The sequence below is a fragment of the Salvelinus fontinalis genome, chromosome 1 (genome assembly GCF_029448725.1).
Source record: "Salvelinus fontinalis isolate EN_2023a chromosome 1, ASM2944872v1, whole genome shotgun sequence".
NCBI lineage: Eukaryota > Metazoa > Chordata > Actinopteri > Salmoniformes > Salmonidae > Salvelinus > Salvelinus fontinalis.
Window position 1 is genome coordinate 13,208,201 of NC_074665.1, and position 144,179 is coordinate 13,352,379.

Below are 144,179 nucleotides of genomic sequence, written 5' to 3' on the forward strand. Positions count from 1 at the left end.
ATTGCTTTACATATGTGTCCTTTCCACAATCAATCAGATGGCAAAAATAATCTCTGCTTTTTTTGCAGAGAGAGAAGCTAGTGTAGAAGGAGAATCTTTCACTTTGGAAGACGAAGATTTTCCAGAATATGACGATCATGTCGCTGTCAATTCGGAGTCTGACAGTTAGTTGGAAGAAGAGGATGAGATTGACTCTCAGCCAACCTCAGGACCAGCCCGTCAGCAGCCAGACCCAGTACCAGCCCTTCAGCAGCCAGCCCCAGGACCAGCCCTTCAGCAGCCAGCCCCAGGACCAGCCCTTCAGCAGCCAGCCCCAGGACTAGCCCTTCAGCAGCCAGCCCCAGGACCAGCCCTTCAGCAGCCAGCCGTACCAGCCCTTCAGCAGCCAGCCCCAGGACCAGCCCTTCAGCAGCCAGCCCCAGTACCAGCCCTTCAGCAGCCAGCCCCAGGACCAGCCCGTCAGCAACCAGCTCATCAGCAGCCTGCAGGAGGAGAAATACGGATGTAAATCTTTTTGGGAAGTTGATTGGTCTTCTTGCCCAAGGAGTGAGCCACCCTGCATGGCTGCCAATGTGGTAAGGATGCAACCAGGGCCAACGCGGATGGCGGTTACTCATGTGCAGGACATAAAGTCTTCTTTTGAACTATTCATCCCAGACACCATATCTTCTAGGGTTGTGTTGGTCTCTGAGCGCCGTACTCAGATTATTGCATGGTTTGCTTTTTCCGTAATTTTTTTTAAAAAATCTGACAGCGGTTGCATTAAGGAGAAGTATATCTTTAAATCTGTTAATAACACTTGTATCTTTTATTAATGTTTATTATGAGTATATCTGTGATTTGATGTCGCTCTGTGCAAATTGACGGGATGTTTTGGAGGCAAAGCCAAATGTAAACTGAGGTTTTTGGATATAAATATGAACTTGATCGAACAAAACATACATGTATTGTGTAACATGTTGTCCCGGGAGTGTCATCTGATGAAGAGTATCAAAGGTTAGTGATTCATTTTATCAATATTTCAGCTTTTTGTGACTCCTCTCTTTGCTTGGAAAATCACTGTATGCTTTCTGTGACTAGTTGCTGACCTAACATAATGATATGTTAGGTCAGCAACTAGTCAACTAGCTTTTTTGAAATCGGACACTGTGGTTGGATTAATGAGAATTTTATCTATAAAATGGTGCCTATAACTTGTACACTGCTCAAAAAAATAAAGGGAACACTTAAACAACACAATGTAACTCCAAGTCAATCACACTTTTGTGAAATCAAACTGTCCACTTAGGAAGCAACACTGATTGACAATAAATTTCACATGCTGTTGTGCAAATGGAATAGACAAAAGGTGGAAATTATAGGCAATTAGCAAGACACCCCCCAAAACAGGAGTGATTCTGCAGGTGGTGACCACAGACCACTTCTCAGTTCCTATGCTTCCTGGCTGATGTTTTGGTCACTTTTGAATGCTGGCGGTGCTCTCACTCTAGTGGTAGCATGAGACGGAGTCTACAACCCACACAAGTGGCTCAGGTAATGCAGTTCATCCAGGATGGCACATCAATGCGAACTGTGGCAAAAAGGTTTGCTGTGTCTATCAGCGTAGTGTCCAGAGCATGCAGGCGCTACCAGGAGACAGGCCAGTACATCAGGAGACGTGGAGGAGGCCGTAGGAGGACAACAACCCAGCAGCAGGACCGGTACCTCCGCCTTAGTGCAAGGAGGTGCACTGCCAGAGCCCTGCAAAATGACCTCCAGCAGGCCACAAATGTGCATGTGTCAGCATATGGTCTCACAAGGGGTCTGAGGATCTCATCTCGGTACCTAATGGCAGTCAGGCTACCTCTGGCGAGCACATGGAGGGCTGTGCGGCCCCACAAAGAAATGCCACCCCACACCATGACTGACCCATCGCCAAACCGGTCATGCTGGAGGATGTTGCAGGCAGCAGAACGTTCTCCACGGCGTCTCCAGACTCTGTCACGTCTGTCACGTGCTCATGTGCTCAGTGTGAACCTGCTTTCATCTGTGAAGAGCACAGGGCGCCAGTGGCGAATTTGCCAATCTTGGTGTTCTCTGGCAAATGCCAAACGTCCTGCACGGTGTTGGGCTGTAAGCCCAACCCCCACATGTGGACGTCGGGCCCTCATACCACCCTCACGGAGTCTGTTTCTGACCGTTTGAGCAGACACATGCACATTTGTGGCCTGCTGGAGGTCATTTTGCAGGGCTCTGGCAGTGCACCTCCTTGAACTAAGGCGGAGGTACCGGTCCTGCTGCTGGGTTGTTGTCCTCCTACGGCCTCCTCCACGTCTCCTGATGTACTGGCCTGTCTCCTGGTAGCGCCTGCATGCTCTGGACACTACGCTGACAGACACAGCAAACCTTTTTGCCACAGTTCGCATTGATGTGCCATCCTGGATGAACTGCATTACCTGAGCCACTTGTGTGGGTTGTAGACTCCGTCTCATGCTACCACTAGAGTGAGAGCACCGCCAGCATTCAAAAGTGACCAAAACATCAGCCAAGAAGCATAGGAACTGAGAAGTGGTCTGTGGTCACCACCTGCAGAATCACTCCTGTTTTGGGGGGTGTCTTGCTAATTGCCTATAATTTCCACCTTTTGTCTATTCCATTTGCACAACAGCATGTGAAATTTATTGTCAATCAGTGTTGCTTCCTAAGTGGACAGTTTGATTTCACAGAAGTGTGATTGACTTGGAGTTACATTGTGTTGTTTAAGTGTTCCCTTTATTTTTTTGAGCAGTGTATGTTTGAGAACTGAATTATGAGATTTCTGTTGATTGAATTTGGTGCCCTGCAAATTCATTGGTTGTCCGCTAGCGGAACCCCAGTCCTAGGCAGGATAAACATTATTATTCCACCCATGTCTTGATTATAATTAATTTTGGTTTACAAAAAAATAGTATTTTATTGATAGCGTTAATTGCGTTTTTATTGATAAATGTGATCTAGCAGAGGTAAATGGCAAATATTAATCATTTAAGTCAACATCTAAGTATTAAGTATTTTTTACATGAATTGTTATGGCTGTATTGTTTTAAAAACCCAATAAAGTTGTGGGTCCATCAGACCTGCAAACGTTTATGTGAATTACAAGAACATAGGGTTCATTTAACTCACTTTGTCCCGGAACACAGAGGTTCAAAGAGAGGTTGTGATGAGAGGAAATTAATTGCCTATTCAGACAAATTACTCAGACCTTCACACACACACACACATTTCTCTTAAAGCAGCAAACACTTCTGTCACAGTAACACTCATACTCAAAACACACACATACGGGGACTAAAAGTGCTGTTTCCAAAAAGCTAAGAACTGCATATTAGCTAGAACCTGGAGCTGGGTAACCAATAGTTGGAAAAACAGTTCGATGCATGGCTGGAACCAATGATTTCCACATACACATAAAAATATACACTGTTCTGCGCACAGCACCCAGAAACAAACACACACACTTCTCACATCCACAATGACCACAAGATAAAGGGAACGTGTTCTTCCGATTCAAATAATATTTATGAGTGCTATAGGCTTTTTACACATGCTCACTTACACACACACACACACATAACCACACATGTACACACACACTACAGTATATACACATTTACACATAATTAACATGATTAAGAGTACAGACACTCACAGGACAGAAATCAGCATGACTGTGGCCCACGAGAACTGGAGCTGTACACTTATGTACAATCTAATGCATAGTCTTTCCATTATCACCTTGACTGGTGACATACAACTATTTTGTTTATACAACAATTATGTCATTTTTTAATGCTATTTTGGTCAAGCTCTTTTGCAATTATCCAAAGCAATCAAAAGCAAGACTGCCACGCTCACACACACACACACACACACACACACACACACACACACACACACACACACACACACACACACACACACACACACACACACACACACACACACACACACACACACACACACACACACAAAGAAACACACACAAACATGAACTGTATATACACACTGACGCATACTTCACGTACCACACTTACATCACCAGCACCCTAAAAGACATGATGGGACGCATAATAAGTCCTTTTCAGCATGCAGTTTTTCATGTAATTTTGGTCCACCCATAACTGTCTTCTTAGCTAAATTGCTTGGGAACACAGCCTTCAATCAGTCAGGCAGCTTTTTAGTATTTATATTCTTCTTCTTCTTTTTCGTATTCTTTATATTCTTCTTCGTATTCCTCCTTGTCCATCATCCCTTTTTCCTTTTCACATCATCTCTCTCTCTCTCAATTCATTTCAAAAGGCCTTATTGGCATGGGAAACATATGTTCACATTGCCATAGCAAGTGAAAAAACACAACAACAACCAACAAAACCGAAATAAACAAAACAAACACAACAACAACCAACAAAACCGAAATAAACAAAACAAACACAACCAACAAAACCGAAATAAACAAAGAAACACAATAACAACCGACAAAACCTGTAACGGCTGTCCTCGCTGACAGAAGGAGAGGACCAAAATGCAGAGTGGTTAGTGTTCATATTTAATGAAAGTAAAACAGAACACTTCAAGATACAAAACAACAAACGTAACCAAACCGAAAACAGTCCCGTGTGGCACGAACACTGACACGAGATACAAACACCCACAAAACACACATGTGAAACCCAGGCTGCCTAAGTATGATTCTCAATCAGGGACAACGATTGACAGCTGTCTCTGATTGAGAATCATACCCTGCCGAACACAAACATCCCAACATAGAAAATCAAACATAGACAAACCCACCCAACTCAGGCCCTGACCAACTAAATAAATACAAGAAAAAGGAAAACAGGTCAGGAACGTGACAAAACCGAAATAAACAAAACAAACACAACAGCAACCAACAAAACCGAAATAAACAAAACAAACACAACAACAACCAACAAAACCGAAATAAACAAAACAAACAGAACAACAACGGACAAAACCGAAATAAACAAAGAAACACAACAACAACCGACAAAACCGAAATAAACAAAACAAACACAACAACAACCAACAAAACCGAAATAAACAAAGAAACACAACAACAACAATCCATTCAAGAGAATAACAGTGTTTAAAATGTAATATAACATTTCAAATGTTACCCAAATCAAATCAAAGTTTATTCGTCACGTGCTCCGAATACAACAGGTGTAGACGTTACAGTGAAATGCTTACTTTCAGGCTCTAGCCAATAGTGTAAAAAAAAGTGTGTGTGTGTGTGTGTGTGTGTTTGTGTGTGTGTGTGTAGGTTGGTAAGTAAAGAAATAAAACAACAGTAAAAAGACATTTGAAAATAAGAGTAGCAAGGCTATATACAGACACCGGTTAGTCAGGCTTATTGAGGTATTATGTACATGTAGGTATAGGTATATGTAGGTATATCCATTTGGTTACCTGTTCAGGAGTCTTATGGCTTGGGGGTAAAAACTGTTGAGAAGCCTTTTTGTCCTAGACTTGGCACTCCGGTACCGCTTGCCATGCGGTAGTAGAGACAACAGATTATGACTAGGGTGGCTGGGGTCCTTGAAATTTTTAGGGCCTTCCTCTGACACCGCCTGGTGTAGAGGTCCTGGATGGCAGGCAGCTTTGCCCCAGTGATGTACTGGGCCGTACGCACTACCCTTTGAAGTGCCTTGTGGTCGGAGGCCGAGCAGTTGCCATACCAAGCAGTGATGCAACCGGTCAGGATGCTCTCGATGTTGCAGCTGTAGAACCTTTTGAGGATCTCAGGACCCATGCCAAATCTTTTTAGTTTCCTGAGGGGGAATAGGCTTTATCGTGCCCTCTTCACGACTGTCTTGGTGTGTTTGGACCATTCTAGTTTGTTGTTGATGTGGACACCAAGGAACTTGAAGCTCTCAACCTGCTCCACTACAGCCCCATCGATGAGAATGGGGGCGTGCTCGGTGCTCCTTTTCCTGTAGTCCACAATCATCTCCTTAGTCTTGGTTACGTTGAGGGATAGGTTGTTATTCTGGCCCCACCCGGGCAGGTCTCTGACCCTCTCTCTATAGGCTGTCTCATCGTTGTCTGTGATCAGGCCTACCACTGTTGTGTCGTCTGCAAACTTAATGATGGTGTTGGAGTCGTGCCTGGACATGCAGTCGTGGGTGAACAGGGAGTACAGGAGGGGACTGAGCACGCACCCCTGGGGAGCTGCAGTGTTGAGGATCACCGTGGCAGATGTGTTGCTACCTACCCTCACCACCTGGGGGCGGCCCGTCAGGAAGTCCAGGATCCAGTTGCAGAGGGAGGGGTTTAGTCCCAGGTTCCTTAGCTTAGTGATGAGCTTTCAGGGCACTATGGTGTTGAACGCTGAGCTGTAGTCAATGAACAGCATTCTCACATAGGTGTTCCTTCTGTCCAGGTGGGAAAGGGCAGTGTGGAGTGCAATAGAGATTGCATCATCTGTGGATCTGTTGGGGCGGTATGCAAATTGGAGTGGGTCTAGGGTTTCTGGGATAATGGTGTTGATGTGAGCCATTACCAGCCTTTCAAAGCACTTCATGGCTACGGACATAAGTGCTACGGGTCTGTAGTCATTTAGGTAGGTTGCCTTTGTGTTCTTGGGCACAGGGACTATGGTGGTCTGCTTGAAACAAATTTGTATTACAGACTCAATCAGGGACATGTTGAAAATGTCGGTGAAGACACCTGCCAGTTGGTCAGCACATGCCCGGAGCACATGTCCTGGTAATCCGTCTGGCCCCTAAGCCTTGTGTATGTTGACCTATTCAAATGTCTTACTCACGTCGGCTACGGAGAGCGTGATCACACAGTCGTCCGGAACAGCTGATGCTCTCATGTATGCCTCAATGTTGCTTTCCTCGAAGCTAGCATTGACGTGATTTTGCTTGTCTGGTATGCTCGTGTCACTGGGCAGCTCGCGGCTGTGCTTCCCTTTGTAGTCTGTAATAGTTTGCGAGCCCTGCCACATCCGACGAGCGTCGGAGCTGGTGTACTATGATTCAATCTTAGCCCTGTATTGACGCTTTGCCTGTTTGATGGTTCGTCGCAGGGCATAGTGGGATTTCTTGTAAGCTTCCGGGTTAGAGGCCCGCACCTTGAAAGCGGCAGCTCTACCCATTAGCTCAGTGAGAATGTTGCCTGTAATCCATGGCTTCTGGTTGGGGTATGTACGTACAGTCACTGTGGGGACGACGTCCTCAATGCACTTATTGATAAAGCCAGTGACTGATGTGGTGTACTCCTCAATGTCATCGGAAGAATCCCGGAACATGTTCCAGTCTGTGATAGTAAAACAGTCCTGTAGTTTAGCATCTGCTTCATCTGACCACTTTTTATATAGACCGAGTGACTGGTGCTCCCTGCTTTAATTTTAGCTTGTAAGCAGGAATCAGGAGGATAGAATTATGGTCAGATTTACCAAATGGAGGGCGAGGGGAAGCTTTGTACGCGTCTCTGTGTGTGGAGTACAGGTGATCTACATTTTTTTCCCTCTGGTTGCACATTTAACATGTTGATAGAGATTTGATAGAACTGATTTAAGTTTCCCTGCATTAAAGTCTCCGGCCACTAGGAGCGCCGCCTCTGGGTGAGTGGTTTCCTGTTTGCTTATTTCCTTATAAAGCTGACTGAGTGCGGTCTTAGTGCCAGCATCTGTTTGTGGTGGTAAATAAACAGCCACGAAAAGTATAGCTGAGACCTCTCTAGGCAAGTAGTGTGGCCTGCAATTTATCACAATATACTCTACTTCAGGCGAGCAAAATCTAGAGACTTCCTTAGATTTCATGCACCAACTGTTGTTTACAAATATGCACAGACTGCCCCCCTCGTCTATCCTGCCGGTGCAGCGTATATATCCCACTAGCTGAATATCCATGTCGTCATTCAGCCACGATTCCGTGAAACATAGGATATTACAGTTTTTGATGTCCCGTTGGTAGGATATTCGTGATCGTACCTCATCTAGTTTATTGTCCAATGATTGCATGTTGGCGAGTAATATTGACGGTAATGGCAGCTCTCCTATTCGCCTTCTGCGGGTCCGGACGAAGCATCCGGCTCTTCGTCCTCTGCGTCGCTTCCTTTTGCGAATAATTGGGATGTCTGCCCTGTGGGGTGTTTGGAGAATATCGTGTGAGTCATGCTTGTTGTTGAAAAAATCTTTGTCTAATCCGAGGTGAGTGATCGCTGTCCTGATATCCAGAAGCTCTTTTCTGCCGTAAGATACGGTTGCAGAAAAATTATGTACAAAATAATTCAGTAATTTAATAATTCTAGTTTGCAAAAATTTTTGGGTTGATTCTTTCCAATGTGTCAAGTAGTTTTTTTTATTCTTTATAATTTGGTTGGGTTTAATTGTGTTGCTGTCGTGAGGCTCCGTGGGCACTGTTTGTGTTTGTGAACAGAGCCCCAGGACCAGCTGGCTGAGAGGACTCTTTCTAGGTTCATCTCTCTGTAGGTTAGGGCATTGTGATGGAAGGTTTGGATATTGCTTTCCTCTAGGTGGATGTGGAATTTAACAGCTCTTGTCTGGATTTTGATCATTATTCGGTATAGTCCTAATTCTGCTCTGCATGCATCATTTGGAGGTTGTGCGTTGTACTCTGAGGATATTTTTTGCAGAGTCTACATTGGATGTTTGTCCCATTTTGTGAATTCTTGGTTGTTGAGCTCACAGCTATAGAGGGCAATATGTTCTATAACTGATTCAAGTAGTTCTAGCCAGATCCTAATTGGTATATTGAATTTAATATTCATTTTGATGTCATTGCCTTGTCTCTCTTGTCAATACGGGGGCGCTGTTTTCACTTTGGAAAAATCGTGCTCAAATGAAACGGCCTCGTACTCTTTTCTAGATCATACAATATGCATACTATTATTACTATTGGATAGAAAACACTCAGAAGTTTCTAAAACTGTTTGAATTATGTCTGTGAGTAAAACAGAACTCATTTTGCAGCAAACTTCCATGCAGGAAGTGAAGAATCTGAAAACGAGGCTCTGTTTCAGGGCCTGCCTATTCAATTGCCTTATATTTATCGATATGCATGCACTTCATATGCCTTCCACTAGATGTCAACAGGCAGTGGAAGGTGGAATGGGGTGTCTAGCTTGATCTGAGGTCGAATGAGAGCTTTTGGAGTGGCAGGTCAGGAATTTTCTTTGTCTACCAAGTCGCGCGAAGTACCTCGACATTGTCTTCTGATAAGCATTCGGTTTACACTGCGAATATCTCCGGCTCTGATTTTATTTGATACATGTGATAATAACATCGTAAAGTAGGTTTTTTCAACCGAGTTTTATCAGTTTATTCAACGTTTATTGGGACTTTTGCAGTTTTCCGTTCTTTGCATCGAGAGAAGATGGGAACGTTATCAACCTTGGCTAGCATTGTGGCGCGAATTCGACAGAAGAAAAGGACATTCTAAAACCAAACAACGATTTATTCTGGTCCAAGGACTCCTTGTACAACATTCTGATGGATGCTCAGCAAAAGTAAGAACAATTTATGATGTTATTTCGTATTTGTGGAAAATGTTGATTCCTATTCTCTGCCGTTTTGGTGAGCGCTGTCTCGTAATAACGCAAGCTGTATGTTATGGTAAAGTTATTTTTTTTTAAATCTAACACGGCGGTTGCATTACGAACCAGTGTATCTTTCATTTGCCATACAACAAGTATTTTAATGTAAAGTTTATGAGTTCTTTGGTCAGATTAGGTGAGTGTCCAAAATAGCTCGGGACATTCTGGGGAAATGTTGCTATATATTCACAATGTATAACAACGGTTTGCAGCTCTAAATATGCACATTTTCGAACAAAACATAAGTGTATTGTATAACCTGATGTTATAAGACTGTCATCTGATGAAGTTGTTCAAGGTTAGTGATTAATTTTATATCTTTTGCTGGTTTTTGCGAAAGCTATCTTTGTGGTGAATAAATGCGTTTTATGTGTTTGGCTATTTTGGTAAGCTAATATAATTCTATATTGTGTTTTCCCTGTAAAACACTTAAAATCAGAAATATTAGCTGCATTCACAAGATGTTTATCTTTCATTTGCTGTACACCATGTATTTTTCATAAATGTTTTATTATGAGTATTTTTGTTTTTCACGTTGCTCTCTGTAATTATTCTGGCTGCGTCGGTGCTATTTGTGATGGTAGCTGCAATGTAAAACTATGATTTATACCTCAAATATGCACATTTTTTGAACAAAACATAAATGTATTGTATAACATGTTATAAGACTGTCATCTGATGAAGTTGTTTCTTGGTTAGTGACTAATTATATCTCTATTTGGTCGGTTTTGTGATAGCTACCTATGCGGTAGAAACATGGTGAAAATATGCAGTTGAGTCTTTGGCTATTGTGGTTATGTTACAAATCCCTTTGGCCCGACAGTCTAGGGGGGGATGGTAATGGGACCCGTAACATAACTCATACAAATTATAGTAGTGACAAAGAGTGAAAACGAAATAACCACGACAACTAAGATCTACCGACAAACACTCAAGGTTTATTTATAAACACACGGTAATGGGGGGAGCAGGAAAAGGGGCTGAGCTGGACCCAAGGAATGGAACAATAATAATCCAAAAACACCCCTAAGCTAGACTAGCCTATTCCAACAACAACTAACTAACTAACCAATAAATACAGGGGGTGGTCCGCCCGGTTCTAACTAGTGTTTTTAACAACATTTACCTACGGGTAGTGTATGCCCATGGGCGACTTATCTGGTTACCCCCTTTTCCCACCATCAAACAAACACTCAAACACCATCACCAAAACAATACTCACAGGTGGGGACAAAGTGACATGTAGATGCAAAACAAACAAGAGATCTACAAACAGAAGGCATTGACAGACAGATTGAGCTACTGAGAAAACAACTGACAGGGTTTTTAAACCAAGGGAAAGGAACTGTGATTGGGTAAGTGAAAAGGAGCAGGTGTCTTCTGATTAGCGACTGATTGATGACTGATTGGGGAATGATGATTGTCACCTGTGAGTAGGGGAGAAGGCGAGAACAGAAACACACAGGATACACACAGAATATTTGTATCCGTAACAGGTTAGCTAATATAAATACATAGTGTTTTCGCTGTAAAACATTTTAAAAATCGGAAATGATGGCTGGATTCACAAGATGTTTATCTTTCATTTGCTGTATTGGACTTGTGATTTCATGAAAATTATATTATATGTTAATTAAAGGGGAATTACACTCACAAATGACAATTCCAATATGAAATAAATTGTGTTCTGCTGTGATTTAAATCCCGAAATGAAAATGGATTCAACTGAGATGTTTGGGTAACTGGTCCACACACAATAGCCCATAATGTTAAAGTGGAATTATGTTTTTCAAAAGTTTTACAAATGAATCAAAAATGAAAATCTGAAATGTCTTGTGTCAAAAAGTATTCAACCCCTTTGTCATGGCAAGTCTAAATAAGTTCTGGAGTAAACATTTGCTTAACAAATCACATAATAAATTGCATGGACTCACTCTGTGTTCAATAATACTGTTTAACATAATTTTTTAATGACTACCTCATCTCTACCCCACACATACAATTATCTATAAGGTCCCTCGGACGAACAGGGAATTTCAAACACAGATTCAAACACAAAGACCAGGGAGGTTTTCCAAATGCCTTGCAAAGGGCACCTATTGGTAGTTAGGTCAAACAAAAAGCAGACATTGAATATCCCTTTGAGAATGGTGGAGTTACTAACTTCACTTTGGATGGTGTATCAATACATCCAGTCACTACAAAGATAAGATACAGGCGGCCTTCCTAACTCAGTTGTCAGACAGGAAGGAAAACGCTCATGGATTTCACAATGAGGCTAATGGTGACTTTAAAACAGGTCCAGAGTTTAATGGCTGTGATAGGAGAACATTGAGGATGGATCAAACACATTGTAGTTACTACGCAATACTAACCGAATTGACTAGTTTGATGGGGCGGCAGGTAGCCTAGTGGTTAGAGTGTTGTGCCATTAACCAATAGGTTCCTAACTCAGTGACAAGGTAAAAATCTGTCATTCTGCACCTGAACAAGGCTGTTAACCCACTGTTCCCCGGTAGGTTGTCATTGTAAATAAGAATTTGTTCTTAACTGACCTGTCTAGTTATATAAAGGTAAATAAATAATAATAATTGACAGAGTGAAAAGGAAGCCTGTACAGAATAAAAAATATTCCAAAACATGCATCATGTTTGAAACAAGGAACTATAGTAGTACTGCAATAAACATGGCAAAGCAGTTAAGTTTTTGTCCTGAATACAAAGTGTTATTTTTTTAGGCAAAGCAAATATATCAGACACTGGGAGATGAATTCACCTTTCAGCTGGACAATAACACAAAGCCAAATCTACACTGGAGTTGCATACCAAGAAGACAGTGAATCTATATCAAGACCTGAAAATGGTTCTCTAGCAATGATCAACAGCCAATTTGGCAGAGCTTGAAGAATTTTGAAAAGAATAATGGGCAAATGTTGAACAATCCAGGTGTGGAAAGGTCTTAGAGACTTACCCAGACAGACTCACAGCTGTAATCACTGCCAAAGGTGCTTCTACAAAGTATTGACATAGGGGTGTGATTACTTATGTAAATGAGATATTTCTGTATTTCATTTGCAATAAATTAGTAAACATTTCTAAAAACATGTTTTCACTCTGTCATTATGGGGTATTGTGTGTAGATGGGTGAGAAAATACTTCGATTTAATCCATTTTGAATTCATTAAGTGAAGGGGTATGAATACTTTCTGAAGGCACTGTGCAGACCAAAACCAACTGCCTTTTTAAACAAGCTTAGTGAAGGTTATGACAATGCAGTTTATGCAGACCGATCTGTTATCTTCCAGCTTTGGTGTTGATTATACAGATGAATATTGTCCTTTAAGGCTTTTAAAAATTTGTGTAACATTATTTATATTGATTAATTCACATTCTCAGTTATTGTATGGTAGTGAACAGGCTATATGTAACAATGCATTAGTCAATATAAATGTGCAATGTACTGTAGTGGTATTTACACTAGTCAAGTCAGTGAATAACTGTTATTAGTGATTTGAAACAGAAACTAATTCCACTATTTAAATATTTTTGAAAACAACTGCTAACAAGCCTCACAAACACATTATTTTATCCTTGTGGGGAACTAACATTTACTTACATTCAAAATCATATTTTCCCTAACCCAAACCATAACCCTAACTCTTACCCCTAACACTAACCCAAACCTAACTCCTAACCCTAATTGTAACCCTAAAACTAAGCTTAAAATAGCCTTTGTATTCATGGGGAATTAGGATATGTCCCCACAAGGATAGAATAATGAACACACACACACACACACACACACACACACACACACACACACACACACACACACACACACACACACACACACACACACACACACACACACACACACACACACACACACACACACACACACACACACACACACACACACACACACACACACACACACACACACACACGTCTCCTCCATGAACTGAATGTTATGCAGGCTCCAGGTTTAGGGCCTCTCCGGTAGCTTCAGGGCTCTTGTCAGCATTTTTCTCAAGGAAGTCGACCCATCAATCTTCTGCCATAATCAGAAGTGATGAGAAACAGTAGAACACCCAGAACAGTGATGATAATGACGATATGGGACCTGACGATACATATTGTGACGGCTTTGGTCTCACTGAGAAAATAAAGAGAAGTTAGTTTTGCACAAACGTTAAAGTATCAAGCCCCATATGGAATTTATACACTGAGTGTACAACACATTAGGAACCCCTTCCGAATATTGAGTTGCATCCCCTTTTGCCCTCATAACAGCCTCAATTCATCGGGGCATGGATCCTACAAGGTGTCGAAAGCGTTCCACAGGGATGCTGACCCATCTTGGCTCCAATGCTTCCCACAGTTGTGTCAAGGTGGCTGGATGTCCTTTGGGTGGTGGACCATTCTTGATTCTCACGGGAAACATTTGAGCGTGAAACACCCTGCAGCGTTGCAGTTCTTGACACACTCAAACCAGTGCTCCTGGCACCTACTACCTCGTTCAAATGCACTTAAATCTTTTGTCTTGCTCATTTACCCTCTGAATGGTACACATACACTATCCATGTCTCATTAATCTCAAGGCTGAATAAATAAAAATCCTTCTTAACCTGTCTCCTAACCCTTCATCTACACTGATTGAAGTGGATTCAACAAGTGACATCAACAAGGGATCATAGCTTTCACCTGGATTCACCTGGTCAGTCTGTCATGGAAAGAGCAGGTGTTCCTAATGTTTTGTACACTCAGTGTACAGTTGAAGTCAGAAGTTTACATACATTTAGGATGGAGTCATTAAAAGTTGTTTTTTAACCACTCCATAAATGTCTTGTTAACAAACTGCCATAAAAAAGCCAGACTACGGTTTGCAACTGCACATGGGGACAATGATCGTACTTTGGGAGGCTAAGGTGTATGTAAACTTCTGACTTCAACTGTATATGAATACTGTATTATCACATTTATTTTGAATTACTGGACCTTTTCCTGGTCATATCACATGAACCCATTTAACCCACGTAACACTGGTCACTGTATATTAACGTTGTACTCACATGAAACATTCAATGAGCCTTTTCCGTTTCCACAGTCTGTGTTAATGGTAAAAGTGTAGTTTCCCTCATCAGCTTCGGTAACATTTTTCATCTCAAAAAAGTAGCTTTTGTTTGTTATTGTAATTTTACAATCTTTTGTACAATCCTTTGTATAATCACAAATTTGTATTGGAGTTTTTGATTTATGCTTCCAGAAATACTGTAGAGTTTTACATCCCTTCTTCTTCTGATCTGCATCACAGTAATCCACTCTACATGTCAGGTTGTGGTTCTGTCCTGCTACAACCGATTGATTTTCACACGTTACATTAACCCCTGGGAAACAAACAGGGACATGAATGAATGAACAAGCAACATAATATCTGATATCAATGAATGAAAGGATATCAATGGTTAATATTGGGTATCAAACTATATCAAGGAATGAACATGCAACATAATATCATAGCATTGTTCCAGTACAATTTTACATTATGATAAACGTGTTCATATACTGTATATACAATGACAAACGTGTGCATTCACATTCATATGTACATTATCATTCAGTGGTGTCCTGAAATGATTAACACCCTTCATAAAGATGAGCAATAATGACTGTACACTCCTAGAAGTAAAGCTGCCTGGAAAAACCTTTTGGTTTGCCACACCAGCGGAACCTTTGCAGGTCCTGGAGTAACCCTTCTGAAAAGGGTCTCAGAAGAACCTCTGTGTAAAAGTTCAAACTGGAAACTTTTTGTAAGGTGAGGGGTTAAATGTTGAACCTTTTAATTAATATATTGTAGAGGTGACAGACTGTCAGATTAGAGGCGTGGCTTATTGGAGACGTGGCTTTTAGCTAGTTCTTTATGGCCACCCGTTAGCGTAAATGTCATTCCGGTTCATAATTTTCATAATATTGAGTGGTGATGGACATTACGTCTCTTTTCAGTGAGCAGGCTCTTTTGGCTCCCAAACGGCTCTTAACAAAAAATATGTTTTGTATTTTTTCAAGTCAAACAGTTTGCGATCGTTTGACTATGATCTGTTTTAAACTAATTCTAATTAAGTTATTAAATGAAACCATACTCTACCTTAACCACAATGTATTTAAAAATGCATTGGTTTGTTATGAAAAAGAATGCTATTAAACACGTGCATTTAAAATATAACTTTTTAAATGTATATTAAATAAGTGCATATAAATCTAATCATTCAAAATGAATACAATCTGAGCAGCATAATAGAATATTGCACCATATCAAAGAAAAATAATGAACAATGTGGAAAACTGCAGCATCCCACTTAAAACATTAAACTGGTCCCTCTTTTCTCTCTCTTATTTATTGCCATGTTATAACCAGCAGCACACAGTGACGCTGACCATATTTAGCTTTTATGAGAGATTTGCATTCAGAAATGAAAGCTGCCTCACTTTCGAGGGGCTGATGCAGTTTCTTCTCTCAGTAATTACTTGTCCCTATTTTCGAGAAGACCCTCTCAGTGGGAACGTATGTGGCTACTATGCAGAATCTCTCTGTCATGACTTTAGTAAGCCGTGGGTAGACAGAGGGCTTGTTATTCCACCAACTCAGAGGATCTGCAGATCTTTGGAGAGGCTCCTCCAAATAGGATCGGACCTCCATTAAGGCATCTGCTGAGGGATTCCTTTGTGCTGCATCCCCAGTTGCTCTCTCGTCAAACAGCATCCAAAAGCAGACGTTTGTGGCACTACTGCTGGTGCTTCTGCTCCATCTGATCCCTCTTCTTCCTGTTGCCCTGGTGCCTGAGCCAGCTCTGCTGGGACTGTCCCTCCCTGCTGCTGAGGTTATTCTTTGAAGAGCCTCATCAATCGCTGTGACATCACTGAAGGCTAACGTCTTAAACCTGGGGTCAAGTGCAGCAATTTCTGATAGCACGTGATTATTTTCCATTCTGTGGAACTTTCTGTCCGTTGATGAACATAGGGTCTCCATCAACTCTGTCACATGTCCTGTGGTTACATTTGCTTTTCTCTGGCGGCTGGGTGTGATTCGCTGCAGACCCTTACACAGGAGTATCATTTTTGAGGCTGTCACATAGCTGAAAAGAGAGAACAGTAACTTATTAGTTTAGGTTCATGTTTTGTCTACTGATACTACATTCTCATCTACTGCTCATATACACATGTAATACTGGATTAATAATGATGTGGTAATAACCGCTTACTGTACCTCTCTCCTGATCTCCACAGTGATCTGCTCAAAAGGTTCCAGGACTCTGCACACCTCTTTCCTCCACACCCCATTCCTCTTGGGTCAGAGCATCAACAGGTGCATTGACAATGGCCAGGGTAGAGATGATGGCATCCTTTGACTCAAGAAACCACTTCCACATATAAAATGTTGATATCCACCTTGTAGTACAGTCTTGTTTATGCCTCAGCTCGGGCTTCCCCATCTGGCGTTGTGTAAACTTTAGTTTTTCAGCACCTACTGTGCTCCTGTGGAAGTATTCCACAGCTGCTTTCACTTTGTCCACAGTGGGCTTCATCCCCTTCAGAGCATCTCTTACAATCAGGTTGATTTTGTGGGCAAGACATGGATAATGGGTCCATTTAAAAATGTTCATAGCTTTGGTTATGTTAGCTGCATTGTCGCTAACACAACAGACCACTTTTCCATCTACTTGCCATTCTCTGGCCACTCTCAACAGTTCCTCTGCCAAGTTCTCTGAGGTGTGAATGTCGCTGAACTCAAAGCAGTCTAGAAGACAGCTAGACATCGAAAAATCTTCAATGAAGTGACATGTAACCGACATGTAAGAAGTGGTTACCCTTGATGTCCAGCAGTCAGTGGTAAGGCAAACTGCAGTAGCTTTTTGGACTCTTTCCCTCACTGAAGCCTGTGTGCTCTCGTACAGTTGTGGAATAAGGGATTTTGAAAGGGTTTTCCTGCTTGGAATTGTGTACATTGAATTTAGACTATTGCTATAATTTCTAAAACCTCTGTCCTCCACGATCGAAAACGTCTGGAAATCGATAGCAATCATTTTAGCCAATGCACTGTCAATTTGGCCTTGTTTTGGTACAGACATAGATTTTGGCATAAACTGGTCCATAGGAGACTGCGTTGCTGTGGGTCGTTGAGTAGGCCTACTTGGCTGAGTGGATTTAACTCCACGTGTGGAGGTGCTGGCTCCAACACTATCACCAGCAGGCCCACTAGTTTCTCGTAGCTCCACTACAGCTAGCCTCACAGTTGGGTGCACAGTTCGCATATGCCTGTGTAGGTTGTGCGTAGAACAGGCTTTAGATGAGATTTTGTTTTGGCAAATTCTACACTGTGCTCTAACATTGTCTACATTATTAAAATGCTACTGTGCTTCCGACTCATTTTCCAGCTGTTGTTTTCACAGCTGTCCTTCCTCTCTCTCCTCGGCTGCTAAGTGTGTGACTGTGAGTGAGTTGGCTCGGCCCTCCCTCGCGCATCTTTGGTTCATTGGCTGACACTGCATTGACAGGAACAACAGGTGAGGCTGTTAGTCTGAGCAGACAGTCAGAACGAATGTGTGGGCGCTTGAGCATTTAGGCCTATATTATTATTTTTAAATTATTTTTATTAGTTAAATCTATTCATTTAAATATTTTCATTATTCATATCTTAATTAAAAAAATATTTTTATAAATAGATTCAACTCTTCTGATATGCGAGCCGGCTCCCACCGTTCACCTACAAGAGCCGGCTCTTAGAGCCACACATGGATTGTGCAACATTTCCCCATTATTCTTTTCAAAATCTTCAAGCTCGGCCAAATTGATCATTGCTAGACAACCATTTTTAGGGCTTGCCATAGATGTTCAGGTAGATTTAAGTCAAAACTGTAACTCGGCCACTCAGGAACATTTACTGTCAAGTGTAGATTTGGCCTTGTGCTATTGCCGTGTAGTGGCTCAGCATTCTTACTGGAACTACATAAGGCAGTGCTCTGAGAGTCGAATCGACGGGACTACTGCGCCGGCCTTCTCCGTGGTGAATGCGCAAATTAAGTTGAGCATCAGCAGACTCTCATAACCTGGGTTTGGGGTAACGCATAGGGGTATTTGGCCTCTGTGAGGACACTCAAATCATTACGTTCAGTGGTGTAACAGGGACACAATCAAGAGTTATGCAATTACTATCCATGCCGTTTACAGTAGGGTCAGCAGCAATACTGGACTCATTCTTTATGGTGTCTGGGATAGAACCGATTTTGGGTTTGGATAGTCTGTGTGAAATGCCAGGGGAATGGATTCTAAAAGGTAACAAGTTAAAGCTGGCAAGAGCAAACAAGCAAACTCGCAAGCTCAGAAAAATAAACTGGGTGTTTTCAATTTTGTGAGACACTTTATTCCATCTCATTGTGTAGAGCTTTACAGAATTGACAAAGGGGAGGAGGGTTATCACGAGAGGATAAAGTGGAGTCAAGAGGGTGAGGAAGTGTTTGTAGAGTTAAAGAAAGGTTGTGTTAAAAACAATTCTATTTACAGTGCATTCAGAAACTATTCAGATCCCCTGACTTTCACCACGTTTTGTTACGTTACAGCCTTATTTAAAAATGGATTAAATAGTTTTTCCCCTCATCAATCTACACACAATATTGCTTTATGCTTTATGCCTCTCTCTAATGTCAATATGCCTTGCATACTTTGTTTGAGCTAGCTCTCATTGTTTTATTTTACTGCAGAGCCCCTAGTCCCGCTCAATATGCCTCAAATAGCTCCTTTGTCCCACACCCCACACATGCGGAGACCGCACATAACTTAACTGGCACCTTGTCTGTACATTATGCCCTGAATCTATCCTACCTCGCCCAGAAATCTGCTCCTTTTATTCTCTGTTTTCAATGCACCAGACGACCAGTTCTAATAGCCTTTAGCCCTACCCTCATCCTACTCCTCCTCTGTTCCTCTGGTGATGTAGAGGTTAACCCAGGCCCCGTGTGTCCCCAGGTGCTCTCATTTGTTGACTTCTGCAACCGTAAAAGCCTTGGGTTCATGCATGTTAACATCAGAAGCCTCCTCCCTAAGTTTGCATTATTCACTGCTTTAGCACACTCCGCCAACCCTGATGTCCTAGCCGTGTCTTAATCCTGGCTTAGGAAGGCCACCAACAATTCTGAAATTTCCATCCCCAATTACAACATTTTCCGTCAAGACAGAACTGCTAAAGGGGGCGGAGTTGCAATCTACTGTAGAGATATCCTGGAGAGTTCTGTCATACTATCCAGGTCTGTGCCCAAACAGTTCGAGCTTCTACTTTAAAAAATCCATCTCGCCAGAAATAAGACCCTCACTGTTACCGCTTGTTATAGACCCCCCTCAGCCCCCAGCTGTGCTCTGGACACCATATGTGAATTAATCGCCCCCCATTTATCTTCAGAGTTCGTACTGTTAGGTGACCAAAACTGGGATATGCTTAACACCCCGGCCGTCCTACAATCTAAGCTAGATGCAGTCAATCTCACCCAAATTATCAAGGAACCTACCAGGTACAACCCCAAATCCGTAAACATGGGCACCCTCATACATATCATCCTGACCAACTTGCCCTCCAAATACACCTCTGCTGTTTTCAACCAAGATCTCAGCGATCACTGCCTCATTGCCTGCGTCCGTTATGGGTCCGCGGTCAAACGACCACACCTCGTCAGTGTCAAACACTTCTTCGAGCAGGCCTTTCTAATCGACCTGGCCCAGGTATCCTTGAAGGATATTGACCTCCTCCCATCAGTAGAGGATGCTTGGTTGTTCTTTAAAAGTGCTTTCCTCACCATTTTAAATAAGCATGCCCCATTCAATTTTTTTTAAACAAAGAACAGATATAGCCCTTGGTTCACTCCAGAATTGACTGCCCTTGACCAGCACAAAAACATCCTGTGGCGTATTGCACTAGCATCGAATAGGCCCCGCGATATGCAACTTTTAAGGGAAGTCAGGAACCAATATGCACAGTCAGTTAGGAAAGCAAAGGCTAGCTTTTTCAAACAGAAATTTGCATCCTGCAGCACTAATTCCAAAATGTTTTGGGACACTGTAAAGTCCATGGAGAATAAGAGCACCTCCTCCCAGCTGCCCACTGCACTGAGGCTAGGAAACACTGTCACCACCGATAAATCCACGAAAATCAAGAATTTCAATAAGCATTTCTCTGCGGCAGGCCATGCTTTCCACCTGGCTACCCCAACCACGACCAACAGCTCCACATCCCCCACAGCAACTGGCCCAAGCACCCCCCCACTTCTCCTTCACCCAAATCCAGACAGCTGATGTTCTGATAGAGCTGCAAATCTGGATCCCTACAAATCAGCTGAGCTAGACAATCTGGACCCTCTCTTTCTAAAATTATCCGTCGCCATTGTTGCAACCCATAATACTAGTCTGTTCAACCTCTCTTTCATATCGTTTGAGATTCCTATAGATTGGAAAGCGGCCGCGGTCATCCCCCTCTTCAAAGGGGGAGACACTCTAGATCCAAACTGTTACAGACCTATATCCATCCTGCCCTTCCTTTCTAAAGTCGTCAAAAGCCAAGTGAACAAACAGATCACTGACCATTTCGAATCCCACCGTACCTTCTCCGCTATGCAATCCGGTTTCCGAGCTGGTCACGGGTGCACTTCAGCCACGCTCAAGGTCCAAAACGATATCATAACCACCATTGATAAAAGACAGTACTGTGCAGCCATCTTCATCAACCTGGCCAAGGCTTTCGACTCTGTCAATCACCTTATTCTTTTCGGAAGACTCAACAGTCTTGGTTTCTCTAATGACTACCTCGCCTGGTTCACTAACTACTTCTCAGATAGAGTTCAGTGTATCAAATCGGAGGGCCTGTTGTCCGGACCTCTGGCAGTCTCTATGGGGGTGTCACAGGGTTCAATTCTAGGGCCGACTCTTTTCTCTGTATATATCAATGATGTCGCTCTTGCTGCGGGTGATTCTTTGATCCACCTCTACGCAGACGACACCATTCTGTATACTTCTGGCCCTTCTTTGGACACTGTGCTAACTAACCTCCAAACGAGCTTCAATGCCATACAACACTTCTTCCGTGGCCTCCAACTGCTCTTAAATGCTAGTAAAACGAAATGCATGCTCTTTAACCAATAGCTGCCCGCACCCGCCCGCCCGACTAGCATCACTACTCTGGATGGTTCTGACTTGTGGATGTGGACAACTATAAATACCTAGGTGTCTGACTAGACTGTAAACTCTCCTTCCTGACTCATATTAAACATCTCCAATCCAAAATGTAATCTATAATCGGCTTCCTATTTCGCAACAAAGCCTCCTTCACTCTTGCTGCCAAACATACCCTCATAAAACTGACTATCCTACCGATCCTTGACTTCGGCGATGTCATTTACAAAATATCCTCCAACACTCTACTCAGCAAATCGGATGCAGTCTACCACAGTGCCATCCGTTTTGTCACCAAAGCCCCATATACTACCTACATCTGCAACCTGTATGCTCTCATTGGCTGGTCCTCGCTACATATTCATTGCCAAACCCACTGGCTCCAGGTCATCTATAAGTCTTTGCTAGGCAAAGCTCTGCCTTATCTCAGCTCACTGGTCACCATAGCAACACCCACTCGTAGCACACTTTCACTGGTCACCCCCAAAGCCAACACCTCCTTTGGCCGCCGTTCCTTATAGTTCTCTGCTGCCAATGACTGGAACGAATTGCAAAAATCACTGAAGTTGGAGACTTATTTCTCCCTCACTAACTTTAAGCATCAGCTGTCAGAGCAGCTTACCGATCGCTGCAGCTGTACACAGCCCATCTGTAAATAGCCCATCCAACCAACTACCTACCTCATCCCATATTTGTTTTTGTTTTTTTCTGCTCTTTTGCACACCAGTATTTTCTACTTGCACATCCTTATCTGCACATCTATCACTACAATGTTAATTGCTAAATTGTAATTTCTTTGCCACTTTGGCCTATTTATTGCCTTACCTCCTTACTTCATTTGCACACACTGGAAACAGATTATTCTATTGTGTTATTGACTGTACGTTTGTGTAACTCTGTTGTTGTTTCTGTCGCACTGCTTTGCTTTATCTTGGCCAGGCCGCAGTTGTAAATGAGAACTTGTTCTCAACTGGCCTACCTGGTTAAATAAAGGTGAAATAAAAAATCTATAAAAAAAGTTTCCAAATCATGTCCAATGAATAGAATTTATCACAGGTGGACTACAATCAAGTTGTAGAAACATCTCAAGGATGATCAATGGAAACAGGATGCACCTGAGCTTAATTTCAAGTCTCATAGCAAAGGGTCTGGGTACTTATGTAAATAAGGTATTTCTGATATTATATTTAAAACAGTTTTTGCTTTGTCATTATGGGGTATTGTATATAGATTTATTATTTGTATTTATTTAAGTCATTTTAGAATAAGGTTGTAACGTAACATAATGTGGAAAAGGGGAAGGGGTCTGAATACTTTCCGAATGCACTGTAGCTTAGTAACCCCCCCTTATTCAATGCACAAAAATGTAAGAGGGAAATTCTACCCCAATGCATATGCTGAGTGATGGAGTGTGCCCCTGGCTAGCCATAATAAAATATAATAATAGAAAATCATGACATCTGGTTTGCTTAAATAGGGAATGTGAAATGATTTAAACTTTTACTTTTTATACTTAAGTATAATTTAAACCAAATACTTTTAATCAAGTAGTATTTTACTGGGTGACATTCACTTTTACTTCAGTCATTTTCTATTCAAAGGCATCTTTACTTGTATGACAATTGGCTACTCAAAGATCCTACCCTCAAGACATGCTAACCCCTCACCAGTACCAATAACAGGGGAGGTTAGCATGTCTTGGGGGTATGTTCTTTGACCCTCTATAACTTTCTCACTCATAACAACCATAATAATGTATGAAGTGTGCAGTTTACCTTGTCTTCCTGACTGGACGTTAGAAGTGACCAAACCGAGACTCAGAAACAGCAGAAGCATTTTGCCATGTGTCCTAAAGCACAAAGAACAAATACCACAAAACATGAATAGCTTATACATGAACGTACATTAACCTACATCAGATTGGACATAGGCCTAGTGCTTGAATCATACAGTCTATGTCTTGAAGGGACTGGAATTAACCACAGCCCTGATCTGTAGTCATGGCAACAGTGGAGTTGTAGTGATATTTAAGAACAGGTCAGGATAAATTCTGGGTGAATCTGAATAGTTTTAAAGTCCCACTCAAGGAGTTTGTTTTTATTTTCCAGTTGAAAGACAATATCCCAAGTATAAATACAGTAATGTACACACACTTAAGCTGTAAAATCGACATTGAGCAAAATAGAGCTTTTTAGACTTAACTGCGAAAGTCAATGAGTTAAAAAAATACTTTGGCGTTGTAAAATGGGGTCTGATTTGCAACCTGGGGCTCACCTGCCCCGAAACTCTTCCCCCTGCATGCAATCTGCAAGCCTGAACTTTTCCACACTACACCAAAATAATTTTCACATTAATGCATTTTCCTCTCTCCACAGCCTTAGTAGGCCTGCCAAAGAAACACCCAGAGTTCAGCTGAATTCACCATCTAACACAGACTGTCATTAGCGCTGAGGAAAACAAAAATAACATTCTGAGATTGAGACCCTGAGAGTAATCATGAGATGTCCGTCGAGGTGACGTGACTAACAAATCCTGACACGCGTGTCTTAAGGGCAGACACACACACACACAATAATCTAAGTAGATAAATTACTGTATTTACAAGCTTACAGCCTCCGAATGTTCTGCCATCAAATAAAGTTGTATAGTGCAGTGTCCCAGAAAATAACTGTGGGAAAAGATTCAGTGAACACAGTGGATACTCCCTTTCACGACCTCTAACCTACTTGTGGAGAAGGCATGCAACACATTCTCTCTCTCTCTCTGTTCTGGACAGATTCCCCACAGTCCTAATATGGGCACTGAGGGAGGACAAAACTACAGTAATTTCACTTTCACCAAGGGTTTTCCCCCTGGACTTTTTCTTAGGCTGCGCTAGATTTTACAAACAGGAAAGAACCCCAGACTAAAGTGGAGTTTCCAGAGGTGAAAGAGCCCCAGACTACACTGCTAAAATGCAATGTTTACATCACTTTACTTTTGTCAGAGCAGAGGTGTTTGATTTGATGTGGATGATTTTCCATACATTTTCTCAATTCTAGGATCTAGATTCTATAGCATTACGCTTCGAACACACCGACTGCGTCATTGCATCACTGCTGCATAACATTTTGCGCAGCTAGGCAACTATACTGATGCATGTACCTTTTGCAAATGGTCGCATGCGGTTGGACACATGGAGGAGAGAATCATTTTCGCAGTATCCTCAAAACCGTGTCTTTTTGACACAACTGCTGACAGCTACAGGGACATAAACGCAAAAAATGCTGCTTGGAGACAAGTGTCCACGATAGTAGGATTGCCAGGTCAGTTTAGTAGTGAGCTTGTGCTAGATGTGGCTAGTTAGCGTTAGCTAGCTAGCTAACCTAGCCAATGAGGTGTGTGTGAAAGAAATAGTCATACCACCTTCCACGTTGGTCTCATTGTTGAAAGAGCCTACTCTGCCTATCTTGACTATTTATTATTGCATTTCGCTCCAAAACTGCATATTGGGGGGAAATTATATTATAGGCTTTCACAATTAATTTGAGGATGTCATCGAATAAATAATATACTTGGCAAATAAATAAATAAAAAATGTAAAGAAATTATGCAATCAAACTGTTTTTATGTAATCCCAAATTTTTACTGAATGTGTGCAAAAAAAAAGAACTACATTCATATTTTGCTACTTTCTGTCAAGTCCACTCATACAATTTGATGCACACGTTCGATCAGAACGCACTGCAACTGCCTCTGCAACGCAATGCTGCAAGGCAAATGCAGCGTTCCATTGGAAATGAATGTACTTCTGGTGTATCGAAACGCAATGACACAGTCTGTGTGTTCGAAGCGTTAGAGAGAGAGCGAGATATTCCCCGTCTGATTTCAGAATTAATTCAAATTGTATTAATGCTCAACATGTGACAATGACACCATAAGTAAACTTTAAAAAAAAATGGCATTCTGCAATTGGTACCTCTGTTATTGGCCTTGTAAATTATTGAAATCTACCCAATATTTCTTGAAGAATATAACTTATAGATGCCGCATGAGCGTAGTTCAACTGTCACACCCCATCAGAACTCCAAATATAAGGTTGTTTTATTTGTTAACAAAGCACACGTAAGAATCTCTATATCAAAACATGGTTAAAACTATAATTGTTATATTATGAGTGGTTCAATTTCTCCATCCCCATTCCTCATCTGTTTACCAAATCAGTGGCGGCTTTGTTATTGTCCGAACTGCAAATTACCCCTTTTATATAACAAGTTGGTCTTCCTTGTTTGAACATGAACGAAACACAACACAACTTAAACGTGTTTTGTATCGCTTTGAAGAGCTAGCTACACTAAATAGCCTGAATCAGGAGTTGTGGCCTGTACAGGTATAACTCATGGCCCTGATTATACACTCACCAGATAGTTTATTAGGTACACCCATCTAGTACCGGATGGGACACCCCTTTGTCTACAGAACAGCTTGAAATCTTTGGGGCATGGATTCTTCAAGTCAAAAACGTTCCTCATGGATGTTGGTTCATGAAGAAGTTTGGAACCACCAAGACTCCCTAGAGCTGTCCGGAGTGGCTTTGGCACAAGTCTCTGAATGTCCTTGAGTGGCCCAGCCAGAGGCTGGACTTGAACCCGATCTAACATTTATTTAAAAATGTTTTTATTTCACCATTATTTAACCAGGAAAGCTAGTTGAGAACAATTTCTCATTTACAACTGCAACCTGGCCAAGATAAAGCAAAGCAGTGCGACACAAACAACAACACAGAGTTACACATGGAATAAACAAGCGTACAGTCAATAACACAATAGAAAAAAAAGAATGTCTATATACAGTGTGTGCAAATGAAGTGAGGAGGTAAGGAACATCTCTGGAAAAACCTGAAAATTGCTGTGCAGCAACGTTCCACATCCGACCTGACAGAGCTTGAGAGGATCTGCAGACAAGAATGGGAGAAACTCCCCAAATACAGGTGTGCCAGGCTTGTAGCGTCATACCCAAGAAGACTCAAGGCTGTAATCGCTGTCAAAGGCGCATCAACAAATTACTGAGTAAAGGGTCTAAAAACATGTAAATGTGATATTTCTGTATGATTAAAAAAGAAAATAGCAAACATTTCTAAAAACTTGTTTTTGCTTTGACATAATGGGGTGCAATGTAACAAAATGTGTAACAAGTCAAAGGATCTGAATACTTTCCGAATGCACGTTAAATGTTGAGTTGATTAGATAGTAGCTGGGAGCTTGTGGTGTCGAATACTTGTGAGATTTGTTTAAAACAGCTTGCGATGGAAAATTTCATATACTTTTGGAATTGTTTGGCGAGCTACTGGTAGGTGGGCTGCGAGCTACTGGTAGGTGGGCTGCGAGCTACTGGTAGGTGGGCTGCGAGCTACTGGTAGGTGGGCTGCGAGCTACTGGTAGGTGGGCTGCGAGCTACTGGTAGGTGGGCTGCGAGCTACTGGTAGGTGGGCTGCGAGCTACTGGTAGGTGGGCTGCGAGCTACTGGTAGATGGGCTGCGAGCTACTGGTAGGTGGGCTGCGAGCTACTGGTAGGTGGGCTGCGAGCTACTGGTAGTCCGCGATCGACCTGTTGCAGAGCTTTGCCCTAGACACTGGTGCAGGAAAATCGCAGGAGGGTGGCCATTTCTGAGATACTGAATCCGGTGTGCCTGGCTCAAAGTCGTTTAGGTCACTCGTTTTGCCCATTCTAACGTTCAATCAAACAGTAACTGAAATCCTCGATGCCTGTCTGCCTGCTTTATATAGCAAGCCAAGGCCACGTGACTCACTGTCTGTAGAAGTGATCCAATTTTGTGAACGGGGTGGTGTACCTAATAAACTGTCCAGTGAGTGGATCTCATATGGACATCATATAGCTAAGATAATTCCAGTGCTTATGACATGGGTGAACACGTGCATTGCAAATGGCAGCCACACTACCAGCATTATTCGTGAGAAGAGCTAGCATTTTTCAATTTTCATTTTTTTGATTGAGCGTTTAGCATGTTGGAATCACAGGAGACAAAACAACGTGTACATTTCACAGTTGAAACAAGTACAACTGGTTTTATTTAAGCCGTTTGGATCACTTCTAAGAATGCTGTTCGTCCTACTTACAGGTTTCACATTCACTACATGTTAACAGGACACAGTTTGTTTGATAGTTTGTCCTGCTTCATCCCCTTGGATCAAATACTATTCATTTTAGGGTTATTGCCGGCAGATACAATTGTTTTCCTGTGTCACAAATGTGTCTGTCACATAATGAAGTCCCTCTGGAACGTAGCACAAATATGTTCTGTTTCCCCTCCATGGTGAAAGCAGTGGATCAGCCTCCAAAGCACTCTAGAGCAGTATATCGTATGGAATAACAGCACCACCTTCTGGTTGATTTAAGGAAGTTCAGAATCAAGTCTCTTGGATATATGGGTATTTTCCAGAGATGATTCTTTAGGCAGGGTGCAAAGGAACACAAACACAGCATCCAGGCCCTCTGGCCATCCCCGCCTATACAGTGGTTCCTATGGAAACCACTGCAGTGGGTCCGTAGAAGACAGAGAGTCAGTGATTGATTGGGCTTTTGGATGTTAAGGTGTGTTTGAGTTTCTGTGTATCTGTCTCACCACTGTATGTGTGTCTGTGTCTGGCTGGGGGTCTGCTGTGTGTACTGTGTGTGTAGGAGTGTGTTGGCGTGCGTGGAGTCCTGTCCCTCCAGCCAATCCTGGTAGAGTATGAGTAGGTCAGGGTTGGTGTCAGGCAGCCTGACTGTTAGACTGCTGTAGGCCTCCTCCATCTGCTGAACCAAGACCTTGTCCACCCGACCCCCTGTCTCTCCCTCCGCCTGCCCACGACCACTCACACAGCCTGGGGAGAGAGAGGGGGAGAACGGCGGTCAAAGTATAAAATACAAAAATAAAGATTACACTAAATCCCTTTTCTAGTTTCTATATCCAGTTCAGTTCAAAACAAACAGGTTGGCAGCTGCCTCGTCACATGAACCCCAAACCAAACCAGGAAGTAGATGTGACCTACCTCCTGGGCATGACAGCACCTCCACCAGTTGGTAGGGGATGCTTCCTGTCCTCATGCGGTGGACCAGAGTCTGGATGTTCCTGAAGCCGTAGACGGATGCAAACTGCAGCAGCACCTTCCCATCCCGCTCCAGACACACCTCCTGGAAGTCACGGTTCCTAGAGGAGGGAGGCAAGGGGGAGAGAGGGAGGGAGAGAGGGAGGCGGGGGGAGAGAGGGAGGGGGGGTTGAAAGGGTTGAGATGCAGGGAGGTCGGAGAGAGGGAAGGAGGCGGGGGGAGAGAGGGAGGTGAAAGGGTTGAGATGGAGGGAGGCAGGGAGGTCGGAGAGAGGGAGATAGGATATTTAAAAATATTCACTCCCTCTTTTATAGCCTGCTTCCTGTACCCTCTTTCCTACCCCTCTCTGCTCTCATCCTTCTCTCTCCTGAGTTCAAACACTATTTAGGGTATTTCAATTACTTTCAAAGACATTTGGAAGTAAGTATTCAGATATTTTTTATTCGACCACACAAGTAGTTGAATATTGGCATGTATTTGAAAATACTCAAATAAACAGTATTTATATACTCCCATGCATTTGGGCCAGGGCCTGTATCCACAAAGCATATCAGAAAAATCCTGTTAAAACCTGTTTTAAGACAACAACAAAAACTCCCAAACTACCAGCCAGGAGTCAAATGGACTTATAAAAGTATATCTCAGCTGGTAATCACGACAGTTTGAGGTGCCGCAAAGGAAAGATAGTGATGACGTGCATTGACATTGTTGCAAATGATGGGGAATAACCAATCACGATGAGGCATCGCCAGCTGTGAACTCAATAGAAGGTTCCAGACAACTACAGTGAATGTGACTGTACATCAAACGTAACGGTAAAAAGTTAGATATCATTTCTGCCTGACACGATCACTTTGCCTACTCTTAATTATTGCCTAACATGTTGGCATGCATAACCTTTTTTGATAATACAAATTTTGAACGTTGTTAAAAGCAGAATTCGTATAATATTACCGTTGTCAACCACACTCGTCGTCACTCCCGTTTAACTACTCTAAATGGCTTTGGCACAGTAGGCATCAAGTCACTTGCCCATAACGCTGCAACGTTTTGAAAGAGCTGTCATTTTCATCTAACACGATCAAAGTTAACACTATAGATGCCTTCAATTTCCAATTTATAGGTACTCTCAATTTAGAGATATTTTATAAACAACGTGATGTTGCGTTCCAAATGGATAACTTGAAATAACATGAAGTAGGTCATTAAATAATCAAAAGAAAAACATGTTTATTTATTAGCCTGGTGGTTATAAGTATTTAGGCATATCATGTGAAATTGGCCTTGTGAAATTGTCAAAAGTACAAGAGATATGTTACATGTCTAGATTATTTATGGATTGATGAAATGTCATTTTAACAACTCAAAAGCAATTGCATGTGATGCAGGAATCACTGATTTTCTATGACCAAGACACCTGCTGGTAACTCTTAACTGGTTAGGGCAGCTCTCTCCTAAATATCTGTTGACTTGGAGTGACTTTTATGACTAAAGAGGCTTCATGCATAGCTGGTTTTTTATTTGACCCAGAAGAGTAAAATGTCTCTACTCTCAGCGCTTGGGGCCAATGCTCTATTCTGAGACGCTCTGTGGATGCGTGCGCAGATCTGTTCTCCTGTTTTAAATCATGTATTTGAAAATGCTTTCAATAGATGTCATTGATTCGGGCCACATTATCGAAATATAAAATAAAATAAAACCCACAGAAAATAAGTATTTAAATAAACAATAATCAAATAAACATGCGTTTGAATCCAGGTCAGCGCTCTTCCCTCTCCAACGGTCTCAGTTCAAGGTCTTCCATCTCTCTCCCCTACTCACCTGAGAGTCTTGTACGTGATCTCGTCTACATCCAGACCAAACAGTTTCGTAGCAGCGTATTTGAAGATGTGTTCCAGGAAGCCCTCCGATCCTTTGCCCTCATGTCTCACCAAGGCTTGGCCCCCTGCCTCACTCAGCCTAACATGAAGATAAAGAGAAGAACATTACACACTCAGGAGTAGCTGAACCTAACAGACAGAAATACACTCACAGACACACATCACCACCTCACTGAGCAATGAGCCTGACATTGAGCACTGACAAACACTTCCTGGTTAAGAGCCCAGTGAACATTGAAACACTCACAGGTGGTCTAGAGGAACAGAGTCCAGGTCTGCTACGGACACCTTCATCTGTTCCATCATGAGGAACACCTCCCCTGGAATACACACCCATTCAGTCTCACATTAAATCAACAGACAACTTATATGGAATGCAGTGTTTGATTTTTATCAGACATAAATGGAACCCATCACATCCAAAAAGTTGACTTGAGTTTGCCGAAAAGCCCCTGGAAGCACCTGGATGATCATCAAGACTCTTGGAAGAATGTTCTATGAACAAATGGGTCAAACGTATAACGTTTTGGACGACATGGGTCCCGTTATGCCTGGCGAAGACCCTACACTGCATTCCACAGTAAGAACCTCATACCAACGGTGAAGCATGGAGGTGGTGGTGGTAGTGTGATGGTTTGGGGATGCTTTGCTGCCTCAGGACCTGGACAACTTGCCTTAATAGAAGGAACCATGAATTCTGCTCTGTATCAGATAATTCTACAGGAGGATGTCAGGGCATCCGTCAGGGAGCTGAAGCTGAAGTGCAGCTGGGTCATGCAGCAAGACAATGATCCAAAACGCACAATTAAGTCTACATGAAAATGGCTAAAAAGCAACAAATGTGAGGGTTTGGAATGGCCTAGTCAAAATCCAGACCTAATCCCAATTGAGATGACAGGACTTGAAACGAGCAGCTCAGGCTTGAAAATCCACAAAATATCGCTGAGTTACAGCAGTTCTGCATGGAAGAGTGGGCCAAAATTCCCCCACAGCGAGCTGAAAAACTGATCAACAACTACAGGAAGCGTTTGGTTGGAGTCATTGCAGCTAAAGGTGGTACAACCAGTTATTAAGTGTAAGGGGGAAATTACTTTTTCACACAGCAACTGGGTGTTGCATAACTGCATGACATTCTCCAGACTCTGTCACGTCTGTCACGTCTGTCACATGTGCGTGTGAACCTGCTTTCATCTGTGAAGAGCACAGGGCGCCAGTGGCAAATTTGCCAATCTTGGTGTTCTCTGGCAAATGCCAAATGTCCTGCACGGTGTTGGGCTGTAAGCACAACCCCCACCTGTGGACGTCGGGCCCTCATACCACCCTCATGGAGTCTGTTTCTGACCGTTTGAGCAGACACATGCACATTTGTGGCCTGCTGGAGGTCATTTTGCAGGGCTCTGGCAGTGCTCCTCCTTGCACAAAGGCGGAGGTAGCGGTCCTGCTGCTGGGTTGTTGCCCTCCTACGGCCTCCTCCACGTCTCCTGATGTACTGGCCTGTCTCCTGGTAGCGCCTCCATGCTCTGGACACTACGCTGACAGACACAGCAAACCTTCTTGCCACAGCTCGCATTGATGTGCCATCCTGGATGAGCTGCACTACCTGAGTCACTTGTGTGGGTTGTAGACTCAGTCTCATGCTACCACTAGAGTAAAGCACCGCCAGCATTCAAAAGTGACCAAAACATCAGCCAGGAAGCATAGGAACTGAGAAGTGGTCTGTGGTCACCACCTGCAGAACCACTCCTTTATTGGGGGTGTCTTGCTAATTGCCTATAATTTCCACCTTTTGTCTATTCCATTTGCACAACAGCATGTACAATTTATTGTCAATCAGTGTTGCTTCCTAAGTGGACAGTTTGATTTCACAGAAGTGTGATTGACTTGGAGTTACATTGTGTTGTTTAAGTGTTCCCTTTATTTTTTTGAGCAGTGTATATATATTGAGAGGGAGGATATATATAGATATACAGAGGTAGAGAGGATAGATAGATAGGTAGAGAGGATGGATATAGAGGATGAACAGAGGTAGAGAGGATGGACAGAGTTAGGGAGAATGGGTAGAGAGCTAGAGAGGCTGGACAGAGGTAGGGAGGATGACAGAGAGGTAGAGAGGGTGGATAGAGAGCTAGAATGGATGGACAGAGAGGTAGAGATGATGGATAGAGAGGTAGAGAGGATATATAGAGTTAGGTAGGATGACAGAGAGCTAGAATTTATGGATAGAGAGGTAGAGCGGATGAGCAGAGGTAGAGAGGATAGATCTAGATAGATAGAGGTAGAGAGGATAGATCTAGATAGATAGAGGTAGAGGGGATAGATCTAGATATATAGATGTAGAGAGGATAGATCTAGATATATAGAGGGAGAGAGGATAGATCTAGATATATAGAGGGAGAGAGGATATATATATATATACAGTGGGGAGAACAAGTATTTGATTCACTGGCGATTTAGCAGGTTTTCCTACTTACAAAGCATGTAGAGGTCTGTAATTTTTTTATTATAGGTACACTTCAACTGTGAGAGACGGAATCTAAAACAAAAATCCAGAAAATCACATTGTATGATTTTTAAGTAATTCATTTGCATTTTATTGCATGACATAAGTATTTGATACATCAGAAAAGCAGAACTTAAGATTTGGTACAGAAACCTTTGTTTACAATTACAGAGATCGTACGTTTCCTGTAGTTCTTGACCAGGTTTACACACACTGCAGCAGGGATTTTGGCCCACTCCTCCATACAGACCTTCTCCAGATCCTTCAGGTTTTGGGGCTGTCGCTGAGCAATACGGACTTTCAGCTCCCTCCAAAGATTTTCTATTGGGTTCAGGTCTGGAGACTGGCTAGGCCACTCCAGGACCTTGAGATGCTTCTTACGGAGCCACTCCTTAGTTTCCCTGGCTGTGTGTTTTGGGTTGTTGTCATACTGGAAGACCCAGCCACGACCCATCTTCAATGCTCTTACTGAGGGAAGGAGGTTGTTGGCCAAGATCTCGCGATACATGGCCCCATCCATCCTCCCCTCAATACGGTGCAGTCGTCCTGTCCCCTTTGCAGAAAAGCATTCCCAAAGAATGATGTTTCCACCTCCATGCTTCACGGTTGGGATGGTGTTCTTGGGGTTGTACTCATCCTTCTTCTTCCTCCAAACACGGCGAGTGGACTTTAGACCAAAAAGCTCTATTTTTGTCACATCAGACCACATAACCTTCTCCCATTCCTCCTCTGGATCATCCAGATGGTCATTGGCAAACTTCAGACGGGCCTGGACATGCGCTGGCTTGAGCAGGGGGACCTTGCGTGCGCTGCAGGATTTTAATCCATGACGGCGTAGTGTGTTACTAATGGTTTTCTTTGAGACTGTGGTCCCAGCTCTCTTCAGGTCATTGACCAGGTCCTGCTGTGTAGTTCTGGGCTGATGCCTCACCTTCCTCATGATCATTGATGCCCCACGAGGTGAGATCTTGCATGGAGCCCCAGACCGAGGGTGATTGACCGTCATCTTGTACTTCTTCCATTTTCTAATAATTGCACCAACAGTTGTTGCCTTCTCACCAAGCTGTTTGCCTAAATACTTATTTTCCACCATAATTTGCAAATAAATTAATTAAAAATCCTACAATGTGATTTTCTGGATATCTTTTTCTCATTTTGTCTGTCATAGTTGAAGTGTACCTATGATGAAAATTACAGGCCTCTCTCATCTTTTTAAGAGATAGAGAGGATATATATTAGTAGAGAGGATAGATAGAGAGGTAGAGAGGATAGATAGAGGTAGAGAGGATAGATATTGTTAGAGATGATAGATAGAGAGGTAGAGAGGATGATAGATAGAGAGGATAGATATAGAGGTAGAGAGGATGATAGATAGAGAGGATAGGTAGAGAGGATAGATATTAGTAGAGAGGACAGATAGAGAGGTACAGAGTATAGATATTAGTAGAGAGGATAGATATTAGTAGAGAGGACAGGTAGAGAGGATAGATATTAGTAGAGAGGATAGATATTAGTAGAGAGGACAGGTAGAGAGTTAGAGAAGATGATAGATAGAGAGGATAGATATTAGTAGAGGACAGAGAGGTAGAGAGGATAGATATTAGTAGAGGACAGAGAGGTAGAGAGGATAGATATTAGTAGAGAGGATAGAGAGGTAGAGAGGATAGATATTAGCAGAAAGGACAGATAGAGAGGATAGATATTAGTAGAGAGGACAGAGAGGTAGAGAGGATAGATATTAGTAGAGGACAGAGAGGTAGAGAGGATAGATATTAGTAGAGAGGATAGAGAGGTAGAGAGGATGGATATTAGTAGAGGATAGAGAGGTAGAGAGGATGGATATTAGCAGAAAGGACAGATAGAGAGGATATATATTAGTAGAGGACAGAGAGGTAGAGAGGATAGATATTAGTAGAGAGGATAGAGAGGTAGAGAGGATGGATATTAGTAGAGAGGATAGAGAGGTAGAGAGGATGGATATTAGCAGAAAGGACAGATAGAGAGGATAGATATTAGTAGAGGACAGAGAGGTAGAGAGGATAGATATTAGTAGAGAGGATAGAGAGGTAGAGAGGATGGATATTAGCAGAAAGGACAGATAGAGAGGATAGATATTAGTAGAAAGGATAGATATTAGTAGAGACGATAGATAGAGAGGTAGAGAGGAGAGATATTAGTATAGAGGACAGATAAAGAGGTAGAGAGGATAGATAGAGAGGTAGAGATGATGGAGTAGCAGTACCTGACGTAAGGACACAGTCCACGTCTCTGCTGTCCAGTAGACTGTTGTAGAACTCCTCTCGGACTGCCTCCAGTTTCTTATCGAAGCACGGGGCCACCACCATGTGGTACAGCTTGTCTGGGCTCAGCTTCTACATGCACACAGAGAAAACACGGTTCACCTGTTGTGTGAGGTGATATAACACTGTTATAACACATGAGTAGTGTGGGGTCAATCAGTATTCACCTGTTGTGTGAGGTGATATAACACTGGTATAACATGAGTAGTGTGGGGTCAATCAGTATTCACCTGTTGTGTGAGGTGATATAACACTGTTATAACACATGAGTAGTGTGGGGTCAATCAGTATTCACCTGTTGTGTGAGGTGATATAACACTGTTATAACATGAGTAGTGTGGGGTCAATCAGTATTCACCTGTTGTGTGAGGTGATATAACACTGGTATAACACATGAGTAGTGTGGGGTCAATCAGTATTCACCTGTTGTGTGAGGTGATATAATACTGGTATAACATGAGTAGTGTGGGGTCAATCAGTATTCACCTGTTGTGTGAGGTGATATAACACTGGTATAACACATGAGTAGTGTGGGGTCAATCAGTATTCACCTGTTGTGTGAGGTGATATAACACTGTTATAACACATGAGTAGTGTGGGGTCAATCAGTATTCACCTGTTGTGTGAGGTGATATAACACTGGTATAACATGAGTAGTGTGGGGTCAATCAGTATTCACCTGTTGTGTGAGGTGATATAACACTGGTATAACACATGAGTAGTGTGGGGTCAATCAGTATTCACCTGTTGTGTGAGGTGATATAATACTGGTATAACATGAGTAGTGTGGGGTCAATCAGTATTCACCTGTTGTGTGAGGTGATATAACACTGGTATAACACATGAGTAGTGTGGGGTCAATCAGTATTCACCTGTTGTGTGAGGTGATATAATACTGGTATAACATGAGTAGTGTGGGGTCAATCAGTATTCACCTGTTGTGTGAGGTGATATAACACTGGTATAACACATGAGTAGTGTGGGGTCAATCAGTATTCACCTGTTGTGTGAGGTGATATAACACTGTTATAACACATGAGTAGTGTGGGGTCAATCAGTATTCACCTGTTGTAATGAGTTTCATTGAATCATATTGGATGGGTTGTTATAACAGATTAAAGTGTTAACCTGTTGTTTGGTGAAATAGTCTTTGACCAGACAGCCCATGATCTGTTGAGGAGACCTGGCCGTACAGATGTGAGGAGTGACCAGACCGCCCAGGACACGCTCAGCGTACCGGATCCACCCTGGAAGAAATAGAATACATGATAAAGCCTTCTGAAATTCATCTGAGTCCTAAAGCTCATGTTTTTCTAAATGGTTAATTAATGTCAGAGAAAAATGTAGAGCAAGAGTAAAACAGACAAAATGTGAAACTGTGGATGAGTGCAAGAGTGAGCGAATGAGAGAGCAGGAAAGGGAGAGCGACTCCCTTCCTGCAGGTCCTGTCTCCAGGGAAGGGAGCGGCGTCAGGCTGACTATGTGTCTCTCCCTCCACTCTGTCATTCTCTCTCTCCCTCCATCCATCGCAGCTCTCTCTCCCGCCAAGCTCTCTCTCTCCCAGTTCTCTCTCTCTCCCTCCATCCCTCCAAGCTCTCTCTCTCTCTCCCTCCAAGCTCTCTCTCTCTCCAATCCTCCCTCCCAGTTCTCTCTCTCTCCCTCCATCCCTCCAAGCTCTATCTCTCCCAGTTCTCTCTCTCTCCCTCCATCCCTCCAAGCTCTCTCTCTCTCTCTCCCTCCAAGCTCTCTCTCTCTCTCTCCCACCCCCCTCCCAGTTCTCTCTCTCTCCCTCCATCCCTCCAAGCTCTCTCTCTCGCTCCCTCCCAGCCCAATCTCTCTCTCTTGCTTCTTCCCAGCCCAATCTCTCTCCCTCCCTCCCAGCCCAATCTCTCTCGCTCCCTCCCTCCCAGCCCAATCTCCCTCTCTCGCTTCCCCCCAGTCCAATCTCTCTCTCTCTTGCTCCCTCCCTCCCAGCCCAATCTCTCTCTTGCTCCCTCCCTCCCAGCCCAATCTCTCTCTCTCTCTCTCTCTCATTCCCTCCCAGCCCAATCTCTCTCTCTCACTTCCTCCAAGCCCAATCTCTCGCTTGCTCGCTCGCTCGCTCCCTCCCAGCCCAGTCTCTCTCCCTCCCTCCTTCGGAGCCCAGCCCAGTCTCTCTCACTCCCTCCCTCCCTCCCAGCCCAGTCTCTCTCTCTCAATCCCTCCCTCCCTCCCAGCCCAGTCTCTCTCGCTCCCTCCCAGCCCAGTCTCTCTCTCGCTCCCTCCCTCCCAGCCCAGTCTCTCTCACTCCCTTCCTACCAGCCCAATCCATCTCGCTTCCTCCCAGCCCAATCTCTCGCTCCCTCCCTCCCTCCCTCCCTCCCAGCCCAATCTCTCGCTCCCTCCCTCCTAGCCCAATCTCCCGCTCCCTCCCTCCCAGCCCAATCTCCCGCTCCCTCCCTCCCAGCTCAGTCTCTCCTTCTGTAGCTCTCTCTCTCTCCCTCCCATCTCAGTCTCGCTCCCTCCCAGCCCAGCTGTCTCTACTTTCAAATGGGAGCTGGGTCCAACCCTTATGTAAAAACTATCAGCCTATATTAAATCTCCCATTCCTCAAAAAAAAAAAAAAACATCATAGCACTGAGACTGCACTGGTAAATTACCTTTTAATGGCGTCAGACCAAGGCTCTGTCCTCATGCTCCTAGACCTTAGTGCCGCTTTTGACATCATCAATCACCACATTATTTTGGAGAGATTGGAAACCCTAATTGGTCTACACGGACAAGTTCTTGCCTGGTTTAGATCTTATCTGTAGGAAAAATATCAGTTCGTGTCACAACCCCCGCCGAAGTCGGTCCCTCTCCTTGTTCGGGCGGCATTCGGCGGTCGATGTCACCGGTCTTCTAGCCATCACCGCTCCACCTTTCATTTTCCATTTGTTTTGTCTTGTTTTCCCGCACACCTGGTTTACATCCCCTCATTACTCTACGTGTATATTATCCTCTGTTCCCCCCATGTCTGTGTGTGGTATTGTTCGTTCGTTACGTGTGTGACGCTACAGGCTGGTTTTGCGCCGGGTATTGTTGTAACCTGTGGTTTTGATATTTTGTACCTATGTGTGATTTGTGCGCTATCGCTTTTTCCTTGGACCGTTGTGTTGTGACGCAGTTGCGCCCGGCTGTTTTTTTCTGCCTGATTAAAGTGTGCCTGTTCACTCATCTCTGCCCTCCTGCACCTGACTTCCTTCGATCAGTTGCGCACACTCTGACAGTTCGTCTCCTGTGGATGGCTTACTAGCGCTCTTCCATGCCGTCCCTACGAGTGGGTTGAGTCACTGACGTGATCTTCCTGTCCGTTTTTTGCGCCCCCTCGGGTTTGTGCGGTGGAGGAGATCTTCGTGGGCTATACTCAGCCTTGTCTCAGGGTAGTAAGTTGGTGGACTGTTGATATCCCTCTAGTGGTGTGAAGGCTGTGCTTTGACAAAGTGGGTGGGGTTAAATCCTGCCTGGTTGGCCTTGCTCGGGCGTATCTTCGGACGGGGCCACAGTGTCGTCCCCCCCCCCCCACACCTGTCTCAGTCTCCAGTATCTATGCTGCAATAATCTATGTGTCAAGGGGCTAGGGTCAGTCTGTAATATCTAGTGTAATTCTCCCGTCTTATCTGGTGTCCTGTGTGAATTTAAGAATGCTTCCTCTAATTCTCTCCTCCAGCAGGACCTGAGCCCTAGGACCATGCCTCAGGACTACCTGGTCTGATGACTCCTGGCTGTCCCCAACCCACCTGGTTATGCTACTGCTCCAGTTTCAACTTTCTGCCTGCGGCTATGGAACCCTGACCTGTTCACCGGACGTGCTACTTTGTCCCGGACGTGCTGTTTTCGACTCTCTCTCTACCCCACCTGCTGTCTTGACCTCTGAATGCTCGGCTATGAAAAGCCAACTGACATTTACTCCTGAGGTGCAGACCTGTTTCACCCTCTACAACCACTGTGATTATTATTTGACCCTGCTGGTCATCTATGAATGTTTGAACATCTTGAAGAATAATCTGGCCGTAATGGCCATGTACTCTTACAATCTCCACCTGGCACAGCCAGAAGAGGACTGGTCACCCCTCAAAACCTGGTTCCTCTCTAGGTTTCTTCCTAGGTTCCTGCCTTTCTAATGAGTTTTTCCTAGCCACCGTGCTTCTACATCTGCATGCTTGCTGTTTGTGGTTTTAGGCTGGGTTTCTGTGCAGCACTTTGACATATGCTACTGTAAAAAGGGTTTTATAAATACATTTGATTTGATTAATACCTGTAGCTTAAAGCTGCAATATGTCACTTTTTGGGTGACCTGATAATTTTCACATTGAAATGTGAGTTATAGATCTGTCATTCTCATGGAAAGCAAGTCTAAGAAGGGATAGATCTGTTCTATGCGCACTATTTCTATGCTTCCTGTTGTAACAGTGGTCCTCCTCCTCTTCAACCGAAAAGGAGGAGTAGTGATGGAACCAATGCGCAGCGGATTGTGAAGACATGATATTTATTAAAGAAAAGACGGAAAACACGAAAACGAAATACACTTGACTAATTAACAAAATAACAAAACGGAGTAGACAAACCTGGACATACTAACTTACAATAAAACACGAGAACGCACGAACAGGGAAAATAGCCTACACATAAATGACGATGAACAAACAAACCGAACAGTCCCGTATGGTGCGACAAACACTGACACAGGAGACAACCACCCACAACGAACACTGTGAAACAACCTACCTAAATATGACTCTTAATTAGAGGAACGCCAAACACCTGCCTCTAATTAAGAGCCATACCAGGCAACCCATAAACCAACATAGAAACAGAAAACATAGAATGCCCACCCAAACTCACGTCCTGACCAACTAACACATACAACAAACTAACAGAAATAGGTCAGGAACGTGACACCTGTTATTAAGTTTCATTTTTGTGTCTTTTACTTTCGGTTTTGTACACCACCTTAAAACAGCTGGAAACACTATATTTTTTGTTATGGAAATTATATTATTTCACAGCGGTTTAGATGGTTCAATGACTCCCTACACTGTAAATATGTAAAGGTGTAAATATTACCTGGACAGGAGGAGGTGAACATGGGTAGGGCCTGGTTATCACGGTACCTCTGGACAAATTCTCTCTGGCTCTCCAGAATACTGAAGCCTGCAGCTAGAGTGGTATCAAACACATACTGCACTCCTACAGAGGGAAGCAGAGAGGGAGGGGAAGACAATGATTCATCTGGTAGATGCCTATGAATTTACCACACACATATAATTCACACACACACACACGCTGTGTTGTACTAAGTCAGACGCTGCGTTGTACTAAGTCACACGCTGCGTTGTACTAAGTCACACGCTGCGTTGTACTAAGTCACACGCTGCGTTGTACTAAGTCACACGCTGCGTTGTACTAAGTCAGACGCTGGGTTGTACTAAGTCACACGCTGCGTTGTACTAAGTCAGACGCTGCGTTGTACTAAGTCAGACGCTGCGTTGTACTAAGTCACACGCTGCGTTGTACTAAGTCACACGCTGCGTTGTACTAAGTCACACGCTGCGTTGTACTAAGTCACACGCTGCGTTGTACTAAGTCACACGCTGCGTTGTACTAAGTCACACGCTGCGTTGTACTAAGTCAGACGCTGGGTTGTACTAAGTCACACGCTGCGTTGTACTAAGTCAGACGCTGGGTTGTACTAAGTCAGACGCTGGGTTGTACTAAGTCACACGCTGGGTTGTACTAAGTCACACGGTGCGTTGTACTAAGTAAGACGCACACAGAATCTCTCACTTACCACACACACGTTTGTTTTACTATACTTGTGAGGATTTTTGGTGACCAACAATTGATACCCATTCAAGATGCTATTTTCCCTAAACCCTAATGTCTAGTCCTAAAATGTGGGCCTTGGTAATAATGCCTAACTTGTGCTAGTGGGAATTTATCGCCCTCCCTCTGCCTCAATATGTGTTCTTAGTCAATTATCTGACTTCCTATCAAATTACGCCAAATCTGAATTCTAAATCTGAATTCTAAATCTGAATTCTGAATCTAAATATGAATTCTGAATTCTTCGTGATCTAAATCTGAATTGGTTGATGCCAGCTTCTGATAGATATCTGCATTGAGCATAAAAATGTTCAGCCTAACTCAACCAACCCGTCCCAACTTTAAAAACACCCTGAAAAATACCGTAGCTTAAAGCTGTTTTAAATGTTATTTTGACAAACGACCCTCCTGAGTATACGGCCAATGGAATTTTTGCTAATGAGTTCAGTGACCACTGTTCCGTTTCCTGCATAAGAGATGCAAAAGCTACCTAAATCTCACCCTCGCATTATTACAAAGAGAAATTACAGGAATTTCAACAATTCCTGTCTGAGAATGAGGGGGTGTCAGATATCTGACTCGGATCAGGCCCTAAATTGTTTAACTTCCTTGCTCAACTCTATTGCAGATAAGCACCGTTCAAGAAACTGAAAGATAGAGATACTTCCTGGTTCACACATGAAACTGCCAGAGGAACTTCAGAAGAAGCATTTAGCTTGCGCTCAGCCTGACTGATTCTACGTTTGACTGGCAGTCCTTCAGATGCTTCAGACATATTGAGGTCTATCCCTGGTTAGTAAAGCAACATTGACATACTTCTTCAACTGTGTATCTGAGAATGGTGGGAATCCAGCTGCCTTCTAGAAGGTAGTCAAATCGCTGAAACAAAACTCCACGCCCTCATTACCCCAGCTGGTTATGACAGACTCTGGTCGCGTAACAGATAAGATTAATATTTGTGGTGCATTTAATAACCACTCTGCCTCTTCGGGCCACCTATTTGATGAAATCTATTTTGAAAACTCTGATTCCAGTAGAGGGAGTCCTTTACTCACCTCGAGCCAGGTTGCAGAGAACGATACACTCCCAGATACACATTGCTCATTTGATGTCTATGATGTACTAAGTGCCTTATTGAAGATCGATGTAAAACAATCCACTGTGGCTGACTTACATGATGCCTTCTTGCTGTAGCTTTCTTCCCCAGTTATTGCAGAATCATTAACACATCACACACACACCAGTCGAAAGTTGGCACACCTACTCATTCCAGGGTTTTTCTTTATATTTACTATTTTCTACATTGTAGAATGATAGTGAAGACATCAAAACTATGAAATAACACATATGGAATCATGTAGTAACCAAAACAAATCAAAATATATTCAATATTTGAGATTCTTCAAAGTAGCCACCCTTTGAACACTCTTGGCATTCTCTCAACCAGCTTCATTAGGTAATGTTTTTATTTATTTTTTATTTAACCTTTATTTAACTAGGCAAGTCAGTTAAGAACAAATTCTTATTTACAAGGACGGGCCTACACCGGCCAAACTCGGACGACGCTGGGTCAATTGCGCGCCGCCCTATGGGACTCCCAATCACGGCCGGTTGTGATACAGCCTGGATTCGAACCAGGGTGTCTGTAGTGACGCCTCTAGCACTGAGATGCAGTGCCTTAGGACGCTGCGCCACTCGGGAGCCACCTGGAATGCATTACATTTAACAGGTGTGCCTTGTTAAAAGTTAATTTGTGGAATTTCTTTCCTTCATAACGCCTTTGAGCCAATCAGTTGTATTGTGACAAGGTAGGGGTGGTATACAGAATATAGCCCTATTTGGTTAAAGACCAAGTCCATATTATGGCAAGAACAGCTCAAATAAGCAAAGTGAAAGGATAGTCCATCATTACTTTAAGACATGAAGGTCATTCAATCAGGAACATTTCAAAGTTTCTTCAAGTGCAGTAGCAAAAACCATCAAGCGCTATGATGAAACTGGCTCTCATGAGGACAGCCACAGGAAAGGAAGACCCAGAGTTCCCTCTGCTGCAGAGGATAAGTTGCAGCCCAAATAAATGCTTCACAGATTTCAAGTAACAGACACATCTCAACATCAACTGTTCAGAGGAGACTGTGTGAATCAGGCCTTCATGGTCAAATTGCTGCAAAGAAACCACTACTAAAGGACACCAATAAGAAGAAGAGACTTGCTTGGGACAAGAAACACGAGCAATGGACATTAGACCGGTGGAAATCTGTCCTTTGGTCTGATGAGTCCAAATTTGACATTTTTGGTTCCAACCACTGTGTCTTTGTGAGTCGTAGAGTAGGTGAACGGATGGTCTCTGCATATGTGGTTACCACCGTGAAACATAGAGGAGGAGGTGGTGTGATGGTGCGTTGCTGGTGACACTGTGTGATTTATCTAGAATTAAAAAGGCACACCTAACCAGCATGGAAACCACAGAATTCTGCAGTGATACGCCATCCAAGAAGGAGAGTAATGGAGTGCTGCATCAGATGACCTGGCCTCCACAATCATCTGACCTCAACCCAATTGAGATGGTTTGGGATGAGTTGAAGGAAAAGCAGCCAACAAGTGCTCAGCATATGTGGGAAGTCCTTTAAGACTGTTGGAAAAGCATTCCAGGTGAATCTGGTTGAGAGAATGCCAAGAGTGTGCAAAGCTGTCATGAAGACAAAGGGTGGCTACTTGAAGAATCTAAAATATATTTTGATTTGTTTTTTGGTTACTACATGATTCCATGTGTGTTATTTCAGAGTTTTGATGTCTTCTCTAGTATTCTACAATGTAAAAAATTGTACAAATAAAGAAAAACCCTTGAATGAGTAGGTCTGTCTAAACTTTTGACTGGTACTGTATACTTCCGTAACTGTTTTCAACTGGTACCGCGGGACATTCAGACGAGTCTTGTGACTCGTCTGAAGGTTCGGACGGTGCAGACGATTTGATGAGAAGACTGATTTTCAGGATGCCTCATGCTCTGACAAACACCGCTCGAGCGCAGTCATCTTTCACCGCGGAAGTGTGAAATAGGCGGATGCGGTGGATTGAGACGCATCCAATGCAAAAAAGACATATCTCTAGCTTAAACTGACAGATTTTTATGGAGACTTTTGTATTATGCCAAATGGATTTCCGCGGGGGCGCGGACATCAACCTTACATGCTGACCAGTCCGGACACGTCGCAAAATACATTTCGAAATCCATGTTATTCAATTATTGCGCGCGTGCAAACAAGCGTCTGCGACACCAAGGGCTAAAATAGAACTCATTCCTATTTCTGACGCAGATCGAGCTGCAAGTCCTGCCTATCCCATCTCCTCATTGGTTTATAGAAGCAGGTACCCACGTGCCATCTCCTCATTGGTTTATAGAAGCAGGTACCCACGTGCCATCTCCTCATTGGTTTATAGAAGCAGGTACCCACGTGCCATCTCCTCATTGGTTATACCCACGTGGGTGATTGAAAGACGAACTGTTTTGCCGGTAGTCGTGGTAATACAATGAAAGTTTAGATGCGATCACCATATAATTTAAACGATGAAAAAGCCTGGAAGTAGGAGAGATGACTAGAAACGATTCGGTTGGCCGTTTTATGTGTGGATTAATTGTCGGAGTAGAGGTCCTTGTGCATTTCAGGTAAAATAACAACTCTAATGTTTATATCCCAGGACAAATTAGCTAGCAACAGCAAGCTAGCTAAATAGGACAAATTAACATTAGCTAGCAAGTGGAAGCTAACTAGCTAAATTGCCATACATGTTTAATGCTTTTCGACCTGTCCCCAAATTAGTGTCATTGGTTCAGAGTTTGTTTTGATATTTTAACCTGCGTGTCGTGATCGCGTCTTGGTGTGGGGGGCACAAAATAAATGTATGCACGATGGCGCACGCTCGCAGCCGGTTTGGGTTCCGTGTTAAGGTTAAGGACACCTTGAAATGAGACTTGCTGTTTTCCATTGGCCAGTTCAGATCAGGTATAAGGGAGGGGAGGTATGAGAGTTTTGAGTTTGTTTTGATGCATCTTGTTGCATTCATTGTATTGGTATCATCTTACATGATGTGTATTAAATTGTGAATGTTCATGTTCACAAGGCTCCCTTGTGAATGACACACTGGTGATCCACCCTGTATAAATAACAGTTAAACACAATAAATAACAACCCCTAACCCTAAATCTTACCCCTAACCCTAAATCTTACCCCTAACCCCTAAACCTAAAATTGTCGTTTTCCTTGTGAGGACTGGAAACATGTCCTCAACTGTCAGCCTTCTCCTTGGTTTACTATTCTGATGAGGACTTCTGGTCAGAATTATAGTAAAACGGACGGACGGACGCACACACACACACTCCAATGCAACTACAGGGTTTGTCTCTGGAAATGCCAATGGAAATCTACCACAGAGACATAGATACACAGTCCCTTACCGAGGCTCTTGAGGAAGCCACAGAGTTTGCGTGTGGCCTCAGGAATGTCCAGACCGAACTTGACAGCGAAGAAAGGCAGAGACTGGGAACACACTGACACCACCAGGACCTGGTGTTTGGACACGTCACACTTCTGTAATAGTGCATAGAGGGAGAGAGACACGTCACACTTCTGTAATAGTACATAGAGGGAGAGACACGTCACACTTCTGTAATAGTACATAGAGGGAGAGAGAGACACATCACACTTCTGTAATAGTACATAGGGGGAGAGAGACACGTCACACTTCTGTAATAGTACATAGAGGGAGAGAGAGACACATCACACTTCTGTAATAGTACATAGAGGGAGAGACACGTCACACTTCTGTAATAGTACATAGAGGGAGAGAGTGATATGTCACACTTCTGTAATAGTACATAGGGGGAGAGAGACACGTCACACTTCTGTAATAGTACATAGAGGGAGAGAGAGACACATCACACTTCTGTAATAGTACATAGAGGGAGAGACACGTCACACTTCTGTAATAGTACATAGAGGGAGAGACACGTCACACTTCTGTAATAGTACATAGAGGGAGAGACACGTCACACTTCTGTAATAGTACATAGAGGGAGAGACACGTCACACTTCTGTAATAGTACATAGAGGGAGAGACACGTCACACTTCTGTAATAGTACATAGAGGGAGAGAGACATGTCACACTTCTGTAATAGTACATAGAGGGAGAGAGAGACACGTCACACTTCTGTAATAGTACATAGAGGGAGAGAGAGACACGTCACACTTCTGTAATAGTACATAGAGGGAGAGACACGTCACACTTCTGTAATAGTACATAGAGGGAGAGACACGTCACACTTCTGTAATAGTACATAGACGGAGAGAGACACGTCACACTTCTGTAATAGTACATAGGGGGAGAGAGACACGTCACACTTCTGTAATAGTACATAGAGGGAGAGACACGTCACACTTCTGTAATAGTACATAGAGGGAGAGAGAGACACGTCACACTTCTGTAATAGTACATAGAGGGAGAGAGAGACACGTCACACTTCTGTAATAGTACATAGAGGGAGGGAGAGACACGTCACACTTCTGTAATAGTACATAGGGGGAGAGAGACACGTCACACTTCTGTAATAGTACATAGAGGGAGAGAGAGACACGTCACACTTCTGTAATAGTACATAGAGGGAGAGAGAGACACGTCACACTTCTGTAATAGTACATAGAGGGAGAGAGACACGTCACACTTCTGTAATAGTACATAGAGGGAGAGAGAGACACATCACACTTCTGTAATAGTACATAGAGGGAGAGAGACACGTCACACTTCTGTAATAGTACATAGAGGGAGAGAGAGACACGTCACACTTCTGTAATAGTACATAGAGGGAGAGACATGTCACACTTCTGTAATAGTACATAGAGGGAGAGAGAGACACGTCACACTTCTGTAATAGTACATAGAGGGAGAGACACGTCACACTTCTGTAATAGTACATAGAGGGAGAGAGACACGTCACACTTCTGTAATAGTACATAGAGGGAGAGAGAGACACGTCACACTTCTGTAATAGTACATAAAGGGAGAGACACGTCACACTTCTGTAATAGTACATAGAGGGAGAGAGACACGTCACACTTCTGTAATAGTACATAGAGGGAGAGACACGTCACACTTCTGTAATAGTACATAGAGGGAGAGAGACACGTCACACTTCTGTAATAGTACATAGAGGGAGAGAGAGACACGTCACACTTCTGTAATAGTACATAGAGGGAGAGACATGTCACACTTCTGTAATAGTACATAGAGGGAGAGAGAGACACGTCACACTTCTGTAATAGTACATTGAGGGAGAGACACGTCACACTTCTGTAATAGTACATAGAGGGAGAGACACGTCACACTTCTGTAATAGTACATAGACGGAGAGAGTGATATGTCACACTTCTGTAATAGTACATAGAGGGAGAGAGTGATATGTCACACTTCGTCCAGGAAGAGAGAGACCATTTGCCTGACATCCACATTTCAGTGAAGTGAAACAAATTTTAACCAAACAACCAGTAGGCATGGCAGGCAACAAGACCAGTATTAACAACACATATCAAAACCAACCTGACACGAGGTGATCTGGAAAGTACAGTAAAGATGACCCAACCATTCCTCTTTCCTCTCAGACAGCGTTAGCGCTTGTCTCTGTAGTTACCATTGAAGCATTGACATCACAAAGCTACGCAGATCTCCACAAGCGCTTGGCTTCCACTAGATAGCATAGCCACAATGCCAGTCTCATTGAAAGCAAGCCTAAACATTTGTAGATCTGTTATATGCCGTATTTCTATGCTTCCTGTTTATTTTTTGCATCTTTTACTTTTGGTTTTGTACACCAGCTTAAAACAGTTGAAAATACTATATTTTGGGGTTTAAAAAATATATTATTTCAGAGCATTTTAGATGGTACAATGATTATCTACACAAACTGAAATTAGGCGAACAATTAGAATTTTAGTAATCAAGAAAGGGCAGAGTGATTTCCGCATATTGCACTTTTAAGGTTATGTTTTTAAAATTACATTTTATTAAGAGAAGAGACATTGCTGAGGTTTGTGACTTTTTGGCTGTGGTAACTAATGACGACCCAAGTGCTTAGGAAGACTAATCATGCGAGGTGTCCAGGGTTGACTTCATTAGGGGCCATCTCAGCAACACATTTAGTAAAAAAGAAGAGGGGAACATAGTGGTTCTTATTTCATAAGTCCAGATAGTTCAAAATTCAAAAAGGCACTCACACATCTGAGCAATCTTTTTTGCAGGTGCATGACAACAGTTGAACAAGATGAAGGAAGAAGGAAACCGCACACCGCTCTTGGTAGTATCACTGATATTTAATAAGCTTTCGTATCGCCCTCACGGTCTTCGTCAGAGCTTTTGTGAATAAAAAAAAAATGAGCACCCTTATGCAGACCTCGCCCCACCCACATCCGTTACAAGCATCGAAAGGGGTTGGAGGTGAAGGAAAAACAAATAAGTGCTACCAAATATAACAGTATGCATTTCATAAATATTACAAAAGTGTATAAATAAGACATATTAAACACGTCTGTAAAACCACAATGAGGACATAGCAAGTTTTAATTTGTCATTGGGTACATCGTACGAAAAACATCAGTAATCTTAAATAGGGACATAATTCATGTTCAAATTCACAACATAACATTCATAGGCATTTCATAATTAAAAACCTTTAGGAAATAATGTCTGGAGGGTGAAAATCACAAAACATTCTATTTTACTCAGAGTATTATTAATATCTCCTCCCCTGTCTGATATCTTAACTTTCTCTATGCTACAAAATCTACCTATTTGGTAGCACTTATTTGTTTTTCCTTCGCCTCCAACTCCTTTCCATGCGTGGAACGGATGTGGGTGGGGCGAGGTCTGCATAAGGGTGCTCATTTAAAAAAAATCACAAACGCTCTGACGAAGGCCGTGAGGCCGATACGAAAGCTTATTAAATATCAGTGATACTATCAAGAGCGGTGTGCGGTTTCCTTTTTCCTTCATAAGTCCAGGTAGTCCCTCCCTGTTTCCGCAACTTTTCTTCCGTTTGGTGCCTATTGAATATGACCCTGGTAGCCTGGTTAGTGGTCCAGTAGTACCTTGTTTTGGCCCAGGACCCGGGCCACCTCCTCCAGGTTCTGTTGAGAGATCTTTAGGCTCTCCTCCTCTGACACACAACCCTCACAGGACAGACAGGCACTCAGCAACACCTGCTGCTGGAGGGGAGGCGAGGAGGCAGGGACCTCTCCGTTGGCTACATCTTCCTCCGGAAGGGAGCTAACGCCTTCACCACTCAGCTTCTTGTTGCACTGGAAATGATCAATCAATACATCAATCAAGGTTAGAATTGGACACAATATAAAATGTTTGACTATCATATGCTAGAAGTAACACACTCAAACAACTGGGACAGGCACTCAGCAACACCAGATTTGATCGGAATGACAATTTCTGTGGCAGAGAGCCACTTCCGCACTACACAGTGAAACCACAAACATTACATGGGCTTACCTGTTTAGTGCAATTCTCACACTTCTCCTTTCGTCTTCCCATGTTCACTTCTGACATTTTTATGATATGATATGACTGTTGGATTTCACACAAACACAAGAGCAAGGTCAGTGAGCCATCCAACTCAACAGTAGACCTAACTCTGCATTATCCATCCAACTCAACAGCAGACCTAACTCTGCATTATCCATCCACCTCAACAGTAGACCTAACTCTGCATTATCCATCCAACTCAACAGTAGACCTAACTCTGCATTATCCATCCAACTCAACAGTAGACCTAACTCTGCATTATCCATTCAACTCAACAGTAGACCTAACTCTGCATTATCCATTCAACTCAACAGTAGACCTTACACTGCATTATCCATCCAACTCAACAGTATACCTTACTCTGCATTATCCATTCAACTCAACAGTAGACCTTACTCTGCATTATCCATCCAACTCAACAGTGGACCTAACTCTGCATTATCCATCCAACTCAACAGTAGACCTAACTCTGCATTATCCATCCAACTCAACAGTAGACCTAACTCTGCATTATCCATCCAACTCAACAGTAGACCTAACTCTGCATTATCCATCCAACTCAACAGTGGACCTAACTCTGCATTATCCATCCAACTCAACAGTAGACCTTGAATCGTCACAACACTTCTACACATTCTCCTTGGACATGCCCACTACTTAGATCCAAACTAAATTGCTAGTATTTGTTTTTGTGTGTGTGTGAGACTCAAGTCCACCCAACTTCTACATTGTTAACCCTGTCCTAACCAATCAGGACCATTCTTCTTATCTTAACAGCAACATATTGTTATGATTTTAAACTGCCTGTTGCGACATAACAGTGATCTGTCATCACAAAATAGCACACATAATTGCACCAAATGTGCGAATAGGCAGGCGATAAAGCCTTATTTTTGTTATATGCTATTACATAGGTACATTATGATAACTACGTCGATGAAGACCCAAAGCATCTGTGCTCTTGGTAGGCTACTAAAGCAACAACAACAAAATGAGTAGCTCGCCACATGTTTCATTTATTTATAAAGTATCTCTCTGCTAGAAAAGGATGGAGAACCCTGGGCTACTGTACTCAATATTGGCTTACATATCATACAGTAACTATAGACACAAATAACATAACGATATATAATAATAATCTACTATTATAATTGTCTGATATATTATGTAATAAACGGGAAATAACGGTTGAAGCATCTGTGAGGACATATAGGCCTATTTTCAGGAACAAATTTAAACAGCAATTGTGCTGGAAATTGCTATTTTTATATAGGTAATATGGTTAAAGGATAAATTATTATGCTTTCTGTTAAGTTTTAAATCCCTAACTAAACAATAATTGGAGGCAGGAGACAAATATTCCTTTCTTATCATCAAATGTGTAATTTCTTGCTTGCCTAAAAGACAACCTTGCTCTCCAGAACCCGAGCGTATATGAAGGCAACACAAGCTACATCTATGACGTCTATACCAGGGTCCATCGTCAGCCACGTATTAGTAAAATTGTATATTTCAATAAATATGTGAATATTATATCATTGCACTCACCGGTTGGACGTTTTCTACTGTTCTGCCTTTAAACACAATAGTTGAAAAACATTTCAAGAAAGTGGGAGTTAGAACAGTGTTCTAGATAGCAGGTGATCTCATACAGCTTGCTCAGCAATATTTGAAGCGATTACGATACAGCTGAAAGGCAACAACGGTCAACATGCGACTCGGCCACGGTTTCCGTCACAAGACCAGCTAATGTTGATATGAGTCGGGGGTTCCAGACAAGTTTTCACGACGACTTGACTTCAGAATACGTGACTCCATTGTGTTCACCGGTCATTGAAGAGCGCATGCGTAAAACTCGACCTCGACAGATATCGTCATTGCTTTTTGGTACACCAGAAATACATTCATATTCAATGGAACGCTGCGTTTGCCCTGCAGCATTGCGTTGCAGAAGCAGTGGTAGCGTGTGTTGCACGTTGGATTTCCAACGTATGCATCAAATTGTATGCGTAGACTTGACATAAATAGTATTTCATCAAATAAACAGAAAATAAAAGAGACGATGCGTTTTTTCTTCTATGTTTGTGTGTGATTTTTAAAATATCAGAGACACAAGGTGTTAGAAATATTGGGCCGATTCGACTATGTTACGATGCGACGGTCTATGGCGCGTAAAGTGAACGGTCAAAAGCGGCGAGGGAGGAGCGCCACAGTTTCAATCCCAGAGGCGCAACATTGCGAGACTTCCGGGAACGCTTGTGAAACAATCCAAACAGACCATGTTTGCTTTTAAGCCTTGGACAAATCAATGAGAGAAAAAATATTCCTTTGTTAATTTTCTCAAAATCTAAAGGCACGACCTAGATTCAAGCCAATGTCTTAAATAGTTGAACATGTTACTACTCGAGTCTCGTGAAAGTGATAAACTTACACGTTTTCATTTTTTGTTTAAAACAACATTTTATGAAAGAGTGCCTCTGAGTTAGTTGGATGGCTTGCACATGCGCACTTTGGCTTGAGACCGCTGTTAAACGTGTAGATGACCTACGCAAGAGTTCAGTTTGACAACGTCCGCTACAAGTGTGATTGGAGAAGCAGTTTTAGCCTATCTTCATACTATACTGTCTTTGGGAGCTCCCGTTTCAAATGGAACAGTAATTTGCCCTGCTCAGTCATGTGGTCAACACGACAGCATGGTGCACTGTCCGGGAAGATAGGTCTCCTTTCCATAAAATGTGTTAGAATTTTCGAACTAGTTTCACTGGGAAGGCAGTCAAAGCGTTTTTTTTATCAAAAGCAATACATTTTGCACCTGAAAAGACATAATCCTTCTCATTACTCCACGTGCTTAATTACGTACATTTGTTATGGATTTATTTCGCCTTCACTTTGAACGGGGCACCTGACTCACGCCCGGGATGCATCTCGGTTCCAAAACGAATACAATCAACTTCACCCGGTGCCAGACACGCCTAACCGGCCACCCGCGAAACACTAATCGAATCCCCTCATTGCACCATCCAATCAGTCAAGACTTACCCCGGAAGGAAGCAACACCCCACCCACCGTGTGTTGTTGCTGTAAAATGAAATGAATTGAAACTTCTCTAAAAATTGTAAATTTCACTATCATCAAGCCGATTTGTTACATTGTTTCCGGTGTGTATCATTTTCAGGAATTTCGTTGAAGAGTCTAAGGTAAGACATAAATTAATAGGTATGAATGCACATTATTTAATTCAAAGTATCATATAGGCGAGATTATGATTGATCGTAACGTTAAATAGTCTACCATACGGTACTTGGATACTTTGGGGTAAGGTTGTCTTTTAAGGCTTTGGCACAACAACACAAAATGATACTACCCGCTGGGGATGTAGGTTTAATATTAATTATAAGGTATGATAACATATGAATGCAATGCCGGATGTTTGAACCGGGAAATAGTTAGAGATGAGGGAATGTGGAAGCAGATCTGAAATACAAAAAGCCATACTCCTGACATCTCCCTGTTTCCTTGAAGTAACCACTGACCTATCATAGAATTTCAAGTGTAAGCAACGGTTCTTCTATATTACCTTTGCCTATTCTTCCTGTATACAACTGTATTGTCTGTCAGATGGGGTATATGCGGGTAGAGGAGCACAATTCCAACATGTTACATCTGAAAAGGTCACCTGGCATCCGCTCCTGGTCGCTGCTTGTAGGTAGGGTGTGTGTGTGTGTGTGTGTGTGCGCACATTCTGTGTAAATATTTATTTATTTGAATGCAATGTAATAAAATTAATTGACCCAGCACTTGGTAATTTTTCTGATTACAGGTATTGCGTCCATTGGCCTGGCTGCTGCGTACTACACTTCAGGTATAACCCAATTTACAGGCATCACCATACTACAGCTCAGATATAACCCAATTTACAGGCATCACCATACTACAGCTCAGATATAACCCAATTTACAGTGTCAGCCTGTCACTGCTTTAGTTGAATACAGAAACAGTCTGGTACCTAGGCCAGTCATCATTGACATAATTAAGACAGATTTCCTGCCTGTCTCTGATCCCTCTGTTTTCTTGTCTTTCCAGACAGTATTTTGTGGAAGATGTTCTACGTGACGGGCTGTCTGTTCGTGGCCATGCAGAACATGGAGGAGTGGGAGGAGGCAGTGTTTGATAAAACCAAGAATGTGATAGAGCTGAAGACCTTCAGTCTGTACACTCTGATTCTCACCATGTGGAGGAGAGGCCAGGAGAAAGGTGAGGAACATCATCACGTAATGTGTCCTGTACTATCACTCCCCTTTAACAATAAGGGTAGGATGATGGGATGAGTGTTCAGATCCGGTAAACCCAGAGGTCTTCAACCCTGGTAGGATGATGGGATGAGTGTTCAGATCCGGTAAACCCAGAGGACTTCAGCCCTGGTAGGATGATGGGATGAGTGTTCAGATCCGGTAAACCCAGAGGACTTCAGCCCTGGTCTTGGAGAGCTACAGGAATTTTGCTCCACAAACTCACCCTCTCTCTTCCTGTCTCCCTCCCATCCACCTCCTCCCGTCTCCCTCCCATCCCCATCCCCCTCCACCCATCCACTCCCACTCCTCCCGTCTCCCTCCCATCCACCTCCTCCCGTCTCCCTCCCATCCCCATCCCCCTCCACCCATCCACTCCCACTCCTCCCGTCTCCCTCCCATCCACCTCCTCCCGTCTCCCTCCCATCCCCATCCCCCTCCACCCATCCACTCCCACTCCTCCCGTCTCCCTCCCATCCACCTCCTCCCGTCTCCCTCCCATCCCCATCCCCCTCCACCCATCCACTCCCACTCCTCCCGTCTCCCTCCCATCCACCTCCTCCCATCTCCCTCCCATCCCCCTCCACCCATCCACTCCCACTCCTCCCGTCTCCCTCCCATCCCATCTTCCCAATCTCCATCCCCTGCCTCTCTCTCCTTCCCATCCCATCCCCTCATCCTGTCTCTGTCTTTCAGTGGTGCTGGACATGAGGCACCTGCGTGCCGTGTGTGTTCAGGAGGAGAAGGTGCGCTACCTGGGAAAGGGTTACGTGCTGGTGCTGCGGCTGACAACAGGTTTCTCCTACCCCCTCACACAGAGCGCCACCATGGGGGGACGCAGGTACGACTGGGTTCTGGAGGGGGAAGAGATAGGGTCTTGTAATAGACCTAACATGGAAGATGTTGTTTTAAAGGATTAAAACACAGGTTTCCCAGGATAGGAGAATATTGTAGAATATCCAAAGAATGGTATGGAGCAGAAGTGTAATTAGCCATGCTGTCTATTCTTGATCACAAACTAGTTGTTTGATCATTTCATTTCTCCCTCTTTGTCAGTGATGTGGAGGCACTGGCTTCGTTGCTCAAGCGTTTCCTGGGTCTGGAGGAGCTCCAGTGTCGCTGGGAGCTGGAGGAAGAGGAGGAAGAAGAGGAAGAGGAGGAAGATGACCTGGACCCCAGCACTGACTCAGAAGAAGAGGGGGACTTTGAACCCCCAGTGCAGTAGTGATGAGGAGAGGAAACCACTGTAGACTTGAAATGCACACAAACATATTTTACAGAATTTTGTAGTATTATCCCTGATACTGTAAATGTCCTTAAATACTCTCGAGTGGTCGTTTTCCACCGAAAATTTCAACTAAATCATAGTTTGGTGTCTGGCCTGTTCTTAAAAAAACAATGATCATTACTGTATAGTATCTGCATTACACACCTATCCTTATAGTTACAGTGCCTTTTATTTAAATGTAATCAGTATTTGTGTGGAAAAACTCATTCAAACATGCCAACAGGATAGGCAACACATTGGTGTGTTTGAGACCACCCAAGTGCATGACTCTGCTCACTACAACCATCCATCTGAATGCATGTGACCGTAAACTATAATCAAGCATGAAGGATTTCCAGGGATCAGTTAAGAATATTTATGAACGTTAATACTTGCATGTTCATGTGTCTGTCAGCATTCATAGGTCTTATTGCCAGGGCCGAACAGAATCCGGGAAGGCAAAACCTTTAAAAACCTCTTGAAAGGACTTAATCTAACATGGTTTAATATTCATAGAGAACGCTACAGATTGTCTCAGGTAACATTCCTGTCCATTGACTGTAATGTGTTAGCAATAATGTGTATATTTGACAGGAATGCTGTATTACATTGCATCTGGACAGTATTAACTACTGTGTCTGTTAATGAGAGGAAGGTGAGTGACGACGCCTTGTGTTGCTTGAAAGAAAGACGATGAATGAGAGATTTGTAAGTTTAAACATTTTTTTATGTATCCAGTTTCTGCTGGATGTCTGCAGGTACTGATTTACCTTCTTTTTTAAAAATGTTCATACATTTATTTGTGCATTTTTTTTGGTAAAAAAAATTAAAGGGAATTAAAGTAGCTTTTTGATAATCATGAAATAATTTTTGTTCTATAAATGATTCACAGGTCAACCATGGAAAAAGCCTTTATCTGTTATCAAGCTTGCTACTAACACATTTGAAAGTTGATACCAGGGCTAGCTATGAACTCGCCCCCCGGCTACAATCCACGAGCGACTTGCAGCAGACACACATATCAATGTAAACAGATTGAGGTGCTGGACAACTGCCTTGTTCAGGGGCAGAATGACAGGTTTTTACCTTGTCAGCTCTGGGATTTGATCTTGCAACCTTTCGGTTTCTAGTCCAACGCTCTAACCACTAGGCTCTCTGCTAGTAGGGATGGTGGCAGCCCCGGCTGCGGTGGGGACCCTCTCCTGGCTCTACCTGGCCTTATGTCACAGAGACCCTGGTCAGACATACTGAGGTGGTTGCTCAGCCCAGAGTCTACACTGTAGAGTGTTCTGAGGACTATGAGAACTACAAACGCTACCCAGGTGGGTATAGAACAATAGTTTTGTATTGAAGCCACAATCTGTAAATAATGCATGCCATATAAAGAGTTGAGTTAGATGCGTTAGTGCAAGGCTAGAATAAAATCTGTAATACTCTATGAATGGTCTATGGTCATTTAAATATGCAAAATTCATGGATTCATTTACCTGATGCCTTTCAGGAATGTTTTCAATTGCATTTTCTTTTTTGTAATTGAAAACCTTTATAAAACTGCTCTCTTGAGGTCATGCCACAGCATCTCGATCGGGTTGAGGTCAGCACTCTGACTGGGCCACTCCAGAATGTGTATTTTCTTCTGTTGAAGCCATGGGTCGTTGTCATGTTGCATCAACCAACTTCTGTTGAGCTTCAATTGGCGGAACGATAGCCTAACATTAGCCTTAAAAATGTCTTGATAAACTTGGGAATACCATTTTTCGGCGATAATAGCAAGCTGCCTAGTCCCTGAGGCAGTATAGCAGCCCCATAACCATGACACTCCCTCCACCATACTTTATAGTTGGGATGAGGTTTTGATGTTGGTGTGCTGTGCCATTAATTTTCTCCACACATAGTGTTCTTTCCAAACAACTCAACTTTAGTTAATCTGTCCACATAATATTTTGCCAGTAGCGCTGTGGAACATCCAGGTGCACTTTTGCAAACTTGAGATGTGCAGCAATGTTTTTTTTGGACAGCAGTGGCTTCTTCCGTGGTGTCCTCCCATGAACACCATTCTTGTTTAGTGTTTTACGTATCGAAGACTCGTCAACAGAGATGTTAGCATGTTCCAGAGATTTCTGTAAGTCTTTCTTTAGCTGACACTAGGATTCTTCCTGACCTAATCGTTGAGCATTCTGCGCTGTGCTCTTGCAGTCATCTTTGCAGGATGGCAACTCCTAGAGAGAGTAGCAACAGTGCTGACCTTTCTCCATTTATAGACAATTTGTCTTACTGTTGACTGATGAACATCAAGGCTTTTAGAGATACTTTTGTAACCCTTTCCAGCTTTATGCAAGTCAACAATTCTTAATCTTAGGTCTTCTGAGATCTCTTTTGTTTGATGCATGGTTCAGATCAGGCAATGCTTCTTGTGAATAGCAAACTCATATTTTGTGGGTGTTTTTTATAGGGAAAGGCAGCTCTAATCAACATCTCCAATCTCGTCTCATTGATTGGACTCCAGGTTAGCTGACTCATGACTCCAATTAGCTTTTGGAGAAGTCATTAGCCTAGGGGTTCACATACTTTTCCCAATCTACCCTGTGAATGTTTATATTATATATTCAATACAGACACAAAAATACAATAATGTGTGTGTTATTAGTTTAACCACGCTGTGTTTGTCTATAGTTGTAACGTAGATGAAGATCAGATCAAATTTGATAACCAATTTATGCAGAAATCCAGGTAATTCCAAAGGGTTCACATGCTCTTTCTTGCCACTGTAACTGCTCTGCCATTCCTTTGCATTGGCTTCCCTCTAGTGGTGATTTGAACAAAGATGAACAGGCAGGCGGAAGTTTCTACTGGGATGTTGCAGCTGATGTAAGATACTCCTTTCCCCCCAGGATGCACACCTCATACGTGTGGCCGAGCCATCACAGACAACTCGGTGACCACGGAGGAGGCCATGGCCCTCAGTTCAGAATCCCTCACCTCCTATCTCTTTCTCCACACCCCACTCTCACCCCCCCCCCGCCCTCTCTCTCTCTCTCTCTCTCTCTCTCTCTCTCTCTCTTTCTCTATCACTTATCTATCTACTTTAGGTTGGCAGAGAGGGGGCCTGTTCAGATGGAGGGGTGAGTATCTACTTTTAGTAAGAAATATTTGATCTTAAACAGGACCAGGGAAGAGCTAGGATGAAGACCGTTGCTCAGACTCCAGTTGTATCTTTCCTCCATCTCCACTAGAGGTCAGGGTTGTTCAACTATAGTTCTATGATCACAATATCCAAAGTTGAGTTCCGATGGGCTGATGTAGTTCCTGTGTAATACTATCGTTCCTGGCTGCTTAGTTGACCCTCTCCGTCCTCTCTCCCCTCCACCCTATGTAGACCTGTTGTTCATGGCCTGTTAAGATACTGTTGTGAGGGAAAGCAGCAGGGCACATTTAAAAAAATATATATATTATTTACTGGTAAGTGAGAGAGAGAGCAGCGTGTCCTTGGGTAGCTGACAAACAACAATAAAGAACCATGATTTATTTACTGGTTAGTGAGAGAGAGAGCAGCGTATCCCTGGGTAGCTGACGGAACACTAATAAAGAACCATGATTTATTTACTGGTTAGTGAGAGAGAGCAGCGTATCCCTGGGTAGCTGACAAAATAACAAGTAAAGGACAGAGAGGTAGACTGAAATAAGTCCTAATAGTTTGCTTGTTTTCTTATTCTCTTTTTTGGCCTCGCCAGGCTTCCATCCTGGACCTGCACTCTGGGGCTCTGTCGATGGGGAAGCAGTTTGTCAACATCTACAGGTCTCTCGCTCTCTCTCTCCCCTAACTAACCTAACCATTAATGATGTCACTCACTCCGTCTGGCTTCCATAACAGTGGCATCTCCTGCATAGCAATCTGCCTGCTTCTTTATCCTGCTCTGTTTGGATAGCTTCTCTGTCATGGCATCTTGGGTAATTGTGCACTGTGCTGTCTGTGTTGCTGGATGGTAATAGATGCTAATATCCCTGTTCTGTTCTCCCTGGCTGGCTGGTGGTTGGTGGCGGCTGGTGACAGGCACTTTGGGGAGCAGATAATGGATGTATTCTCTGAAAAGGACTTCTGACTCTACAGGTTGGTGTGTGTGTGTAGTTCGGTTTCCATTCAATTTGCAATAGATTTGAATGAGAATATTCAAAAATATGCATAAAACACAAAATGCTAATTTTCCAACCAGATATGTGTTTCCATCAAATTGACTTGTTGCTAATAAAAGTCTGTGTGTCTTGATGTAGTGCACATAAAATTACTTTTACGGTTAAATTTACTGAATATAAATAAAAAATAAAAAAAAGTTTAGATGGAAATTAGTTTCCTTCGCATTTCAATTGTTTGTGTGTGTCTGTGAATACAATTTACAGGCCCAGGTTACTGTTCAACACATTTATAAGAAGCCCTGTATAAATACAATTTTCTTTAATAGATAGACTGACTGTTTCATTGGTTGATTTGATTTGGGGATTGATTGACTACTTCCACCCTCCAGGGAGGTGTGTGGTCTTATCCAGGCAGAGACGTTTGACCTGGACCCTTCTCTTCTGTACCTCACCAAGCCCACCTTCTTCTCACACATCAACAGCACACTGGCCAAGACACAGCATGACGAGCACTGGCACCCTCACATAGACAAGGTAAGATAATATTATAGAAGGTAAGGTTTTATACATATCATACACACACACACACTTTTCTGTGTTATCCTGTGTCATGAATTACCTTTACGTTTTGAAGTCAAGAAGGATTCAAGCCTCATAGCATCCCACAATGCAATGAAGGCCCCTATTTCTATTTCAAACAATAGCTGACACTCTGGCTGTAGCCTGACTCTTCTAAACCAAAGGCAACACTTCCTCCTAGCTGTGTTTAAATATCCCCTTTAATATTTATCAAACAGATTTGATATTCATGTAAATAAGCTGAAACTGTTTTGTACAGTAGTTCTTGTACAGTAGTTCAGTATCAATGACTTTGTAAATCGTATGGAATGAACACTAAAACATATGAAATGTGATGAGGGGAAGAGTAAAACTTCTCATTCGTTTAGGGTTTTTTCACACCATAAAGTGATTTTAAATATGGTCTTGACGGTAGGTTCATAGGTCATCCTAAGTTCAGTATTTTCTGTCTCATCTCATTACTGTTTAGCCAGCAGGGCAATAGAACGAAGCGATCATGTCACACCAGATTCCTCCCATTCGCTTTTCCTGTCTCGACTGTGGACCTCAGCAAAGCAAACTTTGAAATTCATTGGGTTATTCAATTTATAGGACTGTTAGCGCTTTTTATCCACGTTGAACACTACAGAAAACGGCCCCCGAAGGATATGTCTGAATGTTTCTTATCTGTTCGCTAATGTGTGTGTTTTACCATCTTTGAGCGTTTTTCATTTGATAGTGCTCCATCATCAGTTTGTGTGTGTGTCTCTGGGAATTGTTCATTTGTATTTCTCACCATTATTTATTTTCTGGTGCCTCAATCATTTCTGGTCATATCCCCTCTGAGTCTGCCGCAATATTAATTTATGTCACCTTATCCCCTCTCTCTCTCTCTCTCTCTCGCTCTCGCTCGGCTCCTCAACAGCTGGAGAAACAAAATGTCATCCTAAACACCCCAGCCTTCTCCCCCATCTGTCCCCTAATCCCCTTCCCCCTCCGCCATCCTAATTTAAATGTAAATGGCTTTCGGCGTCTTTTTGGTTCCCTCCCCAATCGATCACACTGCTGAGGTAGATTCATACACCCCTGGCCTCTCTGCTGCAATGTGACTATTCTCTCTACAGCCCAGGACTAATCTAATATCTGACAGGAAGACATGGGGAAACTAATGTATAATAGTGTGATTTTTATTCAGAACTTTGTCCATGATCATCCAGAAGACACATGATTATTTCCTCAGCCAATCAACAGCAGACAAACCCATAGAATAATAGTTGACCTATTCAATTGGTCAGCTTGTCACATTCTATGCGAAAAAATAATATACATCTTGAGGCGCGTTCTAATTGCGAGTGGCACAGGGAGATGAACACCCATGCCCAGTCAATGCACAACGTTTTTAATGTAGTCGCGGGAAAAAACACACTTTTAAAAGCGGTCCCTGTCTCTCTCTCTCTCTGTCCCGGGTCTATGTCCCTGTCCCCGTCTCTCTCCCTCTGTCCCAGTCCCTGTCTCTCTCTCTCTCTGTCCCGGGTCTATGTCCCTGTCCCCGTCTCTCTCCCTCTGTCCCAGTCCCTGTCTCTCTCTCTCTCTGTCCCGGGTCTATGTCCCTGTCCCCGTCTCTCTCCCTCTGTCCCAGTCCCTGTCTCTCTCTCTCTCTGTCCCCGTCTCTCTCCCTCTGTCCCAGTCCCTGTCTCTCTCTCTCTCTGTCCCGGGTCTATGTCCCTGTCCCCGTCTCTCTCCCTCTGTCCCAGTCCCTGTCTCTCTCTCTCTCTGTCCCGGGTCTATGTCCCTGTCCCCGTCTCTCTCCCTCTGTCCCAGTCCCTGTCTCTCTCTCTCTCTGTCCCGGGTCTATGTCCCTGTCCCCGTCTCTCTCCCTCTGTCTCAGTCCCCGTCTCTCTCTCTGTCCCTGTCCCCGTCTCTCTCCCTCTGTCCCAGTCCCCGTCTCTCTCCCTCAGTCCCCGTCTCTCTCTCTCTCTGTCCCGGGTCTATGTCCCTGTCCCCGTCTCTCTCCTTCTGTCCCAGTCCCCGTCTCTCTCTCTCTCTGTCCCGGGTCTATGTCCCTGTCCCCGTCTCTCTCCCTCTGTCTCAGTCCCCGTCTCTCTCTCTGTCCCTGTCCCCGTCTCTCTCCCTCTGTCCCAGTCCCCGTCTCTCTCCCTCAGTCCCCGTCTCTCTCTCTCTCTGTCCCGGGTCTATGTCCCTGTCCCCGTCTCTCTCCCTCTGTCCCGGGTCCCTGTCCCCATTCTGGGTCCGGATCAGGCCCGCGCATTGAGTATCTATAACATCTAATGTATTTTCTGCTAAGGGGGAGGAAAAGAAAGAAAGAAGGGGAGGAAAAGAGAGGGAGAGCCCTGAACGGTTTGGAAGAGTGAATGCTGTGTACCTTCTCTGCAGGTCCTCTCTGCAGGTCCTCTGAGCCACATTATTAAAGAGAGAATCTCCATATGACAGATGAGATGGAGCAGAACGTGAAACTGAACCGCTGGGATTTGGAGTGTCAGTGTGCCACTGCTTTATGAAGAGAGATACAAAGGAAGAAGGATAAAAAAGAGGGAGAGGAGAGTCAAGCCATACATAAATCATGATGTTATACAGGATCAGTTATTTTCCTCCTTGTAATTTCACCTCCACTTCGACAGAGATTCATAACCAGATTTATCCAAGTGGCACCTTGAGGTGAGGTGGTGGACTGACAGTTATTTTTCCTCCTGCCTTGACGAGAGGAAGTTGGCTAACCATGCCACAATACATCACAGCAAACTCTACAATCTCAAAGTGGGTGACGTGGAAGAGACTCGTGCCATTGTGTTGAACGATGATCACCCCTCCTTTTCTGTGGTCTGATGAGGCTGTGAAACCCACACTGATATAAATAGGGCTGTTTGAGAAGGTAGTGCTGCTGAATAGAGTTTAATTATGACTACAGGCAATCAGAAAGAGAAGAAACCGGAGGGATCAAATGGATAGCAGCAGCAGGTTGAGAGAGGAGGTAGGAGGAGGTAGGAGGAGGTAGGAGGAGAGGGAGGAGGTAGGAGGAGAGGGAGGAGGTGGGAGGAGAGGTAGGAGGAGGGAGGAGGAGGGAGGAGAGGGGGGAGGAGGGAGGAGAGGGAGGAGGAGGGAGGAGAGGTAGGAGGAGGGAGGAGAGGGAGGAGGAGGTAGGAGGAGGGAGGAGAGGGGGGAGGAGGGAGGAGGAGGGAGGAGAGGTAGGAGGAGGGAGGAGAGGGAGGAGAGGTAGGAGGAGGTAGGAGGAGGGAGGAGGGAGGAGAGGGAGGAGAGGAGGGAGGAGGGAGGAGAGGGGGGAGATGAGGGGGGAGGAGGGAGGAGAGTTGGGAGGAGAGGTCGGAGGAGGGAGGAGAGGTGGGAGGAGAGGTCGGAGGAGGGAGGAGAGGGAGGAGAGGTGGGAGGAGAGGGAGGTGGGAGGAGAGGGAGGAGAGGGGGGAGGAGGAGGGGGAGGTGAGGGGGGAGGAGGGAGGAGAGGTGTGAGGAGAGGGAGGAGAGGTCGGAGAGGGAGGAGGAGGGAGGAGAGGTAGGAGGAGGGAGGGAAGAGAGGGAGGGAAGTGAAGAAGAGTGTGAAAGGACGAAGAGCGGGGGTAGAGAGCACGACAGAAAGAGAGTGATCAACCAGATAACCGCAACAGGTTGAGAGAGATTGAAGGGAGGATGGAGGGAAGAGGGAGAGGTAAATATTTTGAAGGGCAAGGAAGATGAGAAGAAAAGGAGAGAGCGAGAGTCCATTACTTTAACACATAATTCAACCCAAACACTTAAATATATTAATGGGATTCAGAGAGGTAAACTTTAAAATCAGATGACTAACTCACCCGGCAGTTTGTGGAGAAAGAAAACAAAATGGGGGATAATTCATGATGGCGGTGTGAAAGGAATAGATTCATTGTCTGAAGGATATCGATATGTTTCTGCTGATGAGAGCATGGGTGGGTGTTGTTAGGGTGATAGGCTGGTGTTAGTGGGATAGCCTGGTGTTAGTAGGATAGGCTGGTGTTAGTCGGATTGGCTGGTGTTAGTCAGATTGGCTGGTGTTAGGGTGATAGGCTGGTGTTAGTCGGATAGGCTGGTGTTAGTAGGATAGGCTGGTGTTAGTAGGATAGGCTGGTGTTAGTCGGATAGGCTGGTGTTAGGATGGTGTTATGCTGGTGTTAGGGTGATAGGCTGGTGTTAGGGTGATAGGCTGGTGTTAGGGTGATAGGATGGTGTTAGGGTGATAAGGCTGGTGTTAGGGTGATAAGGCTGGTGTTAGTTGGATAGGCTGGTGTTAGGGTGATAGGATGGTGTTAGGGTGATAAGGCTGGTGTTAGGGTGATAAGGCTGGTGTTAGGGTGATAAGGCTGGTGTTAGGGTGATAAGGCTGGTGTTAGGGTGATAAGGCTGGTGTTAGGGTGATATGGCTGGTGTTAGGGTGATATGGCTGGTGTTAGGGTGATAAGGCTGGTGTTAGGGTGATAAGGCTGGTGTTAGGGTGATAAGGCTGGTGTTAGGGTGATAAGGCTGGTGTTAGGGTGATAAGGCTGGTGTTAGGGTGATAAGGCTGGTGTTAGGGTGATAAGGCTGGTGTTAGGGTGATAAGATGGTGTTAGGGTGATAAGGCTGGTGTTAGGGTGATAAGGCTGGTGTTAGGGTGATATGGCTGGTGTTAGGGTGATAAGGCTGGTGTTAGGGTGATAAGGCTGGTGTTAGGGTGATAAGGCTGGTGTTAGGATGATAGGCTGGTGTTAGGGTGATAGGTTAAGCCGCATCTACTATCTACATGGTTAGCTGAGTCATACACCGGCCTGTCAATAGTCTGAAGTAGGCTCTCTTCCTCCTTCCTTTGTCTCCTTTTCTACATCCACACTGCTTGCTCCTATTTGGTCTGTTCGTATGAGTGTAGATGAAGAGACCACAGACACTTTTGAGATGCACCTTTGTACTTCATCTGTCAGACAGAACACTTATCTCCTTCATGTTCAATGACGGAGTTTTCACAGGCAGCCGAATTTTGATCGTTTGCCCAATTTTGGGTCTTTTTGACCAATCAGATCAGATACTTTGCCAATAATTGGGCAAAGGTTCCAGAATTCGGCTGCCTATGTAAACTCAGCCATTGTCTCCTTCAGTTTAGCCAGGGCAGACTAGCGAAAAATGCTTTCTTTCTTTCTTCACCCCACCCCTTTATTCATTTCTGACCAAGATCCTTGCAGGATGGAAACGTGGTGCAGTTTATGAGTGTTCTGGGCTGTTTGTTTATGAATAAAGGTACGTGGTGTAGTTTATGAGTGTTCTGGGCTGTTTGTTTATGAATAAAGGTACGTGGTGTAGTTTATGAGTGTTCTGGGCTGTTTGTTTATGAATAAAGGTACGTGGTGTAGTTTATGAGTGTTCTGGGCTGTTTGTTTATGAATAAAGGTACGTGGTGTAGTTTATGAGTGTTCTGGGCTGTTTGTTTATGAATAAAGGTACGTGGTGTAGTTTATGAGTGTTCTGGGCTCTTTGTTTATGAGTAAAGGTACGTGGTGTAGTTTATGAGTGTTCTGGGCTGTTTGTTTATGAATAAAGGTACGTGGTGTAGTTTATGAGTGTTCTGGGCTGTTTGTTTATGAATAAAGGTACGTGGTGTAGTTTATGAGTGTTCTGGGCTGTTTGTTTATGAGTAAAGGTACGTGGTGTAGTTTATGAGTGTTCTGGGCTGTTTGTTTATGAATACAGGTATGTGGAGCAGCTTATGAGTGTTCTGGGCTTTATTACTTTTAGGAATATTTGGCATTTCCCAGACTCGAGGGATTACTCTCCAATAAAGTCTTCTTTACCATTATCTATGACTAATACTATGAATGTATTAATTTCTGCCATGCTGAAATACCCTCCTTTTCAGCTAAGGGAAAAGCAACCGTTTGCCTATTATAGCTCTTGTCATTGTGTTTCCACTAGCTCTGTCTCTGTCTCTCTGTCTCTGTCTGTCTCTCTGTCTCTGCCTGTCTCTCTGTCTCTCTCTGTCTCTCTGTATCTGCCTGCCTCTCTGTCTCTCTCTGTCTATCTGTCTCTGTCTGGCTCTCTGGCTCTCTCTCTCTCTGTCTATCTGTCTCTGTCTGGCTCTCTGTCTCTCTGTACCTGTCTGTCTCTCTGTCTGTCTTTGTATTTGTCTGTCTCTGTCTGTCTCTCTATCTCTGTCTGTCTCTGTCTGTCTCTGTATTTGTCTGTCTCTCTGTCTCTCTGTATTTGTCTGTCTCTCTGTCTCTGTCTCTGTCTGTCTTTCTGTATTTGTCTGTCTCTCTGTCTCTGTCTCGGTCTGTATTTGTCTGTCTCTCTGTCTCTGTCTGTCTCTCTGTCTCTGTCTGTCTTTCTGTATTTGTCTGTCTCTCTGTCTCTGTCTCTTTTAGCTGTCACCTTACTGTTTCTGTCCTTATTCTCAATGTGTTGTTTTTCAGAGCGTAAATTCTATTACCTAACGCCTGGCACTGATTTCCCCTGCCATCCTTTGCTAGACAGCTAGGGGTATTTCTATAGAACACACACCACACACACAGCCTTCCTCCCAGGAAATGCTCTTTTAAACAACCAGAAAACAATTTCAGCTTTATGTTAAACATTTAATGACAAAACCCACTCACTTTTTTACAAAAACACAAAGTTCTGCCCTAGACTCACACTTGCATGGTTATGCAAACAGCTCAGCACAGTCTGTAGCAGAAACGGTGTAGGAGTGGATCAACTATTTTAAGGAGCTTTTAAATCATTTTACTTTCTCCTGCATCTAGGCCTAATTCTTGTTAGCTGACCCAGCCAATCTGCTCTGTTGGCCAACCAGCTCATGTGACTATGTCTATGTTCAGACATCTCAAGAACATCTGTGTTTTCTGTTTCTTGTAAAGTGCTGGCTTGGGAGCTCACTACTATTTTATACTTTAAAAAAAAATGTAACCTTTATTTAACTTCTGCACCAGTCCTCATCTCTCCATACTACTAGATTGTTACCTCTTCTCTGCCACTTCTTGTCACCTCATCTAGTTCCCCATCTCAACTTCTTGTCTCTTCTGTTTTTCTCCAATGTATCTTTCTCTTATCTCTCTGTTTCTATACCATATTTTACCTATAGCCCATCTCTCCTTGTCCTCTGAACCCTTTTCTCTCGATGTCTCGCTTCCCTTATAATCCACTGTTTCTTCCATCCTTCTTTCCTTTCTCCCTCTGGTCTAACTCTCCCTCTGGTCTAACTCTCCCTCTGGTCTAACTCTCCCTCTGGTCTAACTCTCCCCCTGGTCTAACTCTCCCCCTGGTCTAACTCTCCCTCTGGTCTAACTCTCCCTCTGGTCTAACTCTCCCTCTGGTCTAACTCTCCCTCTGGTCTAACTCTCCCCCTGGTCTAACTCTCCCCCTGGTCTAACTCTCCCTCTGGTCTAACTCTCCCTCTGGTCTAACTCTCCCCCTGGTCTAACTCTCCCCCTGGTCTAACTCTCCCCCTGGTCTAACTCTCCCCCTGGTCTAACTCTCCTCCTGGTCTAACTCTCCCTCTGGTCTAACTCTCCCCCTGGTCTAACTCTCCCCCTGGTCTAACTCTCCCCCTGGTCTAACTCTCCCCCTGGTCTAACTCTCCCCCTGGTCTAACTCTCCCTCTGGTCTAACTCTCCCTCTGGTCTAACTCTCCCTCTGGTCTAAACAACTGCTCTCCAAGGATGGTCACCAGCCTATATCTCTCTTCTATCCCTCATTCCTACCTCCTTTCCTCTCTTCCTCTCCAGGGTCAGAGAGACATCAACCCATCTCTCGTCTGTCCTCTCTTCCTCTCCGGGGTCAGAGAGACATCAACCCATCTCTCGTCTGTCCTCTCTTCCTCTCCGGGGTCAGAGAGACATCAACCCATCTCTCTTCCATCCCTCTCTTCTCTTCCTCCCTTCTCTTCCTCCTCCTCCAGGGTGAGTATCCTTTTCTTCGGGGTCAGAGAACCTTCACCACGTAGAGCAGGTCTCGTGGGGAACGCTCTACGCCATCACTGTCTCCTTCACCTGTGACCCCGCCCACGCCATCGCAGACCCCGCCATGCCCATCACCTCTGTGTGCCAGTGTCACCTGTAGACCTGGAGGACTCCTACAACAGAGGGAGGGGAGGGAGGGAGGGAGAGAGGGGTCAGATTTTTCCTGATAATTCGGGAACATCTGAAATATTTTTCTGATAATTCGAGAACACCTGAAATACTATATACAGTGGGGCAAAAAAGTATTTAGTCAGCCACCAATTGTGCAAGTTCTCCCACTTAAACAGATCAGAGGCCTGTAATTTTCATCATAGGTACACTTCAACTATGACAGACAAAATGAGAAGAAAAAAAAACAGAAAATCACATTGTAGGATTTTTTAGGAATTTATTTGCAAATTATGGTGGAAAATAAGTATTTGGTTACCTACAAACAAGCAAGATTTCTGGCTCTCACAGATCTGTAACTTCTTCTTTAAGAGGCTCCTCTGTCCTCCACTCGTTATCTGTATTAATGGCACCTGTTTGAACTTGTTATCAGTATAAAAGACACCTGTCCACAACCTCAAACAGTCACACTCCAAACTCCACTATGGCCAAGACCAAAGAGCTGTCAAATGACACCAGAAACAAAATTGTAGATCTGCACCAGGCTGGGAAGACTGAATCTGCAATAGGTAAGCAGCTTGGTTTGAAGAAATCAACTGTGGGAGCAATTATTAGGAAATGAAAGACATACAAGACCACTGATAATCTCCCTCGATCTGGGGCTCCACGCAAGATCTCACCCCGTGGGGTCAAAAATCCCAGAACCGCACGGGGGGACCTAGTGAATGACCTGCAGAGAGCTGGGACCAAAGTAACAAAGCCTACCATCAGTAACACACTACGCCGCCAGGGACTCACATCCTGCAGTGCCAGACGTGTCCCCTTGCTTAAGCCAGTACATGTCCAGGCCCGTCTGAAGTTTGCTAGAGAGCATTTGGATGATCCAGAAGATTGGGAGAATGTCATATGGTCAGATGAAACCAAAATATAACTGTTGGGTAAAAACTCAACTCGTCGTGTTTGGAGGACAAAGAATGCTGAGTTGCATCCAAAGAACACCATACCTACTGTGAAGCATGGGGGTGGAAACATCATGCTTTGGGGCTGTTTTTCTGCAAAGGGACCAGGACGACTGATCCGTGTAAAGGAAAGAATGAATGGGGCCATGTATCGTGAGATTTTAAGTGAAAACCTCCTTCCATCAGCAAGGGCATTGAAGATGAAACGTGGCTTGGTCTTTCAGCATGACAATGATCCCAAACACACCGCCCGGGCAACGAAGGAGTGGCTTCGTAAGAAGCATTTCAAGGTCCTGGAGTGGCCTAGCCAGTCTCCAGATCTCAACCCCATAGAAAATCTTTGGAGGGAGTTGAAAGTCCGTGTTGCCCAGCAACAGCCCCAAAACATCACTGCTCTAGAGGAGATCTGCATGGAGGAATGGGCCAAAATACCAGCAACAGTGTGTGAAAACCTTGTGAAGACTTACAGAAAACGTTTGACCTCTGTCATTGCCAACAAAGGGTATATAACAAAGTATTGAGATAAACTTTTGTTATTGACCAAATACTTATTTTCCACCATAATTTGCAAATAAATTCATTAAAAATCCTACAATGTGATTTTCTGGATTTTTTTCCTCATTTTGTCTGTCATAGTTGAAGTGTACCTATGATGAAAATTACAGGCCTCTCTCATCTTTTTAAGTGGGAGAACTTGCACAATTGGTGGCTGACTAAATACTTTTTTGCCCCACTGTATAGCGTCTTATTAAAGCAGAAATGTATGTTTTTTTACTTTTTTTATGTGGTGCTGATCACATCACTGACGGCAGAGGCGAGGAGAAGGACAAAGGAGAGGACATCATAAAAAAATATTTAATACACACTGGTCAGTTTTCCATACTCCAGTTCCACCCTCCTTCATCATGGGCTACAAAACCAAAACTGTCTCTGGATCAGTCTTTACGTGCCAGTTTTATCAGTGGCAAAGGAAACGAGGTTGTCCTACTACTCCATCACATTCCACTTACTATACAGTATGTACTTCAGTCTAAATAAAGTTATATACACGTAAATAGGTTTTATGCAATGTTTATCCTTTTTGTTCTTCTGTGTTACTGTTGCATCCCATTGGTATTTTTGTATTGATTGTGCTGCAGAATGGGAGGAGGTGAGGGCTCTAGGAGTGTGGTACCAGGAAAATAACCTCTCACTCAACGTCAACAAAACAAAGGAGATGATCGTGGACTTCAGGAAACAGCAGAGGGAGCCCCCCCTATCTACATCGACGGGACCGCAGTGGAGAAGGTGGGAAGCTTCAAGTTCCTCGGGGGGAAAACATCACGGACAAACTGAAATGGTCCAACCACACAGACAGTGTGGTGAAGAAGGCGCACAAAATAAATTAAAGCTCTTAGAAACTTTTAAAAAAAGGGCAAACTACCTGCCCTCCAGGACACCTACAGCACCCGATGTCACAGGAAGACCAAAAATATCATCAAGGACAATAACCACCCGAGCAACTGCCTGTTCACCCCGCTATCATCCAGAAAGGTGAGGTCAGTACAGGTGCATCAAAGCTGGGGCCGAGAGACTGAAAAACAGCTTCTGTCTCAAGGCCAACAGACTTTCACGAGCACATTAGAGGCTGCTGCCTATATACTGTATATAGACTTGAAATCACTGTCCACTTTAATAAATGTAACACTAGTAACTTTAATAATGTTTACATATCTTGCATTACTCATGTCATATGTATATACTGTATCCTATTCTACTGTATCTTAGTCTATGCCGCTCTGACATTGCTCATCCATATATTTATATATTCTTGATTCCTTTACTTTAGATTTGTGTGTATTGGGTATATGTTGTGATAATGTTAGATATTACTGCAATAACATCTGCTAAACACATACAGTATGTGACCAATAAGATTTGATTTGATATTGATTGTTTTGCAGAATGGGTCCTCCATCCCATTGGTATCTCTGTATTCATTGTGTTGCAGAATGGGTCGTTTCCATCCCATTGGTATCTCTGTATTCATTGTGTTGCAGAATGGGTTGTTTCCATCCCATTGGTATCTCTGTATTCATTGTGTTGCAGAATGGGTCGTCTCCATCCCATTGGTATCTCTGTATTCATTGTGTTGCAGAATAGGTCGTCTCCATCCCATTGGTATCTCTGTATTCATTGTGTTGCAGAATGGGTCGTCTCCATCCCATTGGTATCTCTGTATTCATTGTGTTGCAGAATGGGTCGTCTCCATCCCATTGGTATCTCTGTATTCATTGTGTTGCAGAATGGGTCGTCTCCATCCCATTGGTATCTCTATATTCATTGTGTTGCAGAATGGGTCAAATGCCTGTGTCCTCTATTTCTATCTCGTTGTTTCTCTTGTCTCTTTGTGTTTGTGCACCAATGGTTTTTCTACACTCGTGACCATTCCTATGATCTGCAGCGCCACGAGATACCGAATGGCTCAGAGTAAAAAGAGGCTTTAGAGAAATGGGTATTGGACTGGTGGTAATCCTCATGTGTAAGTATAAATCTGTTGAAGCACTCCCATGCCATTCACTAACACAGGGAATGGCACCAGGGACCATGTGTTTTCTTCTGAGAAGAAACGCTACACTTGAAAAGCAATTTGTCTATTTTATATGTCAAGCTTATCATTGATCAAATGGGATGTGTCTGTGAGAGGAGAAGATTCTCTCTGTGTGTGTGTTTTTTGTTGGAAGAAATAAAAAGTCCTGAAGTAACCTGTTTTTGGAATTGGGCTTATGACTCACCCTTAGCTTTCTGAAACACATTAAGCTCTTAAGGATGTCGAGCCTTTTCCCATTTTACGCCCAGACGCTCAGGACAAGACACAGTGTTTCCAATCTGTAGCTAGGGACATGGTTCATGCATCTGTTTATGACGCCTTCTCCCCTTAACGAATCAGCAGCCCTTCTTTATTCTTCACCCCTCCATCCACTTACTCCCCAACCGATTTGAGATCAAATCTTACCGGGGAAAGATGAATGAGTGTGTTTCCCTGTACAGCATGTATCGTGTTTATTCAGTAGTTGTATATCGCGCTCCATGTGCCACAGATATTGACACGGAGTAGTCATGAATATGCATACGGATCTGTTCCATTAGAGGGAGAAGTAATGCTCATTCAGGGGCCTTATAATGCAGGCCAGTTGGCATAATTCAAAAAGCAGAAATTCCTGCACATTTCCCGAAGATTCACTTTTATATTCCAAATATCAACATATTGATAATCAACTGGCTTTCATCATAGAAAGACAATTGAGTTGGTTAGATTTCATGGTTGTGTCATGTGTGTCCCTACCACTCCCACAACCATGGAATCTAACCAACTCAAATGTCATTTGATAATGACATTGATCAGTTGGTAATCAATACATAAAACACTGTAACATTCTAAACAGGCTGCATCCTAATAAATTTAAATATTAGAAAGTGTCTCATCTTTATCTTGTCCTTTGTGCACTAATTGACCGAAAAATGCATCCGCTGTTTTTTCAGTGCAGAGTAAGGAAAGGACAAAAGCACAGGTACCTCATGTACTCTGTTGAGGTGTAGACCTGGGACCATTTACTCTGTTGAGGTGTAGACCAGGGACCATTTACTCTGTTGAGGTGTAGGCCTGGGACCATTTACTCTGTTGAGGTGTAGACCAGGGACCATTTACTCTGTTGAGGTGTAGACCAGGGACCATGGACTCTGTTGAGGTGTAGACCTGGGACCATTTACTCTGTTGAGGTGTAGGCCTGGGACCATTTACTCTGTTGAGGTGTAGACCTGGGACCATTTACTCTGTTGAGGTGTAGGCCTGGGACCATTTACTCTGTTGAGGTGTAGACCTGGGACCATTTACTCTGTTGAGGTGTAGGCCTGGGACCATTTACTCTGTTGAGGTGTAGACCAGGGACCATGGACTCTGTTGAGGTGTAGACCTGGGACCATTTACTCTGTTGAGGTGTAGGCCTGGGACCATTTACTCTGTTGAGGTGTAGGCCTGGGACCATTTACTCTGTTGAGGTGTAGACCAGGGACCATTTACTCTGTTGAGGTGTAGGCCTGGGACCATTTACTCTGTTGAGGTGTAGACCAGGGACCATTTACTCTGTTGAGGTGTAGACCTGGGACCATTTACTCTGTTGAGGTGTAGGCCTGGGACCATGTACTCTGTTGAGGTGTAGACCAGGGACCATTTACTCTGTTAAGGTGTAGACCAGGGACCATTTACTCTGTTGAGATGTAGACCAGGGACCATTTACTCTGTTGAGGTGTAGACCAGGGACCATTTACTCTGTTGAGGTGTAGACGGCTCCCACCAGTACCCCGAGCCCAATCTCCCCAATGAAGGTGCCGCCAACTTCCTGTGGCCTAGGGAGCGCTATTTGTTGCTATTTGTCTGGTTGCGTAGCAGAAGGCACACAGGACCAGTAAGCTTTGTTGGCACGGTTTAAATCCCATCATATCTTAACTTGATCCTTAAATCCTCAGTCAGCTCCCCATCTGTCAGTTTATTTCATCCTCAATCAGAGCTGTCTGTCTGTCTGTCTGTCTGTCTGTCTTGGACAACAGATGCATCCAGTTTGTTGTCTTGTCAGGAAGCCATGTTGAAAACATCAATACAGTGATGATTGAAAAGAACTGCACGTTTCAGTATAAGTTATAAACATTGTGAAAGTTTGAAGTTAGTGAGTGTCTTACTGAGAAGTTAGAACCTACAAATCTCTCCCTTAAGCTCTGATTAGTGGATAGAAGTGTACTTTTCATTAGTGCATGATAGTAGGTGTGTAACCCAACCCCCCAGGCACTTCATATGGGGCCCGTTAGAGCCAGCTATCCTCTCTGAGGAGAGACGGATGAGAGGAGTGGGAGGGAGGATGGAGGAGTGTGACATTAGGAGAGACCGGAAGAAAGAAACAACAGGATGGAAAAACATGTTAAGTAAACTGTGAAAGAAACCGTGGAAAGTGTAGAGTTAGACATGAGGCGGTGAAGTGCTGTGCATAACATTTGTGGTTCACACTAGGGGATGTGTTTCCTTTAAGTCTGTTGAATTGATCTTTCGGGTAACAAAACCAGTCGAGGACACCTTACAGATAAAACATCTACCACGTTGTCACACAGGAAACCTGTGGGATTCAGTAGTTATATTCAATGCACTCTTGTTTGAAGAGTGTTTTTGAAAATACTTAGTTCAATGTGTCCCTACACAGGGACTTTGATCAATACCAAAATAATATAAGGTTTAATAAACACAAACTTAAACATTCTGACCTTTCAGACTGGACCTTGAAGGCCACCATCATCACCCTGCTAGAGCAGCTGTCCACATTGCTGTGTTTTCAAAAGATTTCATCATGAATCTCTTTTGATCCTCATTTTTCCATAATAAAATATCAACTTAATTTAGATTTAGCTCCATCAGTGGTTAAAAATGTCCCATGAAAAAGTTATTGCGGTTACTTGACCCTAAAGTGGAAGATAAACATATAGTGCATTCGGAAAGTATTCAGACCCCTTGACTTTTTCCACATTGTTACGTTACAGCTTTATTCTAAAATGGATTTCCCTCATCAATCTACACACAATACCCCATGTGTTGCGTCTTCGTTCTGAAGGTAGGTAAGGAGTCAAGCACAGGAGAGCAGAGATGTCAATGTAGCGTATTTTAATAGGCAAGTCCAAAACCGGTACAGGTACAATCACAAAAATAAAACGCCAGAGACAATGGGAACTCACAGTTACTCATGGAAGGAGAAAAAAACCCAACGCTCCTTACTATAATAAACACACGTGAATAAACTGAGGAAAGCCTCCACAAGCAACTTGAAAATAATCCCACACAAACCTAAGTGGGGAAACAGGGGTAAATATACACACAGGAATTAAAGCAAATGAAAACTAGGTGTGAATGAACCAAAGATAAAACAAACAGAAAAATAAAAATGGATCGGTAATGGCTAGTAGGCCGGCGATGCCGACCGCCGAGCACTGCCCGAACAAGGAGAGTGACCAAGAACCCGATGGTCATTCTGACAGAGCTTCAGAGTTCCTTTGTGGTGATGGGAGAACCTTCCAGAAGGACAACCATCTCTTCAATACCACCAATCAGGCCTTTATGATTGAGTGGCCAGACGGAAGCCACTCCTCAGTAAAAGGCACATAACAGCCCACTTGGAGTGTGCCAAAAGGCACCTAAAGGACTCTCAGAACATGATGAAACCAAGATTGAACTCTTTGGCCTGAATGCTAAGAGTCACGTCTGGAGGAAATCTGGCACCATCCATACATTGAAGCATGGTGGTGGCAGCATCATACTGTGGGGATGTTTTTCAGCGGCAGGGACTGGGAGACTAGTCAGAATAGAGGGAAAGATGAATGGAGTACAGAGAGATCCTTGAAAACCTGCTCCAGAGCGCTCAGGACCTCAAACTGGGGCGAAGGTTCACCTTTCTTTAGGACAACAACCCTAAGAACACAGCCAAGACAACACAGGAGTGGCTTCGGGACAGGTCTCTGAATGTCCTTGAGTGGCCCAGCCAGAGCCCGGACGTGAACCCAATCAAACAGCTCTGGAGAGACCTGAAAATAGCTGTGCAGCGACGCTCCCCATCCATCCTGACAGAGCTTGAGAGGTTCTGCAGAGAAGAATGGAAGAAACTCCCCAAATACAGGGGTGCCAAGCTTGTAGCGTCATACCCAAGACTCAAGGCTGTAATCACTGCCAAAGGGTCTTTAACAAAGTACTGTTTATTTTTTTAGTAATTTACAAAACTGACCAAAAAACGTTTTTTTCTTTGTCATTATGGGGTATTGTGTGTAGATTGATGAGCAAAAAAACAATTGAATACATTTTAGAATAAGACTGTAATGTAACAACATGGAATAAGTCAAGGGGTCTGAGTACTTTCCCAATGCACTGTATGTCCAGTTTCATTTCCTTAAAGGGGAATGGAAACACTTTAGGAAATAAACCTCACGTTCTAAATTCTAATGTTTCCATTCCCTTTAATGTCATTAAAAGAAACCTCCAAATGTAAAACCTCCAACTGTCTCTCATTCCTGCTCCGAGTTTGTAACGGGCTGGACCCAGCGTCTCTGGAGCGCTATGAGTAACACAAGCCTTCATTGGCTAAAGCGCAGCCCAGTGTTTACAATTGAGGCAGATGCGTTGCGTTCTAATTTCCTATTCGCCCTGCGCCGCCATAACAAACGGAGATGGGGGATGGGCAACCACTCGGCTCTGCTCCGCTCCAAATAGCATTCTATTCCCTATCTAATGCACTACTTTTTTCCCCCTTCCTCTATTGGCCCTAATCAAAAGTAGTATATAGGGAAAATACACCTTGCAATCTGAGAGTATGACATCAGCGAAACATTCAACAAGGCTCCGGTGGTGTCTTCTGGCCTAGTATATTATTCTCTGTGACTAATTATTGACGAGCGAGCGACAGGCGGCTCTGTGAGGTAAAGTGGCACAGTGACCGCTGCCTCTCTCTGACCGCCTGACTCAGCGATCTGACAAGCTAATCCATGTTTAATGAAAGGACATCAGGAGTGTCTGCCACTGTAAATGACCACTAGACCATTATTAGGGGGGGGGGGGTGGAGGGGGAGATTTTCAGGTCTAGTGCTTTCTAATGCAGCTGCTTCAGATGTCATTTCCATATGATTAGTGTGCATTAAATCAGTTTAGGTTTTAATTCTGGGAGTCATAAGTTATGAGCTGTGACTTCCCTCAGCGTTGAGGACATATGCAAATGAGAGAGTCTTCTGAGGTGGCAGGGAGAGCATGAGAGCCAGAGATAAGGAGGGAGCGGTTACTTAAAGAGAGAGAAAGATAGTGTTCCTGTGTGTGCATGCAGGTGTGTGAAAGGAAGTGTATGTAATTCCTTGTATTTTTATTTCGGGGGGGGGGGGGGGTTATCAAGAAGGGGCTTAGGTGGTGTGTGTGTGGAAGGGGGCGTGGCAATGGGTGCAGTCAGCACATGGACACAAATATCTTAGAGCCTCCCATCTTGGCGGTGTAGAGAAACGTAAGCATTTTTAAGCCATTTCTTCATGGTTGTAGACATTTTCAATTCTCCTTGACTGTCTATTTTGGTGCTTGTTAGTTCTCAAAGATTAGATTATTGGAAAAGATATAGGTCCATTATATTTTCTAGACACTTTTATATCTGATTTTGGTCGTTTAAATTTACACTGAAAGCGTTTTCCCATCACGAAAATGTATCATAAAAAGAAAAGTATGTTTTTTAATTTTGATTGACTGTTCTGACAGTAAAAAATGTTAGGTGGCCCAGCTAAGGGTTTCAGTGGCAGGAAAGTCCCTGTGGGCGATCAGTGAGTTTGAGAAGGTAGCGATGTGACGGCAGATGGTGGTGTGAAGTGACACTGATACGGTTAGCGATGTGAAGGCAGATGGTGGTGTGAAGTGACACTGATACGGTTAGTGATGTGAAGGCAGATGATAGTGTGAAGTGACACTGATACGGTTAGTGATGTGAAGGCAGATGATAGTGTGAAGTGACACTGATACGGTTAGCGATGTGAAGGCAGATGGTGGTGTGAAGTGACACTGATACGGTTAGCGATGTGAAGGCAGATGGTGGTGTGAAGTGACACTGATACGGTTAGTGATGTGAAGGCAGATGGTGGTGTGAAGTGACACTGATACGGTTAGCGATGTGAAGGCAGATGGTGGTGTGAAGTGACACTGATACGGTTAGCGATGTGAAGGCAGATGGTGGTGTGAAGTGACACTGATACGGTTAGCGATGTGAAGGCAGATGGTGGTGTGAAGTGACACTGATACGGTTCCTGATGAAGCAGATTGGACCGAACGAGATTCCGTGCTGTACATAAAGCATGAGGTATGATTTATCCATCGTAGCTGCCACGAGGACAGCCAGAACAGACGCTCCTGTCCTGATGAATAGTTTAAAATGTAAAATACATAAATATTGGATGAAACAAAGATATTGACCCAGTCAGATCATTTCTGGAGCACACCCTGATAGGATGATCATCCATTGATGATCAATGAAACACTGATATATGATCAGGATTAAGGAGAATTGTGGTGATGTGTAGAAGGCCCGATGTAAACAAACCAAGCTAAACACGTAGATTTCAGCTCTATGGCCAGCAGTCATTCTACAAAGTTAAGACCGTCAGCACCAAGGCCAGTGTTCATACAGTACTGGTGTTCCGAAGTTAAGACCGTCAGCACCAAGGCCAGCGGTCATACCGGAGATCCGAAGTTAAGATCGTCAGCACCAAGGCCAGCGGTCATACCGGAGATCCGAAGTTAAGATCGTCAGCACCAAGGCCAGCGGTCATACCGGAGATCCGATGTTCTGACCTTCAGCACCACATGACAGTAGACAGCGACCAGTCAGGTATTACTGAAGCCACTCTGCACTCGGAGGATAAAGACTGGAAGGTCTACACAGTTTCTTCACCTTAGTGCAAATGAAGGAGATGAGGGGAGGAAAGAGAGGAAAGCCTATAGGTTGTTATTAATAAACGTCCCAATAAGGTGCAGAACGAGACCCCCAGCGTGACTAAAACCCACATGCCGTTATTATTGGCTGTAATATGATCACCTCTTATGGAGTGGAATTAGTTATTTACATTTTATTACATGCAAAATAATTTCTCGCATTTTGCTCTTTATCAGAGCTATGCAACAAGTAAGTGCATGCTTTTTATGATCAGTAAACATCACGCTATTTCAGATAGGCTATGATCAGTATATATCATGCTATTTCAGATAGGCTATGATCAGTATATATCATGCTATTTCAGATAGGCTATGATCAGTATATATCATGCTATTTCAGATAGGCTATGATCAGTATATATCATGCTATTTCAGATAGGCTATGTAGCAGATCAATTTGACATGTAGCTAAGCAAACTTGTGTCATTTAGCTTGCTTCAGAGAAGGCAGGGGTGGCCCTAGACTTTTGGGGGCCTTAATTTGCTTAGGGCAAAACATTTTAGTGGCCTCTTGAGGGCGGAGAGAACATTTTTTGGTTTTCAATTTAATTTCCTGCAATTCTAGACATTTTGCCCAGACTTATGCCATGTTAATGATATGAGTGAGAGAAACAAAATCTATGGGGGCCCACTGAAGGGAAAAAAGTACAAATAACTTACCGTCATTTTTAGGTGACCTTTAAAAGTCTCAAGCTTGCAAACATTGTCTATCTGCGATACATGGGCCCTTTTGCTGCTTGACAGGAAGAACCCACAATGAATGGAACATAAACCTAAACCATACATACTTGTCAGGTATAGTACACTTTTTAAAAATTGATATCACTCAAATAGCCAATATTGAGAGATGGAGAGGTGTACTCCAACAGTGACTTACGCTGTAATGCATTGGAGCAGGCTGCGGGCTTGCCTCATAGCTGGGAATGAAATGTTTGAATATGAAGCTATGTTCCACTACTGAGTTGCACCCGTTCTTCTCAGCCAGACAGACAGCAACAATCCAGGGCAGAGAGAGGAAGTGCTTTTACTCCTGTGTGACTCAGTCTACTGATCAACAGGTAACTGCCAACAAAATGGGAACATTTGAGTAAATGAGGGATAGAAAGTAATATTGAAAGCAGGTGCTTCTACACAGGTGTGGTTCCTGAGTTTATTAAGCCATTATCATCCCATCATGCTTAGGGTCATGTATAGAAATGCTGGGAAGGCCATTATTTTGGCTACCATGGCAATGCCCCCATCCACAGGGCACGAGTGGTCTCTGAATGGTTTAATGAGCATGATTTAAATCATATGTCATGGCTGTCTCAGTCACCAGATCTCAACCCAATTGAACACTTATGGGAGATTCTGGAGCGGCGCCTGAGACAGCGTTTTCCACCACCATCAACAAAACACCACATTTCTTGTGGAAGTATGGTGTCTCATCCCTCCAATAGAGTTCTAGACACTTGTAGAATCTATGCCAAGGTACATTTAAGCTGTTCTGGCTCGTGGTGGCCCAATGTCTTATTAAAACACTATGCTGGTGTTTATTTTGGCAGTTACCACTATATTTTACACTTCACCTGTCTGTTGAGTCTACTGAGCTGTATCTTCCACCTCCACAGTGTGTCTTCCTCCCTGGTGGTATTCAATGAAAGTACTTATTAGAGTCTACCTGCCATTCACTTGAGCCACGGATACTACACGTTGAAAGACAACCGGAGGAAGTCAGGTAGAATATAGCACAAGAAAGTCAGATTCAAAAAGATGTAAAACGTTCTCGCTCTGCCCTGAGTTGACACGGGCCCTGATTGACCTGTCCACTGTCCAGCCATATCTAACTTGAGGGATAGAAAGAAAGAAAGAAACGGAGGGGAGGAAGGAAGGAAGGAAGGAAGGAAGGAAGGAAGGAAAAGGAAGGAAGGAAGGAAAATACAACAGAAGTTGTTTTTGGCTGCAATTTTTTTTTCTTCACAGGAAACTATTTCGGTCCATACAGTACTATTAAAGGCCCAGTGCACTACTTTTGTGAAAAAAGTATTATTTCCCCAAATAAATAAATATTTATTTATTAATATATATTTTGTTATTGTGATTTCTCAGGGGGTGCTGTAGCACCCCGACTTCCCGCTGCTATGTACAAGGTGTATGACTTGACAAAGATCCAACTAGGAGCAAAATGTTGTATTGTTTGTGTGTCTGATATAATACCATACTAGAGTTGCTGACATTCCTTATTTTCTAGGATAACACAGCAACCATAATATATCCAGACAAATCACAATGTAAAGCTTAGCAAATTACTTTGTGCGCTTGACAGGTGCGTAAAAGGGTTGATATTCGTTCGTAAAAGGGACGATAATAGATAGACTGGTTACCTTTTGCGGTTAAAAAAACACTCTCCCTTTGTAACGCTCACTGTCCCCTCACAGTCCCCATCACCAGCGTCTCCGAGTTAAACTCAAACTGATTCGAGGAGGATGCCGACTTCCCGCAGGAATACAAGCTGGGAGTACGCTGCTTAAACGACGAGGTGTAGCGGTAGAAGCTCTTGTGTCTGTTCTTCAGGTACTCCCTGTAGTTCTTGGTGAGGAGGGTGTAGAGGAAGGGGTTAATGCAGCTGTTGGTGTAGGTGAGACAGGCCACCAGGTAGTTAATACAGGTGCGCGTGTTAGAGGCTAGGCTTAACGGTTTGTTGTGGTACAACGGGAACAGTTGCCATATCCAGAACGGAAGGAAACACGCCCAGAACACCAGAACTATAGTGAAAATCATTACCAAGACTTTCTGCTTCGGGGAGCGCGTGTTCCTTTTCTTGACGACTGAGTTCTTCTGGGACTCTAAATAAGTGCCGGCTAACTTTGTATACAGATAGCCGATAATCAACCCAGGCGCCACGATGCTCGTGCCAAACAAAACGGTCAGGTAGATCTTATACGCCCGGGGTGCCCAGGTTGGCGCGCACATCCTCTTCACTGCTCCGTCGGGCGCGCTCTTGGTGGTCTCTGTGACCATGACCGTCATGGGTAAGGTGAGGACCAGGGAGAGAAGCCAGACCCCCCAGGCCAGGGCTTTGCGGTAGCTCTTGGAGCGCCAGATCGTGTCCAGGGGCTTGGTGACGGCCAGGTATCGCTCCGTGCACATCACAGTGAGGGTAAAGATGCTGGCGTGCATGGTGAGCAGGTCCAGGCTGAGGAGAATGCGGCAGCCCACATCTCCGAAGTACCAGTCCTTGAGGAAGTAGGTGCACACCACGAACGGGATGGTGGAGAGATACAGGAGGTCCGCTAGCGCTAGATTAATGATTGAGATGTACATAGAGGTGGCGAAGCGGATAGAATGACTCATCACTACCAGAGTGTACACATTCCCCGTCACGCCGACTATGTAGACGACCGACAACAAGGTCCCGAAAGTGGAGGTGATAACCAGCTCATCTACAATGCTCCCTGAGCCGCTGTTTGGAGCTGGCAGACTGACGTTCTGGTTAACAGTACTGTTGTGGTTCATCGCGCCGTGTAGAGCCTCTCCGATGTCGTTCCGTTGTTGTAACACTCTTGTGTTTATGGTGGAGAAGTTGTAAAAGACGTAGCAGTTTAGTTTGCCAGTGAAGCGCACCAGTGCAGGTTGTATGTTAACGTTGGCGATATCGGTCTGCGTGCGCTACCTCTGCTTCTCTCGGCTTCTCCTGACGTCAGTCATCGAACTCTTCCCCAGTCACACTCTCGTGGGTCTTGCATTAAATATAAAAACATAACACTACATATATAGTACACTGCATAGTAGCCTACATTGCATTTCATCCATTCTGCGTTCATCCATGAGAGGTGACAAAATAAATCACATATAATTTGCGAAACAAGAAGCTGCATTTCATGCATGATTTTTGCAGGCAAGGTAAACTCTTTAACGAAGATTAATTGAGTGTCGACTTTCTAGCACAGGAGGTTGGTGGCACATTAATTGGGGAGGACGGGCTCGTGCTAACTGCTGGTGCGGGAAATTAGCTCCATTCGCTCCATTCCAGCCATTATTATGAGCCTTCCTCCCTTCAACAGCAGTCACTTTCTACAGATTCATTATAGTTCATTGTAAAATGTTTACAACGTCCATTTCAAGGACAGAGCGCGGGACACTTTTACGCACAGAAATTCGGGGTTATTAACACAACAGTGACTTGTCTCCATCGCTAAGGGACTGTACATTATTTTTAAGGAGAGATACCTGGAGAAAATCATTTTGTAAGCATTACATTTCAACTTAGTCAAGGTTGTGTGATCGCAGACCACTGTGTGAATCTATCATCTTATTTGTGGTCTTTGAATTGTTTTGCCTTTTATAAACGCATTTCATGCAGTTCTACTGTTACATGATTGAGACAAGCAGAATATTTTTTAGTACGAAAACAGAGCATGACAAGGAATGAGCGGATGCAGCAGGACCTGCAACGTGTTGATGTCTACACAGGCTATTTTTTAAAAAGAGGACAGTCTGTTTAGAACAATACTAAAGTTGTCTTTCAACTGTAAAATGTCTTTCAACTGTAAAATGTGAGCGCAGCAGAGCCAGTTACGACTGAGGTATCTGATCGCCAATAGATTAGAGAAAAATATTATATATATTTTTTTTTAACACAGCAGGTGCATATCACCAGGTATTCTTTCTTCATTTGGGAAACTATCATTTTCAAATGTATTGTATTTTATTCCATGATATTGTTGCCACAAAATAGATTTGTGTTGACTGTGATTAGGGCGTGGGATGATAAGAGCATCTGCTAGGCTACATTAACAAACTACTGTAGTCATGCATAATCCTCAAAACATAGACTGGTCAAACTCGTGTTTCTAAAAGTGAATTCAAAGGCACTGTGTAACCTAACAAGGCATTTCTCATTTCATTATTATTTCATTATAAGTAATAGTTTTTTTTAAATGTTCTTTTATACCACTTAAATGTGAAATGTATGGACATGCTGATGTGTTGTTGAAATGCTGAGTGCTCCTGCCAGTCTGTAGTGTGCTACAAATGTTTCACAATTCATTTATCAAATTGCAGGCTATAGCCTAGCCTTGGCATAATACTAATATAGCCTAAATCATACATTTTCATTCCTTCTTGGGCTACCTGGCTTGCACGTGACTGATTTAGAGTTAGTATGTTGTTTAATAGCCTGTTGAAATGTTAAACGTCAATTGCTAGCAACCACAGGAGGCAGGTTAGGGGAGGACGTGTCATAATAATGTCTGGAAAGGAGTGAATGGAAAGGTATCAAACACATGGAGAACATGTTTGATGTTTTTGATACGGTTCCATTGACTCCATTCCAGACATTACTATGAGCCTGTCCTCCCCGAATAAGGTGCCACTAGCCGCCTGTGATAGTGACAGAATCACACATTATGCTACTTCCCAAGAAAAGTACATGTTTTGTCTCCTTGGCTATAGAAAGTTGTAGCGCAGCCTCTGATTGTCAAAGAGACAAACTTAAGATATCCCATATGCATTGGAGTCACGTCTTTCCCCTGCATTTAGTAGTTTGTTTCTAGCATTAAGCATTGCGGACTAAAGTGTCGTTATAGGTCACTTTATATAATCAAGTCCATTTAATAAGTAAAAAAATCTGATGCTAACAAAGGGTAGGTCTATGCTTTTAGCAACGATAGCCTCACATAGCCCCTCAATTCGAGTGCACGGTGACTGAAGGAATTGGCTGACAAAATCTATGGATAGTAGACTATAATTTAGTCTATCAAAAAGGTAGGCCTACCTCTTATTTCTTGAATAGGAAGAAATTGTCTCCAACACAAAGCCCTCTTGTTGTTAGTAGCCTAAAGTCAAATTAAAACGAAGACAGTTTAAATGAATTAGGCCTTCTCGAATTAGCCTACGTTCAGCACCCATGCACAGTCCTTTTCCGCTGATGCCGCTTCGTAGTAATGTATCTTATATAAATTACTTGAATATAGCTAACTGTGAGGACAATAACTCTGACAAATAACTTCATTACGGGTGACGAAATATATTGTTTTTATTCAAATTAATTATAGCAGTAGCAAGCTTACCTCCGGTCCTCCTTCTCCTCTTCACGCTCTCCCTCTCAAACTGAACAGAACATCAGTAGGCCTAATCCATTCGCACAGATATTACATTTTTTGACAGACATATTTTTTTCTTCTTCAGAACAAGCCTTTGATTTACCTCCTGAAGTGCAGTCATTGGGTAGGCAGCACCAAAGGGTTTACACCAGCAAGAGCTCGGCAGGCCGGGGCTCATGATTGGGATAGCCTATCCACTGCAGTGTGTAATGCAGTGTAGGCTGGTTTTTTATACACCATCCTGGCAGAGCAAAAAACTTGGGAAAGGAAGTACATTTTATTAGAAATTGAACTTTGCCCTGTGCTTCTCCGAGCATAATTTGATTGAGACCAAACTAGGCACACTTGGTATTGTGCGCAGAGCAGAGAATCAGGGATGAGGCAAATATCAAGATACAATAAGCAACTAATTCTCTAACACTAAGCAATATGACAATTAGTCGATTGCAAATGACATGAGCCTACCCCTGGACTAAATAAAAAAATACTAAACCATCCCCTGTGACTGAAATTGAAATAGCATGACCCTCCTCCATTTTCCTCCTGGAAAACAATTGTATAAATTTCGACTACTCTCTAATTTGATCTCCAAGGTGCCCTTTTAATGTACAGTGAATGGGTAAAGTATTAAGACCCCTTTACTTTTTCACATTATGTTATTTAACAGACTTCTCTAAAATTGATTAAATAGTTTTTTTCCCTCGATCATCAATCTTCACACCACCCCATAATGACACAGCCTACATAAGTATTCAGACCCTTTACTCAGTACTTTGTTGAAGCATCTTTAGCAGCGAATACAGCCATGAGTCTTCTTGGGTATGACGCTGCAAGCTTGGCACACTTGTATTTGGGGAGTTTCTCCTATTCCTCTCTGCAGATGCTCTCAAGCTCGGTCAGGTAGGATGAGGAGCGTCGCTGCACATCTATTTTCAGGTCTCTCCAGAGATGTTCGATCGGGTTTAAGTCCTGGCTCTGGCTGGGCCACTTAAGGACATTCAGAGACTTGTCCTGAAGCCACTCCTGCGTTATCTTGGCTGTGTGCTTAGGGTTGTTGTCCTGTTGGAAGGTGAACCTTTGCCCCAGTCTGAGGTCCTGAGCGCTCTGGAGCAGGTTTTCATCAAGGATCTCTCTGTACTTTGCTCCATTCATCTTTACCTCGATCCTGACTAATCTCCCAGTCCCTGCCGCGCTGAAAAACATCTCCATTGCATGATGCTGCCACCACCATGCTTCACCATAGGGATGGTGCCAGGTTTCCTCCAGACGTGACGCTTGGTCTGAGAGTGCCTTTTGGCAAACTCAAAACAGGCTGTCATGTCTTTTACTGAAGAGTGGCTTCTGTCTTGCCACTCTACCATAAAGGCCAGATTGGTGGAGTGCTGCAGAGATGGTTGTCCTTCTGGAAGGATCTCCACAGAGGAACTCTGTAGCTCTGTCAGAGTCACCATCAGGTTCCTGGTCACCTCCCTGAAGGCAGCCAGCTCTAGGAAGAGTCTTGGTGGTTCCAAACTTCTTCCATTTAAGAATGATGTTGGCCATTTTATTCTTGGGACTTTCAATGCTGCATATTTTTTGGTACCCTTTCTTTAGATCTGTGCCTTGACACAATCCTGTCTCGGCGCACTGCGGACAATTCCTTCGACCCCATGGCTTGGTTTTTGCTCTGACATGCACTGTCAACTGTGGGATCTTATATAGACAGGTGTGTGCCTTTCCAATCATGTCCAATCAATTTGAATTTAACACAGGTGGACTCCAATCAAGTTGTAGAAACATCTCAAGGATGATCAATAGAAACAGGATGCACCTGAGCTCAATTTCGAGTCTCATAGCAAAGGGTCTGAATAACAGATATTTCTGTTTTTTATTAGTAATAATTTTGCAAAAAAATTCAAAAACCTGTTTTTGCTCTTTCATTATGGGTTATTGTGTGTAGATTGAAGAGGGAAAACAAGTATTTATTAATCAATTTTAGAAAAAGGCGGTAATTTAACAAAATTTGGGGAAAAGTCAAGGGGTCTGAATACTTTCCGAATGCACTGTAAATCAGGCTGGAAAATGGAGTAATATAATCTCATGAAAAGGGTCTCATGATCATAATCTTTTTCACCTGTACATTTATAGTAGGCTAATAATGCTACATAGGCCATTAACTTGATTAACTGTGTAAATATGATGTTGAGGAAATAGTTTACCTGAGCAGTAATCTACCAATTTATAGAGAAAGTGTGTGCACAACACCATTGGACTTCTGTATTCCAGTCACAAAGTATAGATTTTGACAAGTTGGTTATGATTTAATTTCCAATTAGTTCGCTCTTTTAAAAGCTCCTTCAGGAAAGGGCAGACAGGTCAGGTGTCTGTAAGGGTAATTTTCCTAATCAGAGGGGGTCATGCTGTTTCCGGATGGAGAGAGCAATAACAGGTGGTGTGTCCCTGATGAAAACAACAGTAAGCCCGAATAAAATGGAACCCTTCTCCCGCCTCACTGCGCCACTGTCAGACACAACCACACTACATCATCAGTCTTCAAGGCCAACCTATTGTTCTCTGCTCACTCTCTCTGTGTGTGTGTGTGTGTGTGTGTGTGTGTGTGTGTGTGTGTGTGTGTGTGTTACCATTATCTATACCTGGGATACACCTATATGTATTTATTTGAAAGTGAAAATATAGCTTTCAATTTGTCTCTTTTGTCCACCATTTTGGATTTGAGATCAAATGTTTCATATGAGGTGACAGTACCGAATGTCACCTTTAATTTGAGGGTATTTTCATATCTGTTTTACCGTTTAGACATTAAAGCAGTTTGTGGATCTAGTCCCCCCATTTGAAGGTATCATAAGTATTTGGACAAATTAATGTATATGTAAATGAACGTATGTGTATTAAAGAAGTCAAAAGTTTACTATTTGGTCCCATATTCCTAGTACACAATGACAAAATCAAGCTTGTGATTCTACATACTGTTGGATGCATTTGCTGTTTGCTTTGGTTCTGTTTCAGATTATTTTGTGCCTAATAGAAATTAATGGTAAATAATGCATTGTGTAATTTTGTAATACATTTTATTGAACACATCTACATTAATGTGGATGCTACCATGGTTACGGGTAGTCATGAATTGTGAATAACGATGAAGGAGAAAGTTAAAGAGGCATAAATATCATATCCCAAGACATGCTAACCTCTCACAATTTCCAATAACAGGGGAGTTTAGCATTTTTGGGGACATGCTATTCATACCTCTGTAACTTTCTCACTTTTCTCACTTTATTACACGTATAACTGAATTTGTCCAAATACCTATGACACTCACACACAAAAAGGCTAGTTTAAAACCAACCCAATTTAGGTTATTTGGTAAATATTCGACAGAACACACACTGGGTTATTTTGACCAAGCCAGCTTGGTTACGTAAATAACCCAATAAATTGGGTTATTGGGATTACCTAAACATGGGTTAATTTAACCATCAACTGTGTATTTTTGACTCTCATGCTGGGTTGACCCAGCAGCTGGGTCTTTTTGAGTGTAATCCGTAGGTTATTTTCAGGAGGTGTGGCTTTCAGAGAGATCCTATTGGCCACCCGTGAGAGTAAATGTAATTCCTGTTCATGTTAGGTTTACATACTGCAAGTTGTCACGCCCTGGCCTTAGTATTATTTGTTTTCTTTATTATTTTAGTTAGGTCAGGGTGTGACATGGAGTATGTGTGTGTTTGGGGGTATTTATATGGTAGAGGTGGTGTTGGTGGTAGTGTATGGGTTTGTGTTGAGTGTATGTATCTAGCTGTGTCTATGGGTGTGTAGTTTTCTAGGAAAGTCTATGGTTGCCTGAATGGGTTCTCAATTAGAGACAGCTGGTTTCGGTTGTCTCTAATTGGGAACCATATTTAAGGCTGCCATAGGCTTTAGCTGTTTGTGGGTCATTGTATAGGTATATGTCGACGTAAGTAGTTTGTGTGTGCACTTGCGTTTGAAGTTTCACGATCGTTTTATTGTTTTGTTAGTGTGTAAGTGTTTTTGTTTCGTTTTGCCTTCGTCATCAATAAAAGGAAGATGGCTTATTTTCCAAATGCTGCGTTTTGGTCTGTCAATCCCCCACACGATCGTGACACAAGTTCATATTTTCCTTATTATTTCTTTGCATTTGACCCATTATTCTATAATATTACAATTATTTATGACATATTATACAACAGTTGGGTCTAATCCTGAAAGCTGATTGGTTAAAACCACATTCCAGCCGGTGTCTATTCCACAAGTTACCACCAGCTAAATCTATGACATTAAAATGCCTATTTACTGTGTTCCATCTGACTGTGCAATCCACTGTCTCATCAGCCCAGCCAGGCAATTTATAAACTTGATCTCCACTATAAAAAGCATCTAGACATTATCTCACATTTCTTTTAGACTAACATTTTTAATGTTAGTTTTCAACAGTGGAGATTTGTATAAACCTTGCTGTCTGTCTGTCTGATATTTGCAACATTGTTTCAGTATTCAAATGAGATCTCCAGCTGTCCCATAGTATTTATTTATTTATTTATTTATTTTACCGTTATTTTTGAACGTTTCGGGATGAGACAGACAAGCAGACAGCGTTTTTCAGACAGTCACAATCATGAATCAGCTGGCATAATTTTTATGGATATAAACAAAGAAATGTCAATTGAAAAAGGTCAAACGAAACAAAGTGCAGCTAGTTTTCAGTCTTTCCAGCTTCAGTTTGAAGTGATTGTGTTGTTGGCTGAAGGTGGCTAGCTCATCTGAACAACAGTGTCCTGACGTGAGAGCATATTTTCTATGCCAGGTGAAATCGCACTTCATTAGCTTCATTGTTATTGATGTAACCAAGGAAATGTCACTAGAAAACAGGTTAAACATATGCAGCTACTGTTGTTATTCTGTCTGCACTGTTTGACGAGACTGTAAATTAGCCGTATTTGGCTAGCTAGCAAGCATGAGATAAAAACGTTGCCAGCCAGTATGGCAATGGAACACTTAGAACAAACAACTTGGTCACATCCATAGATACAGTACAAAAAGACTGAAGGACTGGACTGTCTCTGGCAACCGAACCGATAGAACAAACAACCAGCCAGCTTGGGTAGCAACCCGAGATTTGTGTCGGGACTATATCTTGTGGAAGGATGAAATAGTATGAATAAATTACTAAAAAATATATATTTTTTAAAATACATGTTGCTAACCTGTTGTTTTAAAGTGATAATGCCCTCGAAGTCGGTGTTTGGAGGATATATTGGCATGCCTCTGTAAGCCTCATTGATGCCACAAAAATATGTATGTTTGACCTTAACATGTGATAAATATACAACAGAGCAGATGAACAGGAATGACATTTACTCTCCTGGGTCGCTAAAAATAGCTATCTGAAAGCCACATTCCTACTAAACTACACCTCCAGTCTACTGATCTGACACGCTGGGTCATATCTCAATAACACACAGAACCAATACAAAAAAGGACCAGTTTCCAATCCCAGAACCCATCATCAATAACCCAGCACCCATCATCAATAACCCAGAACCCATCATCAATAACTCAGCACCCATCATCAATAACCCAGAACCCATCATCAATAACTCAGCACCCATCATCAATAACCCAGAACCCATCATCAATAACTCAGCACCCATCATCAATAACTCAGCACCCATCATCAATAACCCAGAACCCATCATCAATAACCCAGCACCCATCATCAATAACCCAGCACCCATCATCAATAACCCAACACCCATCATCAATAACCCAGCACCCATCATCAATAACCCAACACCCATCATCAATAACCCAGCACCCATCATCAATAACCCAGAACCCATCATCAATAACTCAGCACCCATCATCAATAACCCAGCACCCATCATCAATAACCCAGCACCCATCATCAATAACCCAACACCCATCATCAATAACCCAGCACCCATCATCAATAACCCAGCACCCATCATCAATAACCCAGCACCCATCATCAATAACCCAACACCCATCATCAATAACCCAGCACCCATAATCAATAACCCAGCACCCATCATCAATAACCCAACACCCATCATCAATAACCCAGCACCCATAATCAATAACCCAGCACCCATCATCAATAACCCAACACCCATCATCAATAACTCAGCACCCATCATCAATAACTCAGCACCCATCATCAATAACCCAACACCCATCACAATAACCCAGCACCCATCATCAATAACCCAGAACCCATCATCAATAACAGAGCACCCATCATCAATAACCCAGAACCCATCATCAATAACAGAGCACCCATCATCAATAACCCAGAACCCATCATCAATAACCCAACACCCATCATCAATAACCCAGCACCCATCATCAATAACCCAGCACCCATCATCAATAACCCAGCACCCATCATCAATAACCCAGCACCCATCATCAATAACCCAGCACCCATAATCAATAACCCAGCACCCATCATCAATAACCCAGCACCCATCATCAATAACCCAGCACCCATCATCAATAACCCAGCACCCATCATCAATAACCCAGCACCCATCATCAATAACCCAGCACCCATCATCAATAACCCAGCACCCATAATCAATAACCCAACACCCATCATCAATAACAGAACACCCATCATCAATAACTCAGCACCCATCATCAATAACCCAGCACCCATCATCAATAACCCAGCACCCATAATCAATAACAGAGCACCCATCATCAATAACCCAGCACCCATCATCAATAACCCAGCACCCATCATCAATAACCCAGCACCCATCATATATAACCCAGCACCCATCATCAATAACCCAGAACCCATCATCAATAACAGAGCACCCATCATCAATAACCCAACACCCATCACAATAACCCAGCACCCATCATCAATAACCCAGAACCCATCATCAATAACAGAGCACCCATCATCAATAACCCAGAACCCATCATCAATAACAGAGCACCAATCATCAATAACCCAGAACCCATCATCAATAACCCAACACCCATCATCAATAACCCAGCACCCATCATCAATAACCCAGCACCCATCATCAATAACCCAGCACCCATAATCAATAACCCAGCACCCATCATCAATAACCCAGCACCCATCATCAATAACTCAGCACCCATCATCAATAACTCAGCACCCATCATCAATAACCCAGCACCCATCATCAATAACCCAGCACCCATAATCAATAACCCAACACCCATCATCAATAACAGAACACCCATCATCAATAACTCAGCACCCATCATCAATAACCCAGCACCCATCATCAATAACAGAGCACCCATCATCAATAACCCAGCACCCATCATCAATAACCCAGCACCCATCATCAATAACCCAGCACCCATCATCAATAACCCAACACCCATCATCAATAACAGAGCAGTTTTGAAAGGAAACACCCAACTAACTGACGCAATGGCTGCAGCCCAGCAGTTGGGTCAATAGAACAACCCAGCATTTATTTAGAGTTAACCTTCAAATAGGGGGACTAGAGAGATAACGTCATTTAGTATCTAAACGGTAAATATGTATAAAAATACTCTGAAATATAAAGGTGTACACTGGCTGTTGTACAGGAACAGTGAGGAGCAGTGAGCTGTACTCTGTTCTGTGGTAGAGGATTCTTTACCCTCCTCCTCTGTGTTCTCATCCAGGTCACTCACGTGTACACGCACGCGCGCACGCGCGCACGCACACGCACACGCACGCACGCACGCACGCACGCACGCACGCACGCACACACACACACACACACACACACACACACACACACACACACACACACACACACACACAATCATCATATATGCTGCTGCTACTCTTTTTATCATATATCCTGATGCCTAGTCATCTTACCCCTATACATATCTACCTCCAACACGCCAGTATCCCTGCACATTGTAACTATGGTACTGATGGAACTGGAACTGACCGTGTATATAGCTACTGACCCTGGAACTGACCCTGTATATAGCTACTGACCCTGGAACTGACCGTGTATATAGCTACTGACCCTGGAACTGACCGTGTATATAGCTACTGACCCTGGAACTGACCCTGTATATAGCTACTGACCCTGGAACTGACCGTGTATATAGCTACTGACCCTGGAACTGACCGTGTATATAGCTACTGACCCTGGAACTGACCCTGTATATCTACTAACCCTGGAACTGACCGTGTATATAGCTACTGACCCTGGAACTGATCGTGTATATAGCTACTGACCCTGGAACTGACCGTGTATATAGCTACTGACCCTGGGACTGTCCGTGTATATAGCTACTGAACCTGGAACTGACCCTGTATATAGCTACTGACCCTGGAACTGACCCTGTATATAGCTACTGACCCTGGAACTGACCCTGTATATAGCTACCGACCCTGGAACTGACCGTGTATATCTACTGACCCTGGAACTGACCGTGTATATCTACTGACCCTGGAACTGACCGTGTATATAGCTACTGACCCTGGAACTGACCGTGTATATAGCTACTGACCCTGGAACTGACCGTGTATATAGTTACTGACCCTGGAACTGACCGTGTATATAGCTACTGACCCAGGAACTGACCCTGTATATAGCTACTGACCCTGGAACTGACCCTGTATATCTACTGACCCTGGAACTGACCGTGTATATAGCTACTGACCCAGGAACTGACCGTGTATATAGCTACTGACCCAGGAACTGACCCTGTATATAGCTACTGACCCTGGCACTGACCCTGTATATAGCTACTGACACTGGCACTGACCATGTATATCGCTTCTTACGTGTTCTTCTTGTCTCTTATTTGTATTTCTTGTGTGTTTAACCTGTTGGGGATGGGGGCGCTGTTTAGACTATTTATGCTAATGTGGCTAATTTTTTAAACGGCTTCCCACAAAATCCTTGATCGTACAATATGCATATTATTATTATTATTGGATAGAAAACAGTCTATAGTTTCTATAGGAGTTGAAATTTTGTCTCTAAGTGGAACAGAGCCCATTCTACAGCAATTTCCCTGACATGGAGTCAGATTTGAGAAACGTTGGCCACTTTTCTGAAGTCATTTAAAAGGGCTCTGTCGTTGCTATGACTATACGGACACTTCTTACGTCTTCCCCTGGATGCCTTTACGTGATGACGATTCCAACGGGCTCGATTGCTCGTTCACAGGCCCTACAAATGAAAAAAACCTTTAGCTAGCAAGTCTTTTCTTGCTGCGTAACGCGCGTGGAAGACACCGACCCTCTCCTGTTCCAAGCGTTAGTTTAGCCTGTTATATTTCTCCGGTCATCTTTTCACTCGTTATAGGAGTTACAAACATCACAAAGTAGTTAATTTAAAGCGTTTTATAGCAATTTATATCCGTTTAGTGCGATTTTGGGACATTTATTTTTGCAACGATGTGAAAAGTTGGGCACGCTTTTCAGTTCATCCCGAACGTAGTTGACATTTCCACATGGCAAGAGGACAGCTTTCCACCAAAAGACGATTTCTCCCAAGAAAGGATCCTTTGCCCAAGATACTGATGGAAGAACAGCTCAAGGTAGGACATTTTTATTATGATAAATCGTGTTTCTGTCGAAACATTTTAGTGGCTTAGAACGCCATGTTTTTTGACGTAGCTTCGCTTGGCGCAAACTGTATTGAAAAGTAAGGATAAATTAAAAAATGTAATAACGCAATTGTATTAAGAATTAAATTGTCTATCAATCCCTGTCCACCCTATATTTTTTAGTCACGTTTATGAGTATTTATGTATAAGAGTAGATCACTGTCTAAGTGGCGCAAGGACGTTTTCTTTACCAGCTTGTCTACATTTCACATTGTCTAACCATGATTTTGGTGGCTAAATATAAACATTTTCGATCAAACTGTATATGCATGTTGTAATGTGATGTTACAGGAGTGTCATCGGAAGAATTCTGAGAAGGTTAGTGAAAAAATTAATATCTTTTGGCGATGTTGACTTTTATCGCTCACTTTGGCTAGAATCAATGCTGGGCTGCTAATTGCTATGTGCTAAGCTAATATAACGATTTATTGTGTTTTCGCTGTAAGACACTTAGAAAATCTGAAATATTGTCTGTATTCACAGGATCTGTGTCTTTCGATTCGTGTATGCTGTGTATTTTTACGAAATGTTTGATGATTAGTAGTTAGGTAAACACGTTGCTCATTGTAATTATTCTAGTCCATTTGTGATGGTGGGTGCAATTGTAAACTATGCCATATACCTGAAATATGCACTTTTTTCTAACAAAACCTATCCCATACCATAAATATGTTATCAGACTGTCATCTAATGAGTTTTTTTGTTGGTTAGGGGCTATAAATATCTTAGTTTAGCCGAATTGGTGATGGCTACTGGTGTTGGTGGACAAATAAAAGATGGTGGATTATGCTAATGTGTTTTTAGGTAATAGATGTACATCTTTACATATTGTGTCTTCCCTGTAAAACATTTTAAAAATCGGAAATGTTGACTGGATTCATAAGATCTGTGTCTTTCATTAGCTGTATTGGACTTTAATGTGTGAAAGTTAAATATTTTAAAAAAATATTTTTTTTGAATTTCGCGGCACTGGTTTTTCAGTGGGGGGGGGGGGGGGGTGCCGCTAGCGCCACGCTGATCCTAGACAGGTTAACTTCTACTTTATGTTATTTTTACTATTGCATTGTTATTGATTACTGCATGGAGCTTGCAAGAAAGGCATTTCACCGTCCTTTTTGTGCGTAACATTAAATCTTGAAACTTGATTCATGATTTGTTCGGTTGTATGTCAATACCATACTGGGTATTTTGTAATCAAACATTACATCAATGACAGAACTGGTATGAAATGCAACAGACACAAGGGAGCACATAGATAGCCAGGACAACAATATGTTGATTGCTGTAGGTTCATGATTTTTCTGTTGTCATGGAAATAAGAGTGAATTAGCAAGGACACAATGGGACCAATAGTATTAGAGCATGCTAGCTAACTTACAGCAATAACATACAAAAGCACACCCCAGGTTGCCCCTTATATCTAACAGGTACCGTACACATATACACTGAGTATACAACATATTAAGGGGGGTGCAACTCAACGTTAGGAAGGTGTTCCTAATGTTTGGTTTACTCAGTGTAAATACATTAGAACATGCCCATAGAGAAGTCAAACACGTTGTAAATATGACAATGGAGTACAGTATTTCAGAACGTGACTCACCGCTTTCTCGTCACTGTCAGACTGGGACGATTTGAGGTTCACCATCTGCCTTTATCTTGCAAGCGTAACCAGTGGCATGACGCCTTATTGATATGTGTAAATTCAACCAACCAATAGAAATACAGGATTCATTCATCTAGATGTCGGTGTCAGACAGAGTCAGTGTTATCTGAGTGTTTGTGTTCTTTGACGTTATTGGCTAAAAGGCTTGAAGTGAATACTCAGGTTGGTGTATAGTTTGCCAGGTACGTGATACTGTAGGCTCAGCTCTAATTTATGTGTCCTCTGTCACATGGAGCTGCATGGCAATTGGTCCAGGAACAAAGCACAATGCCCAAGGACTAGTCAGCTCTTCCCCCTCTGAGGGGCCAACATGTATCTTTGTTACAGTATCCAGAGGACTGACTACTGAATGAGTGATGGAATAATGCTATAGAGTCCATGTTTGATGTCTATCTGAGGGATAACTCTGGTGCTGTCTATATGGACGTATTATCTCTGTGGTAACTTGTATCTGTACAGGGTAACCTCTGAATGACACCATCATGTAAATAGTTTTTATTGTCTTCTCAGGAATTCTGTCTTATTTACATTGGTCTCATCATCCCACACAAGCCTTTAAATGCTTTGACACCCTGTGGCGATTTGGCCTTGGAGTGTTTAGGTTACTGTAAACTTGGAATTGTTTGATTAATCAATGTTGGTTGGTTTTGGGTTGAAAGGGTATACCTTTAGATGTTATAAATGGAATGAAATGTCTTCGTTCTCTCTCTTATCCTATTTCCATGTGAGGACAGACGCTGGGGGACAAGAAGGAAGTACAGGGAGTGAACATTTAATGAATAACGGACATGACACAAAACAAGGACAGCGTCTGGACAGGGGGGAACAAAACAACATTAATGCAGACCAGGTGAGTCCCATGAAATGCTGATGCGCGTAACGATGGTGACAGGTGTGAGTAATGATGGGCCGCCTGGCACCCTCGAATGCCAGAGAGGGGGAGCTGGAGCATGCATGACAATCCAGTCCATGGAGGAAGATTGTATGATCAATTCTCATTTCCCATGCTTCTAGGCCTCCGGCCTAATAGGCATCTCTTTGTTCATGCTTTGTCTTCTAAGTTAACCTTAGGATCTATATGCCTAGATGTATGCTTTGTAACGCTTGTTAATGCTTTGTAACTTAAGCTTCATATTTTGTATGTGAATCCATTCATGGTACAATGTTAATTAAATACCTGCCTTTGATATAAACAATTCTAAGACCAGTTCTTGCCAGTCGACATCAACGCATTGCCTAATGCTTGCTTATATACTGTATTCAAATTATCTTTATTGAGTCAGATAAATGTTTTAATAGGCTAATTACTCAGCCTTATTACAAGTTGAATGTGAGGTATTTGTAATATCATATATATACTGTATATTACACATATCAAATATTACTGTCCACTACAATATCTTCCCTCCACTCTGAAGTCGTGATGGATATGAAGCCTGTGAATGTGGATGTTGTAACGGCTGTCGACGTCGTTCTCTTCCTCAGACGAGGAGGAGCATGGATCGGTCCAACACGCAGCGAGGTATGTAGACATGATGATTTTAATAATAATAACGAAGACGAAAATACACTTGAACAAACTACAAAACAACAAACGACGTTAAACAGACCTGAACATGAGAACTTACATAACACGAAGAACGCACGAACAGGAACAGACTAAACAAACGAAACAGTCCCGTGTGGTGACGAACACAAACACGGAAGACAATCACCCACAAACAAAAAGTGAGAACAGCCTACCTTAATATGGTTCTCAATCAGAGGAAACGTCAAACACCTGCCTCTAATTGAGAACCATATCAGGCAACACATTTAACCCAACATAGAAACACATAACATAGAATGCCCACCCCAACTCACGCCCTGACCAACTCAACACATACAAAAACAATGGAAAACAGGTCAGGTACGTGACAGATGTCTTGGCGATCCGATATCAGCCACATGGTCAGACTGGGATCTATATCTAACTCATTTATTTGTTTTCACATTTTCACTCTATGCTTTTCCTAAGGTCATAAGCTATTTTTCCAAAAAGTACACAGCCACCATTAATATGCAATATGGGAATTTACTAGGCGACCTCAATGATCTTTATAATACAGGTAATTAAATACATGGAGATTTTCACACACCTCACAGTTTCTCTTAGGGTTACTCACATTGCAGATAAGCAGGCTTGAAAAGACCAAAGTGATTGGAAAAAAGGACAGGGGGGGAGGGGGAGGGGAGTGGATGGAGGGATGGAGGGAAGGGGGAGAGAGGGATGGAGGGGGAGAGGGAGGGAGGGATGGAGGGAGAGGGGGAGAGGGAGGGAGAGCGGGAGGGGGAGGGAGGGATGAAGGGAGAGAGAGAGAGCGGGAGGGAGGGAGGAGAGAGGGAGGGAGAGAGAGGAAGGGAGGGAGGGAGGAATGGATGGAGGGAGAGAGGGAGGGGGGAGGGAGGGAGGGGGAGAGGGAGAGGGGATGGATAGAGGGAGGGAGGTATGGATGGAGGGAGGGGGGACAGGGAGGGGGAAGGTATTAATGGAGGGAGGAGGGAGGGAGGGGGGGGGGAGATGGAATCAGCTTAATGGAACTAATATGTCAGATTTACGGATAGCACACTCAGAGTAAATGTACCTTCTCTGTGTATCTGTGTGTGTGTGTGTGTGTGTGTGTGTGTGTGTGTGTGTGTGTGTGTGTGTGTGTGTGTGTGTGTGTCTGTGTCTGTGTGTCTGTGTCTGTGTCTGTGTGTGTGTCTGTGTGTCTGTGTCTGGGTGTGTGTAGATAGTGTAGATCATTAGCAGTAACCAGAGAGCATAATGGTTCAGACAGTTTGAGGTACACAGCATGGCTGCCTTCCTGCTTTTATAATCTGTCCTGTACTGAAGGACATGTCCCTCATATTCTCTCACATCTGAGGGTTTCTGGAAGTTTCTCGCCTGCTTCTAAAAATAAAAACTGTATTTTTCTTCAAGGCAACATGTGGAAACCTGGTGTGGGTATGTCACCCTAATGAAATAAATCAACGCAAGTACATGACATGCCTGCTGCTCCTTTCTGATTCAAACTGGTTCCTGAAAACCATCACGACCTCCTTTTCTTGAAGTAGGCTGTGGGCGTCTGAACGATGGAGGGTGTCCTCTTGTTCTGCCTAGTGGGCTCTGTTGAACAGGACCTTTATTCTGTCTGCAGAGAGGAATTGAATTATAAATTAATTGAGAGAGAAAGAAAGAAAGAGAGAGAGAAACAGAGAGAGAGAGAGAAACAGAGACAGATAGAGAGAGAAACAGAGACAGAGAGAGAGAAACAGAGACAGAGAGAGAGAGACACAGAGACAGAGAGAGAGAGAGACAGAGACAGAGAGAGAGAGAAACAGAGACAGAGAGAGAGAAACAGAGACACAGAGATAGAGAGAAACAGAGACAGAGAGAGAGAGAAACAGAGACAGAGAGAGAGAGAAACAGAGACACAGAGAGATGGAGAAACAGAGACAGATAGAGAGAGAAACAGAGACAGAGAGAGAGAGAAACAGAGACAGAGAGAGAGAGACACAGAGACAGAGAGAGAGAGACACAGAGACAGAGAGAGAGAGAGAAACAGAGACAGAGAGAGAGAGAAACAGAGACAGAGAGATAGAGAGAAACAGAGACAGAGAGAGAGAGAAACAGAGACACAGAGAGAGAGAGAAACAGAGACAGAGAGAGAGAAACAGAGACAGAGAGAGAGAAACAGAGACAGAGAGAGAGAGAAACAGAGACAGAGAGAGAGAGAAACAGAGACAGAGAGAGAGAAACAGAGACACAGAGATAGAGAGAAACAGAGACACAGAGAGAGAGAGAGAAACATCTAAGAAAATTAAGCAGCAGCAGCTGAAAAGATGAGCTCCTAAAAATATTGAAATTTATATGGTTTTTAGAGTAAAGTACATCGAAAAAAAGCAAAAGAAAACTGCTAGACAGAATAGGAGACCAAACAAGCAGCAAACAAAGAAGAAAGGATTCTGAAAAAGTAACAATTTTTCATAAAATTATACAGTTTTCTTAGCTAGCTAAGTTGTTTACCTGTTGCTAGGCAGTTGCTAGGAACTCTCCTGAAAGAAGCTAGCTAGCTAACAAGGAGTGTCTAGTTGGCAGAAGAGAAGAAGGGACAACGTGGGACAAAATAAGGACAGAAGAAAAGGGAAAGGGGACATCAAGGTGAAGTAGTCCTCTAAAGACATAAAAGACAATAATACAAGAAACAACACTTCTATTGCAACATTGTAGCCAACATCACCAGCATTGCTATGGAAATTGTTTACCCACCAGACATCAAAACAGAGAAAGCTAAGAAAAGTTTCAAAGGTTTGTTGATGGGACAGAACCATGAATGCCTGTTTGCAGATCTTACCAGTTGCAAAACAAGAGCAAATTAAATTTTTGATACCAAACGAGGGCACATATGGAAAAGGGTTATTTGCAACCATTTCCCTTTCTCAAAAAAGAGAGGCATCAGCCAAGGATGTCAGATCAGCATTTTTGAAGAAGCTGACCCTAGCAACACATATCAAACAGTAAATGTATATAATAATGGAACTGTATTGATACAAGGCAATGATTCAAGCCTCCAGGCTTTTGAGAATAGGTTTACTACCCTAAAAGCAGAAGCTGAAATCATCTCAGAAACTGAGGAAAAAGTCAAGGAGGGAGATGACGGTGAAAAGCAGGCCCCAACGGTCTCTGTGACCCAGCAAGAAGCCCTCAGTGTCCCTCTACCTACCTCACCTGCAGCAGACAGAGTCAAGGACATGCCTACAACACCAAGAACACCTGCTATGCAACGTTTCCACAACACCCTCTCTCTAGTCGAAGCAGAGGTCATAGAACTCAGAGAGAACATGCTTCAAGAGGAGGACATTGTCCAGAAACTTAAAGAAGAGATGAAACAGTTCAAGGAGGAGAGCAGAGCATCTATTGCTAAACTAGAAAGCAGAATGGACAAACTGAGTCAGACAAATGATGACCTCAGAGACCATCTGAGCACAACAAGAAAGGAGCTAGAACAAAGAGAGAGATACATTGACCTCCTCAACCAGCAGCGAGTCATTATGTCCTCTGCATCTGGAGAACATGTCCACCAGCTTGGCATAACACAAGCAGAACCCGAGACCAGCCTGGCCTCCACCACACAGCCTGATGACACTGCACCAGCCTACCAGTCTGCTCCAGCCCAGGTCAGCCAACCAGCCTCTCAGTCTGCTCCAACACAGTGTGCTCCAGCCCAGGTCAGAATACCAATCTCCCAGTCTGCTCCAGCACAGGTCAGAATACCAGTCTCCCAGTCTGCTCCAGCACAGGTCAGAATACCAGTCTCCCAGTCTGCTCCAGCACAGTGTGCTCCAGCCCAGGTCAACCTACCAGCCTCTCAGTCTGCTCCAGCCCAGGTCAGCCAACCAGCCTCTCAGTCTGCTCCAACACAGTGTGCTCCAGCCCAGGTCAGAATACCAGCCTCCCAGTCTGCTCCAGCCCAGGTCAGAATACCAGCCTCCCAGTCTGCTCCAGCCAGACAGTCACCCACAACTGCAATCCTTATTGATTCAAATGGGAAGTTCTTAGTCCAGGAAAGATTATTCCCTAGACACCAGGTGTATAAGTTCTGGTGTCCTACAACTGACAGTGCAATGCAGCTACTCAGTCAGACCAGGCTTGACACCCTCAACAACATCATCATCCACACTGGCACAAACGACCTTCATGCCAAAGGTGAAGATGTATCTGGGGCAGTGAGAAGAGTGGCAGAACGGGCACAGGCTGTGTTCCCAACAACCAATATAGTTGTGTCCACCCTCCTACCAAGAAAAGACTTCCCAGGACAGTTGATCGACAAAATAAATCAACAGATCACTGTGGACTGTGCCTCACTACTCAACGTCAGAACGGCTCACCACCCCACTCTGACATGTCAACACTTATACGATAATGTACATCTTGATCAGGACAGTGTCAGAACCTTTGCCAAGGACCTAAAAGATGCAACACTTGGCAGGGACCCACACACCCATCACCCCAGCAACAGAGGTCCCCCGCCCCACCTTCTGAAACAACAGTACCTCCACCATCCCCAGGAGAAAAGAGCCAGACACGGCTTATTACAGCACAGCTCTACTAGACCAGGCCCAACACAACACAGATTTACGAGACCAGGGCCTTCACAACACAGCTCTACTAGACCAGGCCCATCACAACACAGATTTACGAGACCAGACCCGCATCAGGACAACACGACTAGACCCGGCCCATCACAACACAGCTCTACTAGACCAGGGCCTTCACAACACAGCTCTACTAGACCAGGCCCATCAGAACACAGCTCTACTACACCTGGCCCATCACAACACAGCTCTACTAGACCAGGCCCATCACAACACAGCTCTACTAGACCAGGCCCATCACAACACATCTCTACTGGACCTGGCCCGTCACAACACAGATCTACTGGACCTGGCCCATCACAACACAGCTCTGACCACTACTCCAGGGTCGGACAGAACACTGTCCTTCAGAGAAGTACACCACATGATGCAGTCCACACCATGTATCATTCAGATCATCAGCCTACATATGCTGAGGTAACCTCTGGCAAAAGACACCTAGAACAGTCAGAGATAGGAGAGGTGCGCCAACTACTGCATCTAATATGCAGACTACTGAGCTAGACAGACCCTTTAATTCACACACACACAGGGTTGCAGATTGCATTGTACTTATTTTTTGTGCAGTCTTATTCCATTCTTATTAATTTGTTTACAACTATTCTTAATTTTATTGGCACCGGTATAATAATAATATTTATATATAATGGTGTGTGTGTGTGTGTGTGTGTGTGTGTGTGTGTGTGTGTGTGTGTGTGTGTGTGTGTATATATATTATTTTGTATTGTTTTCAATGTACTTTACTCAAACCAGTGAATATCACTTATTATAAATGAGATCATTAACTATCAGCTCTTGGAATATCCAGGGACTTTACTCTTCACATTTTGGTTATAAAACAACAAATCCAGAATTTATTAAAAACATCAAAGGACAGGACATCATAATCCTACTGGAAACATGGTGTCGTGGAGACATAGATACTCAGTGTCCCTCAGGGTATAGAGAAAGTTTACTACCATCAATCAAACATAAAAATGTTAAACGGGGCCGAGACTCAGGTGGAATCATCATTTGGCATAAGCAGGACTTGGCACTGAATGAAATGAAAAAAGGTACCAGTCACATTTGGCTAAAACTTAACAAAGGTACAATCTATTGTGATAATGACGTGTACATATGTGCAGCTTATGCTCCTCCTTCAGATTCACCATATTATGATGATCAGTTTTTTGACAATCTCCAGACAGAAATCATTACATTTCAGGCAGAGGGTAAAGTGCTTCTTTGTGGAGATTTCAATGCAAGAACAGGTTCTGAGCCTGACTACACTGATGCGGGAGGTAACCACCACATATTTGGTCACCCCTCCTTGTACAGCAGCCCTATTATAAATAATAGAAACAGTCCTGACCAAATACTGAACAAAAATGGGAAGGAGTTAGTGCATCTCTGTCGAGCCTTAGGCCTGTACATGCTTAATGGTAGAATCAGAGGGGACTCTTTAGGTCAGTTTACTTACTGCTCAGCTCTTGGGACAAGTGTAGTCGATTATGCCATCACGGACATTGACCCCTCCTCCATTAGTGCATTCACTGTCAGACCACAGACACCGTTGTCAGATCACAGTCAGATCAACGTGTTTTTGAAGAAATTAACCAGCAATATTCATTCAAAAAAACTGCCCAATAAACTCTTCAACATAAACCAATCATACAGATGGGCTCCAAACAGTGCAGAGAGATTCATTGAAACATTGAACTCAAAAGAAATGATGAACTCTATACAGTTTTTCAATAACTCACAATACCAAAACAATAAAGATGGTGTCAATTCGGCTACTCTAAACATCAACTGCATATTCCAAAAAGCAGCATCGAAAGCGAATTTGAGAAAACCAAAGAAGTGCAACATCAGAAACAAAAAACAAAATGTTTCTGACAAATGGTTTGATAATGAATGTAAAACAATTAGAAAACACCTAAAACAAATGTCAAACAAAAAACATAAGCAGCAAAACAACCCAGAGCTACGATATGAATACTTTGAAACTCTGAAACAGTATAAACATACACTGAAACGCAAGAAACTGAATTATACCAACAAGACACTTGATGAAATTGAAAACGCAATTGACCAAAATCAGTTCTGGGACATGTGGAACAATTTAAGCACAACAAAGCCACAAGAATTAGCCATACAAGATGTAGGAATTTGGAAAACGTATTTTGATAATCTATACAAAAACATCCCACAAAAAGACTTAAAACAGAACCAATTAGAAATTAAAGAAAAATTGAACATCCTTGAATCAGTCATTAAAAATAACCAAAATCCATTAGATTACCCAATAACCCAACAAGAACTAAATGAAAAGCTCAAATTTATTAAATCAAAGAAGGCTTGTGGTATAGACAACATCAGAAATGAAATGCTGAAAAACAGCACACCTGAGTTGCAAAATGCTGTGCTTAAATTGTTCAACATGGTTTTAACTTCTGGCTGCTTCCCTGATGTCTGGAACCAGGGGCTCATCTCCCCTATCCACAAAAGTGGAGACAAATCAGACCCCAATAATTACAGGGGAATTTGTGTAAACAGTAACTTGGGAAAGGTTTTCTGTAGCATTTTGAATTCAAGAATCCAAACCTTTCTTCAAGAAAAAAATGTAATAACTAAATGTCAAATTGGCTTTCTCCCTAACCATCGCACTACTGACCATATATACACCTTACACACACTAATTAATAAACACGTCCACCAAAAAAAAGAGGGCAAAATCTTTGCTTGCTTTATTGACTTTAAAAAAGCATTTGATTCTATTTGGCACGAAGGGCTATTCTACAAAATTCTCCAAAGTGGGCTTGGTGGTAAGGTGTATGACTTAATAAAATGTATGTACACAGAAAACAAGTGTGCAATAAAAATCAAAAACCAAAGAACAGAATTCTTTTCACAATGTCGAGGTGTGAGACAAGGCTGTAGTTTGAGTCCAAATCTTTTCAACATTTATATCAATGAATTAGCAGACATGTTGGACCATTCTCCAGCCCCAGGACTCACACTATTTGACACAGAGGTGAAATACCTGCTATATGCTGATGACTTGGTACTTCTATCACCAACCAAAGAAGGTCTTCAACAGAACATTAATATTCTAGAGCAATATTGCCATAATTGGGCCCTGGCAGTAAATTTCCCAAGAACTAAAATCATGATTTTCCAAAAACAAAACAGATGTCAGAAACACAAATATAAATTCACCCTGAACAACATCATAATTGAACACACAAAAAACTACACCTACCTTGGTCTGACCATATCTGCATCGGGAAACTTTAATATGGCAGTGAATGCACTCAAAGAAAAAGCCTGCAGAGCATTGTATGCAATAAAAATGAAATTTTTCAAAATCAACATCCCAATTAGAATTTGGACCAAAATATTTGACAGTGTAATCCTACCAATAGCTCTTTACGGAAGTGAGGTTTGGGGGCCACTCAATAAACTGGACTTTAAAATGTGGGACAAACATCTAATTGAAACCCTACATGCAGAATTCTGTCGGAAAATCCTACAAGTCCAGAGAAATACACCAACTAATGCATGTAGGGCAGAATTGGGCCGCTTTCCAGTAATAATGAAAATACAGAAAAGATCATTAAAATTTTGGCTACATCTAAATTCAAGTCCAAATTCGAGTCTGCAATTTAAAGCACTTCAAACCCAAGAGCTGAGCCCAGAAACGAGCCCTCTCAGTCAGCTGGTGTTGGACCTAACCAACCAAGCTGACACCAGCACTGCTTCAACAGAAAGAATTCCAATAAACAAAATCATGAACCAATCAAAGGACTCATATTTACAACATTGGAAAAACAAAACAAAATCCCAAAGCCGACTAAATTGCTATCTGACCCTAAACAGAGAATATGAATTGGCTGAATATCTCTACTCTGTCAGAGATTCGAAGCAGAGACAGATCCTTACCAAGTACAGGCTGAGTGACCACCGATTGGCAATAGAAACCGGCAGACATAAAAAGACATGGCTACCCAAAGAGGAGCGTGTATGTGGTCACTGCACGACAGGGGAGGTAGAAACAGAGATGCACTTTCTCCTTTACTGTGATAAATATTCCTCACCAAGAGATTCATTATTCACAGAAATGACTACATTTATTCCAAATTTTAACTTATTAAACCCAGAGGAAAAACTAAAAATACTCATGGGCGAAGGAGCAATGGCTCCTCTTGCAGCCAAATATGTATTTGCCTGCCATAGCCTGAGGCACACTGAATAATAACATCTGCATAGTAAGCAGTAACTTACTTATTATGACTGTTATTGTTATTACTGTTATTGTTATTATTATTATTATTGTTGTTTATCATTCCTGATAGTAATGGTATGGGTGGTAATGGTAATGATAGCAGTTTAATGATGGTGGTGGTGGTAGTGGTGCATTACACCATACATTACATTCGACTATTGACTGGTACCATTTTATTGTTACTATTTTTATATTTAATTTTGTATTATTATTTACTGCCATTCTATATTATTATTTGTCATTGTTTTAATTGTATTACAATGTATATTGTATACATTGTTGCTTTGGCAATATTGACACAATGTTTTTCATGCCAATAAAGCAGCTTGAATTTGAATTTGAATTTGAGAAACAGAGACAGAGAGAGAGAGAAACAGAGACAGAGAGAGAGAGAAACAGAGACAGAGAGAGAGAGAAACAGAGAGAGAGAGAGAAACAGAGACAGGGAGAGAGAGAAACAGAGACAGAGAGAGAGAGATCCTGGATCCCGGGAAAGCTGCTCTAGCATTGGTCAACATAGAACTGTATCCCATTGCCACCACAACATCACAGCCACCACAAGAAAGAAAGAAAGAGAGTCTTTGTGAGGCGTGTTCTGTGATGCGTGTTCTGTGAGGCGTGTTCTGTGATGCGTGTTCTGTGATGCGTGTTCTGTGAGGCGTGTTCTGTGATGCGTGTTCTGTGATGCGTGTTCTGTGAGGCGTGTTCTGTGAGGCGTGTTCTGTGAGGCGTGTTCTGTGAGCCGTGTTCTGTGAGGCGTGTTCTGTGAGGCGTGTTCTGTGAGGCGTGTTCTGTGAGGCGTGTTCTGTGATGTGTGTTCTGTGAGGAGTGTTCTGTGAGAGCTGTGATAGACAGAATAATACATTATAAATACAAAAGTATGGGACATCCCTTAAAATTAGTGGATTTGGCTATTTCCGTCACAATTGTTGCTGACAGGTGTATAAAATTGAGCACACCGCCATGCAATCTCCATAGACAAAGATTGGCAGTAGAATGGCCTTACTGAAGAGCTCAGTGACTTTCAACTTGGCACAGTCATAGGATGCCACCATTCCAACAAGTCAGTTTGTCAAATTCTGCCTCACTCTCAATTAAATTTCAGTTCAAGGGCTTTACTGGCATGGGAAACATATGTTAACATTGCCAAAGAAAGTGAAGTAGTTAATAAACAAAAGTGAGATGAACAATAAAACAGTAAACATTACACTCACAGAAGTTCCAAAAGAATAAAGACATTTCAAATGTCGCATTATGTCTATGTAAAGTGTTGTAACAGAAAGTAAACAAACATAAATATGGGTTGTATTTACAATGGTGTTTGTTCTTCACTGGTTGCCCTTTTCTTGTGGCAAAAGGTCACAAATCTTGCTGCTGTGATGGAACACTGTGGTATTTCACCCAGTAGATATGGGAGTTTATCGAAATTGGGTTTGTTTTCAAATAATTATATACTCTAATATATTATTAGATATTTCCTAATCTAATGCATTTGGCAGGAGATTAGGATGTGCAGCTCAGTTTCCACCTAATTTTGTGGGCAGTGTGCACATAGTCGGTCTTCTCTTGAGAGCAAGGTCTGTCTACGGCGGCCTTTCTCAATAGCAACGCCATGCTCACTGTCTGTACATTGTCAAAGCTTTTCTTAATATTGGGTCAATCACAGTGGTCAGGTATTCTGCCACTGTGTACTCTCTGTTTAAGGCCAAATAGCATTCTAGTTTGCTCTGTTTTTTTATTAATTTCTTTCCAATGTGTCAAGTAATAATCTTTTTGTTTTCTCATGATTTGGTTGGGTCTAATTGTGTTTCTGTCCTGGGGCTCTGTGTGGTCTGTTTGTGTTTGTGACCAGATCCCCAGGACAAGATTGCTTAGGGGACTCTTCTCCAGGTTCATCTCTCTGTAGGTGATGGCTTTGTTAAGGAAGGTTTGGGAATCACTTCTTTTTAGGTGGTAATTAGTGGGTATCGGCCTAATTCTGCTCTGCATGCATTATTTGGGGTTTTACTTTGTACACTGAGGATATTTTTGCATAATTCTGCATGCAGAGTCTCAATTTGTTCATCCCATTTTGTGAATTCTTGGTTGGTGATCAGACTCCAGACCTCTCAACCATAAAGGGCAATGGGTACTACAACTGATTCAAGTATTTTTAGACAGATCCTAATTGGTACATCGAATTTGATGTTCCTCTTGATGGCATAGAAGGCTCTTCTTGTCTTGTCTCTCAGATCGTTCACAGCTTTGTGGAAGTTACCTGTGGCGCTGATGTTTAGGGCGAGGTATGTATAGTTTTTTGTGTGCTCTAGGGCAACAGTGTCTCTATGTAATTTGTATTTGTGGTCCTGGCAACTGGACCTTTTTTGGAACACCATTATTTTTGTCTTACTGAGATTTACTGTCAGGAACCAGGTATGACAGAATCTGTGCAAAAGATTTAGGTGCTGCTGTAGGCCCTCCTTGGTTGGGGACAGAAGCACCAAACAGTAGACATTTGACTTCAGATTCAGATAGAGTGAGGCCGGGTGCTGCAGACTGTTCTAGTGCCCGCGCCAATTCGTTGATATATATGATGAAGAGGGTGGGGCTTAAGCTGCATCACTGTCTCACCCTCCGGCCCGGTGGGAAGAAATGTGTGTGTTTTGTTTGTTTGTCAATATTTTTTCCCCCATTTTTTTTCATCTTTATTTAACTAGGTAGGCTAGTTGAAAACAAGTTCTCATTTGCAACTGCGACCTGGCAATGTCTCAGTGAAAGGTTTTTCTCTCCTATCCGGACAGTGTATTGATTTGTTTTGGTTCAGTTTAGTGGGGAGTTAGGAGAGAAGCAGATTGTTTGGAATTGGATCTATCAACTATATGAGATCAGATCACATGGTGCTGTTGATGCTTATTGGATCTATCAACTATATGAGATCAGATCACATGGTGCTGTTGATGCTTATTGGATCTATCAACTATATGAGATCAGATCACATGGTGCTGTTGATGCTTATTGGATCTATCAACTATATGAGATCAAATCACATGGTGCTGTTGATGCTTATTGGATCTATCAACTATATGAGATCAGATCACATGGTGCTGTTGATACTTATTTCACAGCCATGTGATCCATATTGATCTCTATCTCTCTCTCAATTCAATTCAATTCAATTCAATTCAAGGGGCTTTATTGGCATGGGAAACATGTGTTAACATTGCCAAAGCAAATGAGGTAGACAATACACAAAAGTGAAACAAACAAAACGAATTAACAGTAAACATTACACATACAGAAGTTTCAAAACAATAAAGACATTACGAGTGTCATATTAAATATATACAGTGTTGTAACAATGTACAAATGGTTAAAGCACACAAGTTAAAATAAGTAAGCATAAATATGGGTTGTATTTACAATGGTGTTTGTTTTTCACTGGTTGCCCTTTTCTTGTGGCAACAGGTCACAAATCTTGCTGCTGTGATGGCACACTGTGGAATTTCACCCAGTAGATATGGGAGTTTATCAAAATTGGATTTGTTTTCAAATTCTTTGTGGATCTGTGTGATCTGAGGGAAATATGTGTCTCTAATATGGTCATACATTGGGCAGGAGGTTAGAAAGTGCAGCTCAGTTTCCACCTCATTTTGTGGGCAGTGTGCACATAGCCTGTCTTCTCTTGAGAGCCATGTCTGCCTACGGCGGCCTTTCTCAATAGCAAGGCTATGCTCACTGAGTCTGTACATAGTCAAAGCTTTCCTTAAGTTTGGGTCAGTCACAGTGGTCAGGTATTCTGCCACTGTGTACTCTCTGTTTAGGGCCAAATAGCATTCTAGTTTGCTCTGTTTTTTTGTTAATTCTTTCCAATGTGTCAAGTAATTATCTTTTTGTTTTCTCATGATTTGGTTGGGTCTAATTATGCTGTTGTCCTGGGGCTTTGTGGGGTGTGTTTGTGTTTGTGAACAGAGCCCTAGGACCAGTTTGCTTAGGGGACTCTTCTCCAGGTTCATCTCTCTGTAGGTGATGGCTTTGTTATGGAAGGTTTGGGAATCGCTTCCTTTTAGGTGGTTGTAGAATTTAACGGCTCTTTTCTGGATTTTGATAATTAGTGGGTATCGGCCTAATTCTGCTCTGCATGCATTATTTGGTGTTCTGCGTTGTACACGGAGGATATTTTTGCAGAATTCTGCATGCAGAGTCTCAATTTGGTGTTTGCCCCATTTTGTGAAATCTTGGTTGGTGAGCGGACCCCAGACCTCACAACCATAAAGGGCAATGGGCTCTATGACTGATTCAAGTATTTTTAGCCAGATCCTAATTGGTATGTTGAAATTTATGTTCCTTTTGATGGCATAGAATGCCCTTCTTGCCTTGTCTCTCAGATCGTTCACAGCTTTGTGGAAGTTACCTGTGGTGCTGATGTTTAGGCCGAGGTATGTATAGTTTTTTGTGTGCTCTAGGGCAACGGTGTCTAGATGGAATTTGTGGTCCTGGCGACTGGACCTTTTTTGGAACAACATTATTTTGGTCTTACTGAGATTTACTGTCAGGGCCCAGGTCTGACAGAATCTGTGCAGAAGATCTAGGTGCTGCTGTAGTCCCTCCTTGGTTGGTGACAGAAGTACCAGATCATCAGCAAACAGTAGACATTTGACTTCGGATTCTAGTAGGGTGAGACCGGGTGCTGCAGACTGTTCTAGTGCCCGCGCCAATTCGTTGATATATATGTTGAAGAGGGTGGGGCTTAAGCTGCATCCCTGTCTCACCCCACGACCCTGTGTGAAGAAATGTGTGTGTTTTTTGCCAATTTTAACCGCACACTTGTTGTTTGTGTACATGGATTTTATAATGTCGTATGTTTTACCCCCAACACCACTTTCCATCAATTTGTATAGCAGACCCTCATGCCAAATTGAGTCGAAGGCTTTTTTGAAATCAACAAAGCATGAGAAGACTTTGCCTTTGTTTTGGTTTGTATGGTTGTCAATTAGGGTGTGTAGGGTGAATACATGGTCTGTTGTACCGTAATTTGGTAAAAAGCCAATTTGACATTTGCTCAGTACATTGTGTTCATTGAGGAAATGTACGAGTCTGCTGTTAATGATAATGCAGAGTATTTTACCAAGGTTACTGTTGACGCATATTCCACGGTAGTTATTGGGGTCAAATTTGTCTCCACTTTTGTGGATTGGGGTGATCAGTCCTTGGTTCCAAATATTGGGGAAGATGCCAGAGCTAAGGACGATGTTAAAGAGTTTTAGTATAGCCAATTGGAATTTGTTGTCTGTATATTTGATCATTTCATTAAGGATACCATCAACACCACAGGCCTTTTTGGGTTGGAGGGTTTTGATTTTGTCCTGTAACTCATTCAAGGTAATTGGAGAATCCAGTGGGTTCTGGTAGTTTTTAATAGTTGATTCTAGTATTTGTATTTGATCATGTATATGTTTTTGCTCTTTATTCTTTGTTATAGAGCCAAAAAGATTGGAGAAGTGGTTTACCCATACATCTCCATTTTGGATAGATAATTCTTCGTGTTGTTGTTTGTTTAGTGTTTTCCAATTTTCCCAGAATTGGTTAGAGTCTATGGATTCTTCAATTACATTGAGCTGATTTCTGACATGCTGTTCCTTCTTTTTCCGTAGTGTATTTCTGTATTGTTTTAGTGATTCACCATAGTGAAGGCGTAGACTCAGGTTTTCCGGGTCTCTATGTTTTTGGTTGGACAGGTTTCTCAATTTATTTCTTAGATTTTTGCATTCTTCATCAAACCATTTGTCATTGTTGTTAATTTTCTTCGGTTTTCTATTTGAGATTTTTAGATTTGATAGGGAAGCTGAGAGGTCAAATATACTGTTAAGATTTTCTACTGCCAAGTTTACACCTTCACTATTGCAGTGGAACGTTTTACCCAGGAAGTTGTCTAAAAGGGATTGGATTTGCTGTTGCCTAATTGTTTTTTGGTAGGTTTCCAAACTGCATTCCTTCCATCTATAGCATTTCTTAACCTGTCTAGGATCAGCGTGGCGCTAGCGGCACACCCCCCCCCCCCCCCCACTGAAAAACCAGTGCCGCGAAATTCAAAAAAAATATTTTTTTTAAATATTTAACTTTCACACATTAAAGTCCAATACAGCTAATGAAAGACACAGATCTTGTGAATCTTGTCTTACAGCGAAAATCTTGTCTTACAGCGAAAACACAATAAATCGTTATATTAGCTTAGCACATAGCAATTAGCAGCCCAGCATTGATTCTAGCCAAAGTGAGCGATAAAAGTCAACATCGCCAAAAGATATTAATTTTTTCACTAACCTTCTCAGAATTCTTCCGATGACACTCCTGTAACATCACATTACAACATGCATATACAGTTTGATCGAAAATGTTTATATTTAGCCACCAAAATCATGGTTAGACAATGTGAAATGTAACTCAGCTGGTCAGAATTTGTCCTTGCGCCACTTAGACAGTGATCTACTCTTATACATAAATACTCATAAACGTGACTAAAAAATATAGGGTGGACAGGGATTGATAGACAATTTAATTCTTAATACAATTGCGTTATTACATTTTTTAATTTATCCTTACTTTTCAATACAGTTTGCGCCAAGCGAAGCTACGTCAAAAAACATGGCGTCCTAAGCCACTAAAATGTTTCGACAGAAACACGATTTATCATAATAAAAATGTCCTACCTTGAGCTGTTCTTCCATCAGTATCTTGGGCAAAGGATCCTTTCTTGGGAGAAATCGTCTTTTGGTGGAAAGCTGTCCTCTTGCCATGTGGAAATGTCAACTGCGTTCGGGATGAACTGAAAAGCGTGCCCAACTTTTCACATCGTTGCAAAAATAAATGTCCCAAAATCGCACTAAACGGATATAAATTGCTATAAAACGCTTTAAATTAACTACTTTATGATGTTTGTAACTCCTATAACGAGTGAAAAGATGACCGGAGAAATATAACAGGCTAAACTAACGCTTGGAACAGGAGAGGGTCGGTGTCTTCCACGCGCGTTACGCAGCAAGAAAAGACTTGCTAGCTAAAGGTTTTTTTCATTTGTAGGGCCTGTGAACGCGCAATCGACCCCGTTGGAATCGTCATCACGTAAAGGCATCCAGGGGAAGACGTAAGAAGTGTCCGTATAGTCATAGCAACGACAGTGCCCTTTTAACTGACTTCAGAAAAGTGGCCAACATTTCTCAAATCTGACTCCATGTCAGGGAAATTGCTGTAGAATGGGCTCTGTTCCACTTAGAGACAAAATTTCAACTCCTATAGAAACTATAGACTGTTTTCTATCCAATAATAATAATAATATGCATATTGTACGATCAAGGATTTTGTGGGAAGCCGTTTAAAAAATTAGCCAAATTAGCATAAATAGTCTAAACAGCGCCCCCATCCCCAACAGGTTAATGTTACTCAGTTCCTTTGGCTTTGATGCCTCATGATTGAGTATTGCTCTGTTCAAGTAGACTGTAATTTTGCTGTGATCTGATAGGGGTGTCAGTGGGCTGACTGTGAACGCTCTGAGAGACTCTGGGTTGAGGTCAGTGATAAAGTAGTCTACAGTGCTACTGCCAAGAGATGAGCTATAGGTGTACCTACCATAGGAGTCCCCTCGAAGCCTACCATTGACTATGTACATACCCAGCGTGCGACAGAGCTGCAGGAGTTGTGACCCGTTTTTGTTGGTTATGTTGTCATAGTTATGCCTAGGGGGGCATATGGGGGAGGGAATGCTGTCACCTGCAGGCAGGTGTTTGTCCCCCTGTGTGCTGAGGGTGTCAGGTTCGTGTCCAGTTCTGGCATTTAGGTCGCCACAGACTAATACATGTCCCTGGGCCTGGAAATGATTGATTTCCCCCTCCAGGATGGAGAAGCTGTCTTCATTAAAATATGGGGATTCTAGTGGGGGGATATAGGTAGCACACAGGAGGACATTTTTCTCTGTTAAGATAATTTCCTTTTGAATTTCTAGCCAAATGTAAAATGTTCCTGTTTTGATTAATTTAATGGAGTGAGTTAGGTCTGCTCTATACCAAATTAGCATTCCCCCTGAGTCCCTTCCCTGTTTCACACCTGGTAGTTTGGTGGATGGGACTACCAGCTCTCTGTAACCTAGAGGGCAACCAGTGAGTCCGTCTCCTCTATACCAGGTTTCTTGCAGGATGACAATGTCTGCATTACCGATTTCTTTGGTGAAGTCCGGGTTCTTGCTCTTTAGGCCAAATGCAGATGACCTCAGGCCTTGGATATTCCAGGATGATATAGTGAAGGCTTTTTGTTCCATAAAGTGTCCAATGTTGTTGGTCATGGTTTGGCCTCAGGCCAGTAAGTGTGAGCAGAGCCTGATGAGCATCTGGTACATGCCGTTGGCTCTCTCTCTCTCTCTCTCTCTGTCGCTCTCTGTCTCTCTCTCTCTCTGTCTCTCTCTCTCTCCCTGTCTCTTTCAACTCTCTCTCTCTCTGGCGCTCTCTGTCTCTCTCTCTCTGTCTCTCTCTCTCTCCCTGTCTCTTTCAACTCTCCCTCTCTCTGGCGCTCTCTGTCTCTCTCTCTCTGTCTCTCTCTCTCCCTGTCTCTTTCAACTCTCCCTCTCTCTCGCGCTCTCTGTCTCTCTCTCTCTGTCTCTCTCTCTCTCCATGTCTCTTTCAACTCTCCCTCTCTCTCGCTCTCTGTCTCTCTCTCTCTCCCTGTCTCTTTCAACTCTCCCTCTCTCTCTCGCTCCCTCTCTCTCGCTCTCTGTCTCTCTCTCTGTCTCTCTCTATCTCCCTGTCTCTTTCAACTCTCTCTCTCTCTCGCTCTCTGTCTCTCTCTCTGTCTCTCTATCTCCCTGTCTCTTTCAACTCTCTCTCTCTGTCTCTCTCTGTCGCTCTCTGTCTCACTCTCTCTCTGTCTCTCTGTCTCTCCCTGTCTCTTTCAACTCTCTCTCTCTCTGGCGCTCTCTGTCTCTCTCTCTCTGTCTCTCTCTCTCTCCCTGTCTCTTTCAACTCTCCCTCTCTCTCGCGCTCTCTGTCTCTCTCTCTCTGTCTCTCTCTCTCTCTCCATGTCTCTTCCAACTCTCCCTCTCTCTCGCTCTCTGTCTCTCTCTCTCTCCCTGTCTCTTTCAACTCTCCCTCTCTCTCTCGCTGCCTCTCTCTCGCTCCCTCTCTCTCGCTCTCTGTCTCTCTCTCTGTCTCTCTCTATCTCCCTGTCTCTTTCAACTCTCTCTCTGTCTCTCTCTCTGTCTCTCTATCTCCCTGTCTCTTTCAACTCTCTCTCTCTGTCTCTCTCTGTGTGTCTCTCTCTCTCGCTCTCTGTCTCTCTCTCTGTCTCTGTCTCTCTCTCTCTCTCTCAACTCTCTCTCTCTCTCTCTCTCTCTGTCTCTCTGTCTCTCTCTCTCTCTCTGTCTCTCTCTCTGTCTCTCTGTCTCTCTCTCTGTCTCTCTGTCTCTCACTCTCTCCCTGTCTCTGTCAACTCTCTGTTTCTCTCTCCCTGTCTCTCTCTCTGTCTCTCTCTCGCTCGCTCTCTGTCTCTCTCCAATCTATCTATCTATCTATCTATCTATCTATCTATCTATCTATCTATCTATCTATCTATCTATCTCTCTCTCTCTCTCTCTCTCTCTCTCTCTCTCTCTCTCTCTCTCTCTCTCTCTCTCTCTCTCTCTCTCTCTCTCTCTCTCTCTCTCTCTCTCTCTCTCTCTCTCTCTCTCTCTCTCTCTCTCTCTCTCACTCTCTGTCTCTCACTCTCTCTCTCTCTCTCACTCTCTGTCTCTCTCTCTGTCTCTCTCTCTCTCACTCTCTGTCTCTCACTCTGTCTCTCACTCTCTCCCTGTCTCTGTCAACTCTCTGTTTCTCTCTCCCTGTCTCTCTCCCTGTCTCTCTCTCTGTCTCTCTCTCTCGCTCCCTGTCTCTCTCCCTGTCTCTCTCCCTGTCTCTCTCTCTCTCTCTCTCTCTCTCTCTCTCTCTCTCTCTCTCTCTCTCTCTCTCTCTCTCTCTCTCTCTCTCTCTCTCTCTCTCGCTCTCTCTCTCGCTCTCTCTCTCTCTCTCGAGACCTGTCCCGTTCCGTTCTCTCCATCTCTTCACCCCACATTCACACGCTGAACCTCTCCACTTTTCATCTCTTTCTCTTTTTGTACAGATTCAGTAGAGCGTAGTGGTATTTTATCAATTAAGATATACTCTACGTCTCCTGCATAACGAACAGCAACACCTTGCCTTTATATTCTACCTTCATAAACTGTGACTGCCAAGCTATGAAGACAGGGACAAGGGTGAAATGATGTAGAACTCATTTCTAAATAAGATTTAATCACTAACAGAAGGTGTTATATTCGCCTGGATGATTGAGGTGACAAATCATCTATTTCCTGTGGACAATTAGGCATGGATTCATGAAGAAGTGCTCCAATGTGTTCAGACTTCTCTCCACACAGCTTCCTGAGTCAATAACAACAACTGCAGCAGAAATACATGATCTTACAGAACACAACCTCCCACATCATGTAAACACATTGCTTCAGGGCAGCTAATCAATGGGAGATGTTTTCCCCCTCCTCTACTCTACCTATTATCTGGAAAACAAGCAGGGCTCTACAAAATGTGAAATGATTTCCCATAATCACTCCACTATGTGCTGGTCTCAATGGGTGATGAGTAGTTCTGCAGTGTGATGAAATAACTGACTAGCTTTTAATTAATGACTGAACTTTCAGCTTAGAAAGGAGGATAGGGGGGACTGAGCAATACTCTTATTAAGCCAGGGGTGGAAAGTTCTAAGGGCAGGCTACAAAGTGCAATACATTGTGAAGCAGGGAACACAATGTACTGTATATTCTATACTTTGATGTGGAGATTGAGTGAAGGTGGTTGCTTACTAATAATTGTACATGGGACTTACATTATATAATGCCAGTCACTTAACAGCGGGTGAGCAGTGGTTGCTAAACACAGCGGGTGAGCTATTTGTTTAACTGGCTCGCCGGTTGTTGTGCTTTCATCCTTCTCCAGTGTACTGTGTGTGTGAATTTGCCCTGCAGTGGGTCGATTCCTTTTGTACTCCGTGAAGTTCAGAATACAGACAACTGACTTTCCTTTTTATCTATTTATTGAACCCTCAATGATTTCCATGATCTCTTCTTCTTCGTCTTCCTCATTGTCCATCATCACGTTTTACTTATCACAGTTTTTCACCTCTCTCTCTCTCTCTCTCTCTCTCTCTCTCCGTCTTTCCCTCCCTCCCTATCTGTCTGTCGAGTCATGCATGGTCCTATCTCTTTAGTGATCCACTTCCTGGTCAGCAGGAGTGTTAGGTAATCACTTTAACAGGCCACATTAGGGGGAACAGTCTGTTCACAGGGACACATCAATCACATTAACACCACCACTAATAGTATTCTCCCCACAGAGAGTCTGGAGTTTACATATGTATTAACAGTATACTGCAGGATGGAGATACCCCCATGGACTGATCCAAGGTTATTTTGGTGTTTACCCCTTTCAATTGACATTTTTTTCCTGCCTCTGGTGAATTGGTGTATCAGGAAAAAAATGTGAAAGTCATTGTGTGAAAAAAAAGTTTGGGAAATAATAAATTAACTTTCAATGCGGTCACACGGTTGATGAAACCACACTACTTTACCCCTGCCATAAAACATGCCTTACCACCGAAAGATACCAGCAGGATTATTCAATCTCATCGTTTTCTCTTTCATATCCTGTCCCTATTCCGTATCTGCACATGATTAAACAAAGTACTCCTTTGATGATCGCGTCTTTAACATGATTGGTCATTAATCATTAGCGCCGTCTATTTCTGTCGGCGTCCTAAAAGGCACCCTATTCCCTGCACTGTAACGGAAAACTGTAATATATATACAGTCATTTGGGGATTAATTAACAGTAAAATACTCCATCATACTGACAATTATGATGCATTGTGGGAAAATGTTGCTGTATTTCGAATGTTACTGAAGTTCCACCCCACAGAATACAGTACAACACCGTATGTTTAAGTGCCAAAAACCATTTGACCACAAGTGGGTGCATGGTATTGTTGTTTTTGGCTTATCAATATATTTTGAGGCGTGCCTTGTATGAGGCAATATTGGAGAATACTGTACCAATTGATCTCCTATATGGTAAAAGTGCTCCATCACAAAAAAATGGAGACAGATCAGTGGCAGGAAGTATTTTTGTCCTTTTGTTCTGTTTTGCCCTGTAGTTGCTACCAGTTTCAAAGCCTTTGTTAAGACCTTCAGTTCAAGTGATATAAAACAACACATATTCATTCATATGCTGTAAGGTTCAGTGCTTTCTGAAAGTATTCAGACCTCTGGACTTACGTTACAGCCTTATTCTAAAATTGATTAAATTGTTTTTTTTTCTCATCAATCTACCCACAATACCCCATAATGACGAAGCAAAAAGTGTTTTTTAGAAATGTTTGCTAATTTATTAAAATTAGGCAACTGAAATATCACATTTACGTAAGTATTCAGCCCCTTAACTCAATACTTATTGAAGCACCCTTGGCAGCAATTACACCCTCGAGTCTTCATGAGTATGACACTACAAGCTTGGCACACCTGTATTTGGGGAGTTTCTCCCATTCTTTTCTGCAGATCCTCTCAAGCTCTGTCAGGTTGGATGGGGAGCGTCGCTGCACAGCAATTTCAGGTCTGCCGAGAGATGTTCGATCGGGTTCAAGTCTGGGCTCTGGCTGGGCCACTCAAGGACATTCAGAGATTTGTTCCGAAGCCACTCCTGCGTTATCTTGGCTGTGTGCTTAGGGTCATTATCCTTTTGGAAGGTGAACCGTCACCCCAGTCTGAGGTCCTGAGCACTCTGGGGAAGGTTTTCATCAAGGATCTCTCTGTACTTTGCTCGGTTCATTTTTGCCTCAATCCTGACTAGTCTCCCAGTCCCTGCCGCTGAAAATGCCACCAACATGCTTTACCCTATGGATGGTGCCAGATTTCCTCTAGACTGATGCGGTCACCACCATGCTTCACCGTAGGGAAGGTGCCAGGTTTCCTCCAGACGTGACGCTTGGGATCCAGGCCAAAGAGTTCAATATTGGTTTCATCAGACCAGAGAATCTTGATTCTCATGGTCTGAGAGTCTTTTTGTGCCTTTTGGAAAACTCCAAGAGGCCTGTCATGTGCCTTTTAATGAGGAGGGGCTTCCGTCTGGCCACTCTACAATAAAGGCCTAATTGGTGGAGTACTGCAGAGATGGTTGTCCTTCTGAAAGGTTCTCCCATCTCCACATAGGAACTCTGGAGCTCTGTCAGAGTGACCATCGGGTTCTTGGTCACCTCCCTGACCAAGGCCCTTCTCCCCCGATTGCTCAGTTTGGCCGGGGTCCAGCTCTAGGAAGAGTCTTGGTGGTTCCAAACTTTTTCAATTTAAGAATGATGGAGGCCACTGTGATCCTAGGGACCTGCAATGCTGCAGAAATGTTTTGGAACCCTTCCCCAGATCTGTGCCTTGACACAATCATGTCTCAAAGCTCTACAGACAATTCCTTCGACCTCATGGCTTGGTTTTTTGTCTGACATGCACTGTCAACTCTGGGACCTTATATAGACAGGTATGAGCCTTTCCAAATCATGTCTAATCAATTGAATTTACCACAGGTGGACTCCAGTCCAGTTGTGGAAACATTTCAAGGATGGATCAATGGAAACAGGATGCACCTGAGCTCAATTTAGAGTCTCATAGCAAAGGATCTGGATACTTATGTAAATAAGCTGTATTCGGTTGTAATACATTTGCACACATTTCTAAAAGCCTGTTTTTGCTTTGTCATTATGGGGTATTTTCTGTAGATTGCTGAGGAAAATGTTATATTTGATCAATTTTAGAATAAGGCTGTAACGTCACAAAATGTAGAAAAAGTCAAAGTGTCTGAATAATTTCCGAAGGCACTTTATAAACACTTTACCTAGCACCCAACCTGCTTGCACCAATCCCTTCATTTCAGTAAAGCTAAATGCATGAGAGCACCATCTGTTCCGGCTCTGTGATCTCGCTCTCCGTAGCCGACGTGCATAAGACCATTAAACAGGTTGTAACGATTGTCGTCTGGAGAAGGAGAGGAGGACCAAGGTGCAGCGTGGTAAGTGGTCATATTTTTTAATAAAATACGAAAACACTTGACAAACAACAAAAACGACAAACGAACAGTCCTGAAAGGTGAAACAAAACACTAAACATCAAACAACCTCCCACAAACAAAAGTGGGAAAACAGGGTACCTAAGTATGGCTCTCAATCAGAGACAACGATAGACAGCTGCCTCTGATTGAGAACCATACCAGGCCAAACACATAGAAATAGAGAACCTAGACCTAAAACATAGAATACCCACCCACATCACACCCTCACCAAACTAAAAATAGAAACATACAAAGCAATCTACGGTCAGGGCGTGACAGTACCCCCCCCCAAAGGTGCGGACTCCGGCAGCAAAACCTGAACCAATAGGGGAAGGTCTGGGTGGGCATTTCACCTAGACCCCACTCCACCTTAGTCTTGACCCCCTTATGTAGCGCCTCTGGAGTGGCGACCCTTGCCGCCGACCCCGGACTGGGGACCCTTACAACGAACCCCGAATAGGAGGGAAACTCTGGCAGCGCCGGACAGGCGGGAGGCTCTGGCATCGCCGGAAAGGCGGGAGGCTCTGGCAGCGCCGGACAGGAGCGAGGCTCTGGCAGCGCCGGACAGGAGGGAGGCTCTGGCAGCGCCGGACAGAAAGGAGACTCTGGCTGCGCCGGACAGGCGGGATACTCTGGCTGCGCCGGACAGGAGGGAGACTCTGGCTTCCTCCGGACAGGAGGGAGACTCTGGCTTCCCCCGGACAGGAGGGAGACTCTGGCTGCTCCGGACAGGAGGGAGACTCTGGCTGCTCCGGACAGGAGGGAGACTCTGGCTGCTCCGGACTGGAGGGCGACGCTGGAGGCTCCGGACTAGAGGGCGACGCTGGAGGCTCCGGACTAGAGGGCGTCGCTGGAGGCTCCGGACTAGAAGGCGTTGCTGGAGGCTCCAGACTGACGTCCTTTGTTGGAGGCCTCATGCCATGGAACCTCAACGGAGGCTTCCTGCCATGGATCCTCACTGGAGGCTTCGTGCCATGGATCCTCACTGGAGGCTTCGTGCCACGGATTATCACTGGAGGCTTCGTGCCACGGATCATCACTGGAGGCTTCGTGCCATGGATCATCACTGGAGGCTTCGTGCCATGGATTATCACTGGAGGCTTCTTGCCATGGATTATCACTGGAGGCTTCGTGCCATGGATCATCACTGGAGGCTTCGTGCCATGGATTATCACTGGAGGCTTCTTGCCATGGATTATCACTGGAGGCTTCTTGCCATGGATCACCACTGGAGGCTTCCTGCCATGGATCATCACTGGAGGCTTCGTGCCATGGATCATCACTGGAGGCTTCGTGCCATGGATTATCACTGGAGGATTCTTGCCATGGATTATCACTGGAGGCTTCATGCCATGGATCACCACTGGAGGCTTCTTGCCATGGATCATCACCGGAGGCTTCTTGCCATGGATCACCACTGGAGGCTTCCTGCCATGGATCATCACTGGAGGCTTCGTGCCATGGATCATCACTGGAGGCTTCGTGCCATGGATTATAACTGGAGGCTTCTTGCCATGGATCCTCACTGGAGGCTTCTTGCCATGGATCACCACTGGAGGCTTCTTGCTATGGATCATCACTGGAGGCTTCGTGCCATGGATCAATACTGGAGGCTTCGTGCCATGGATCATCACTGGAGGCTTCGTGCCATTGATCATCACTGGAGGCTTCGTGCCATGGATCATCACTGGAGGCTTCGTGCCATGGATCATCACTGGAGGCTTCTTGCCATGGATTATCACTGGAGGCTTCGTGCCATGGATCATCACTGGAGGCTTCGTGCCATGGATCATCACTGGAGGCTTCGTGCCATGGATTATCACTGGAGGCTTCGAGCCATGGATCATCACTGGAGGCTTTGTGTCATTGCTCATCACTGGAGTGGAGAGACACACAGGAGGCCTGGCTCTGGGAGAAGGCACAGGACTCACCAGGCTGGGGAGACATGCAGGAGGGTTAGTGCTTAGCACAGACACAGAACTCACCAGGCTGGGGAGACATGCAGGAGGCCTTGTACTTGGCCGAGGCATCGGATGCACTGGACCGTGGAGGCGCACTGGCGGTCTCGAGCGCAGAGCTAGCACCACTCGTCCTGGCTGGATCCCCCCTGTAGCCCGGCAAGTGCGGAGAGTTGGAACAGGCCGCACTGGGCTGTGCTGGCGAACTGGACACACCGTGCGTAGGGCTGGTGCAGTACACCCCGGGCCGAGGAGACACACTGGAGACCAGATGCACTGAGCCGGCATCATCCCTCCTGGCTCGATGCCCACTCTAGCCCGGCCGATTCGAGGAGCTGTGATGTAGCACACAGGGCTATGCGTGCGCACTGGGGACACCTTGCGCTTCTCTGCATAACACGGTTTCTGCCCAGTCATAGGGGTACAATGTAATAACATGTGTATATACAGGGCGTAACAGTAGCGAGTCGATGTACTCTCTCGCCACGGTAAGCACGGGGAGTTGGCTCAGGTCTCCTAACTGAGTCCGCCAATCTACCCGTGTGCCCCCCCCCGAAAGGGGTGTGTTGTTAGTCCCCTCATGTTGTTAGTCCCCTCCACACACACCCACACAGTTGTAAAGAGGGCACGACAGTGCATCTTCCCTCTCAGGAGGCTGAAGAGATTTGGCATGGGCCCTCAGATCCTCAAAAAGTTCTATAGCTGCACCATTGAGAGAATCTTGACTGGCTGCATCACCGCTTGGTATTGCAACTGCAAAGCATCTGACCACTACAGAGGGTAGTGTGTACAGCCTAATACATAACTTTGGGCCGAGCTCCCTGCCATCCAGGACTTTTATACCAGGTGGTGTCAGAGGAAGGCCCAAACAATGTTCAATGACTCCAGCCACCCAAGCCATAGAATGTTCTCTCTGCTACCGTACAGCAAGCAGAACCAACAGGACCCTAAAGAGCTTCTACCCCCAAGCCATAAGACTGCTAAACAAGACTGCTACATCAAGCTAATCAAGTGGCTACCCGGACTACCTGCATTGACCTTTTTTTGCACTAACTCTCTTGCGCTGATTCTATGTACACACACAGTACTTTACCCACAAACACCCACATACTTACACTGATATCCCAACACGCACACACACACACACACACACACTCACACTACACACTCCCACACACACACATAGCATGCACACGCAAGCATACTGACGCCACACACACACTCACAAACAAACCCACTCACGCATACATTCACACTCATCACATACGCTGCTGCTACTGTCTATTATCCATCCTGTTACCTAGTTACTTCACACCTACTTATAGCTACCTCAATTACTTCGTACCCCTGCACATCAACTCGCTACTGTTACTCCCTGTATATAGAGATGTTATGACATCGTACCCCTGCACATCGACTCGCTACTGTTACTTCCTGTATATAGCCATGTTATTACCTTGTACCCCTGCACATCGACTCGCTACTGTTACTCCCTGTATATAGATATGTTATGACATCGTACCCCTGCACATCGACTCGCTACTGTTACTCCCTGTATATAGATATGTTATGACATCGTACCCCTGCACATCGACTCGCTACTGTTACTCCCTGTATATAGATATGTTATGACATCGTACCCCTGGACATCGACTCGCTACTGTTACTCCCTGTATATAGATATGTTATGACATCATACCCCTGGACATCGACTCGCTACTGTTACTCCCTGTATATAGATATGTTATGACATCATACCCCTGGACATCGACTCGCTACTGTTACTCCCTGTATATAGCCATGTTATTACCTTGTACCCCTGCACATCGACTCGCTACTGTTACTTCCTGTATATAGCCATGTTATTACATTGTACCCCTGCACATCGACTCACTACTGTTACTCCCTGTATATAGCCATGTTATTACCTTGTACCCCTGCACATCGACTCGCTACTGTTACTCCCTGTATATAGAGATGTTATGACATCGTACCCCTGCACATCGACTCGCTACTGTTACTTCCTGTATATAGCCATGTTATTACATTGTACCCCTGCACATCGACTCACTACTGTTACTCCCTGTATATAGCCATGTTATTACCTCGTACCCCTGCACATCGACTCGCTACTGTTACTCCCTGTATATAGAGATGTTATGACATCGTACCCCTGCACATCGACTCGCTACTGTTACTTCCTGTATATAGCCATGTTATTACCTCGTACCCCTGCACATCGACTCACTACTGGTACTCCCTGTATATAGACATGTTACTTTTACTCGTTGTTGTTATTCACTATTCACTGTGTATTTATTCCTCATGTCACTATTTCAATTTGTTCTATTCTTTTTTTTATCTTAACTTTGCATTTCACTGTTAGTCTACACCTGTTGTTTATGAAGCATGTGACAAATAACATTTGATTTGATTTTGATTTGACGTTGAAAATTCTTTGAAGTACAAACCTCTCCCTTCAATGAATTTCCTTCATCCATTCGTTCATTCATTTCAATTACAGCAGCATGCACTTTCTGTTACAGTATAATACAGTCAATTTCACTGTATTGTACTGTGTGTCATTACATAGTACTTGCTTTGTCCCGTATTTATATTACAGTAGGTGTACTGTAATTTGAAATACAGACTGTTACCTGCCTGTAAGTTACTGTCAAATTCACAGCAAGCCCGTTACAGTGTATGTGTAGTGAACTACTTTAGACCTGTAGTAAACTGTCTACGTCACAAAACTGCCAGTAGATTTGTTGGACGGCTGAACAAAAACAGAGTACCGGATATTGTCTCAAACTTGTTTTGTATTTCCAATACTGAGATGTCGTTCCTCAGAGAGACACAGCGGCTTATGCCTCCCATTGCATTACTGCTGAGTAGGCCTTGTTTCAAAGGACTGTATGAAATCAAATCAATAGACGAAGATGAAAACTAGAACTCTGTGTAGAGCACAGGGGTCTGTCTTTTGTTGAGACTACAAATCTAGACCGGGGGGGGGGGGGGGGGGGTGTATTCTTATCCAGGCCTTGATGAAGTCTGAAGTGCCGCTGGTTTGTTCATCCTTCCCCTCTAAACAGAGACTGATTCACACCAAGGACACATAGAGGAGTGGACTCTCTTGCCAAACAATGACTTTGATCAATCATTTTTTGTGTGTCTGTGGCGCATATCTAAATCCTCTGATCATGTTATGATACCAAAATATTGTTTGAAGAAGAAAATAAAGAAACATTTTTCTATTCAACTTGAATTTTCCTCCAGGATTGGCTTTGTATTTTTTTCTCTTATCCTGCATTATCCATATATTGGATTCTAGGCGCTATACGGTTCCCTCAGAGAGCTGCGTCTACACATTGTTTGGCTGCCTGAGCATGAGCATGTCCTTGACATTCTCTTTGTATTAGTTATATATGAAGACTTTGTTGGCAAGTTACGGGCATTCGGCAAAGGTACAACCAAACGACGCTGTCAGGCACTTACTTGTAGAATAATTCTGTCTCTTTGGTGAAGTAAAAGTACAATAACAAAATGAAATGTCAGTTCCGTTAAGTACAGTCTAGGCTTTGAGAAGTGGTTCTTTACTGTAGTTACAATAATAAGACTGGAGACCGGTGCAACATAATTCCCATCTTTTCATCACACCCACTCAGTCTAACAAGCCGTACCATATTAGAGAGGCAGAGCTACGACTCCTCTTATTGATCTGGTGGGCTGGTGATGAATTAAGAGGTGAACACGGATCTTTAAGTGAAATGAAATCGTTTAAAGGGTTTGCTGATAAATAGAGTCATTAGAGAAAAGAACATTCATCAGAGGTGACAGAGGGGAGGAGCTGGATAAAATGTACCTAGCGGTCAAATCCTTGTTGCTGTACTCTCATTAAAAGATTTTACACGGAACAAAAAAATATAAACTCAACATGTAATGTGTTGGTCCCATGTTTCATGAGCTGAAATAAAAGATTCCAGAAATGTTCCTTACGCACAACAAGCTTATTTCTCTCAAAATCTGTGCACAATTTTTTTTGCATCCCTGTTAGTGAGTATTTTATCCTTTGTCAAGATAATCTATCCACCTGACAGGTGTGGCATATCAAGAAGCTGATTAAACAGCATGATCATTACACAGGTGCACCTTGTGTGTGTGTGGACAAAATGCCACTCTAAAATGTGCAGTTTTGTCACACAACAATGCCAAAGATGTCTCAAATTTTGAGGGAGTGTGCAATTGGCATGCTGACTACAGGAATGTCCACCAGAGCTTTGCCAGAGAATTTTATGATAATTTTGGAGAATTTGGCAGTACTTCCAACCGGCCTCACATCCGCAGACCATGTGTAACCACGCCAGCCCAGGACCTCCACATCCGGCTTCTTCACCTGCGGGATCGCCAGAGGGAGGAGGGAGGGGTACGAGGGAGTATTTCTGTTTGTAATAAAACCCTTTTGTTGGCATTCTGATTGGCTGGGACTGGCTCCCCAGTGGGTCGGCTTTCAAGTGGGTGGGCCTATGCCCTCCCAGGACCACACAGGCTGTGCCCCTGCCATCATCAAATTCATAGATTAGGGCCTAATTTATTTACTTCAATTGCCTGATTTCATTATATGAACTGTAACTCAGCAAAATCCTTGAAATTGCTGCATGTCGCGTTTATATTTTTGTTCAGTACATTAGAAGTAAATAAAGAGAAGAGCAGAAAAGTGTTTTCTTTTCATAATTCTACCCCCTTCCCCTCAGACTGTGCTCCTTTCTTGACACCCCCCAAAGTAACTGTAGTAACAGCATCATTACTGAAAGATGAAACTATTTCTTAAAGACATACCGTACCATTTTTCACACTTAGAAGAGGGCACCACACTCCATAATCTCTGTTGCCTAGAGTTATGTCAAACGACTCCTTTTGCTTTGGGAGGTTGAGTTGCCATTTCTTACAAAACTATGCAGACAAAATACCAGAAGGTTGGAATTAGTATCAGGGATGCAGAAATATTCCCAATTTCATAATTTATTCAATAATAAGCAGCATTAGTGATGAAAGAATATTACCACACTCTAAAAAATGCTGGGTTGTTTTCTTTTAATACGGCTGGGTTATTGGTGCTGGGTTATTGGTGCTGGGTTATTGGTGCTGGGTTATTGGTGCTGGGTTATTGGTGCTGGGTTATTGGTGCTGGGTTATTGGTGCTGGGTTATTGGTGCTGGGTTATTGGTACTGGGTTATTGGTGCTGGGTTATTGGTGCTGGGTTATTGGTGCTGGGTTATTGGTACTGGGTTATTGGTACTGGGTTATTGGTGCTGGGTTATTGGTGCTGGGTTATTGGTGCTGGGTTATTGGTGCTGGGATATTGGTACTGGGTTATTGGTGCTGGGTTATTAGTGCTGGGTTATTGGTGCTGGGTTATTAGTGCTGGGTTATTGGTGCTGGGTTATTGGTACTGGGTTATTGGTGTTATTGGTGCTGGGTTATTGGTACTGGGTTATTGGTACTGGGTTATTGGTGTTATTGGTGCTGGGTTATTGGTACTGGGTTATTGGTACTGGGTTATTGGTGTTATTGGTGCTGGGTTATTGGTACTGGGTTATTGGTGCTGGGTTATTGGTGCTGGGTTATTGGTGCTGGGTTATTGGTGCTGGGTTATTGGTACTGGGTTATTGGTGCTGGGTTATTGGTGTTATTGGTGCTGGGTTATTGGTGCTGGGTTATTAGTGCTGGGTTATTGGTACTGGGTTATTGGTACTGGGTTATTGGTACTGGGTTATTGATGCTGGGTTATTGGTACTGGGTTATTGGTGCTGAGTTATTGGTGCTGGGTTATTGGTGCTGGGTTATTGGTGTTATTGGTGCTGGGTTATTGGTACTGGGTTATTGGTGCTGGGTTAATGGTGCTGGGTTATTGGTGCTGGGTTAATGGTGCTGGGTTATTGGTGCTGAGATATTGGTGCTGGGTTATTAGTGCTGGGTTATTGGTGCTGGGTTATTAGTGCTGGGTTATTGGTGCTGGGTTATTGGTGCTGAGTTATTGGTGCTGGGTTATTGGTACTGGGTTATTGGTACTGGGTTATTGGTACTGAGTTATTGGTGCTGGGTTATTGGTACTGGGTTATTGGTACTGGGTTATTGGTACTGGGTTATTGATGCTGGGTTATTGGTACTGGGTTATTGGTGCTGAGTTATTGGTGCTGGGTTATTGGTGCTGGGTTATTGGTGTTATTGGTGCTGGGTTATTGGTGCTGGGTTATTGATGCTGGGTTATTGGTACTGGGTTATTGGTGCTGAGTTATTGGTGCTGGGTTATTGGTGCTGGGTTATTGGTGTTATTGGTGCTGGGTTATTGGTGATGGGTTATTGGTGCTGGGTTATTGGTGCTGGGTTATTGGTGCTTGGTTATTGGTGCTGGGTTATTGGTGCTGAGTTATTGGTACTGGGTTATTGGTACTGGGTTATTGATGCTGGGTTATTGGTACTGGGTTATTGGTGCTGAGTTATTGGTGCTGGTTTATTGGTGCTGGGTTATTGGTGTTATTGGTGCTGGGTTATTGGTGTTATTGGTGCTTGGTTATTGGTACTGGGTTATTGGTGCTGGGTTAATGGTGCTGGGTTATTGGTGCTGGGTTATTGGTACTGGGTTATTGGTGCTGGGTTATTGGTGTTATTGGTGCTGGGTTATTGGTACTGGGTTATTGGTGCTGGGTTATTGGTGTTATTGGCACTGGGTTATTGGTACTGGGTTATTGGTGCTGGGATATTGGTGCTGGGTTATTGGTGCTGGGTTTTTGGTGTTATTGGTGCTGGGTTATTGGTGTTATTGGTGCTGGGTTATTGGTGTTATTGGTGCTGGGTTATTGGTGTTATTGGTGCTGGGTTATTGGTACTGGGTTATTGGTACTGGGATATTGGTGCTGGGTTATTGGTGCTGGGTTTTTGGTGTTATTGGTGCTGGGTTATTGGTGTTATTGGTGCTGGGTTATTGGTGCTGGGTTATTGGTGTTATTGGTGCTGGCTTATTGGTACTGGGTTATTGGTGCTGGGTTATTGGTGTTATTGGTGCTGGGTTATTGGTGTTATTGGTGCTGGGTTATTGGTGCTGGGTGCTGGGTTATTGGTGCTCGGTTATTGGTGCTGGTTATCGGTGCTGGGTGCTGGGTTATTGGTGTTATTGGTGCTGGGTTAATGGTGCTGGGTGCTGGGTTATTGGTGCTGGGATATTGATGCTGGGTGCTGGGTTATTGGTGCTGGGTGCTGGGTTATTGGTGCTGGGTGCTGGGTTATTGGTGCTGGGCTATTGGTGCTGGGTGCTGGGTTATTGGTGCTGGGTGCTGGGTTATTGGTGCTGGGTGCTGGGTTATTGGTGCTGGGTGCTGGGTTATTGGTGCTGGGTTATTGGTGCTGGGTGCTGGGTTATTGGTACTGGGTTATTGGTACTGGGTTACTGGTACTGGGTTATTGGTGCTGGGTTATTGGTGTTATTGGTGCTGGGTTATTGGTGTTATTGGTGCTGGGTTATTGGTGCTGGGTTATTGGTGCTGGGTTATTGGCGCTGGGTTATTGGTACTGGGTTATTGGTGCTGGGTTATTGGTGCTGGGTTATTGGTGCTGAGATATTGGTGCTGGGTTATTGGTACTGGGTTATTGGTGATGGGTTATTGGTGCTGAGATATTGGTGCTGGGTTATTGGTACTGGGTTATTGGTGATGGGTTATTGGTGCTGAGATATTGGTGCTGGGTTATTGGTGCTGAGTTATTGGTGCTTGGTTATTGGTGCTGGGTTATTGGCACTGGGTTATTGGTGCTGGGTTATTGGTGCTGGGTTATTGGTGCTGGGTTATTGGTGTTATTGGTGCTGGGTTATTGGTACTGGGTTATTGGTGCTGGGTTATTGGTGCTGGGTTATTGGTGCTGGGTGCTGGGTTATTGGTGTTATTGGTGCTGGGTTATTGGTGTTATTGGTGCTGGGTTATTGGTGCTGAGTTACTGATGCTGGGTTTTGGTGCTGGGTTATTGGTGCTGGGTTATTGGTACTGGGTTATTAGTGCTGGGTTATTGGTGTTATTGGTGCTGGGTTATTGGTACTGGGTTATTGGTGCTGGGTTATTGGTGTTATTGGTGCTGGGTTATTGGTACTGGGTTATTGGTGCTGGGTTATTGGTGTTATTGGTGCTGGGTTATTGGTACTGGGTTATTGGTACTGGGTTATTGGTGCTGGGTTATTGGTGCTGGGTTATTGGTGCTGGGTTTTTGGTGTTATTGGTGCTGGGTTATTGGTGTTATTGGTGCTGGGTTATTGGTGCTGGGTTATTGGTGCTGGGTTATTGGTGCTTGGTTATTGATGCTGGGTTATTGGTGTTATTGGTGCTGGGTTATTGGTGTTATTGGTGCTGGGTTATTGGTGCTGGGTTATTGGTGTTATTGGTGCTGGCTTATTGGTACTGGGTTATTGGTGCTGGGTTATTGGTGTTATTGGTGCTGGGTTATTGGTGTTATTGGTGCTGGGTTATTGGTGCTGGGTGCTGGGTTATTGGTGCTGGGTTATTGGTGCTGGGTGCTGGGTTATTGGTGCTGGTTATCGGTGCTGGGTGCTGGGTTATTGGTGTTATTGGTGCTGGGTTAATGGTGCTGGGTGCTGGGTTATTGGTGCTGGGATATTGGTGCTGGGTGCTGGGTTATTGGTGCTGGGTGCTGGGTTATTGGTGCTGGGTGCTGGGTTATTGGTGCTGGGCTATTGGTGCTGGGTGCTGGGTTATTGGTGCTGGGTGCTGGGTTATTGGTGCTGGGTGCTGGGTTATTGGTGCTGGGTGCTGGGTTATTGGTGCTGGGTTATTGGTGCTGGGTGCTGGGATATTGGTACTGGGTTATTGGTACTGGGTTATTGGTACTGGGTTATTGGTGCTGAGATATTGGTGTTATTGGTGCTGGGTTATTGGTGTTATTGGTGCTGGGTTATTGGTGCTGGGTTATTGGCGCTGGGTTATTGGTACTGGGTTATTGGTGCTGGGTTATTGGTGCTGGGTTATTGGTGATGGGTTATTGGTGCTGAGATATTGGTGCTGGGTTATTGGTACTGGTTTATTGGTGATGGGTTATTGGTGCTGAGATATTGGTGCTGGGTTATTGGCGCTGGGTTATTGGTACTGTGTTATTGGTACTGGGTTATTGGTGCTGGGTTATTGGTGCTGGGTTATTGGCGCTGGGTTATTGGTACTGTGTTATTGGTGCTGGGTTATTGGTACTGGGTTATTGGTACTGGGTTATTGGTGCTGGGTTATTGGTGATGGGTTATTGGTGCTGAGATATTGGTGCTGGGTTATTGGTACTGGGTTATTGGTGCTGGGTTATTGGTGCTGAGATATTGGTGCTGGGTTATTGGTACTGGGTTATTGGTGATGGGTTATTGGTGCTGAGATATTGGTGCTGGGTTATTGGTACTGGGTTATTGGTGCTGAGATATTGGTGCTGGGTTATTGGTACTGGGTTATTGGTGATGGGTTATTGGTGCTGAGATATTGGTGCTGGGTTATTGGTGTTATTGGTGCTGGGTTATTGGTGCTGGGTTATTGGTGCTGGGTTATTGGTGCTTGGTTATTGGTGCTGGGTTATTGGTGTTATTGGTGCTGGGTTATTGGTGTTATTGGTGCTGGGTTTTTGGTGCTGGGTTATTGGTGTTATTGGTGCTGGGTTATTGGTGTTATTGGTGCTGGGTGCTGGGTTATTGGTGCTGGGTTATTGGTGCTGGGTTATTGGTGTTGGGTTATTGGTGCTGGGTTATTGGTGTTATTGGAGCTGGGTTATTGGTGCTGGGTACTGGGTTATTGGTGCTGGGTTATTGGTGTTATTGGTGCTGGGTTATTGGTGCTGGGTACTGGGTTATTGGTGCTGGGTTATTGGTGTTATTGGTGCTGGGTTATTGGTGCTGGGTTATTGGTGCTGGGTGCTGGGTTATTGGTGCTGGTTATCGGTGCTGGGTGCTGGGTTATTGGTGTTATTGGTGCTGGGTTAATGGTGCTGAATGCTGGGTTATTGGTGCTGGGATATTGGTGCTGGGTACTGGGTAATTGGTGCTGGGTGCTGGGTTATTGGTGCTGGGTGCTGGGTTATTGTTGCTGGGCTGTTGGTGCTGGGTGCTGGGTTATTGGTGCTGGGTGCTGGGTTATTGGTGCTGGGTGCTGGGTTATTGGTGCTGGGTGCTGGGTTATTGGTGCTGGGTTATTGGTGCTGGGTGCTGGGTTATTGGTACTGGGTTATTGGTACTGGGTTATTGGTACTGGGTTATTGGTGCTAGGTTATTGGTGTTATTGGTGCTGGGTTATTGGTGTTATTGGTGCTGGGTTATTGGTGCTGGGTTATTGGTGCTGGGTTATTGGCGCTGGGTTATTGGTACTGGGTTATTGGTGCTGGGTTATTGGTGCTGGGTTATTGGTGCTGAGATATTGGTGCTGGGTTATTGGTACTGGGTTATTGGTGATGGGTTATTGGTGCTGAGACATTGGTGCTGGGTTATTGGTACTGGGTTATTGGTGATGGGTTATTGGTGCTGAGATATTGGTGCTGGGTTATTGGTGCTGAGTTATTGGTGCTTGGTTATTGGTGCTGGGTTATTGGCACTGGGTTATTGGTGCTGGGTTATTGGTGCTGGGTTATTGGTGCTGGGTTATTGGTGTTATTGGTGCTGGGTTATTGGTACTGGGTTATTGGTGCTGGGTTATTGGTGCTGGGTTATTGGTGCTGGGTTATTGGTGCTGGGTGCTGGGTTATTGGTGTTATTGGTGCTGGGTTATTGATGTTATTGGTGCTGGGTTATTGGTGCTGAGTTACTGATGCTGGGTTTTGGTGCTGGGTTATTGGTGCTGGGTTATTGGTACTGGGTTATTAGTGCTGGGTTATTGGTGTTATTGGTGCTGGGTTATTGGTACTGGGTTATTGGTGCTGGGTTATTGGTGTTATTGGTGCTGGGTTATTGGTACTGGGTTATTGGTGCTGGGTTATTGGTGTTATTGGTGCTGGGTTATTGGTACTGGGTTATTGGTACTGGGTTATTGGTGCTGGGTTATTGGTGCTGGGTTATTGGTGCTGGGTTTTTGGTGTTATTGGTGCTGGGTTATTGGTGTTATTGGTGCTGGGTTATTGGTGCTGGGTTATTGGTGCTGGGTTATTGGTGCTGGGTGCTGGGTTATTGGTGCTGGTTATCGGTGCTGGGTGCTGGGTTATTGGTGTTATTGGTGCTGGGTTAATGGTGTTATTGGTGCTGGGTTATTGGTGTTATTGGTGCTGGGTTATTGGTGTTATTGGTGCTGGGTTATTGGTGCTGGGTGCTGGGTTATTGGTGCTGGGTTATTGGTGCTGGGTGCTGGGTTATTGGTGCTGGTTATCGGTGCTGGGTGCTGGGTTATTGGTGTTATTGGTGCTGGGTTAATGGTGCTGGGTGCTGGGTTATTGGTGCTGGGATATTGGTGCTGGGTGCTGGGTTATTGGTGCTGGGTGCTGGGTTATTGGTGCTGGGCTATTGGTGCTGGGTGCTGGGTTATTGGTGCTGGGTGCTGGGTTATTGGTGCTGGGTGCTGGGTTATTGGTGCTGGGTGCTGGGTTATTGGTGCTGGGTTATTGGTGCTGGGTGCTGGGATATTGGTACTGGGTTATTGGTACTGGGTTATTGGTACTGGGTTATTGGTACTGGGTTATTGGTGTTATTGGTGCTGGGTTATTGGTGTTATTGGTGCTGGGTTATTGGTGCTGGGTTATTGGTGCTGGGTTATTGGCGCTGGGTTATTGGTACTGGGTTATTGGTGCTGGGTTATTGGTGCTGGGTTATTGGTGCTGAGATATTGGTGCTGAGATATTGGTGCTGGGTTATTGGTACTGGGTTATTGGTGATGGGTTATTGGTGCTGAGATATTGGTGCTGGGTTATTGGTGCTGAGTTATTGGTGCTTGGTTATTGGTGCTGGGTTATTGGCACTGGGTTATTGGTGCTGGGTTATTGGTGCTGGGTTATTGGTGCTGGGTTATTGGTGTTATTGGTGCTGGGTTATTGGTACTGGGTTATTGGTCCTGGGTTATTGGTACTGGGTGCTGGGTTATTGGTGCTGGGTTATTGGTGCTGGGTTATTGGTGCTGGGTTATTGGTGCTGGGTGCTGGGTTATTGGTGTTATTGGTGCTGGGATATTGGTGCTGGGTTATTGGTGTTATTGGTGCTGGCTTATTGGTACTGGGTTATTGGTGCTGGGTTATTGGTGTTATTGGTGCTGGGTTATTGGTGTTATTGGTGCTGGGTTATTGGTGCTGGGTGCTGGGTTATTGGTGCTGGGTTATTGGTGCTGGGTGCTGGGTTATTGGTGCTGGTTATCGGTGCTGGGTGCTGGGTTATTGGTGTTATTGGTGCTGGGTTAATGGTGCTGGGTGCTGGGTTATTGGTGCTGGGATATTGGTGCTGGGTGCTGGGTTATTGGTGCTGGGTGCTGGGTTATTGGTGCTGGGTGCTGGGTTATTGGTGCTGGGTGCTGGGTTATTGGTGCTGGGTTATTGGTGCTGGGTGCTGGGTTATTGGTGCTGGGTGCTGGGTTATTGGTGCTGGGCTATTGGTGCTGGGTGCTGGGTTATTGGTGCTGGGTGCTGGGTTATTGGTGCTGGGTGCTGGGTTATTGGTGCTGGGTGCTGGGTTATTGGTGCTGGGTTATTGGTGCTGGGTGCTGGGATATTGGTACTGGGTTATTGGTACTGGGTTATTGGTACTGGGTAATTGGTGCTAGGTTATTGGTGTTATTGGTGCTGGGTTATTGGTGTTATTGGTGCTGGGTTATTGGTGCTGGGTTATTGGTGCTGGGTTATTGGCGCTGGGTTATTGGTACTGGGTTATTGGTGCTGGGTTATTGGTGCTGGGTTATTGGTGCTGAGATATTGGTGCTGAGATATTGGTGCTGGGTTATTGGTACTGGGTTATTGGTGATGGGTTATTGGTGCTGAGATATTGGTGCTGGGTTATTGGTGCTGAGTTATTGGTGCTTGGTTATTGGTGCTGGGTTATTGGCACTGGGTTATTGGTGCTGGGTTATTGGTGCTGGGTTATTGGTGCTGGGTTATTGGTGTTATTGGTGCTGTGTTATTGGTACTGGGTTATTGGTCCTGGGTTATTGGTACTGGGTGCTGGGTTATTGGTGCTGGGTTATTGGTGCTGGGTTATTGGTGCTGGGTTATTGGTGCTGGGTTATTGGTGTTATTGGTGCTGGGTTATTGGTGTTATTGGTGCTGGGTTATTGGTGCTGAGTTACTGATGCTGGGTTTTGGTGCTGGGTTATTGGTGCTGAGTTACTGATGATGGGTTATTGGTGCTGGGTTATTGGTGATGGGTTATTGGTGCTGGGTTATTGGTGCTGGGTTATTGGTGCTGGGTTATTGGTACTGGGTTATTGGTGCTGGGTTATTGGTGCTGGGTTATTGGTGCTGGGTTATTGGTGCTGGGATATTGGTGATGGGTTATTGGTACTGGGTTATTGGTGCTGGGTTATTTGTGCTGGGTTATTGGTGCTGGGTTATTGGTGCTGGGTTATTGGTGCTGGCTTATTGGTGCTGGGTTATTGGTGCTGGGTTATTGGTGTTATTGGTGCTGGGTTATTGGTGATGGGTTATTGGTGATGGGTTATTGGTGCTGGGTTATTGGTGCTGGGTTATTGGTGCTGGCTTATTGGTGCTGGGTTATTGGTACTGGGTTATTGGTGCTGGGTTATTGGTGCTGGGTTATTGGTGCTGGGTTATTGGTACTGGGTTATTGGTGCTGGGTTATTGGTGTTATTGGTGCTGGGTTATTGGTACTGGGTTCTTGGTACTGGGTTAATGGTGCTGGGTGCTGGGTTATTGGTGCTGGGTTATTTGTGTTATTGGTGCTGGGTTATTGGTGTTATTGGTGCTGGGTTATTGGTACTGGGTTATTGGTGCTGGGTTATTGGTGCTATTGTTGCTGGGTTATTGGTGTTATTGGTGCTGGGTTATTGGTACTGGGTTATTGGTGCTGGGTTATTGGTACTGGGTTATTGGTGTTATTGGTGCTGGGTTATTGGTGTTATTGGTGCTGGGTTATTGGTGCTGGGTGCTGGTTTATTGGTGCTGGGTGCTGGGTTATTGGTGTTATTGGTGCTGGGTTATTGGTGTTATTGGTGCTGGGTTATTGGTGCTGGGTGCTGGGTTATTGGTGCTGGGTTATTGGTGCTGGGTGCTGGGTTATTGGTGCTGGGTTATTGGTGCTGGGTTATTGGTACTGGGTTATTGGTACTGGGTTTTTGGTGCTGTGTTATTGGTGCTGGGTTATTGGTGCTGGGTTATTGGTGCTGAGATATTGGTGCTGGGTTATTGGTACTGGGTTTTTGGTGATGGGTTATTGGTGCTGAGATATTGGTGCTGGGTTATTGGTGTTATTGGTGCTGGGTTATTAGTGCTGGGTTATTGGTGCTGGGTTATTGGTGCTGGGTTATTGGTGCTGGGTTATTGTTGCTAGGTTATTGGTGCTGGGTTATTGGTGCTGGGTTATTGGTGCTGAGATATTGGTGCTGGGTTATTGGTACTGGGTTTTTGGTGATGGGTTATTGGTGCTGAGATATTGGTGCTGGGTTATTGGTGCTGAGTTATTGCTGTTACTGGTGCTGGGTTATTGGTGCTGGGTTATTGAGATGTGATCCAGCGGGTCAGATTAGAAGACTGGAGGCGGAGTCTGGTAGGGACGTGGCTTTCAGATAGTTGTTTTTAGCCACCCATTAGAGTAAATGTCTTTCCTGTTAATCTGTTCTGTTGTATAGTTCTTACATGTTACGGTTGACATTTTCATACATCCAATTAAGTTTTAAAAAGTGTATGTAAATCACATTGCTGTGATACAGTAAGGTGGTATACCTTACCATATGTATTAAATCATCTTCATATTGTATAGGCATGTGTAAAATGGCCAAAATGTAAAGAACATTTGACTTTGCATCATGTGAACTTAACATGAGGAACAGGAATGACATTTACTCTCACGGGTGGCCAATAAGAGCTAGCTGAAAGACATTCCCCTAATAAACCATGAGTCCTGAAGATAATCTAAGATTTCCTTTAAAAAATACCCAATTGATGACTAAATCAACCCATGTTCAAATCAAATCAAATCAAATTGTATTTGTCACATACACATGGTTAGCAGATGTTAATGCGAGTGTAGCGAAATGCTTGTGCTTCTAGTTCCGACAATGCACTAATAACCAACGAGGAATCTAACCTAACAATTTCACAACAGCTACCTTATACACACAAGTGTAAAGGGATGAAGAATATGTACATAAAAATATATGAATGAGTGATGGTACAGAACGGCATAGGCAAGATGCAGTAGATGGTATAGAGTACAGTATATACATATGAGATGAGTAATGTAGGGTATGTAAACATTATATAAAGTGGCTAGTGATACATGTATTACATAAAGATGGCAAGATGCAGTAGGTGGTATAGCGTACAGTATACACATATGAGATGCGTAATATAGGGCAGGTAAACATTATATTAAGTGGCATTGTTTAAAGTGGCTAGCGATGCATTTACATGTATGGCAGCAGCCACTCAATGTTTGAGTAATCCCAACCACTCAACGTGTTGGGTTATTCACACAACCCAACCGGCTGGGTCAGAATAACCCAACGTGTTCTGTCCACCATTTAAGCAGCCCTGGGTTACCAAATAATCCAAATTGGGTTGTTTTTAGATGATACTTTTTTAGAGTGCAGTCCCATCATGTGACTCAGAGGACAGTCGCGCTGACACTAGGACAGAATTCTCATCCAAGATGGCGTAGCAGTGTAGGCGTGTTTTGTCCGTCCTCCCGTGTACTTTTGTATTTTTCATATTTTTTTGTATATATATATATTTTTTTAAACGATCGCTTTTCGATTTTTAATTCGATTATACCTTCCGGTAACCTGCCTCACCCAATGTGATACGGAATCGCTATTATTTTTTTTACTTTGGAACACATTCAAGAACCTCCAGTAGCTAACCAGCTAATCAGCTACAAGCTATTTAGTCACTCTTACCTTCTGCACAGACACCAGCCCTGTTCTTAGCCTGGATATTACTTGCCAATCTACCAGCATCGGACTGTCTCTCCACAACAACACCGGATTCCTGCCGTAATCCCTGAACCACTACTTCTGATCCGCACAGCTAGCTTGCAGCTAGCTAGCTCACAGCTAGCTTACACCCTCCGTGGCACCCAGTACCGAAGCTATTCCCTAACGCCACTGCCATGAAGCTAGCACCAGTTAGCAAACAAAATTCTACAATACCTCTTTCGCCATCTGGCTTGGATTCTCTGTCGACACGGCGCCCCGCCGCACCACCACGTCTGGTCTGCCGACGAATACTCCATCCACTGTGCCCTCAACCGGCCTCCGTCTGAGCAGACCACCCCCGGGCTACTAACTTTAAACGCCGCGTGCTAGCGTGGTGACGGCTTCCGTGTTCCATCCACTGCTCCCCCCTGGACACTATGATCACTTGGCTACATAGCTGATGCCTGCTGGACTGTCCATTAATCACGGTACTCCATTTTATTCTGTTTATTTGTGTTTATCTGTCGGCCCCAGCCGCGAACTCAGGCTCTGTGTGTAGTTAATCCGACCCTCTCTGCCTAGTCATCGCCATTTTACCTGCTGTTGTTGTGTTAGCTGACTAGCTGCTGTTGTCTCACCTGTTGTTTTAGCTAGCTCTCCCAATCAAGACCTGCGATTACTTTATGCCTTACTATATGTCTCTCTCGAATATCAATATGCCTTGTATACTGTTGTTCAGGCTAGTTATCACTGTTTCAGTTTACAATGGAGCCCGTAGTTCCACTCCTAATACCTCTGATACCTCCTTTGTCCCACCTCCCACACATGCGGTGACCTCACCCATTAAAACCAGCATGTCCAGAGATACAACCTCTCTTATCATCACCCAGTGCCTGGGCTTACCTCCGCTGTACCCGCACCCCACAATACCCCTGTCTGCACATTATGCCCTGAATCTATTCCACCACGCCCATAAATCTGCTCCTTTTATTCCTTGTCCCCAACGCTCTAGGCGACCAGTTTTGATAGCCTTTAGCCGCACCCTCATCCTACTACTCCTCTGTTCCTCGGGTGATGTGGAGGTAAACCCAGGCCCTGCATGTCCCCAGGCACCCTCATTTGTTGACTTCTGTGATCGAAAAAGCCTTGGTTTCATGTATGTCAACATCAGAAGCCTCCTCCCTAAGATTGTTTTACTCACTGCTTTAGCACACTCTGCCAACCTTGATGTCCTTGCCGTGTCTGAATCCTGGCTTAGGAAGGCCACCAAAAATTCTGAGATTTCCATACCCAACTATAACACTTTCCGTCAAGATAGAACTGCCAAAGGGGGAGGAGTTGCAATCTACTATAGAGATAGCCTGCAAAGTTCTGTCATACTTTCCAGGTCTATGCCCAAACAGTTCGAACTTCTAATTTTAAAAATTAATCTCTCCAGAAATAAGTCTCTCACTGTTGCTGCCTGCTACCGACCCCCCTCAGCTCCCAGCTGTGCCCTGGACACCATCTGTGAATTGATCGCCCCCCATCTAACTTCAGAGTTTGTTCTGTTAGGTGACCTAAACTTGGATATGCTTAACACCCCGGCAGTCCTACAATCTAAGCTAGATACCCTCAATCTCACACAAATCATCAAGGAACCCACCAGGTACAACCCTAAATCCATAAACATGGGCACCCTAATAGACATTATCCTGACCAACTTGCCCTCCAAATACACCTCTGCTGTCTTCAATCAGGATCTCAGCGATCACTGCCTCATTGCCTGTATCCACTACGGGTCCGTGGTCAAACGACCACCCCTCATCACTGTCAAACGCTCCCTAAAACACTTCTGCGAGCAGGCCTTTCTAATCGACCTGGCCCGGGTATCCTGGAAGGATATTGACCTCATCCCGTCAGTTGAGGATGCCTGGTCATTTTTTTAAAGTAACTTCCTCACCATCTTAGACAAGCATGCTCCGTTAAAAAAATGCAGAACTAAGAACAGATATAGCCCTTGGTTCACTCCAGACCTGACTGCCCTCGACCAGCACAAAAACTTCCTGTGGCGAACTGCAATAGCATCGAATAGTCCCCACGATATGCAACTGTTCAGGGAAGTCAGGAACCAATACACGCAGTCAGTCAGGAAAGCAAAGGCCAGCTTTTTCAAGCAGAAATTTGCATCCTGTAGCTCTAACTCCAAAAAGTTCTGGGACACTGTAAAGTCCATGGAGAACAAGAGCACCTCCTCCCAGCTGCCCACTGCACTGAGGCTAGGTAACACGGTCACCACCGATAAATCCGTGACAATCGAAGATTTCAACAAGCATTTCTCAACGGCTGGCCATGCCTTCCTCCTGGCTACTCCAACCCTGGCCAACAGCTCTGCCCCCCCCGCTGCTACTCGCCCAAGCCTCCCCAGTTTCTCCTTTACCCATATCCAGATAGCAGATGTTCTGAAAGAGCTGCAAAACCTGGACCCATACAAATCAGCTGGGCTTGACAATCTGGACCCTCTATTTCTGAAACTGTCCGCCGCCATTGTCACACCCCCTATTTCCAGCCTGTTCAACCTCTCCTTCGTATCATCTGAGATCCCCGAGGATTGGAAAGCTGCCACGGTCATCCCCCTCTTCAAAGGGGGAGACACTCTGGACCCAAACTGTTCACAGACCTATATCCTTCCTGCCCTGCCTATCTAAGGTCTTCGAAAGCCAAGTCAACAAACAGATCACTGACCATCTCGAATCCCACAGTACCTTCTCCGCTGTGCGATCCGGTTTCCGAGCCGGTCACGGGTGCACCTCAGCCACGCTCAAGGTACTAAACGATATCATAACCGCCATCGATAAAAGACAGTACTGTGCAGCCGTCTTCATCGACCTGGCCAAGGCTTTCGACTCTGTCAATCACCATATTCTTATCGGCAGACTCAGTAGCCTCGGTTTTTCTAATGACTGCCTTGCCTGGTTCACCAACTACTTCGCAGACAGAGTTCAGTGTGTAAAATCGGAGGGCATGTAGTCCGGTCCTCTGGCCGTCTCTATGGGGGTACCACAGGGTTCAATTCTCGGGCCGACTCTTTTCTCTGTATATATCAATGATGTTGCTCTTGCTGCGGGCGATTCCCTGATCCACCTCTACGCAGACGACACCATTCTGTATACTTCTGGCCCTTCCTTGGACACTGTGCTATCTAACCTCCAAACGAGTTTCAATGCCATACAACACTCCTTCCGTGGCCTCCAACTGCTCTTAAACGCTAGTAAAACCAAATGCATGCTTTTCAACCGTTCGCTGCCTGCACCCGCACGCCCGACTAGCATCACCACCCTGGATGGTTCCGACCTAGAATATGTGGACATCTATAAGTACCTAGGTGTCTGGCTAGACTGCAAATTCTCCTTCCAGACTCATATCAAACATCTCCAATCCAAAATCAAATCGAGAGTCGGCTTTCTATTTCGCAACAAAGCCTCCTTCACTCACGCCGCCAAACTTACCCTAGTAAAACTGACTATCCTACCGATCCTCGACTTCGGCGATGTCATCTACAAAATAGCTTCCAATACTCTACTCAGCAAACTGGATGCAGTTTATCACAGTGCCATCCGTTTTGTTACTAAAGCACCTTATACCACCCACCACTGCGACCTGTATGCTCTAGTCGGCTGGCCCTCGCTGCATGTTCGTCGTCAGACCCACTGGCTCCAGGTCATCTACAAGGCTATGCTAGGTAAAGCGCCGCCTTATCTCAGTTCACTGGTCACGATGGCAACACCCACCCGTAGTACGCGCTCCAGCAGGTGTATCTCACTGATCATCCCTAAAGCCAAAACCTCATTTGGCCGCCTTTCCTTCCAGTTCTCTGCTGCCTGCGACTGGAACGAATTGCAAAAATCTCTGAAGTTGGAGACTTTTATCTCCCTCAACAACTTTAAACATCTGCTATCTGAGCAGCTAACCGATCGCTGCAGCTGTACATAGTCCATTGGTATATAGCCCACCCAATTTACCTACCTCAATCCCCATACTGTTTTCATTGATTTACTTTTCTGCTCTTTTGCACACCAGTATCTCTATTTGTACATGATCATCTGATGATTTATAACCCCAGTGTTAATCTGCTAAATTGTAATTATTCGCTCCTACGGCCTATTTATTGCCTACCTCCTCATGCCTTTTGCACACATTGTATATAGATTCTCTTTTTTTCCTTTTTTTTCTTCCTACTATGTTATTGACTTGTTATTGTTTACTCCATGTGTAACTCTGTGTTGTTGTCTGGTCACACTGCTATGCTTTATCTTGGCCAGGTCGCAGTTGCAAATGAAAACTTGTTCTCAACTAGCCTACCTGGTTAAATAAAGGTGAAATAAAAAAATAAAAATGATAGGGTAGTTACAAGGCGGGGTTAAGTGCTGTCTTTGTAAAGAGATTGCCTAATAGCCGTATAACAAGGGGATAAGGGCGGATAAACATGATCATGATCAAAGCAGGGTCACTATGTAGGGGTCAGGGATTAACATGACGTGGCCTACAGAGGGGGGAGTGAGTGATTATGAGCTAAACTGGCTAGAATGGAGGGATAATAAATCGTTTTTTAAAGATGTTCAATGGGCTCATGCTCTGAGACACATGCTGGATAGTGATTGGTTCATCAGTGGGTTTCCTCACCATGTGAGGTTAAATGTGTATTCAGTTTCTTTGTCTATATGTAATTGACTTTGTGTAACTAAATTAAACTAAACTGATTTTTTTAAATTACTTTTTAATTACATTTTTAGTCCATTAGTTGGTTGGTTGGTTCATCCATCTATTCAGACATTTTCTAAAGACACTTCTGTTCATACATTCTATAAACAATCGCATTTGGCAACACAATTTCCACCCTAAGCTGTCTAAACCATGGCTGGCTCTCTGGAGAGAAACCTTACCAGCTTTGTATGTGTGTGTACACACACACACACACACACACACACACACACACACACACACACACACACACACACACACACACACACACACACACACACACACACAAAATGGTAAAGAAACAGAAGCCGTGTGTGTGTGTGTGTGTGTGTGTGTGTGTGTGTGTGTGTGTGTGTGTGTGTGTGTGTGTGTGAGTGTGCGTTCGCGCGCGCGCGCGAACAAAAGCCCAGGGGAAAGCATATCAATCTATTTAAACATGGTTGTTTTCATGAATTAAAATTGTGGGTATTTTGTTGGGCATGAATTACGTTTCTAAAAGCTTAGTACATAAATGAAGCTTCATGAATGTTAAACGACATGCAAATAGGACGGATAGAGGCTCTTCTTTCTTCCTTTGTCTTTGCTGACAGAGGCGGAAGACAATATTAATTTC

The 144,179-nt window shown here is 43.7% G+C and overlaps 4 protein-coding genes, 1 long non-coding RNA gene and 1 pseudogene across 5 annotated transcripts; 3 read left to right on the forward strand and 3 right to left on the reverse strand.

Moving 5' to 3' along the window:
• Positions 1–14,999: 14,999 nt before the first annotated feature.
• LOC129818187 (zinc finger BED domain-containing protein 4-like) lies at positions 15,000–23,584 on the reverse strand. The gene is made up of 2 exons (XM_055873919.1): positions 16,870–23,584; positions 15,000–16,738 (listed from the first exon to the last, which is right to left on the reverse strand). The coding sequence occupies exon 1, from the start codon at positions 17,912–17,914 to the stop codon at positions 16,898–16,900; it is 1,017 nt and encodes a 338-aa protein (XP_055729894.1). The 5' UTR covers positions 17,915–23,584; the 3' UTR covers positions 15,000–16,738; positions 16,870–16,897.
• Positions 23,585–27,848: 4,264 nt separating this feature from the next.
• Positions 27,849–52,180, reverse strand: LOC129818069 (nuclear prelamin A recognition factor-like). The gene is made up of 11 exons (XM_055873653.1): positions 51,557–52,180; positions 49,976–50,050; positions 49,564–49,773; positions 45,884–46,016; positions 40,669–40,791; positions 36,712–36,830; positions 35,526–35,655; positions 31,031–31,103; positions 30,725–30,862; positions 28,847–29,004; positions 27,849–28,678 (listed from the first exon to the last, which is right to left on the reverse strand). The coding sequence occupies exons 2-11, from the start codon at positions 50,030–50,032 to the stop codon at positions 28,434–28,436; spliced, it is 1,386 nt and encodes a 461-aa protein (XP_055729628.1). The 5' UTR covers positions 50,033–50,050; positions 51,557–52,180; the 3' UTR covers positions 27,849–28,433.
• A 425-nt stretch (positions 52,181–52,605) lies between these two features.
• Positions 52,606–56,420, forward strand: LOC129818251 (cytochrome b-245 chaperone 1 homolog). The gene is made up of 6 exons (XM_055874026.1): positions 52,606–53,205; positions 53,627–53,714; positions 53,829–53,870; positions 54,092–54,262; positions 54,994–55,138; positions 55,354–56,420. Exons 2-6 carry the CDS (start codon positions 53,627–53,629, stop codon positions 55,520–55,522), a joined length of 615 nt encoding a protein of 204 aa, XP_055730001.1. The 5' UTR covers positions 52,606–53,205; the 3' UTR covers positions 55,523–56,420.
• Positions 56,258–68,320, forward strand: LOC129831942 (2-oxoglutarate and iron-dependent oxygenase domain-containing protein 3-like; annotated as a pseudogene).
• Positions 66,814–82,721, reverse strand: LOC129818130 (urotensin-2 receptor-like). Its single transcript, XM_055873786.1, has 2 exons — positions 81,170–82,721; positions 66,814–68,333 (listed from the first exon to the last, which is right to left on the reverse strand). Exon 1 carries the CDS (start codon positions 82,299–82,301, stop codon positions 81,207–81,209), a length of 1,095 nt encoding a protein of 364 aa, XP_055729761.1. The 5' UTR covers positions 82,302–82,721; the 3' UTR covers positions 66,814–68,333; positions 81,170–81,206.
• LOC129818324 (uncharacterized) lies at positions 69,940–72,031 on the forward strand. Its single transcript, XR_008753934.1, has 2 exons — positions 69,940–70,303; positions 70,427–72,031. It is a non-coding gene; the product is annotated as an uncharacterized LOC129818324 (long non-coding RNA).
• Positions 82,722–144,179: the final 61,458 nt, after the last annotated feature.

Coding starts and splice junctions, on each gene's coding strand:
- LOC129818187 (XM_055873919.1), bottom strand. CDS start 17,914: ATGCGAACTGTGCACCCAACTGTGAGGCTAGCTGTAGTGGAGCTACGA.
- LOC129818069 (XM_055873653.1), bottom strand. CDS start 50,032: ATGTCAGAAGTGAACATGGGAAGACGAAAGGAGAAGTGTGAGAATTGC. Junction 40,792..45,883: donor TGGCTTCCTCAAGAGCCTCG/GTAAGGGACTGT, acceptor TTCCCTCTGTAG/GAGTGCAGTATGTGTTTGAT. Junction 36,831..40,668: donor GTTCACCTCCTCCTGTCCAG/GTAATATTTACA, acceptor TATTTCTTCCAG/GGTGGATCCGGTACGCTGAG.
- LOC129818130 (XM_055873786.1), bottom strand. CDS start 82,301: ATGAACCACAACAGTACTGTTAACCAGAACGTCAGTCTGCCAGCTCCA.
- LOC129818251 (XM_055874026.1), top strand. CDS start 53,627: ATGGGGTATATGCGGGTAGAGGAGCACAATTCCAACATGTTACATCTG. Junction 53,715..53,828: donor CTCCTGGTCGCTGCTTGTAG/GTAGGGTGTGTG, acceptor TTCTGATTACAG/GTATTGCGTCCATTGGCCTG. Junction 55,139..55,353: donor GCCACCATGGGGGGACGCAG/GTACGACTGGGT, acceptor CCTCTTTGTCAG/TGATGTGGAGGCACTGGCTT.